Below are 144,179 nucleotides of genomic sequence, written 5' to 3' on the forward strand. Positions count from 1 at the left end.
ACCATCATCGATGTCGCTATTCCACTGAACCAGAATCTGGAGGAGACCCACGGTCGCAAAATCTGCAAGTACCGACCATTGGCCGTGGAGCTCAAGGAACTGTGGGGGCTAAGGGAGGTCCCAAGAATTGTTCCAGTCGTTCTCTCTGGAACTGGAATTATCCCGAAGACACTTCTGGAAGCGCTAAAGGTGTTGAACATCGAGAAGGAATTGGCCGGCATCCAAAAGTCGGTCATCCTTAGCACCTGCGCGATTGTCCGACAATTCCTCGGTCAGGACTAAAACAGCACGAGCATGCAGATACGTGCATTCCGCAGAGCCTAGTCCCCCTTTGGCATTCAGAAGCCCGGGGGCAGGTGAAAATTCTGGCTAGGTTCGCCTAGTTAAGAAGTGAGATAAGTCTGCCAATAAAAAAAAATCTTATATCTTATTTATTTCTATTCACCACAATGCACCCAGTGCTGATGAACTGGCAACCGCTGCTTGCTTCTCAATCGGAGCGCTTGAGCGCTCGGCACTATCACACACCACTAAGAAGTGATGCTCTCCTTCACACTGCTGTAAGTGAGCAGCGAATCGCGCTGGTATTGTGTGCGTGCAACTGAGCACCGATGTCCGACTTCGATTGCGATGGCGACAAATCGGCGAAAACTGAAAGCCGGCTGGCCTTGCCAGGCTTTGATGATTCTGCTTTTCTCACTAATTCCGAGTTCTCACTGCGTTTTACGATATCTCGAACAGTTCGAAAACGCGCAAAAAAAGCACACCCGGGCGATAAAAAAAATAACAGCCAACGGTAACCGAAAACAATGCTTTAACGGAGACGCTCACAGCACATGACCGGTTACTCGAAGCTTATGCCGAAGAATGCCCCTGTTTCTTTTGATGAATATGTTGATGGTTCTGAAAAGAACCTTTGGTGTTGTGTTTTTGTTATCACTCGATATTCCCATCTTGTTCGGTTAAACCTTCCTGTTTAGCTATTGCGTTTGCCACTCGCCACAGCTTTCACAGTTGGAAAATTTCTTCCTATCCAGCTTGTGACATGTTGTTCAGTAAATTACATTTAATGCAACGTGCCGGAGAAAACTTTGCCACTCACTGAAACTAATTGTTGCCTTGATGAGCGCCGAACCGAAGCTGCTCTGTTCTTGATGCGGGTTTTCTGATTGTCGTGAGCAGCTTTGCAAGCCAACTCGAGCACTCCGACGGCCGAAACTCTATAATCGCTGTTAGGTATACTGGTGCTCCGGCACCAATCCGTTCGGCCTAGTTACCCTTGCGGAGCAATCAGTGAATGCGACCAACAGGGAACTGCACACCTGCACGATTCGAGTGGGACTTTGCCTTTCCCTTAACTTGTCCTCCTTTGTTACGTCCACGATGCCGATGCCGTACAACCACACGGGTTTACGGTTTGAAAGAAAATAAGATATTTTTTTTGGGGTCCGCATGTTTTATACTCTAGCGGTACACACTCACAGGATAGAGACAAATCGGCAGACTCAGCCAGAAGGGCGAGTCCAACGAGACGAACGAATGAGCGTTAAAAGGGAGCGAAGGCAAAAAAAAATACATTCATTACGATTTGTTCGCTCGTTGGATTCACATGCAGGCTAAAAAGGGTCCTTTTCAGGATCACAAAATTATCTTCAATCGAAAGAGTTTATTGTTTTGTTATCACTCGATATCCCCATCTTGTTCGGCTAAACCTTTTGGTTTAGCGATTGCATTTGCCACTCGCCACAGCTTTCACAGTTGGAAAATTTCTTCCCATCCAGCTTGTGACATATTTTACAGTAAATTACATTCAATGGCACGTCGCATTACCACCACTCAGTATCGGATTGGAGGTAATTTTAACCTGTAATTGAACATTTGCGATGACAGTGGTACAGTGTCGACATTCAATGTGGGGTCATAATTTGGACCCCGAACTCTATGTTTACAAAAATGTCCAACTGAATATGTCGCATTGCAGATCCGTCCAATTAGATAAATGTCGAGATAAGTGTAAATTACTGTACTTTCAATCTAGAAGCAATTTAAGAATTGGTGAAAATCAATAAGCTCAGAACAACTGCCAAATTCACATACTCATCATATCCTGGCAAACAAATTATGAAAAAATCAATTTGTGTTTTATTATTATTTTGGATATTGTTTTAGAAAGCATTGAACTGTATTTCCTAAACTCTTTTTTGGAAGGTTTAATGGCCCTGAAAAGCGCCTTGTTTTATGGAATGGATCCAATTTAGAAAACTTAGTACTCGTGGTTTTGAAAAAAACTATTCGAACGCCCTCGATGCCGCCTTGTTCTGGATTTGCCACCAATGCAGTTTGTATAAAGAACGCCGAATCAGCGTGTCTTTGATGATGGATGTTTTTTTACTTCTAATGGAAACTACATAAAATAACAATTTTCATTATCATAAGATCAATTAAAATTACGACTGATTTTTAAAAAGGGCATATTCTAAATCATTGATCTTTCTTTAAAAAAATCGTGACTCAAAAACTAGGTGTCTGAATAAAATATGATCGGTGTTAAGTCAGACCGGACCATGTGACATTTTTCTGATATCGAGAAAAACGAGTTTAAAGTTTGGTGCTGTTAGAGGTTTTCATTGAGCGTTCACAACAATTCAGATAAGTTATTTCTGCTGTACGCATGATTTTCCAAATCTGATAAATGGGGAGTGTAGCTTACAAAACGTTTAACCTAATGCAATCAAAAACTCGATTTTTTTAATTTTGCGACTTGGTCCGCTCTGACTTAACACCGACCATATAATGTTTGAAAAATTTGTTGTAAAATCAATGAACTATTTAGGAAAAATAAAAAAAAATAAAAAAAACTGTTGGAAATCTCACTCAAAATTGAAAAAAAAATTAATATTGAAAACTTTTATATCTCAAAACACCCTACCTTCGATATTTTTTAAGTATAATTTTATTGTAAAACTCTTCTAATTTCACAATGTTTGATGTATATTGGTGCCGTATCCGACTCACCAGAATATATATATGAATTTTTAAATTTCTATACTTCGTGAAATTGTAACATAAGCAATAGAATCTACTTGCGATATAATATTAGGCTGTCAAAAAAGTCCTGCGGTATTTCCGCGAGGTGTCGTTGTAAGCGCGTAGTTCTAGTTATATGCGCGCTATAATATAGTCCCTGACAGCGTTTTGTTTGGTTAAGTCGTTCGTGAGTTATAGTGTCGCAAATATGGAGCAAAATAAAGAGAAAATCCGACATATTTTACAGTACTACTATGACAAAGGCAAAAATGCATCTCAAGCTGCCAATAAAATTTGTGCAGTTTATGGACCCGATACAGTTTCCATTTCCACCGCACAACGATAGTTTCAACGTTTTCGTTCTGGTGTAGAAGTCGTCGAAGATGCGCCACGCTCCGGAAGGCCTGTCGTCGAAAATTGCGACAAAATCGCTGAATTAGCCGAGAAAGACCGGCATAGTAGCAGCCGTAGCATCGGCCAAGAGCTGGGGATAAGTCATCAAACCGTTATTAACCATTTGAAGAAGCCTGGATTCACAAAGAAGCTCGATGTATCGGTGCCACACACGTTGACGCAAAAAAACATCTTTGACCGTATCGACGCATGTGAATCGCTGCTGAATCGCCACAAAATCGACCCGTTTCTGAAGCGGATGGTGACTGGCGATGAAAAGTGGGTCACTTACGACAACGTGAAGTGCAAACGGTCGTGGTCGAAGCTCGCTGAAGCGGCTCAGATGGTGGCCAAGTCCTCATTAACGGCCAGGAAGGTTCTGCTGTGTGTTTGGTGGGATTGTCAAGGAATAATCTATTATGAGCTACTCCCCTATGGCCAAACGCTCAATTCGGACCTGTACTGCCAACAACTGGACCGCTTGAAGGTAGCACTCATGAAGAAGAGGCCATCTTTGATAAACAGAGGCCGCATTGTCTTCCATCAGGACAACGCCAGGCCACACACTTCTTTGGTGACGCGCCAGAAGCTCCGGGAGCTCGGATGGGAGGTTCTTTTGCATCCGCCGTATAGTCCGGACCTTGCACGAAGTGACTACCACCTGTTTTTGTCCATGGCGAACGAGCTAGGTAGTCAGAAGTTAGCCACAAAAGAGGCCTGTGAAAATTGGCTACCCGAGTTTTTTGCCAATAAGGAAGCGAGCTTCGATTTTATCCATGCATAACCCAGAAGGCATTTCGTCTAGAATCACAGAGGGTGGTTTTCATCATATCTCGTTCCACTTCGGTATCTTTTATCTGATACGCACCATTCAACGACTGTTTACCATCTGTCATCATCACTCGCTAAACGCTGGTGGAGTGAACAATCAATTCCCAACAACCAAATAAAACGGCCCTTTTCAGTGCCACCAAATCATTATCAAAGAGTTTAACGATGTGATTCTTCAAACATATCCAAAATCAACAGATAGCCTAACGGAATCCTACGTCAACTATGCTGTCGTGTCTCGGACACAACCCTCCTGTGGCTTTTTTATATCTTCCCGATATTTTTATCCACCACATATACACACATCAAAATAAAAATATGTTCGTTAAATATTCCAAAAGCTGAAGCTTCAAAATAATGTATATGAAATGTCCGAACATGAAATAAATTACGTCCTCTCAGTTTAAGATCCAATTCACATGAGACCGATTCCGGCCGACGTTTATTCATAAGACCCAAACCGATCAATTAAATTTATCGTTCTCTTTCTCTCTCTCAATACACACATTTTTAATCATTTTCCGAATCATCACAGTATGTATCATTATCTAAATGGCGCGTTTCGAAAGCTTTTTTTCGATTTTCAAAAGTAGTGAAAAGAGATCTGGTGGTGGTGGGGTACGACTTCGAGTTTGAGTCACTTTATTTCACAGAATGTATATGAAATAAACTGGGTCTTTTCACTTAGAGTGGTAATTTTTTAATACGCAATACATACGTAATATAACGTAGTAAGAAAAACATAAAAAACATAATGAGGTTTGGTTTTGGTTGGGGTGACATATTTTTCTAGGGTCAAAGCCACAAGTGACCCCTTCAAAAACAACATCTGATAAGCGTCTATAAGTTTTAGTAACCATAACATTGTGAGTCGTTATCCACCACTGACCAATCTACTATCAAACAATGAAGTAATTTTGATGCGAATTAAGCGCTGAAATTTAACTAAGTATCTGTATTGGTAGAAGATATCAGGTCAAAAAAATTGATATCACGGGAACTTCCTTGATTTTTTTTGTTAATATTTTGACAGGCAACGGTTCCACTGAAATAGAGGGTGACTGAGAAGTCCCGAAACTCATCAAACATTAGGTAACCATCAATACATTATCAATAGTCAATAATTAACAGTTCCAAAGAAGCAACTGATCATTTCACTCTCCGTAACCCTTTAAGAGACGAATGAACTCTCAGAGTTTAAAGTCTCTCTAATTCAATACCTTCCTTCCTTCCGTAACCCTATCATTTCTTCACAGTCCCGTAACGACAAATGAACCCACTTATTTATTTCCAAAGAACTGTGATATAAACTACGGCCACATAAATCATCACGCAACTGAGAAATAATGATATCTTCAATTTGAACCTTGCATGACATTGCTCTTATGATGACACAAGAATTATGGCGATGAACAATTTAATATGTAGATAATATGAATAGGTCGTAACTTTTATCAAAAGTACAATACTATGGTACTGATTATTCATTTTTAAATTTATGTTTTTGTATTATGTTCCCTTTCGAATGAAGCAAATATTCCACCGAAATTGTCAAAATTGTAATTCAAAAGTCGATCTTACAAAAATCCAATTATTTTAGAACGGAAATAGAACACTCAACATTATTCATTCCGCGCGGAATGGGGTTTTATGGCAACTTGCAAAAGCTTCAGTAAGTGTTATAAAAAGCTCCTCTAGTTAGAAAATATATTCTTTCTCTCTTCTTCTCGCTTGCTCGCTTGAAAGCATGAAATCGGTGCGCTTAAACGTGGTGCTGCTGAACATTTGCTAACATCCCAAAGTAGTAAGACAAATTGTAGACTCATCCGCTGAAGGCATCTCGCGTCAGGTTACTTAGAAAATTATTCCGCTGTTCTGTAAAAGCTTACTATGAGATGCAATCTTTTGTTTTCATGTGTTATAGGCTCTCTGTGATTTGGAGCGTGTTATGTGTGAACTATTGACTATGTACAGTACATCAAGGTAGTGTAACAACGAGGATCAGTGATTGGAAGGATTCGAGGTTGCAACGCTTACGTAAGGCTTCAATCGTGTCCTGATGGATTGTATTATGTGCTTATAGTTAGAAAAGTCAACGCGTGAATTACGAATTAAACTATCCTCTTTGGGACGTTCGCTACGAACTGTCCCAAAACGTTACCCCGCGGATAATACGTACAAACAACGATCACTTTACCGCTCCGTGTTTGACCGCTTCCCACCCCCAGTTCTTTGGTTCCCTTCCAGATCATTTGGGTGAACTGACCACCCTTGATAACGCCACGTGGTTCCACATTGAAGGCGTACTGCTTCACTTCCTCGTACCAGGACCGACAAACGTCCCGGGGGCTGGGTTTCGCATGCCGATCGGATGACCACAAGCAGTAAAGATTCTCTCCGTATTTGGAGTTCTGGCGGTAGGTGAATCGATCATCTCGCGCTAAAATCTCCGCCCACTGCTGTGCATCTCGAACTAATTCCTTGTGTAAGCTGCAAAAAAACGCACACATGATGAATTAAGGTTCGTTTCCAATGCACGTTAGCACTTTTTATACTCACACCAAATCGGGGACACCATGCTTACGACGATATTCGTTGTGATGCCGTAACATCGCTTGGGAGAATTCATCGAATTGATCCGGATCGTTTTCATCCACTATGCGAACGTGTTTCTCTGGCTTTGGCGTGGCCGTGGATACGAGTCCGGTGCTTATTGGTTTGTCAACAATTATCTTTGGTATTTCAAAACCTCCCGGGGGAGGTACATTCTTCGCGAAACTTCCAATATAATTACCAGGTGGATCGTAATTGGCCACCACGAAAATTTGACCGGATCTGAAAGAAAAATCATTTACTCATCACTTTACTTCATGAGATGCGATTATTTCATTTTTATATTTTACTAGCTGACCCGGCAAACTTCGTCCAGCCCAAAATTTTTTTTGTGTTATCAATACCTTCAAACATTCACGTTTTCTTACTATGAGCCAGTTCATGGGTCCAATCGCAGGACTGTTCATTGATTGATCTTCTATTCGTCCCCGTTGAATTTATTTTTTACTATAATATTCCTAGTATTTCTAACAAAACTCATTATTATAATATCAGATTATTTTCAGACACAATTCTCGTTCAAGATTTTTCAATCACTTGCAAATAACATGTTTCTCCGTTACATGGAATAAATGTTTTATACGAAAATTTGATAGAATAAAGACAGCCCTAAATCGGACAATTCCTTCCTCGAGTTCTGCTCATATCAACACATCCGGCGATCCTGTTTTTTGGTTTAGATAGAAGAAGATTTAAGAGTGCGTTGCATCACATTAAAATCCATTTCCAGTTTCGAAAAAAGATCAATTTCGCTAGCGCAAACATATGGTAATTTAGTTTTACGAATTTTCTCTTTTTCCTTCAGAGTTTTCCGAAAATTTTCAATTGTCATGTTTGGTTGGAATATTTTTGGTTGAAATATGTGTATATTTTTATGGGACCCCCTCTCCATTCCAGAGGAGGGAGGGTGTCATACCATTATAGAAACATTTTTCATACCCAAAAACCCTCAGATCCCAAATTGTGCTTGATTAGTTTTCGAGTAATGTAGAAATGTGTGTTTCATTTGTATGACAGCCCACTCTTAGAGAGCGGGAGAAGTGTCTAACCACCATAGAACTATTTATTGCATCCTAAAATTTGTTGTTGAAAATAAAATATATTGTTGGAAAATCTCTCGACATGCCATGGAATGAATACTTTAGATAAAGGTTTGAATTGTTCTTTCGATAAGTAATCTATGTCTGCGGGATAACCAGTCCGTTTTCTTTTCAATTTAATGTGCTCACTGGTTAGTTTGATGTGATAAAGAAATACAGTAACTCAATTATTATCAATAAGATAACTCGTTCTGCTCAAACCTTTGTAGGGGAATGAGGTGGGACCATCATAAAAAAAAAACCTCCACATGCCGAATTTGGTTTCGTTTGCTTGATTAATTCTCGAGTTATTCAGAAATTTGTGTTTCATTTGACAGCCTCCCTTAGAGAAGAGGGAGGAGTATCTAACCACCGTAAAAACAATCATTGCATCCTAAAATCTCCACATGCCAAATTTGGTTTCATTTGCTTGATTAATTCTTGAGTAATGCAGAAATTTGTGTTTTATTTGTATGGCAGCCCCTCCTTAGAGAGGGGGGTGGAGTGTCTAACCACCATAGAAACATTTATTGCACCCTAAAACCTTAACATGCCTAATTCGGTTTCATTTGCTTGGTTTATTCCCGAGTAATGTAGAAATTTGTGTTTAATTTGTATGGCAGCCCCCGCTCAGAGGGGGGGAGAGGTGTCTCAAACTATCACGAAAACCTTCCCCGGCCCCAAAATCCCCTACATACCAATTTTCATGTTGATCGGTTCAGTAGTTTCCGAGTCCATAAGAATCAGACAGACAGACAGACAGACAGACAGAAATCCATTTATATATATATACTAGCTAACCCGGCAAACTTCGTCCCGCCCATTTACTTGATTAATTCTCGAGTAATGCAGAAATTTGTGTTTTGTTCGTATGGCAGCCACCCCTAAGAGAGGGGGGAGGGGTATCTAACCACCATAGAAACATTCATTGCACCCTAAAGTTTCCATATGCCTAATTTGGTTTAATTTGCTTGATTAATTCTCGGGTAATGCAAAAATTTGTGTTTCATTTGTACGGCAGCCCCCTCTAAGAGAGGGGGAAGGAGTATCTTAACACCATAGAAACATTTATTGCATCCTAAAACCTCCACATGCCAAATTTGGTTTCATTTGCTTGATTAATTCTCGAGTAATGCAGAAATTTGTGTTTCATTTGTATGGCAGCCCCCCCTTTGAGTGGGGGAAGGACTGTCTAACCATCATAGAAACATTTATTGCACCCTAAAACTTTCACATGCCAACTTTGGTTTCGTTTGCTTGGTTAATTTCCGAGTAATGCAGAAATTTGTGTTTCATTTGTATGGCAGACACCACCCCCCCCCCCCTTAGAGAGGGAGGAGGGGTCTCAAAATATCACGAAAACCTTCCCCGGCCCCAAAAACCCCTACATACCAATTTTCATGTCGATCGGTTCAGTAGTAGATATATATATATATATATATATATATATATATATATATATATATATATATATATATATATATATATATATATATATATATATATATATATATATATATATATATATATATATATATAGATTCAAATTTAATTAGTAACTTGAGTGAGATTTTTGTCTCTTTAATTGTTACACTGATTCACGAAAAAAAATTATAAAATTATTCACTGTTGCTTTGAAGAAATTCTTGAGTATAACGACTAAAGCGCTCTATACATTTCCTCTTAAATACTGTTTGTGAATTTACTCATGGTTAACTCATTTGCCAATGAATTCCAGTGTGAAATGCATCATACGAAGAGAGAATTGGCATACCTGGAAGTGAAGTGTCGTGGAATTGCATATTTTTTCGAGCGTGAACCTCTTAGGAGTTACTAATTTTTCGTGTAATTAGCCTGGGAGTTTTGTCCTTGCAAGGTTGAATAAAAAGATGCAACATCTCATCGGAGCAAATTTACTAAATGTACAACCAATATTGGATATTGGAGGTGAGAGACTCCGGTAAATCTACTCAGTCTGAAAACATATCGAACACAAGCGTTCAATGCTACTTGTAGTTTATATTGCGCGAAAACTGATGAGTTAGATAAAAGAAAATCGCAACCAATGAAGTGCGGCAATACAAGGTTTTTGAAAAGCTCAAGTTTATTTGAAAATATATTAACACATTGTTTGAAAATATATTTATAAAAGTTGAAATTAGATTGAATAACTATACCAAGACTCAAATCATTTTCAACATATTGAATTACTGAGCTATTCAACTGCAGCATTGGTTTGAGAATATCGTTAGATTGTGAATAGTTTATGAATAATGGGCCTGATCACGAACATCACTGCCACGTACGCTTTCACATCACTTACACTTCACTTAATCCTTTTGTGTCTATCATCATTCTCACGGACAGTTGCGTGTAAAAATGAACTCCTTGAAGTGAAAGTGTTCATTCCCGTTTATAAGAGACATGTTGGTTGCATAATGTCGGGTGTTCGAACGTTGTGTCGGTTGCATAATTTCGGACGTTTGAACCTTATGTTGTTTGCGAGTATACCTCGATGATTAGTTTGCTGAATCAAATGCTGGCTCAAAGATGAGAAGGAATACTTGGTTGCTCGGGAATAATGTAGTTGTTGAACATATGGGAGTGTAATTTTATTTTCTCTTTCTATAAAGTACACTAGAGATAAAACATGACTATTACATTACATTAATAATCGAAATCTCGCATACTTTTGTACTTAGCTCTGTCTTACTTGTTTGAATAGTGAGAAATATTTAGAATCATTTTTTATGAACCATTTCTACAATTTTGATGAATAATAATATCTTCTATATCTCAGAACAAATCCGAATTCAACCACCTCACGATCAGTATAAGTAAGCTACTCCCACATGGGATTCTGAAGTTTAATCCTCTTATCCTTCCCATTCTCGTGTAATTTGCTATACGGGATATGAGGTTTGTTTTAATTATTTAAACAGAAACTGGTCAGCAGCGTCGGTCAGAAGCATAATCTTCATAGAAAACATCTGATGAATTTGACAAAAGCGGAAAGTGATTCAGATTTTCTTTAGACGGATATCAAAATTATGGAAAAAGAACTAGAGAAGTATTGAAAACAGTATCTTGTGAAAGCTTTAAAAAGTTATAACTACCGTCCTGATTCTGGTCTGATCCGCCAATTGTGAATGTTTGAATTACAAAAACTAGCTCTGCAATGTTGAAAAAACTTTACAGTTATTATTTTATATTCAAAATATCAACAAATCAATATTATACATAATCAGTCATAATCGTATTTGGCCCAGTGGCCTCCATTGCCATTTTATGGTGTTGCAACTCTCTCTTAGTCTAATTTTAAAAATAGAAACAAAAAATTTCTGTTCATTCAGGACAATCGGAAGTTGACCTTCGCCATGTTTCACGGGACCTACATTTTCAATCCTTAATTACATCCCATAGCGCATTTACCGAATCCAAATAAAAAAATTTACGTCTTCTGGATACGTCAGAATTTCGTTCTAAAAATGCCACCGGGCGGGTAAATTGCTGTTTGTTTATCTTTTGTTTCTTAAACAAGACAAGACAAGATTCAAAATGTTAGCGAAAAAGCTAAATAAATACGAAATTAAACTTACTCCATTCCGTGTGACTAGCTTTCACCACCTAAAACACAAGTGACAAATATACCTGTTTTTCTCTGTGACATGATAGTATCGTGGTATTCATAATAACACCGAGTTCATCAAAGTTGTCACGACGGATGAACTCTCCTGGTTTCTACACACACGGTGACAGCCGTAAAAAGGTTGTGTTCAATTCACTTCGTTTCCACCGTGAAGTGACGTTCGTAATCAGGCCCAATACATTGGTTTTATTGGCATTCAGAATAAGTTTATTTCTGTACGACCATTCATGTATTCTGCCAAGTTCCCTATTTATTTTTCTTGAAATAGCCGTTGCTGTATTATCCAGAAAGTCGAAGTATATCCGGACATCGTCCGCAAAAATGTGTATTTTCTAATATTTTAGAACACCAGGCGGATCGTTAATATACAATGAGAATAAGATTGGTCCTAATATCAAACCTTGAGGTACTCCAGAGGATATTGGAAGAAATCAAGAATAAACACCGTTATTAAAAACGGTCTGACTTCGTCCTATTAGGTACGATCGCACCAATGTCGTTGTTTGACAAAATTTCGTGGAAAATCGTGTCAAAAGCTTTTGAAAATTCTAGAAGTAATAGAACAACAGATCAACCCTTATCTAGAATAAGTCCTATATCATCGAACATTTTCAGCATTGCTGTTTTTGTGCTGTGATGGTGACGATATCCAGATTGCATCAAACTTAGCAGGATATTTTGTTTAATATGATTACAAATTTGCTTTTTAATAATTCGTTCAAATACCTTAGACAACGCATAACTTTATAACATAACATAACTTTCGATCTACTGGACCGACTCAGATGATCGAACAAATAAAATTAAAGAAAAATATTACACTCAGAATAAAAATGAATTTTGGTTTCGTTATTATAGATTATATTTGTTTTTTTATAGCTCACATTTCGGGACCAAGTACGCCATTTTTTCTTATATTTTTCCTGAAAGCTGAGTTAATATATCCGAATACCAGGGGAGTGTTATCTTTCGTTTTTAAGTTATGATTTGTCAAAGTAAACATGTTTTCAGTTTTCGTTCAATATTTCTATGCGACTAGACTGGATGTATGCGACTATAATCCAATTAATTGGCAATTGTGTTTATATATATATATATATATATATATATATATATATATATATATATATATATATATATATATATATATATATATATATATATATATATATATATATATATATATATATATATAGGTAAGTGACAACAAATCTGCTCCACTTCACTTCCGAATGTAGTAACCACCTGGAGAATGGCAAACAAGTTGATGCCATCTACACCGATCTGAAAGCCGCCTTCGATAGAATTGACCACCGGATTTTGCTATGTAAGCTCTCTAAACTTGGTGCCTCGGCTGCTTATGTGGACTGGCTCAAATCCTACCTTTACGACAGGAAGCTTTATGTGAAGATTGGCTCATATAGTTCAACATGGTTTCAAAACCATTCCGGCGTCCCGCAGGGCAGTAACCTCGGATCACTACTATTCGCACTCTACATCAACGATGTCTCAGCTCTATTGGGTGTTGGTTGTAGACTGATGCATGCTGATGACCTCAAAATCTATAACGTAGTCGACAGCCCAGCTGACTGCGTTCACCTACAATGCCTGTTAAATCTGTTTGTCGAATGGTGTAAACTGAACAACATGATGCTCAGTATTAACAAATGCTCCGTGATAACATTTTGTCGCTCTGCCAATCCGATCCACTGGGAGTACAAAATTGATGATATAGTTATTGAACGAATGCATCAAGTAACAGACTTAGGAGTTCGGCTTGACTCTAGGCTGACCTTCAATGATCATCGCTCCATAGCTATTGATCGTGCCAATAGATTGCTAGGACTCATCATGCGGACAACTAAAGAGTTCACTGACATGCATTGCCTCAAAACGCTCTACTGTTCGTTGGTTCGATCAATCCTTGAATCCTCGTCAGTGATTTGGAGTCCCTATCAAGCAATTTGGATCGACAGGATTGAACGCATACAACGACGATTTGTTCGTTTCGCCCTGCGCTTGCTTCCTTGGAGGGATCGTATTAATCTCCCTCCTTATATTGATCGGTGCCGCCTGCTGGGAATGGATACCCTTGAACAACGACGCTCTGTTCAACAAGCAGTCTTTGCAGCGAAGATTTTGAATGGAGAAGCTGACTGTCCCAGCCTACTTGCAAAAATGTCACTGAACGCTCCCACCCGGATTCAACGACGAACTCTGGATCAGATGCTGGCTGTTCCATTCCACCGCTCGCTTTTCGGTTACTTTGAGCCGATGTCCACTATAACAAGAGCATTCAACGAAGTGTCACATTTGTTTGATTTCGATATGTCTTCGACAGTGTTTAGACAGAAAATCCTCCGCTCTAGACATCCTCCACATCATTAGGTTAAGTTATTTTCATTAAGACTATGAGTCAGATGGATTAATAAATCAATAAATCAAATCAAATCAATATATATATATGTATATATATATATATATATATATATATATATATATATATATATATATATATATATATATGTATATATATATATATATATATATATATATATATATACACCCTAGCGGACCCAACCGCTATCGGAACCACTCCAACATCACCCAGGGAGTCTAACGGCGGAACAGCATGGTCAGCGATATCGGACACGCGTGTACTGCCAGCGAGATTTACTGGAACCAGCAAGAATGCAGCCGCGGTATTTGACACCGCCAACGTGCCATCGTTGTCTGGTGCTAAGTAATCAGTTTTGGCAGGGCAGTTAGGCTTCGGAAATAATAAAGATCATTATTACAGTTTAGACCTTCAATCAGTGCGGTTTGAATTGATCCGTTCTCCTTCCTTAGTATTTAGTTAGTTTTTTTAAAAACCCTTCCAAACTTATGTAAAACTTATTAAAAACCCTTCCAAACTTATGTAAACTTATATATATATATATATATATATATATATATATATATATATATATATATATATATATATATATATATATATATATATATATATATATACTAGCTGACCATTATTTCTAGTCAATATTTTTTTATTTAAAATAAATCGAATGTGACCGATAAAAAAAACCAATTAAATGATTTGAACGAAAGGTTATATGATGTTTCTTGGTGTATTTCATTAACGTAACTGACATGTTTGATCTCTTAAAAGTTAAACGTCAACTGAAAAAAGTAATATAAGTTTGTCGTTAAGTAGAAAAAATGAAATATTAAAAATCAATATTTATTGCTGTCTCCTTGTTAGAAAACACGTGCATGTGATTTTCAACATGGCTTAGTTTATAACAGCTTGGTCTCGTTCATAAATTGGAAAACTGCGATACGCCAGCTAACTTCAATGGAGCTGATTAATCGGCCTGTTTGGAATCGCGTTATTTTAACGTTGTCATTCAATCGAGGACTATTCACATCGGTAATCTAAGTTTGAAACACAGCCATATTGCTTCCTTTATTCATGGATGTTTTTATTACTCTTCACCGATTTGCAGAACTCAATATTCATATATGCATATGAGCGATCAGATTTTACAATTCGATCGAAATCGACTTTTACACTCTTAAATTCGTTCGCCTTGTCGCGAAACAATGGTCAAAATAAGTCATCCGTATTTGTGGTTCAATTTACTCTCTATCTGATCGGCATAATTCCGGAAATAATTCTAAATTGTTGAAATTTTAATGAAAATTATTATTCGATTTCGTTTGGATGCTAAATTTGTTTTGAATGTGTTTGAATGCTAAATTTTGCGTGTTTATTCCACCCGAAAAACCATGACTATTTTTGTTTCATAGAAATGGAACATGGAGACCAATGTTGTTTACGTTGAATTGCGTGGCAAGGTTGTCACATTTGCTCAACTCGATTGGACTTGAGCTTGAACAGAATGCAAAATTGCGCTTTTTCCATTCAACAGAATACAACCAACAATATGTGGGGACGCGTACCATCGAACTTCATTTTGTGTTTGAACTCACGCGCAATGTCATGACAATGCATTGCGCTTTGGCCTGGCTATAACTAAAGCTGTGTCGGCGTTGCTCATGGCTGTGTCATAGTGTCTCGCAAGTGAATGTATTATTCCTCGCACCGCTTTTGTTGATTGTGTAGTAAGAATTGCAGTCGTTCAATCTCTACCTTCGCGTATATGTCGACCATAAATTGTTGGCACAGCTTACGATATCTTGAATTGGCGTTTCTTGACCATGTCAAATCACCATATGATAAACATAAAAATCCTTCGAGCGCGCCCTCTGTTTGTTTCGTCGCATGTACATAAATATTAAATCAAAATGAGAAATGATGTTCATAATAAATTAAGTATCTGTGACGGGGTCTCGTTGGTCTAATGTTTATGCAAGAGATTTTTCGTTAAAGAAACCCTTCTGACTTGCACTGTAGTCACGCGTATTCTTGAGCTTGCCACTTCAGAATACATTCAAGGCGTATTGTTCGTCATCGAAATCTCAACTATTTACTAATAAAAATGACGCAAGTAGTACTACGTTGAGAAGGCAAACCTTGGGAACGTTAGTGCCATTGAAGAAGAACGTAGCGAGGGTCGTATGAACGGTGTGTGTCAACGATGAATTCCAGATTATTGTTTTTTCTTCGCATTAAATTTCTCGTGTCACCGTGCTATCATGATTCCAGCAGCACTTGTACTTTGGATCTACACACGTGCTCTCCAGCTGATGTTTTATCAGGGTTGATGGCAATAGCGTGATTGTCATTTTGTAATCCGAGCAAATGTGATTTGAAGAATTTCGATAACTCATTGTGCTCATTCAAAAAGGCTTCCAGCTCGTCGGAGATGCTCCCTGCTTTAGATGAATTGATGTTACTTGTGTATTTGTAGATGGATGTTCCATGAAGCGGGCGTTACGCCATCAGTCATTGAACAACTTAAATAAATTCGTTCTGTTGAAAAAACGAACAACGGTTAAATTATTAGAATATGTTTGACACAAAAATAATAAAATCGCAATTAAAAATAGGGAATTGGGGTCAAAATTTAAGGTTATATGTATGGTATGCAGTCAAATTTTTGAAAAAAAAAATATCCAGATCTTTTTTTCTGCATAGCCTTATGTTTTTAAACTTTTCCACAGTACTTTAGAAAGGAGATTATTGCCAGATTATTGTTATGAACGGGTAAATTCTACGTCAAACACAAACGATAATGTGTAGTGTTCTAGGATTTCTGCCGATTATGTTATAATTCAAATATAGTTTTCATGTGAAATGATAGTAAAACCAAGGGATTACTCTAAAGAAATAATTGTGTTATTTATTTGATAGTTATATCATCGGTGCATTAAGCATTTCAAGATATCGTGAGTTCAAACTCAGGGCCCTCAATTGACCATCTTTGTGTTGTTATAGAATAACTACGTCCACGCAACCATCATCAGCGATGGAAATCGATCCACGGTCGAACAAAGATCGATTCATCCATACAACTGCTCTGCTCTACAAGAAACATCGGGCTGCTGTTCTATAAATAACCCAACAATGATCAATATCAACTGTCTCCGCTGTCCGGTCTGCTGAACAATGGAAGAACAGAAAGAATACCCTTACGCCTAAAAGGCTACTACTGTGTAATTTACCATAATGTAAAGGAACAGAAAAACTTAACGCCTAAACGGCTACTACTTAACACTGTGTAATTTACAATTTATAGAAACAAAAACATATGTACATGTATACGATTAAAACCCGGCTCTGTTACAGCTAAAATGCTAATGAGCCTAATAAATAAATAAATGGGATAAAAAAAATGGATTTGAATCTGGATGTCTTAGCCGAATTGTTATCAAGAAGATTCGTGTTGAATCGCCTACTAGGAGTATATTTTCGAAGTTACACTAACCTATTTCTGGCCACTCCAACACCAAGCTCTCGGCAGTCCTTCCAAACAACCTGCGTGAAGTGCCCTGTCTTGAGTGTGGCTGGTTCTTTCCCGTACACGTGTGTGGACTCCTCGCTGTACCAATTCTCAACCGGCTCCCGGCCGGTGATAACCACGTTTGCGTTGGGTGAGCTCCACGAGCAGAAAATGTTCTCTCCGTACTGAGAATTGCTCCGATGGACCAAAACTCCTCGCGCCGCGATAACTTTGGCCCATTCCTCCGCATATCTACAGAGACGTTTATTCAACTTCAGAGGCAGAACGCCATGTTTTGTACGATACTCATTGTGGGTTTTCAAGCACTCATGCTCGAATTCACTAAAAATCGATCGCCGCAGGGAGTTCTGAGACGCCGATAGAGAAGGAGATTTGTGCCTGAGATTGCTGATTGAGGGACTCTTGGAACATCGGGTCGTCTTAGCGGGAGAGGAGATGTATGCGATACTGTTGTTATTGCTGCTGGTCCGGTCCAATGATTTGTGCCGCAGGTGTTGCTGTTCCTTCAGCAGTGAATGACCTGTCACCACAGTCGTTGTGGTATTATTGTTGCGATCACCTTTGCTCTGCTCCAACTCCGCGCTGGTCGTCATAATTGTTCGCAGCGGACTGATCGAAAGACGCGGCGACCCCATCAATTTGCTAGACGACAACGATTTGTTCATATCATTTCCGCTGAGATCGAACTTCTCCTTAAAGACCACGGTGCGGTCCGGTTTGTGGCCCTTATACGTTTGGATGGTTTCCATTGTGATAACCTCGCATAGTGGATCCTGGGGAAGAATAGATAAATATGAACATTTACTAACTTTCGCATAATTCTTCTATCAATCTATCAACCGAAAACACGATGTCAAAGAGCACATTGAATGCAAACACGAAAACAGTTTTTCTCCACAAACACAATTCTGCTTTCGACCGGAATCAATTGTGAGCGGAGCGGAGCAGCGGCATAATGCTTGCCAGACTTCTCCGGGGCCTTGGTTAGGACAGTTGGCAGACAACCAACGAGGCGAAAAAAAGTTTCTCCAGCCGATATATACATATCGACTGTACTACGGATGGATATATGCGACCTCAATGAAGTTCGCATCATTGTGTGGTTTCAAAATCGACCGATTGTTTGCGGCGTCGTATAGTTCCAACTCATCGCCTCGTTCTCTTGTCAGTACTGTGTATGGAAATTGAAACCAAGCGTTTCTTCGTGTCTTCCCCTGCCGCAACAAAGCGATTATTGGCTGGATCCTCTCAAATTCTGTAATGCAAATTGGTTTTCTCACCCGAAAGGCCACTCTGCAGTACCTAAATCAGTGGGATGAATTTACGCGCTCCCTTTTCCGCCGAACCGTGAAATGATTAGTGGAAGACGGAAGAGAGGGAAAGAAAATTTTTATCTAGGGGCTGTCCACATACCACGTGGACAGAAAAAGCATGATTTTAGACACCCCCTCCCCCTCCGTGGACAAGCGTGGACATTCCTCCGGTTTTGAGGAAAAAAATCAAGAAATTCTATTTTTATCGCTTAAATTTCATTTCAAGTTTGTTTCTATTTTTATTGATAGAAATTATAGCATTACCAATGGTAGCGAACATTGTCCGGGAGCTCATTATTTTCTTCCGAATTCCATTTAGATTATCTCCATATCCATTTCAAAATATCGATTGTGAGCTTATTCTCGAGTATTTTTATTAAAGCTGGCTGACTGTTTGAGTTTTCAAAAAATCAGACAATGAAATCAAGCACTTTGTTTGAAAACAGAATTTTATCGTCTAAACATCAATGACTTTCGCTTTTACAGGTTTGGTAGTGCCTGATGGCTATAATGAACCTAGTAAAAACAAAACATCTGCAGTATCATCGCGATCGATGATTCCGTTGACCTACAACCCTTAATTGTTAAATCATGCAAAATATTGTCCTGAAAAATTCGTGCCGATTCTAAGGAAAAAACTAAAAGCATATTTTTGTAGACATACATATTTTCGATCATAGATGCACCGTTTTTTTCCTGAATATTTCAGCATCCTTCATGCAACATGAGAATTCCGTCCTCTCAGAATTTATGCTATGCAGTAAGTCGAAGTTCTTACAAGAATCTCTCGAACTCAAATAGAATTGGTTTTAGAATTATGTATCTTTTTCAAGTTAATATTTTCAGTGTAATAGATTTAGAGCAAAATTTGTCTCGTAGAGAAATGTAAAATTTTTGGTTCGTAAATAAAGCTAAGTCAAAGTGGGCGAAACGAACAAAAATCACTCGTTTCGAAATGCGCAATGTCACCCCTGGTGTGTAAGGCGGGTGGAGTTTTAGAAATGCCCTATAAACGTTCTGGATCGCTGATTTTCATACGTTCAGCTAGAAGCAGTACTTTTTGGAATTCATCGAAACTAGTTGCTTGGTAGAAGCTCATGATACAGATTTTCTTCCAGCCCTACCAGACCAAGTCATAACTTTCTTCAAGCGAAAACCTGCTTCGGTGTTCCATTCACTTGCTAAAAAATAAAATATCCATAAATTTCCGTTCAACGATTTTTGTTTTATTATTGAAAGATACATAAACAAATAGTGATATAATGGATGGTACAAATAATCTTTGTTTTACTTTTTCGAAGCTCGAAGAAACGTCCGAAATTCGTGTCTCTATCCCCCTTAATCTGATCGCGTCAAATCCTATCGGATTGTGCAAATGTTGCAACCTTGAAATGCAGAATGAAAAAGTTTATTTCGTTCGGATTGCGATATGTCAAATCCGATCGGGTTCCGTAATATGGGTTAATATGTAGTCCATGCATTGTTGCATGTTTGCATGTTGCATGCATGTTTTTCGTGATGTTTCGGTTCTCATGAACGGTGATTTTCGACATCTGTAGCGAATCTACTAATTCATGGGTATCAAGAATTAATCTTTTCTTTTAATTAATCAGCAGTAGCAGTATGAACTTTCCAGACAACTCAAAAGAAGCGTATTACAAAAATTACCAGACATCAATGAAGAACAACATCGGACGGATTTAATGGCCCTCTATTACCGATTGATATAAATTGATGGATCCTAGTTACATGTGCAGAATATACATTTCAGGAAAGTGGCTCAGTCATATGAAAAAATATGGATGTTTGACCGAGCAGCACTCTCAGGCAGTTCAGTATTTTTATTGATGAATACTGAGTACTCAGGGCGGGCGTGAAGTTCAAAAAATCGTGTAAATAAATGATGATGGCCCCACCTCATTCCAATACAAATACAAAACAGATCTCATTCAATTTTTCGGATGTTTGAAATAAAGTGAAGTGTTCGGGTATTTTCGTTGTTGTTCAAGGTATATTTGAAGATGTATTTTCCATTTTTTGAGTGCACGAATAATGAGTATGACGCTGTTGACAGTTGGATGCGTAGATGCTGTCTGGAAATCGATACCTTGCTGGTGGTATCGGTTCTGAAGCAACGGGGTGTCCCAGAACGAATTCCAATGAATGTTCTGATCCTTAAGAAAGTTTTTAAAAATTCAAAAAATTGCGAAACAGCTATAAAAACCATTCAATAAAATGTTATTCATGAGTCATAACGTTTCATGTCATGAAAATCAATAGAATAAATTTGTGTTGATATAAATACAATTAGTATTTTTACGTTTAATGGGTCTATAATGTAAGTTTTAGCAACTTTAATATTGGGTAAGAAAATTGTATAGCAGGGCACGGAACACTGCCACGGCTGCCTATGCTTTCAAAAATAGTAAACGGAAAAATATTACATTCAATCAAAATGCCTCGGTCAACGAAAAGAAGGGTTAAAGCTCTCTAACGTGAATATGTGGAAACAATACGATTAACGAAGGAAAATATTAAGCAATTATCAACATCGAGTTACTGTGCGGAAGAACTTGTTAATACCAAAAGAGCCCCAATTCGCATGTGTTATAAATTTGCTCATGTGACGCTCGCATATAATCAGAATTTTACTTCATATGCAAATGCACGTTCTATATATATTTATATTTGCAATTGTTCATCGGAACATATCGTTCATACATTTTACTTTAGTATTGAATTGTTTTTTTTTCAAATGTATTCAAAGATACGTGTCAATGAAGCTCCACACAGTCTGATAAGTAAATTGATCTATTTACGTGTGCTTTGCTCTTCTCTCACAAATACTATTACCCCAATTTTACAAGTGGGTTTACCTATACTACTACAATGGCTAGCTTCCACATTCACCTTAAGGTGACCTCATACTTTTAGCTGTAACTTTCCAACGAAATCAAATATCGAAAAATCCTTCTAGAACAACATTTCTGAGGGCATAAGCTTCTCAAAAATGCAAAAAAAATCTATTTTTTCGACCTTCCTTCCTTAATTCGTCATTAAGAGTACAAGTTCATGAAACCACATCACATGTTTCTAAGGAGATAATCCATTCATACATGATTACCGTGTCTCGAAAAACTTGACCCACGTGTCATCGAACTTGTCATTTGTTATGCTTCTGGTTTTCCTTTTTCACAATTCGCGTTGAAGGCATTGAGTTTCGTGCTTCGCTTCTGGATAGTGATAATGAAACACTCACGGATCGTTTGCAAATGCTTCAGAAATATAGGAACAGCCATTCCATGTCAAACCGATATAGTGGTTCTAAGATTTTCGTCTAAAGTGGTTATTTTGTTCTTTATCACAAAAAATTAGACCAGTATTTTTTATTTTTTTGTTAGGGTGACCTTTTCCATTTTTGGGTGGTCCAAAAAACCAACCTTTTCCTCTTTTTTCCGAAAATTTCAAAAAAAAATTTCAAAAATTCATAACTTCTGAACCACTGAACCGATTTAGATAATCGAAATATCAAATTGAAGGCTATTAGCCTTTTATTTAAAAATATAGAGCTTGCAAAAACAATGGATTTCATTTTCGTAATTTTTGATTGTAGTCGTTTTTTTATTATTTTCAGGGCGCTATATGTTTTAATATTTTTTTCTGGGAAGCTGAGGATTTTTTACATAACATCTCTCGATATCAGAGATGCTATTTTTTTGGTTTTTGTAAGATATGATTTTCCAAAGTTAACCGATGGTTCGAAAAAACAATTTTTTCACCTTTTTTGCATTACAAAAATTTTTCTGAACTACTGGACCGATTCAGATGATAGACATATCAAACTGAAGCTTATGAATTTTTTTTGTTTTTGTAATTATTGATTGAGTTAGTTTTTTATAGTTTTCTCGATTAAAGATACACCCAAGCTAGCGTTGGCAGAAAACATATCATCTTTGGCAGAAATGATGCCATTTAGTGTGCTGGAGAGTCAAATGCGCAAATAATGAGCTGTTTGAAAAGCTTAAAAATGGTTTGTATGTATGCGTGCAGACATCTCTTTCTGTTTTCTTTTCTCATTTCATTTGGGATTGTGCCAAAAAAAAAATCCATACGACGTCAATGGGGATCGAACCACGGCCGGCTGGAATGCAAAGCTATTTTACACGACCACGCTATCCACATGGCTAATGATGCTTCAGCAGTTGTTCAGAAAATACGTGATAATATTGCACCTGATTATAAAATGAAGTTGGGAAGTGTTTTCTAAGAGTAAAAAAGGAGCGCACGAAGGATGACAATATCTATCTCGGTCTGGGCCGTGTATGTGGAAAGGAATGCGGAAAGCTTATTTGTCTTTTGTTTCGCTCGCTCGTATTAATCTTATATTACTGTACCATGTAGATTATACAAATGCTTACCAGTAGACGATTTTTTAACACAACATATCGCGATATTAGAGTTTAGTTAGGTAGTTTAATGGCTTCAATTAATTATGTCGATCATCTAAATCGGTTCGGTAGTTCAAATGTTATGAATTTTTGTGAAAAGTCATTTTTGGATAATAGAGGAAAAATTTCTTGGACCACCGGTTATTTTTATATCTCAAAAACGAAAAAAACGGCATCTCTGATATCGAGATAGTTATGTAAAAAATCCTCAGCTTTCAAGAAAAAATATAAATAATATGGTGCCTTCTAGTCCAAATCCATGAAAACAACAAAAAACAACTACAATCAATAATTACGAAAACAAAATCCATTGTTTTTGTATGTTCAATATTCTTTGGCTTATGGCTCATGGCTCATTGGCTTCAATTTGATATATCGATCATCTAAATCGGTTCAGTGATTTAAAAGTTATGAAGTTTTGAAGAAAGTCATTTTTGGGAAAAAGTTGAAAAAAAATATTTTTCGTACCACCATAAAATAGAAATACCCACCTCAACGAAAAAAACGGGTCTAATATTTTGAAATAAAGAACCACACTACCACTTTTCATGGAAATCTGTGAACCACTCTATCAGTTTGGCATGGAATGGCTTTATAGATATGCATAGTCAATTTTTTCGAATTTTTCTAACCATCTCAAATATCTTCCAAAGTATTCTATCACTCTAATTTGGGTGAAGGCAAACTCGCAAAATATATAGACGACGCAGATCTGATCAGCCGTTCTCCTGTGATGATGAGTTATACGTTCGTGGCAAAAACCTTCTTTTACATATAAAGATTTACTCGTTAGATTACTATGACTATAGTAAATATATCTATAATCAAATAAAAAATCATCAGAATTAAAAAACAACTGAAAAATTCATCCACTGCTGATATGCTTTCCTCATTTATTGAATAAAGATTCGATTCCAAACATTAACGATGAATTTAGAGAAGTTCTGAATATTGATTTCCCTGCAATTAACTGTAGTGATGCTGTAGTTTTTCGGGAGAAAATATAAACGTTCAACGGATTCGACAAAACACTGGTTTTCCACTTCTTCGAGGGTTTATACCATGCTAATCAATTCCCTAGCATTCCTCAGCACCGATAGAATGATGGAATGATTTTTCTCTCAATTCAATCTTAATAAAACAGTGATACACCACGAACGAAAAAAAATGAAAGGAATACTAGCCACTAAGAATTATGTAGAGCATCACAAAAGATACATGTTCTGTTACATTTTCGTATCAAATAACATCCAAATGCAACCAATCAATGTATAAGACTTTCAAAGAAAAGAGCATACGCCCGACCGTGTGACACCCGGGGCGAGTGGCTTGGGTGCCACCCCCTCCATTCAAACTTTGTTTTCAAGTATTTTGACGTAACCTAAGTTCGCACGAGTTCCAGCCTAACTGATGTCAAAATGTTTTTTTGGCGTAGGATTACGTCTTTCGAGAACATATGGGGGTACAAATTGAAAATCGAAAATCGAACACATCGTGAAAACTGTCCAATCTCGAACGCTTATTGCACGGTCATTTCATGATAGATTGATGAAATTTTTGCGTTAATCGATTTCGGCACTCCATAACAATTTTTTTATATTGAAGAAAATAATATATGTCATGAAACTAACTATCGATTAATTGAAAAATCTCAACCCCCTATCCTAACGGAAATACGCACTTCTGATTGGTCGAAATTGACGACACAAGCGGCGGGTCCCTAACAGAGACATCTAAACCAAGCTGCCTGGGGGAAATCGGCATTGCAAATACATGAAAGTAGGGGGAGCCAACATTAAAACCAAAGCATTATCAAAGAGTTTAACGATGTAATTCTTCAAACATATCCAAAATCAACAGATAGCCCAACGGAATCCTACGTCAACTCTGCGGTCGTGTCTTGGACACAACCCTCCTGTGACTTTTTCAATTTGCCTTTTATTTGACTTAAACATACTGTCGGCACCACCGAGATATAGTTGATTCCGCACCGAAAGCGATCATGACGTTCTAGTTCGCATGCTTGTACATCATGAAGTACTAACCGAAGCAGAGTTCTCTTGTTCTCGTTTGTGTCATGATTCGTAGCATGTAACAACAAACGAATGCTACTGGGGTAAATGACTTCAGCAAGATCATATTTGAACTAACGAAAGTGAGTTATTAAGTTTTGATCGAGTTTGTGACAACTTTTGCCATCACGCTGTGGCTCAGAAGCATGTCTCAACAATTAATTGAAACAGCGAAAATAGAGTAAACAGATTCAACAGTATACTACGCCACTGCGACAAATGAATAGACAGATTCACTACAGATATCTGATACCACCGTTAATGAGCATCTGGTGAAGCATTGTTACGTACATCGTTACGATGTGTCAGTTCCACTCAATCAGAAAAGGCGATTTGCTTCAAAAACGCAACGGAAAATTGGGACTGGTAATGAAAATGGATCATTTACAACAATGTTGAGCGACTAGGGTAAGCAAAATGAACCACCATCAGCTAATCCTTAAGCCGGTCTTCACCCGGAGAAAGACATACTCTGTGTCTGGTGGGTTTCTATATTATGAGCAGTGTCACAAATTATCAAAATTTATTCACGAATGAAGGAACTAGCTTTTCCCATTGTCGGATAAATTCTCTTCTGTTGAAACTCAACACCATATCTGTTATAATGAGCATAACACAAGAGTCGAGACGACGGTTCCTCATCCGGTGTAAGGTTATGAACCCATTGGTGATCGGAAATTTTGAGCAGCTTATCGAGCTAAATTTTCATTCAGGATTCATGAGCTCATATCATGAATTCATCTCCATGCAGGTTGATCCTTCTTCGTATACTCCCAACCGTGTTTGTTTTCCTGACTACATCAATTCCTCTGTACATTTTGATCTGTTCATGAAGGAGAAAATCCATGGAATTCCAGATTATCATCGATCGGGGATCGTTCCTACGATCTTCAATGCAAAGTATGGGCGTGTCAATTGTGATAATATGTACTTTACTGATGGGTCCTCTATGAATGAGTCCACAGGATTTGGAGTGTTCAACGAAATTTTTAGCACCTCCCACAGTCTTCAGAATCCTTGCTCTGTGTATATTGCTGAATTGGCAGCAATACATTGGGCGCTGGACAGCGTCGCCTCACGACCTGTTGAACACTATTACATTGTAACGGATAGTCTTAGCTCTGTCGAAGCTATCCGTTCAGTGAGGCCGGAAAAGCACTCGCCGTACTTCCTTGAGAGAATACGAGACATTTTGAGTGCTTTAACCAGACGCTGTTATGTCATTACCTTTGTCTGGGTCCCTTCACATTGCTCAATTCCGGGTAACGAGAGGGCTGACTCATTGGCAAAGGTAGGTGCAATTGAAGGCGATATTTATCAGCGTCAAATCGCCTTCAATGAATTTTATTCTTTAGTCCGTAAAAATACCATCGTTAACTGGCAACGTAAGTGGAACGAAGATGAATTGGGTCGGTGGCTTCACTCGATTATCCCTAAGGTTAGCCTCAAACCATGGTTCAAAAGTCTGGACTTAAGTCGGGACTTTATTCGCACCTTCTCTCGACTCATGTCCAATCACTGTTCGTTAGACGCGCTACTCTTTCGTTTTAATCTTGCCGATGGCAATATCTGTGCTTGTGGCCAAGGTTACCACGACATCGAACACGTTGTTTGGTCGTGCGAGGAGTATCTTGTTGCCAGATCGAATTTAGAAAACTCTCTTCGGGCTAGAGGAAGGCAGCCCAATATGCCGGTGAGAGATGTGTTGGCTCGGTTAGACCTTGATTACATGTCCCAAATATATGTCTTCCTAAAAGCTATCGATCTTCGTGTGTGATTGTCCTTATATCCTTATATTCTCCTTTTCCTTTTCCTTCGCGAGAAATCAAATCCCTTCTTACTAACAATAGAATAAGGTGAAATGTAAATACATGTTAGATATAAGATAGGCTTAAGAATTGAGTATGATGAATGTGAGTGCGAATGTGAGTGTGAACATTGTCAACATATCCTTATATCCCATCCTTTTCCTGAAACAAAATGTCACCCTTCTAAACTCGAGTAAGCCGCGAGTAATCGGTTCTCTACCTCATTAACATTAGAATTAATAAAAAATGTTTATGTATACTTGTAACTATACAGATAGGAGTTTGGCTCCTTTAAACTTATGTAACTGAGCCTGTAAAAATAAACGATTTAATAAAAAAAAAAAAAAAGAGTCGAGACGCGTCAACTTTGTCTGGTATATTCAACGAAAACAGCATGAACGAATTTCGCAAAGCCTGCATTCAGGCACTTTCATTACTGTCAATAATTTCAGGTGATACTCACGAACGTTAAGTTGATCTTCATCGCTTGCAGTGAATTTTTATTGAAAACGTGTTTGATTTTCATATTCAGAAAAAAAGAAATAGCCAGGAATTCGGAAAAGGCAACATTAGTTTTCGTTGAACGTTGATCGTTGTGCGGTGTTGAGCGGCGTTGAGCGTTCCGTTTTTTTAACTGTATTATAGTGAATTTCAACACTTTTTGGCTGGTTCGTCACTTTACTTCCATTTTTGGAAGAATGTCGAGAGTGAGAATTGAACTCGATACCATTAGCGTGAGAGGTACGGTCCGTTTCCGTTTCCATTTCCGCTTTCTGTGCTCTTTTACTACCGCCATTTCGCTCAATGTTTTCAATGAACTGGAAGCCAACATCTTCTTTCTCAAAATGGCATCGGAATACGATATTCGACTTCTGCTGTTGAACCCCTTTCATCCAATACCCATATCGTAGGGGTTTTATATCATTGCAGGTCATTTAGAGCCAGTATCCTTAAACCGGAAATTAATACAAGAATGTGTTCGTTTTCCGCTCGTCTGTTATTGTCATCCATTGCCCATATAATTGGGGGTGTATGACATTTCCGGCCCATCGGGAGTAGATTCCTAAAACATAGCAAGAGTTGTAATATACATTCCATTGCCGAAGTCGAAACACATTAATCGATTTCTCTCTCAATTGGTTGACGTTGAATTTTATGCTTTGATTTTGACTAACACGCAATGATCTTCAATTTCGACGTTACGAATATCATGACCAAAATGGAGATGCAAATGAAAAATGAACTTCGTGGCAAACTGATGTTGCTGTTCATTCCACTGGTGTTCACTGATATTGCTGTTTCATATTTATCGACTCTCGCTTAAACAGTAGGTTATCAATACAAGGTAGGTTGAAATTCGCCGTATTTGAATGTTGTGAACGTGGTTATTTTCGGTACTGATTATGAGCTTCTACCAAACAACCAATTGATAAATTTCCAGTATTGCTCGCAACTGGACAAATTAAAAGCAGCGATCCAGGACAAAATTCGTGTTCTTGTCGTGTCGTGTTCCGTGAGAGCAATGTCTCTTCATGTCTCTCTGACAGCACGAAAAATTATTTTAGAGTCGAGCCCACCAGATGATCTAACCGAATATTCATATTACCACAGATTCAGGCCCCTGTAAAATTCAACACTTCAACTCTATGGCTAGCTAAAAAAAACAGCTCTCGACGAGAAAGAAAGCATGTTTATGTAGACTTTTTAAGCTGCGTGAAAGATGGTTAAAAATTGTAGAACAATGTGCATATAAAATTGAATAAATGTGTGTCTGCCTATAAAAATGATTTTTTTCCCAAAAATTCACACGAACTTTCTGGACAACCCGATACGAGGTACCTTGATTTTTTCCTGATTTTTATTTTCATTTTTTTCTGTTTTTTGAAAAGCATAAGTCATTTTCTGTTTCACTAAAAAATAAATCAACGATACTGAAATGGCAAAATGGTCTACTTGTTACTATTGACTGGAAAAGCGAAAAGTTTGAAAAAATATTTAACATTGGAACACTTCGATTGCAAATGGGGTGGATTTGGACAAGGCTCCGATTTACATCGCTTTCTGTTGTCTCCTCCCTCCATTGTTCAGGAATGAAATCTCCAATAAATATAAGTATAAACTAGAAAAAACCTGCTTACGGTTCGAACGATACGATCAAAGTATCAGAAAAGGCAACACAAAGTGATTTCTCTTGATGACAATACCTTGTCACACTGAGCATGACCGATCAAGAAGACGGTTGATTTACAATTGAGATCAACTATCGCACACGACATATTCACCAGACTTGGCTCCTTCCGATTACCTTGTGTATTCATCGATGGAATACGCACTTTGCAAATATGCGAAAATGGTTCGATGGTTAATTTGTCTCAGAAAACAAAAAAAAAATCTGGCGAGGCATTTATAAATTACCAGATAGATGGGAAAAAGTACAGCCTCCAACGGCCATTACAGTAATTTACATTTAATGCGATATGCCGCATTGGAGGTGATTTTGACCTGTAATTGGACATTTTCGATTAAAGTATTACAGTGTCGACGTCTGGTGGTGACTTTTAATGTGGGGTCATAATTTGGGCCCCGAACTCGATGTTTACAAAAATGTCCAATTAAAGGTAAAAATGTTCAATTAAACGTGTCGCATTAGAGGTCTGTCTAATTAGCTAATTGTCGCATTAAATGTAAATTAGTCTACTTTGAATTAAATATTTTAAAACAATGTTAGCCTATTTCATATAACAATAAACGTGTATATTTGATGACATCTGGTAAGAAAATAAAGGGTGTGTCACATCAAATTGCATCACGGAAAAAACGCTGTAGTAATTTAATTTTTAGGAATTATATCTTCAGCTTTCGCTTATAATCAGATAAGAGTGTATAGATCACGTTGGCCATGCTTCACTGTCAATTTTTCGTAAATTTGGAAAAATGTCGTCGAACGAAAAAGAGCGTCGTGAATTAATCCTGTGCACTCATTTCGAGAATCCGGAGATGTCACATCGGGACATCGGTAAGATGCTGGGAATCGTCCAATCCACGGTCAGCAGAGTACTAAAACGATACTTTGAGAACCTAACCATCGACCGGAAGGATGCTCCGTCAGTGAAAAAGATCACAAGCGCGTAGTTAAGCAGTTTAGACGTGATCCGAGAAGTTCGGTCCGGGATGTCGCCAATAAGCTGAATTTGTCAAGTTCATTCGTCCAGCGGACCAAGCAGCAGGAGGGCCTGCGTACATACAAGGTTCAGAAGGCTCCTAACCGCGACGAAAGGCAAAACATGGTGGGGAAGACGCGAGCCCGGAAGCTGTACACCGAAATGCTGACGAAGCGCATTGCCTGGTAATGGACGACGAAACCTACGTCAAAGCGGATTTTCGTCAGCTGCCGGGCCTGTTGTTCTTCTCCGCAGAGGACAAATTCAGCGTTCCGGAGGAGATTCGCAAGCAGAACCTATCCAAGTTTGCCAAAAAGTACATGGTGTGGCAAGCGATCTGCTCTTGCAGAAAGCGGAGCGCCCCCTTCGTGATGACCGGCACGGTAAACGGGCAGATTTACCTTAAGGAGTGCCTACAGAAGCGCTTACTACCACTATTGAAGCAGCACGAGGGACCGACCATCTTCTGGCCGGATCTCGCTTCGTGCCACTATTCAAAGGACGTGTTGGAGTGGTACGAAGCCAACGGGGTCACCTTCGTGCCAAAGGAAATGAACCCGCCCAATGCGCCGGAGCTTCGCCCAATAGAGAAATATTAGGCGATTATCAAGCAGGCCCTCCGGAAGAACCCAAAAGTTGTCAAATCGGAGGCGGACTTCAAGAGAAAATGGATTTCTGTTCAAAAAAAACTACAACCTGACGTTGTACAGAACCTTATGGACGGGGTAAAGAGGAAGGTGCGAGCATACGGGCTTGGGCTCGAAGTATGAATAAAAAGGAAATGCGAAAAGTTGTTTAATAGTTTTTATTTTACTGTCTAAAATTTTCAAAAGGATCGGTCTACTGGGCGAATTTCTACAGCGTTTTTTCCGTGATGCAATTTGATGTGACACACCCTTTAGTAGTTGGATATAAATTATAATGGAAATCATTTCACAATGTCCTCAGAATTGAATCATTTATTATTCAATGTAAAAAAAATCGTACAGTGGAGTTATCCAGCAAAGTTATTATGAACATTATCACGACTATACCGAATGCTTCGACACTTCAATTTAATATTTTTCACAAAATAGAGTCTATCAATATGCACAGTGACGACTCAACGATCAAACCCACTCTAATTAATAATTCACCCGTTGAAACAAATCATCAAACTTAATGTACTCACAACATTAGGCTCGATGGTTAGACTAAATTCCTTCTGATTTCACCCCGATAAAGTTTCGTTTTATTGCCGCCGATAAATTCACCTTTATGTGGTTTTGATTGGCAACGATAAATTTAACACCATTTCCCACATTTGCGCTGCACACGAACGAAAGCATTGCCGTCTCGTGACCAACACGAATTGCTGTCAGCATGCCAACGTATACAAAACTAAATGTTATGCTAAATAGATTGGAACAGTTTATGGGCAGTCGTCACCTGGCTACACACCCGTGGAATTTGTACAATTTGTATATGAGCATTTGCTGTCAGTATGTTTCACTATTTTGCCAAACAGAACTAAAACAAACCGGCTACCACTTTCCGTGTACCGGCTACCACTTTCCGACGTCGTCCTCCATCACTTTGGTGGGACAAGGAGTGTTCAAAGGTCTACCTTGAAAAATCATCCGCTTTCAAAAAATTCAGGAAAACTGGATCAGTGGAATGGTTTCGAAAGTACCAAGCTCTAGAAGCCAAACTAAAAGGTCTTATTAAAGCAAAAAAGCGTGGATATTGGCGGAAATTCGTCAATGGTTTGTCAAGGGAGACCGCTATGAGTATTCTTTGGAATACGGCTAGGAGAATGCGTGGCTGGAACCATACCAATGAAAGTGAGGAATACTCTGACCGTTGGATTTTCAAATTTGCAAGGAAGGTTTGTCCCGATTCTGTTCCTGCACAAAGCGTCGTACGCGATATTCCGCTCCAATGCGACTATGAGAATTTTTCGATGGTGGAATTCTCAATTGCCCTCCTCTCATGTAACAATTCAGCTCCGGGGTCGGACAAGATTAAATTCAACTTGTTGAAGAATCTTCCCGACTTGGCAAAACAGCGTTTGCTGAACTTGTTCAACAAGTTTCTGGAGCTGAATATTGTCCCGCATGACTGGAGACAAGTGAGAGTGATAGCCATACGGAAACCCAACAAGCCGGCTTGCGATCACAACTCGTATAGGCCGATTGCAATGTTATCCTGTATTCGCAAATTGTTAGAGAAAATGATTCTACTTCGTTTGGACAAGTGGGTTGAAGCGAACAATTTGCTGTCAAATACGCAGTTTGGCTTCCGCCGAGGTAAAGGGACGAATGATTGTCTCGCGCTGCTATCTTCTGAAATCCAAATCGCATTTGCTCGCAAAGAACAAATGACTTCCGTTTTTCTCGATATCAAAGGGGCATTTGATTCAGTTTCCATGGAAATTCTCTCAGAGAAGCTTCATAATCGTGGACTTTCACCAATTCTGAATAATTTCCTGTACAATTTACTGTCAGAAAAGCACATGTTTTTCAATCATGGCAGCTTGAAATCTTCTCGATACAGTTTTATGGGCCTACCGCAAGGCTCCTGCCTAAGCCCCCTCTTGTACAGTTTTTACGTCAATGATATGGATGATTGTCTCACTAGAGACTGCACGCCAACTTGCAGACGATGGAGTTATTTCCATCATGGGTACTAATCCCGTCGCTCTGCAAAAGTCGTTGCAAGATACCCTGAACAATCTGTTCACGTGGGCCCTCAAGCTGGGTATCGAATTCTCTACGGAGAAAACTGAAATGGTCGTTTTTTCTAGGAAGCACGAACCCGCCCAATTCCAGCTTTACCTATCCGGCAAAACGATCCAACACTCTATGTTTTTCAAATACCTGGGTGTATATTTTGATTCTAAATGTACCTGGGGGAGACACATTGCGTATTTGAAACAGAAATGCCAGCAAAGAATCAATTTTCTCCAAACAATAACCGCAACATGGTGGGGCGCCCATCCAGGAGACCTCATTCAGTTGTACAAAACAACGATATTGTCAGTGTTAGAATATGGCAGTTTTTGCTTCCGATCAGCTGCCAGGATTCATATTCTCAAGCTGGAGAGGATACAATATCGTTGCTTGCGTATAGCCATGGAGTGTTTGCATTCGACACATACGATGAGTCTCGAAGTTTTGGCAGGAGTACCCCCGCTTACTCTTCGGTTCACAGAATTATCCTACAGATTTCTCATCCGTTGCAAGATCATGAATCCATTGGTGATTGATAACTTCGAAAATCTACTCCAACTGACTCCTCAGTCAAGTTTTATGTCTTTATACCATGAGTACCTTACCCACGACGTGCACCCTTCACCAGGCATCTCCAACCAAGTTTGCTTCCCATACTTTTGCAATTCCTCTGTCATTTTTGATCTGTCCATGCGACAAAAAATCCATGGAATACCAGATCACCTACGCTCCAATGTTATTCCGTCGATATTTTCGGAAAAATATGGGAAAGTCGGATCTGATAAAATGTTCTTTACTGACGGTTCATTCATAAACGGGTCCACTGGCTTCGGCATCTTCAATGAAAATTCCAGTGCCTCTTTCAAACTCAAAGATCCTTGTTCCGTGTATGTCGCAGAAATGGGTGCGATATACTATGCTCTAGGGATCATTGAAACACTGCCCATCGACCATTATTTTATTTTTTCAGACAGTCTCAGCTCAATAGAGGCAATCCGCTCAATGAAGGTTGATAAACGCTCATCTTATTTCCTAACAAGAATAAGACATCTATTGAGTGTTTTGGTCGAAAAATTATTCAAGATTACCTTAGCATGGGTTCCCTCTCATTGCTCGATTCCGGGGAATGAGAAAGCGGACTCGCTAGCTAAGGTGGGCGCTTCAGAAGGCACACTTTTTGAAAGGCAAATTGCCTATAATGAATTTTTTCACATTCCTCGTCAGGACACACTCGTTAGTTGGCAGCGCATGTGGAGTGAAGATGAGTTCGGTCGTTGGTTACACACGATTATCCCTAAGGTCTCGACGAGTGCATGGTTCAAGGGATTGAATGTAGGTCGTGATTTCATTCGCGTGATATCTCGGCTTATGTCCAATCACTACAACCTAAACGCGCATCTCTATCGCATTGGGCTCGCAGCAAACAATCTTTGTGATTGTGGCGATGGCTACCACGACATCGAGCATATTGTCTGGTCGTGTATCCGGTTCCATGCTGCTCGCTCTCAGCTCTCTAGAGCACTGAGAGCACAAGGCAGAAAATCGGATATCCCCGTCCGGGATATCTTAGGCAGCCGGGATCCTGATCTTCTGCTTCATCTATACCTGTTCCTCAGAAACGCCGATGTCAACGTTTAATGATGTTTCCTTCGTTGTGTCCCCGTTTCATATCCCTCCTATCCGATCGATAAACTTTTACATAGTCGCGGCAATACATACACACACTCTTTACAGATGCACGGGCCGAAGGTTGTGCAGTCCACTGATCATTCAACAAGAGCCAAAGGTTGTACCGCTCATGACAACTCTACACGAACTGATGATTGCGCCGGCTAGTGACCATTCTATCCTGGATTCCTCGAGTCGAGAAAGACGCACCACGCTAGATATGGGGTACAGACTAGGGAGCGTTGCTGATTAATGGTCAGCTGCATCCCAATAGGAAGTAGCCCGTGTCGGGCACACGTATAGAGCATCGAAGACTGCAACATACCAATTATGAGAACACTTGTAATACTAACCTCGAGCCAACCGCGAGTAATCGGTTACATATTACTAACATAGTTGTAAGACAAAAATTGTCAAAATATTGGACTCCCGGCCCCGTCAGGCTAACGCCACATGTGCCTTAATAAAAAATATATTTTGGAAAAAAAAAAAAAAAACATAAAAATTAGCTCACCTTTTGGCTTCCTTTATGGTTGATTACACGCTGATCAGTCTTCCGGACCATTACCACCCGGGAAAGTGAGCCGCAGTCATGGGACGATCCGGCCGTCGAAAGCTGCGTTATGTCCTTGATGGGTCTGGTTGGTCTGGAACGAAAAACGAAGCGATGCGGATACCATACATTAAAAATCAGAAAAAAAAAAAAAAAAGACAAAATGGATGTGTGTTCGGTAATTCTTGACTACTCAGGCGAAGACCGACACGTGTGGGTCTCTGGCATTATCCTCCCCAAAGCCTGTTCCATTGATTCTAAGCGAAACGCGGGCGATAACGACGCAATTTTCCATCATCAAAGCGCTCACCTTTCCGGCAGACTGGATACCACTTGCCTGGACTCAGCTCACTCAGCACCGCAACCTACCCCAACGAATGATTCGCACAGAATGTGGGTGGAAATGTGGCACCGTCAGCCTTCAATGGAATGCCAAAGCGAGGCATCGTTGTTGTTTTTATCCCCATGGACGGATGAATTTGCGCCGCTGAAGGAAGGAAATGTTTGTTCTTCATGATAATAAATTGCCACCGGGAAGAATTGCCCAATCATAGTGCACATCAGCTCCACCGCCCCTTTATGACTTGTCAGCAAACATGTCAATGTTTGGGGCACGGAAACCCATAAATTCCGAGTAGTTTCCGAAGGACTAAAAGTTCAAAGCGCACACATATATCATCCCAACTAAACCAACTTTCTATTGCTTGCTTTTTGCATGGTGGCGATCATTAATCATTGCTCTTTTTACGTCATGTTTACACCGATTGAGTGAATTAGACGTGCGTGTTATTCAACAAGAAACAAAAATGGTCTGGTCCACTCATTCGGATGAGTCAGTTAGTGTCAAGTGCGCGATAAAAGATTGAGTATTCGATCAATCTGTGACGTTTTGAGTACCGGATGATAAGATAGAAAGCGTTGAACTTGAAATTGCTTTCAATTAATATCTCTGGACAAACCAGTTCGCTTGACGTCAAATCGCTAATTAGAGTGTTGTTGTTTTGGAAAATTGTAGAGTCGTTTGTGGAAATGCGACACGACATTTAATTTAAGGGGATACTCCGGTCTGGAAAATCGAAAAAAAAGGAATTTTTGTTTTTTGCATTTTTGGGAAGCTTATGCCCTCAGAAATGTTGTCCTAAAGGGGGTTTTCAATATTTGATTTCGTTGAAAAATTACAGCCAAAAGTATGAAGTCATCTCAAGGGAAATAGTATTGCTGTACGAATTTTAAAACATGTTTTTTTTCGAAACCATGTTATTTCAACTGGTGGTATCGATATCTCAGGATCTACTCATCCGATTTGGCTGAATTTTTTTATCAGCATGTAAAAATTAATTATCTAAGGCGTTACATAGTCGTTTTTTGATATCTATATTTTTTTCGATTTTTAAAAAATCGCTATTTAAAGAATTTTTATGAAAAATATCTCATTTTTAACAAAAAATGGCCGCAGTTTTGGCAATTTTTCGAATTTTCATAAATCTCTATGTAGCGCTTTAGGTATTGTCATAAAGTTTCCAAATATTCATTGGAATTTGTTCTACGACACCCCGTTTCTTCAAAACTGATACCACCCGCAAGGTACAGATTTTCAGACAGCACTCAAAAAATGGAAAAAACATCTTCCAATATACCTTAAACAATAACCAAAATACACGAACACTTCACTTTATTCGTAACATCTGAAAAAAATTCCACCAAAATTCATTATTTTCCGACCTTCCAGACAAGGGTCCCCCCTTAAATTTGTAACTTTTCCGAACACAGAACTATTTTTTCTGAATATTTTTTTCGGATTCAAAAATACATGAAAACCCAAATTTTCAACCTCTGAACTCCATCCTCCATTTTTGATTTTGTTATTTCGCTATTTTAGCATTTTTGTATAGATGAATTTCATGCCAACTCGTCTTAGGAGTTGTCAGCACCATCTCAGATAGCAGTGCAACATTGTGGGTGTAAAGACCACAGTTTCGAAAATAAAAGATGAAAATGACTTTTTTACGTCATCCTTTCTCTTCAGTCAATTTCAATTTCGATTGTGTGTATTCACTACGCATACTGAAACATTGATTCTCCAATTACGTTTTCGTTCTGCTGTCGTTTCCTTTGAATTTGAAAGCAGGCGCTTTCACTTGACGGTTGAAAGCGCTCTATTCATTATCATTTGAATGGGCTTTACGTCGCTTTCAGTTTCACACGTGAAAGAACGATGACTGTGTTCAATTGAAATTTTCATTTGATTTCATTTCTCCAAACTGGATTTCCCCAAACCATCCTTCAAAAAAAGTTGAATTCAAAGGGGCATATGAGGGTATATTAGTTTTACAACCAGTGCCGACAACTGATTACGCTTACTAATATACTGCACATACTTTCACATCGTCATTTTTATTAGTTTCAGCGAATACGGTTCGAGCTCCGACGAAATTTTCATTCGAAATAAGACACTTTCATTCGATATAAAAACCTTCCATTTTCATTTGACAATTAAATAATTTCACTTCGGTGTAAAGGATTAAATGAACGTGAAGTGAAACGAGACTGTATAAAAGTGAAGTGAAATTCTCTTTATTGAGTGTGAAGAGAGAGTAAAACTTTTTTCAGCCTGCGCGAGTTTACATCAAATTGAGAGGAGATAGGCTCATTATTGAGTGACGATGTGTAAATTGAAGTGAAATTGTATGGCCCTGGTTAAGATTTGGTCATTTAAGCAACTTTGCATCCCTGAAATATAAAAAAAAGATTAGACTACTTTTTGAAAAGGGTCAAAGTTTTTTTTCTTTATTTTTTTACAAAAAATTTTAACTCAAAAACAAATGCAAGTAATGTAGGAAATGGTTCAAATAAAAAAAAATGTCGACATTTGGAAAGAGTTAAGATGAGTTGTTTTTCATGAAGTTAAATTATTTGTTCAAAGTTGTTTATTAATAATAATTTTAAAATAGATTAATAATAGAATCATAGTTTAATAATAGTTTTTAAAAAATTCAAAAATACACTGAAAAAAGTTGTTTTCAAAATTGATTTTTTTTGTCTCAAAAACTTTTTTTTTAATTCGCAAAAAACATATGATAGGCCCATACAATTTTCAGAATTTCCAACATTCTTGCATCAGGAGATGGGCATTTTACAGGATATATTCATATCTTTTGATGTTAATGGTCATATACTGTTTCAGTTTACTTTTAAAAATATGTTTATTGCTTATTGCTTTCAGATCATTGGGAAGAATGTTGTACTTCAATGGGCAGTATCTTTTTATGCGTATAAGCCCCAATAATAATAAATACGCTCAGCTTCTCATAAAGTCATTTGCATTTTCGTTTATGTAAAATATTATGACAAACATAATTCTGTTTTTTTTTTTGTTTCTGTAATGTAGAGTGCAACTGTCGGATATAAGTGATTATAGATTTTCAGTTTAGAAAAAATGAGAAAAAAATCATACAATTTATCACTATAAGTCAAGCTATAAGATGTGTTGGTTAAAGGATAAAATATAGGTAATTATTCATGTTTTTATTAAAATATTTGTTTGAAAAAAAAAAATTTAAAAATCAATGAAAAAAAAATTGTAAATAAAATTCCATTTTTCTTGAAAAATATGTTTTTTTTAAATTTAGAATAAAATATACAATCCTCGATTATCAATTATTATTCATACATCAAAAAAAGGTCACTGCTACAGGGAAAGAGTTTTCCCAGCAACAACTTTTTCATGTTTTCTTTGAAAACTTACTTCACTAATGTTTTACTCGTAACATTTTTATGTGTAAATTATCACGATTGACATGTTCCGTAATTTTTTTATCATACTCAGAAACATGCCAAACGCGTGTATTTACACCCAAAAATATTTTCTAATGAGTCTCCATACGAAAATGCCATATATTCTAGAATCTATAGAAGATAGAAAGTGGACGTATTCAACTAAAGTTCATATTTCAATAGGATCTAAAACTTCGTGGAATACACTATATCGTTATCTTGATTGAGTTGTCATTTTTTGAAAAAAAAAAACATGAAAAAGTTGCGGTTAGAAAAAAAAATCCCTGTAAAAGTGCTTCACATGTAATGATTAATTGTTATAAATTCTAAGGGCTATTTATATATATTTTTTGGAATTTAAAAAAACGTTTTTGAGATAAAAAAATTTAAAACAATTTTTTTTTCAATCTATTTTTGTTAAATTATTATTAAATTACTAGCTGACCCGACGAACTTCGTCCCGCCCAAAATAGATTTTTTATATAAAATTATGTTCAGACTCAATTCTAGTTCAAGATTCTTCAAGCATTTGGAAATAACATGTTTCTCCGTTGCACGAAATACATGTTTGATACAGAGAATATTACAAAATAAAGACAGCTCAAATGGGACCATTCCTTCCTCGGATTTTGGGCACACCAACAAATTTGGCCTTCCATTTTTGTTTATATAGATAGAAGATATAGGAATACGTTATTACGTCTGAAAATCCTTTTCCACTTTCGAACAAAAATCAATTTCGTTAGCGCCAACATCAAATGGACTAACAACGCTTAGCTAATTGTATAACATATGGGAATTAAATTTTCCGATTTTTCTATCCGCTATATTGATCTACGGGAAGAGACGAATACAGCGAAATATAGATGACTCAAATTTAACCGTTCCTTCCTCGGGTTTTGCACTTACCAACACATTTGGCCTTCCATTTTTATTTATAAATATAAGATATGGAAATGCGTTATTTCGCGTTATTTCGTTATTTCCATTTCCACTTACGAACAAAGATCAAATTCGATAGCGCAAATATCGAATGGACTGACAACGCTTATTATGATGTAATTTTCAAACATGTGGGAATTCAATTTTCCGAGCTTTCCGAGCTTCCTTCAGGTTTTTCCGAAAATTTTCCGATTTTTCTCTCCACTATATTGATCTACGGGAAAAGACGAATACATCTCCGGGTTTTCCGCTAACCAACAGATTTTGCCTTACATTTTTATTTTTATAGATTGATCTTAACGATACACTTAGATCAATAAATTAACTTCATTAAAAACAACTTATTTCAGTTCTTTTTAAATGTCGGCATGTTTTAAGGAAAATTTAAACATTGTAGTTCATATGTATTTTCAAGAATTTAAAAAAATACATTTTTGAGAAAAATAAATTTCAATATTATATATATTTTTTGCCAGTGTAATTTTGGTGTTGTCAAGAGAAAGTTTTTGAATTCCAAGTCAATATAATAAAATTTTATATAACATTTGCTCGTCATATTCAAAGGAGAATCAACATCAGTGACTATGATGAATATATCTACAATCGAATCAAATAACATCGTAATTAGAAAACCTCCAACAATTCTTCCGCTGCTGATATGCTTTCCTCATTTGGTGAGTAAAGTTCACCTCAAAGCATGGATGCAAAATTTAGAAAAAATATGAATTACTATAGATTTTCGGGAGAAAATATTATGCGGTCAAAAGATCCGGTGCAGCACTAGTATTTCACTTGTGTGATAGCTTATACCATGTTTATTGATTCTTTCACATTCCTGAGCACCGGAAGAACTTTTTCCCTTAATTCAATCTTAGTAAAACAAAGAGAAGAAACAGATAAGGAACAGAAACAATAGAATGAATATCAGCCACAAAGAATTATGTACTGATAAATAAAATATTACAGGTTCCGTTATTTTTTCGAAGCTAATCACTTCCGAAACGCATCAAAAGTTTATACAAAAGAAAAAATAAGCATCTATGTATATATCATTAAAAAGTATTTTATTTATTGAAGAAAAATAATATTTAGTTGTTCAGAAAGAAACCATTTGACCAATAAACCTTCAATGATCATCAATTCTATCAGGGCAACGCCAAATTATACACGATAAATTATTTTGGCGTCTGGCTGGAAGGTGCTATCCTACCAGCTGAACTAACCAGAATTACACCATCAGATTATTACAGGTTCTGCTAAATCACTCACGGGCAAGAATATTGACTCTATGGCCAGCATGAAAAATACCTAAAACATATTTCGACGCGAAAGCAAACGTGTTTTGGAAGGGCAACATTTTGATGCGATCCGAAAGATGGCGAATGATTGTGGAACAAAACAGTTCATATAAAATTGAATGGATGATTATAAAAACGCCTGGAAAAATGATGTTTTTTCTCAAAAATCGGTTCAAACAACCAAATAACAGCTATCCTGATTTTTTCTTGATTTCTTTTTTCATTCTTCCTGATTTTTGAAAATTATAGCTGGCAACTCTGGTTCTATGAAACAGAGTATTGTTTCTGCAATGAGTGAAAATCTTGAGAGAAAATTGTATCCGATAAGTTTTATGTATTATGGATAAAGTTTTGGCCGCAATGCAAGTAAAAATGTGCTCATTTTTCTTCCTGAAAAGGTTGCCACATTTGCAAAGAACGATTGAATTTAAGTCGAACGGATTTCAGAATGCAAAAATGGATTGCAATCGAATCGTGAAATCCGATCGAGTTTCAATCCAATCGGATTCCGGAATATGGGTGACTGTTCGAAATTGCTACCACAAACATTGTTCATGGTCCATGCGGTGATCTAAAGCTTTTATCGCCTTCCAATGGCAAATGGAAAATGTACATAGCGGTTCCCTAAAGACATCACCTACGACACGATCTCAATCGTAGGTGGATGTCAAATATATAAACGAAGAAATACTGATAACGGTGGACAATCTTTCACAAATACAAACCACGCAGATATTAAGGAACTGGAAATCGTTGAGTAGTACCATATTCACCTCAGCTGAGCAAAACATTCAATGATCATATTAATGTTGAGTTCCACAGTTCGGTGTAGTGCAATGAATACATTTACAAGTCCGTGAGTAAGTGAATCAATATGGCTGTTTTTCAAGTTCAGAACACCAATGTGAAAACTCCTCGATTGAATGACAACGACGATATAATGCGCTACTAAATTAGTCGGTACATTAGCTCGAATGAAGTTGACGAATTTCATGCCAACTCGTCTTAGAAGTTGGCAGCACCATCTCAGATAGTAGTAAAACGTTGTGGGTGCAAATACATGGGTCATTTAAGCAACTTTGCATACTTGAAATATTCGAAAAATAATTAGACTTCTTTTTGGAAAAAAACAATTTTTTTTCTTAATTTTTTACAAAAATTTATAATTTAAAAACTATGATACCTACAAAATTCTTGTCATTGGAAATGTAGGGAAAACAAAAAACACCAAAAATTTTTTGGAAAAAAATTTCGCCTACAAAAAAAGTTATTTTCAAAATTAAAATTCATTTTTCTCAAAAACGTATTTTTTTTTAAATTCTCAAAAATACATATATGAATAGCCCTTATAATTTCCAACAAGTCATCCATACATCGGAAGATGAGCACTTTTACAGGGAAAAAGTTTTTCGAACAAAAACTTTTTCATGTTTTCTTTGAAAAAAATAGAACTAACCCTAATTTTGTTTAAAGTCAAGTTAGCGATATAGTGTATTCGACAAAGTTTTAGATCTTGTTAAAATATAAACTTTTGTCGAAGACATCAACTTTCTATTTTTCAAAGTTTTTGGAATATGAGTAATTTTTGTATGAAAAAAAAATGTATTGCTCGTAACATTTTTGTGTGGGAATTCTCACGTTTGACATGTTCTTGACATGTTTCTAAATAGAGACAATTTAGCAGAGCATGTAAATTGCGATAATTTATACATAAAAATGTTACGAATTAAACATTAATACTATTTTTTCAAAAAAAAAAGGGAAAAAGTTGTTGTTCGAACATCTCTTTCCATGTAAACATGCCCATCGTCCGATGTATGGAAAACTTGTTGGAATTTTAAGGACTATTAAATCTATTTTTTCAGAATTTTAAAAGCATATGTTTTCGAGAAAAAATGAATTTTAATTATCAAAACATTTTTTTTTCAATGATTTTTTTTCCAAAAAATTCTTTGATAATTTTTATGAAAACTAAAATAATTTCCTACATTCCATTCTTTGACTAAAATTTTGTAGGTCTGATAGATTTTTAGTAGGTTTTTTTTTAAATTTTGAATTTTTTCAACTTTTTTCCGGAAAATCTTAACTCAAAAACTTTATGATCTACAAAAAATTGGTCAGAGAATGGAATGTAGGAAATTACTTAGGTTTTCATTAAAAATTATCAAAGAATTTTTTGGAAAAAATGGAAAAAAAATATTTTGGAAATTGAAATTCATTTTTCTCGAAAACATATGCTTTTATAATTCTTAAAAAAAATAGTCCGATGTATGGAAAACTTGTTGGAAATTTTTAGGGCTGTTTATCCCTAAAAATTTCCAACAAGTTTTCCATACATCGGACAATGGACACATTTACATGGAAAGAGATGTTCGTACAACAACTTTTTCATTTTTTTCTTTAAAAAATTCGTAACATTTTTATGTATAAATTATCGCAATTTACATGCCCTGCTAAATTTTCTCTATTTAGAAACATGTCAAGAACATGTCAAACGTGAGAATTAACACACAAAAATTTTACGAGCAAAACATAATTTTTTTTCAGGAATCTTAATAAAAAATTACTTATATTCCAAAAACTATGAAAGATAAAAAGTTGATGTTCTCAACAAAAGTTTATATTTTAACAAGTTCTAAAACTTTGTCGAATACAGTAGATCGCTATCTTGACTTTAAACAAAATTAGGATAAGTTGTATTTTTTCAAAGAAAACATGAAAAAGTTGTTGTTCGAAAACTTTTTCCCTGTAAAAGTGCTCATCTTCCGATGTATGGACGACTTTTTGGAAATTTTAACGGCTACTCATATATATATATTTTTAAAATTTTTAGTTTTAAAAAATAGGTTTTTGAAAAAAATGAATTTTAATTTTTAAAATAACTTTTTTGTAAGCGAAATTTTTTTCCAAAAAATTTTAGGTGTTTTTTTGTAAAAATTCAAATAATTTCCTACATTTCATCCTTCGACGAGAATTTTGTAGGTATCATAGTTTTTAAGTTATAAATTTTTGTAGAAAATTAAGAAAAAAAAGGCTTTTCCAAAAAATAGTCTAATTATTTTTCGAATATTTCAAGTATGCAAGCTAAAATGACCTATGTCTTTACACCTACAATGTTTCACTGCTATCGGAGATGGTGCTACCAACGGCCAGTCGAGTTGGCATGAAATTCGTCAGTTGTCTGTAGTATCTTTGATTTTCCAATTCATGAGTTATGAATTTGGCCGGCCAATTAGAAAACGGCAAGCGCCTATTTGTTATCAACGAGACAGCGATTGAACGAAATTAATATTTGGTTTCTTTAGTTGATTTTTTCACTTCACTCTACGACAAAAATATATTACCTTTTTTCACTACATTTTACTTAAGATTTTAACACTTTACATCAAACATGTCAATTACGTAAATGAAATACGTTGAAATAAGAAAATTAATGATCTGTTTTTTTATTGTTGTCGGTGGTCATCGTATATAGCGTCCAATCTTCTATATGTTATAGATCCCATCCCACATATCTGTTTGATCTTCATCAAACATTTAATCAAAAACGTAAAATCATTCAAACACACTTACAAAACATTAGTTTTTTTAATTTAACAATCAAGATATTGACTAGAAATAATTTATATGGGAAAACAACGTTTGCCGGGTCAGCTAATTTTGTATAACTTTATTGGGCAATAAATTCGGTTTGAAGCAACTATGTGCGAAAATTGCATAACCTAACATAAACTAACAAATAACAACTCTTTATAAAATACGGAAATATGTAAACTTTCCTACAATATTACTTTGATGAAAGGCCAGACATTGCGAAGTAAATAAAAAACCATTCTATTGAACTTTCAAAAAAAAAACAAAAAGAAAAATGCAGCTTTTGGCCAATTTTTGGTTTCTGGATTTTTAGATTTTTCCTTTTTTTTCGGAAAATCTGGAACATCAGTGTTTCTTTAACGCCAGTGATCAAACCAATGGCTTTCTTAAAAAAATAATGTCTACAGCTCAGTTCGATATGGATTAAGAGAAATATCCAAAGCTACTAGATTTGTTCTCAACAGTCAATAGTCTTTTATAACAATGTTCCCAGTTATTGGAAAGCAGCATTTTGAACACGAGCTTAAGCTCGGGTAGACTGTACACTTCGTAGCTGCTCTCCGTGTTTGACACCTCCATATTCGACTATTAACCCATTCGCCAAAAACAATCAGCACACAAAGAAGAATAGAACTTTGGTTATTTAAACGATTTATTCAAATCTATCCACATGTTTCGATTTCCAACGTATCTTTATTAACAACCGGAACCTGTAAACAAGAATCATTGGCTTGATGCTCAACCAAACATTCTCCCCCCTCAATAGGACCAGATGTGGTATACAATTTTGCCGATTGCAAAGTACGATGGAATCCCTTCTTGGAAGTACCACTCTGATCTAAACAGTCGTCATTATCGATAACAAAATCTGCCAGCACGAGAGTGGGTTCCCCGATCCAATATCGTTACATATAACATACACTTGTTATACTCGCTCAGAGGCAAAGATGAACTTAACGTTTCATATCGTATCAGCCATCACCTGCGCAGTCATTGCCACCGTTTATGTTATGTACGATGATCTTGTTAGCAGAGAGTACACTTGCTGCTTATTCATACAGCGTGCAATAGGAAAACATGAAATGGAATGAAACTCCACACCACCATTGCAGCATTTGCGATTAATCTGACAATCATGCTTTTCTTGTTCTACAACCAATCACCGTCGCCAATCTATGTTGCACCACGCGCCATACGCACAGCTACTGCCACACGAACAGATAGTTAACCTTAATTGATGAATTAATCATTACTGGGTCGTCGATATGAGAACTTAATTACGTTCAGAATCAACTCCAGTAGCATGCCATCCATCGCAACCCAAAGGTTGACGGGAAAGGAGTTTTTATACCGTCTTGTCATTTCATTATTTACATTGGATGATTAAAATTCATGAAGCGCAAATGAGTAAGAGTTCTCTGTATTACCCCCATCATGTGCTGCCACTATGTCACAGCTTGTCGATGAGTTGTTTACCAAATGTTCAATCACCTTCCGGCTGGGACGAATTCGAAACGGCCCATGACACAAGCTATAGAATTGCTTCTAGCAAATATTTGCTTCGGGTTTTAGGCGGTTTTAAATGGAACTGTGCTTCCCTGACTAATTCGAAGTTTCAATTGCACTATGTTCAATCGAGGAATTTCACTCTCTCTCTCTTTTTTTTTATCTCATTTATTTATTAGGCTCATTAGCATTTTAGCTGTAACAGAGCCGGGTTTTAATCGTGTACATGTACATATGTTTATGTTTCTATAAATTGTAAATTACACAGTAGTTAGTAGTAGCCATTTTAGGCGTTAAGTATTCTGTTCCATTACATTATGGTAAATCACACAGTAGTAGCCATTTAGGCGTAAGGGTATTCTTTCTGTTCTTCCATTGTTCAGCAGACCGGACAGCGAAGACAGTTGATATTGATCATTGTTGAGCTATTTATAGAACAGCAGCCCGATGTGTCTTGCAGAGCAGAGCATTGTATGGATGAATCGATCTCATTTCGACCGTGGATCGATTTCCATTGTGATGATGGTTGCGTGGACGTAGTTATTCTATAACAACACAAAGATGGTCAATTGAGGGCCCTGAGTTTGAACTCACGATCGATCGCTTGGTAAGCGAACGCGTAACCAAGTGGCTACGAAGACCCCCTCTCTCTCTCTCTAGGTACTGTTTTATTTTGGCAAATCGGAAAAACTAAACAGAAAAATAACCCCACCTAAACAGGAACGAAATTCGAAACCACCACCAGTACGTTATTGTGTGATAAACACTGAACACACGGCCACGAGAGCCATCCCATTTGATGCTATGCACGAAAAACAATCGACCATTCAGTCGTAAATAGCAAATTTAAAGTCTTTCGGTGGGTGGATGAATAATGGATTGTTTACGACCCTAACCAATTGGATGCCATTTGCACCTTCACCTCTCGCGCGTGCATAGCCAAAATGGTTTGCATGCACAAAATGCTAACATTTGTCCATCAAATTAGTCGCTACTGCGACTCAATGTTTTGTTTCCGAATTTGGTTATGAATTCCGATAATCGATACTAATTATCAACGAACGTGAGCTTCAGGTCCAGTAGTTGTTTGATTCGAAGCCAACAGGGAAACATAAATAACGAAATTAGGGTTTCATCGACAAGCATGATCGGACCAGAGTTGCCGAGTAACTATTCCATTCTGTCAAATAAATAATTTTGTCATGTTAATTTATAATTTTAAGTCATCCCGCTGAACAATTTCATTTTTTTTTTTTCAATTGATGCTATTGTCAATTTTGAGTGCGATCTGTCATTTAGTTTGTTCACAGCGTCATTAAGAACAAGTCAATTTTTCTGCTCGGCGATTTTTGATATGGAGGAATTCCACGTCAATTCGATACTTTGTACATATGATGGAAGCTATTCAAAATCACAATTCTTATTATCATATGACCAATTTAAATTACGACTGATTTTTTTTTAAAAGGCGTATTCATAATCATTGATCATTCATTCAAAAAATCGTAACTAAAAACAGAAAGTGGGTTATATCTACGGTTTAACCGCAAGGGTGACGTAGGACTATCGTTAATTTAGTCATCATTTGTTTGAAGTTGAATCTGAATCCATTCTGAATGAATGAACAAATGAATATTTGGGGGACTTCGAAAACTAGAGTGTTACGTTGGAGGCACAAGGTTTTATGCATCCAATATTGGATAGGAAAATATTGTACTGATGGGGATGAATAATCTTCAGAAGTTTTCCTGCTAACTGCACTTGATTGACAAATCACAAAACCAATTGTATTTGGTCGCATTATATGGATAGAAAACCATTCAAATAAACTTTTTCGCTTGAATATAATTTTCAATTCCAAGGGGAAATGGCAGATTATTGTTCAGCAACGATCACTTCTTTCCGTATTCTTCTCGATAACCAGCAAACGAAGGGTTGCGCGCGTGTATGTGTGCGTGGCGGCTGCTCCAATGCCTCAAGCGTAAATAGTAAAAAAACTTTATCAAACATCTTATTTTAATCAGACATCTGGATTTAGAGCTACGATTTTTCGAAAGAAAGATCAATGATTTTTAATACGCGCTTTAAGAAAATCAGTCGTAATTTAAACTGGTCGTATGATAATGAAAATTGTAATATTAGGTAGTTTCCATCATAAAGGGTGATTCAGTTCAAGAATTTACGTTAGACTTACAACCAGATGGCGCCGCGAGTAAAATGACGATGTTTGGTTTTTTTCTTGTTTGAAATTCGATTAAATTTGTTAGAAAAATTAAAAAAATTCTTCAAATGTCTCGGTTTCAAGTATTCTTTCTACGCTGAAAAGGTGAGAAAATCATCATTTTACATTGTTTCATCCATAAAATATCAAGAATGGCTTGGTATAAGTGTTGTAATTTACATTTTTTTTACTAGGTAAACGATGGGTGGCATATATTGCGCCTCAAATACTGCATTTCCCTCTCATATCGGCCGAAAGGAATCCCTTGCATAATCAGTTATATCAACCAACTTAATATGATATCGATAACATCCCCATTATCCACAGCATGAAAAATGTCCAGAAATTAGTGTTCATAACCTATATGCATTATCAAACTTTAGAATTTCGAAGATTATCTATGACTTTGGTCAAATCGCGTTTTGAAACTATTGAAATTATACAAAAATCTAACTTGCTCACCATTTACTAACGACGTTTAATTGTGAAAATTAATTTTAATAGAAACTAATAAAAATAATCATGACCGAATCTCGCTTTTGGGCGCGTAGAAATACATCATCACTTTTGACGTTCTGAACTCTAATGAAGGTGCTGAGGCAACAAAGCGTAAAATCGTCAGTTAGAATTTGGTCGTTTATTTTTATTCACTGTAGCGCTCCTACCTGTCACACCGAGAAACTATTAACAGTTTTTTTATCCGGATGGTGTGTCTATTTAGTAGTGAAAATATCATCTAAAGGGTGTGTCATATCAAATTGCATCACGGAAAAAACGCTGTAGAAATTCGCCCAGTAGACCGATCCTTTTGAAAATTTTAGACAGTAAAATAAAAACTATTAAACAACTTTTGGCATTTTCTTTTTATTCATACTTCGAGCCCAAGCCCGTATGCTCGCACCTTCCTCTTTACCCCGTCCATAAGGTTCTGTACAACGTCAGGTTGTAGTTTTTTTTAACAGAAATTCATTTTCTCTTGAAGTCCGCCTCCGATTTGACAATTTTTGGGTTCTTCCGGAGGGCCTGCTTCATAATCGCCCAATATTTCTCTATTGGGCGAAGCTCCGACGCGTTGGGCGGGTTCATTTCCTTTGGCACGAAGGTGACCCCGTTGGCTTCGTACCACTCCAACACGTCCTTTGAATAGTGGCACGAAGCGAGATCCGGCCAGAAGATGGTCGGGCCCTCGTGCTGCTTCAATAGTGGTAGTAAGCGCTTCTGTAGGCACTCCTTAAGGTAAACCTGCCCGTTTACCGTGCCGGTCATCATTTCCGCAAGAGCAGATCGCTTGCCACACCATGTACTTTTTGGCAAACTTGGATAGTTTCTGCTTGCGAATCTCCTCCGGAACGCTGAATTTGTCCTCTGCGGAGAAGAACAACAGGCCCGGCAGCTGACGAAAGTCCGCTTTGACGTAGGTTTCGTCGTCCATTACCAGGCAATGCGGCTTCGTCAGCATTTCGGTGTACAGCTCCCGGGCTCGCGTCTTCCCCACCATGTTTTGCCTTTCGTCGCGGTTAGGAGCCTTCTGAACCTTGCATGTACGCAGGTCCTCCCGCTGCTTGGTCCGCTGGACGAATGCACTTGACAAATTCAGCTTATTGGCGACATCCCGGACCGAACTTCTCGGATCACGTCTAAACTGCTTAACTACGCGCTTGTGATCTTTTTCACTGACGGAGCATCCATTTTTGCCGTTCTTCACCTTCCGGTCGATGGTTAGGTTCTCGAAGTATCGTTTTAGTACTCTGCTGACCGTGGATTGGACGATTCCCAGCATCTTACCGATGTCCCGATGTGACAACTCCGGATTCTCGAAATGAGTGCACAGGATTAATTCACGACGCTCTTTTTCGTTCGACGACATTTTTCCAAATTTACGAAAAATTGACAGTGAAGCATGACCAACGTGATCTATACACTCTTATCTGATTATAAGCGAAAGCTGAAGATATAATTCCTAAAAATTAAATTTCTACAGCGTTCTTTCCGTGATGCAATTTGATGTGACACACCCTTTAGATTGAAGGACACAACCAAAAGTTATCAACAAAGGAACACGAAAGGCGGAAAAAAATCTCCCCACTGAAGAAATGTGAAAGAACAATAAAAATGTCACAGGAGAGTTGTGTCCGACACGACCGAATAGTTGACGTAGGACTTCGTTAGGCTATCTGTTGATTTTGGATATGTTTGAAGAATTACATCGTTAAACTCTTTGATAATGATTTGGTGGCCCTGAAAAGGGCAAATTTGTTTGTTCACTCCACCAGTGTATACAGATTGATGATGACAGAAGTATGGTAAACAGTCGTTGAGTGGTGCGTATCAGATATAAGTGGAATGGAATGTGGAATGATGAAAACCGCCCGCTGTGACCCTAAACGAGAAGCCTCCTGTGTTATGTATGGATAAAATAAAGAAATAAAACCCACCAATGTAATATAAGATAATTACCAACACCGAACACAATTATCAATTTTTCTCATCAGTAAAAACATGTTACTTTAATATAGAGAAAACATATTTGAATGGAAAAGATAATTTAGTTTTTTAATTTTTACTTCCTGAGTGTTCATTCAACCCAATGCGAATTTTAATTAGGCCAACAATACCTAATACTATATGTAGAGCATATCGGAAATCACTTTTTCGAATATTTCCTCACCTTTCCAATTTTTTATCGCCACATGAACTTTCCTTGGGTGAAAATGAACACAACAAGACAGGCAGCTTAAACCGAACGACCCGTTCTCGAGCGGGAACACACCTTGGTTTTTATTTATGAAAATCGAAATAAATCCTTTCATATATCATGTCATTTTTAACACAACTGCTACCATATACAATTTTACAATTACACTTGTGCTGAATTTTTCACAATACACGATCGGTCATTGATATGAAATTTCACGAACCAACCAACATTAAAGTTCCAAATTTAAATTTTATTTGCTGGAATTAATCGTATCACTCACCCTACTTGCAATACAGAAATGCCCCCGACTTGCATATATTTGCAATGCCGATTTCCCTCGGGCACCTTGGTTTAGATGTCTCTGTTAGGGAACACATTTCGGTGGGAACAAAAGCTCCCCCTACTTTCATGTATTTGCAATGTCGATTTCCCCCAGGCAGCTTGGCTTTGATGTCTCTGTTAGGGACCCGCCGCATGTGTCGTCAATTTCGACCAATTAGAAGTGGATATTTCCGTTAGGATAGGGGTTGAGATTTTTAAATTGTTCGATAGTTAGTTTAACCCATAAAGCCGTAAAAGTTATTTTTTTGACAAAAGCCATTGGTGTAATTTTGATTATAGACGCTGAAGAAACACCAATGTTCAAGAATTATTTTTTCCCATCTCCCGTTTTCCGGGAAATGGCTGTTCGAAAAATCGAACATTGGCCCGAACCCGCACTTTTTTTTCGCAACTACAAACATACTGCGAACTAAAAGTCACTTCAATTAGCAAGTATGCGGCATTCATAAATGAATTGATTTTACATTCTGAGAGCACAGGAGAATGAAAGTCTCTAAGTATAAGCCTTAATCCTTTCATTCTTTCAATCCTAAGTAATAAGACGTAAATTAATTAATTTATGGTGAGATGTAACATTTCTTATTTCATGTAGTTCTAACTTATTACCGGCATGCATTTTCTTTCAAGCGAAAGTTAGTGTTGTTATTTTTATCATTGACCGTGGAGAAATGTCAATGCTTAAGAATTTTTTCTTTCCGATTATTCATTTCTCGAAAAATCGAACATTTCCCAAAACTTGCAAAGTACAAAAACGCTGCGAAAAAACAATGGCATTGAGTTTGAGAGGTTCTTGTTCAGTTGGATAGAATCGTCACTTAGGTTTACTTCATCGATGAGACCGCCCATCGGATCCCGCGGAAGAATATTGACACCAGAAGCTTTTAGAATCCTCGTTACACGTACTGAAGATTTCCTCCAGATCCTCCAGACACGAAATTCTACGGACTCCTAAGGTTATTATGAACAAGAAATCATTTCTTAATTAATCAATACTTGCAAATACTCACATTTGGGAATGCAAAAATTAATTAAAAAACCTTCCCTCTTCCAAAGTGAACAAACCAGAATACGCTGCGGAGGTTAGATGTGTTGGTATTAATTCAGCAGAAAGAAATGTTCTTTATGGCCAACGTTCGATTTTTCGAACACTCAATTTTCCTGGCTGTTATTTCCCTGCAGGAGGATCAATCGAATGATTTTTGCCCTGCAATACAATGTGTATTCTTTTATCAAAGTAATACTGTAGGAAAATTGTCATATTTTTGTATTTTATTGGAGGTTTTTATTTGAATTTTAAACACCTTCCATAAATGCTTGCTTTAAATCGAACTTATTGCTCAATAAAGTTGTACTAAACTGAATAAAATTGATGGTAAGTGGTAGCTAACAAATTAAGCTATCTTTTGAATGAAAAACATTACCATTTGGTTGCTTCCCAAAGACATGAAAAATGATCAAAGCTGCTGTTCGTTTTTTCGAACGCTTGGCCTAAAATAGGTTAATGACATATATTATTTTATTCAATATAAAAAATTGCTATGGAGCTTGAGCTTGGGTAGACTGTACAATTCGTAGTTGCTCTCCGTGATTGACCTGAACCAACCAAATTGCACAAAGAACACACAGAATGACGCTTGGGACTAGCAAATCATTCTCGTTGTGCAATTTTCGGTGATTCGAGCTTTACATGGTCAATAACGACGCCGGCCACGTCCTTACAGTTACCAGAGGAAGGGAAGGAATGTAAGTATGATATTCGCCGCCCGAAGGCCAGAAGGGTCGCCTCTAGAGCGTGGTTCCCTAGCGTTTATCATGGAAGGGATAGTTGTTAGTGGGAATGGTTAAGGGAAATCAGGATTCACTGTGGTAAGTGATGTGATTATGTAAATGCGAACAATTGACCTCTCGACAAAACGAAAACTCGAACATCAAATACATTTCGTAGCAACTGAACATATTGAAGCGTGACCTGAAAAGGTCTCCTCACTGCAGCACGAATTCTTGAATATACAATATAAAAAATTGCTATGCAGTGCCGAAATCGATTGACGCAAAAATTCCATCAATCCATCATGAAATGACCGAGTAATAAGCGTTTCAACATGGAGAATTTTCACAATGTGCTCGATTTTCGATTTTCAATTTGTACCCCAATATGTTCCCGAAAGACGTAATCCTACGTCAAAACCAATGGAAAAGTGGTTGAACAAGATAGCATATACGATTACCAGCAGTACTATGCTGAAAATGATGCGTAGTATCACACGAAAAGTTCGAAAATTCATCCGAGCAGTTGACGAATAATTTCAATGTTTTTTCTCTTAAAGTTCATTAAAAACTCTGCTGAATGACACCCTTCCCTTTTTGTACGTTATTTCTACGCTGAGAAATATCCTACTTTATGCGACCAAATTCTAGCTGAAACAGGCTTTAAGTACCACGGAAATCGGAGAGAGTCTGGTCAGCGGCCGACTGATTTGACGTGGAAATGCTCTACGGATAATTCTAGTGGTCGAAGATATTGTGTAGAAGTTTGTGTTCCAAACAAACTCTTGAACATTGACAAAATAAAAGGAATAGTGCACGGAAATCGCCATTTATGTTTGAGAGAGTTAGCCCGTGAATTTAATACCTCTCACGGGACCGTTCTTCATATTTTAGTTGATGTTTTGGGCATGGAAAAAATCGCAGCACAACTAGTGCCAAAAAAGCTCAATCTTCAGTCTTCAAGCACTTTTCCATTCGGCAGTCATCCAGCAATTTGCTATCCTCCAGACCGTGAGATGAATTTAGGTTTATATTCGATTTTTTTTGCAATTCAATCTTTTGCGCCACATAATAAGCGAAGTTCTCTTCTACACTTCTGATATCGAACTCATCAATAAATGGTCTTACTGCTAGGTTTTTGACAAAAAGAACGTTGATGATGAGAATTGATCAATGCATATAGGTCATTTTCAAAAGCTATTCAAGTATTATTGTTGTCAAAGCCCATAGACGACGAAGATCTATCGTCGAGATGCCAGACCGCAAAACCTATAAAGACGCGTCCACATTACGCCAATCGACCTTGGCCGCCCGGTAAAGCCGACTAAATGTGGACGTACCGCCCGGGCTTGCCGACATGCCGAAAACCGACTCGAATCAAACCGAACCTAACCCGAGACAAGTGGGTCCGGATCGAAGAAAGTCGAACCAAAACAGAACGAAGTAAATTAGCATTGACGACATAGTGCTTCGTGCATCCGATGGGGTTTCGGCTTCGTGCACTCGATGGGGCGTCCACATTACATAACGAACCGAATATGCCGCTTGGTACAGGCCGATCGGCATTATTCGGCATAATGTGGACGCGCCTTAAAACTAGAGCAGTATAGCGAAGGCTCTGGTCGGATGGTGCACGGTGGAAACGAGCCTCTGATCACTTGAACAATATCAACAGCCAACATTTTATTGGAAACTAGCTGACCCGTCAAACTTCGTCCAGCCCAAAATTTGCTTTTTTGTTATCAATACCTTCAAACATTCACGTTTTCTTACTATGAGCAAGTTCATGGGTCCAATCGCAAAACTGTTCATTGATTCATCTTCTAATCGACCCCGTTGTATTTACGTTTTACTATAAAATTCCTAGTATTTCTATCAAAACACATCATTATAATATCAGATTATTTTCAGCCACAATTCTCGGTCAAGATTTTTCAACCACTTGCAAATAACATGTTTCTCCGTTACATGGAATAAATGTTTTATACAAAAAATATGATAGAATAAAGACAGCCCTAAATCGGACAATTTTTTCCCCTCAGAAAAATGGGAGGAGTGTTGAACCACTTTAGAAATGTTTCTTGCCCCATAAAACCTCCACATGCCAAATTTGGATCAGTTTGCTTGATTAGTTCTTGAATTATACCCACGAAAATCTTCCCCGACCCCAAAAACCCCTACATACGAATTTTCATGATGATCGGTACAGTAGTTTCCGAGTCCATAAGAATCAGACAGACAAACAGACAGATATATATATATATATATATATATATATATATATATATATATATATATATATATATATATATATATATATATATATATATATATATATATATATATATATATATATATATATATATATATATATTTATATATATATATATACAGGGTGGGCCATTTTTTGCATTTTTGCAATAGCAAAGTAAAGAAGTGGAATTTTAAAATGTTTTTTTTTTTTGAAATTCATTTATTTTGGTCCAAGGAGATTTGTTCTAACTACTTTTTGATTATGATATCTCGTAAATGACCGCCTCTGGCCTTGACCGCAAAATGTGCCCTTTTTTCGGCATTTCCCATCACTTTGCCCAATGTTTCGGCCGATATGGCAGCAATTTCTTGTCGGATATTGTCTTTCAGCGCAGCCAGGGTCCTTGGTATACCAGTGTATACCTTGGATTTTAAATATCCCCATAAAAAAAAGTCAGGAGGCGTCAAATCAGGTGATCTCGGTGGCCAGTCATAATCGCCACGCCAAAAACCACGTTCATTTTTGGCCATTTCGATGGTCCATTTCGCAAAATCAAGTCGACGTGGTAAGTCAGGTGGGTTAAGTTGTTGAGCCATTTGAATTTTATACGGAAACATTTTCAAATCAACACGAATTATGCGTCGGAGAGTGGTTCGAGCGATGCCTAACTCTTGCGAACGATGGCGACCTGATGTCGATGGAGTCTCTGCATATTCGGTTCGTTATGTAATGTGGACGCCCCATCGAGTGCACGAACGGCTCGAACGGCATCAATATTCTCGTCCATGGTTAAAATTGTACTGAAATGACGCTTCCAACGCGGTATGACATTTGTTAATCTGACATCTCTGTCAAAAGTTATGGGGTTGCCAGATGCTTCCACTTTAAATGGCCCACCCTGTATATATATATATATATATATATATATATATATAGACTAGTTCTGAGAAGAACTTATGATTGTACTACTACTACTAATAATTGATTGAAAGAAATACGGCCGGATACCGGATATATTATCGCAATATGAAAGCGATGTTGTACAACCCTAATAGGAACATCGCAGCTCTTATGGATGGAAATTGGTTCGTAGACGTGAAATTGTACCAATAAATATTACCATATACAAAAATACAAAAATACAATATTAATAAAATCGTGTAAATTTGTCGAATCACAACATTAAGAAGGTTGTAATGCATACGTCTACACTGTATTTGCACCAAAAGAGCCTATTTACAATGTGAAAATCTCATTATTTTGATCACATAATCCTTAGTGAAATTTCAAGAAGCAAGTATCAATGGGACACACTATTTTCAAACTAGATTTTACAACAAAAGAAAAAAATTCGCATGGAATCAAGTACCAAAATCGACAAAGAAGAGATTTCTGATGTCTTCTGATCTTATTTTTAATGGTGCTAGCATGATTTTTAATATTGGGTTTTGGAAAAAGAAATGTCGTATATTGTCAATATATGGCAAAACTTAAACATATCTTGTGTTGTACTTATCGCATCGGGTCATACTATACGGCTATTTAAAGACGACAATCTGTGCTACAAGTGTCGTTTTGACAGTGTTGTGATTGTTCTTTTCAGTCTCAAGTTATAGCGCGTCAAAGATGAAGTCCACCAAGCAAGAAATTCGCCATATTTTTCATTTTTACTACCTGCGAGGTAAAACTGCAACGAAGGCGACCGAAAAAATTCGTGTAGTTTATGGACTCGATACTGTAACGATTCGCACAGCACAGCGTTGGTTTGATCGATTTCGTTCTGGTGTAGTGGCTGTCGAAGATACACCCCGTACTGGTAGGTCAATCGTCGTGGAAACCGATAAAATCGTTGAAATCATTCAAGTAAACCGGCATGTGAGCACTCGCTCGATTGGCCAGGATCTGGGTATAGATCATAAAACCGTTTGGAACCATTTGCAGAAGATTGGATTCCAAAAAAAGCTGGATGTATGGGTGCCACACAAGTTGACGCAAACAAATCTTTTAGACCGAATCAACGCCTACGATGCACTGCTGAAACGGAACGAACTCGACCCATTTTTGAAGAAAATGGTGACTGGTGATGAAAAGTGGATCACGTACGACAACCTAAAGTGAAAAAAGTCGTGGTCGAAGCGCGGTGAGCCGGCCCAAACCATGGCCAAGCCCGGATTGACGGCCAGGAAGGTTTTACTGTGTGTTTGGTGGGATTGGAAGGGAATCATCCACTATGAGCTGCTCAACCATGGCCAGACCCTCAACTCGGTTCTCTACTGTGAGCAGCTTGACCGTTTGAAGCAGGCGATTGACCAGAAACGGCCAGAAATGATCAATAGGAATGGTGTTGTTTTCCACGAGGACAACGCTCGGCCTCACACATCTTTGATGACCCGCCAGAAGCTACGGGAGCTCGGATGGGATGTCCTATTGCACCCACCGTATAGTCCGGACCTGGCTCCAAGTGATTATCATCTCATCCGGTCCATGCAAAACGCTCTTGGTGATACTAAGTTGGCCTCAAAAGAGGCTTGCGAAAACGAACTGTCTGAGATTTTTTGCAATGGAGGAGGGGGGCTTCTATAAGGGGGGAGATAATGAAGTTGCCTTCTAAATGGCAACAAGTTTACGAACAAAACGGCGCATATTTGACTTAATTTGAATAATTTTAAGGTATGTTAAATAAAGCATCAAATTTCGATCAGAAATGCGACATTTCTTGTTCCCCAACCCTATATTAGTGCCATTAAAAATTAGATTCGTTTTCTAAACATATAGCCGTTTAAAATATTTCATCAAAATGTAACATATTTCTAAACCATGACTACTCAATATGAATCATATAATTTTCACATTCTCCAAACTACTGACACTTATCCGCTTTCACTGCAATCGTAGAGCCTTCATGGTGACATCACTCACCGAGATGGTTTATCATGTTATAAAGTAGATAGGTACTTGATAATTAAAGGCTTCATAGCTAAAGGGTGAGTCACATCAAATTGCATCACGGAAAAAACGCTGTAGAAATTCGCCCAGTAGACCGATCCTTTTGAAAATTTTAGACAGTAAAATAAAAACTATTAAGCAATTTTTGGCATTTTCTTTTTGTTCATACTTCGAGCCCAAGCCCGTATGATCGCACCTTCCTCTTTACCCCGTCCATAAGGTTCTGTACAACGTCAGGTTGTAGTTTTTTTTTTGAACAGAAATCCATTTTCTCTTGAAGTCCGCCTCCGATTTGACAACTTTTGGGTTCTTCCGGAGGGCCTGCTTCATAATCGCCCAATATTTCTCTATTGGGCGAAGCACCGGCGCGTTGGGCGGGTTCATTTCCTTTGGCACGAAGGTGACCCCGTTGGCTTCGTACCACTCCAACACGTCCTTTGAATAGTGGCACGAAGCGAGATCCGGCCAGAAGATGGTCGGGCCCTCGTGCTGCTTCAATAGTGGTAGTAAGCGCTTCTGTAGGCACTCCTTAAGGTAAACCTGCCCGTTTACCGTGCCGGTCATCATTTCCGCAAGAGCAGATCGCTTGCCACACCATGTACTTTTTGGCAAACTTGGATAGTTTCTGCTTGCGAATCTCCTCCGGAACGCTGAATTTGTCCTCTGCGGAGAAGAACAACAGGCCCGGCAGCTGACGAAAGTCCGCTTTGACGTAGGTTTCGTCGTCCATTACCAGGCAATGCGGCTTCGTCAGCATTTCGGTGTACAGCTTCCGGGCTCACGTCTTCCCCACCATGTTTTGCCTTTCGTCGCGGTTAGGAGCCTTCTGAACCTTGTATGTACGCAGGCCCTCCCGCTGCTTTGTCTGCTGGACGAATGAACTTGACAAATTCAGCTTATTGGCGACATCCCGGACCAAACTTCTCGGATCACGTCTAAACTGCTTAACTACGCGCTTGTGATCTTTTTCACTGACGGAGCATCCATTTTTGCCGTTCTTCACCTTCCGGTCGATGGTTAGGTTCTCGAAGTATCGTTATAGTACTCTGCTGACCGTGGATTGGACGATTCCCAGCATCTTACCGATGTCCCGATGTGACATCTCCGGATTCTCGAAATGAGTGCACAGGATTAATTCACGACGCTCTTTTTCGTTCGACGACATTTTTCCAAATTTACGAAAAATTGACAGTGAAGCATGACCAACGTGATCTATACACTCTTATCTGATTATAAGCGAAAGCTGAAGATATAATTCCTAAAAATTAAATTTCTACAGCGTTTTTTCCGTGATGCAATTTGATGTGACACACCCTTTAGTACTGTTGAAATGTTTTCCTCCACTTCAGCATCGTTGATAAATTCTGCAACCTCGCTGTTTGATCAATACAGAAATGCAACTAATGCGGCCAGCCATGCTTATGCACAATAAAATGGCACAGTAACGCCACTATCGTGCTCATATTTCCATGCAAACCGACAAAAATCACAATAATAATTCATCTGTTATATAATTTTAGATACGCTTTTATATAGCAATTTTCAGCATGCATTGTCATGTGCCGCAAAACACTCAGCATCACTCTTCCAAACGATTGTAGTAGAATATATATTTTTCCACAACCGGCTATTACAGCTCGTAATTCTCGTAATCAGTCAACGTGCAGTAATCGTTATTTCCTCTCACTAATCTTGATCTCTTCCCACTTAGATCCCCCCCCTCGCCCTGACCCCTTGCATCCGAAAACAGATCTGTTTTGATAATAGCACCGCCACCACTCGAAGGCACGCCAAGCGACAGAGATTCGTCTGCTATAAATAACAATTATCATTCAATCAGACGCCTTCCTCCCCCTTCTCATTCGTCACATGGGAACAAAATGGAAAACGACACCACAAAGTAGTACCGGCTGAGACGAGTGGCGAATATGAAAAAAAATCGCAACACTAATAATCGGGTTGTGTATCATTCTGACAGAGTGCTATCTTGAACACTCGAGCATTCCCGGGATCGAATAATGGGTTGGAAAATGGGAAGAATGCATTTTTTAAGTCACCTCTACAATAAGCCGTTCAAGGGTGAGATCATTTGTGATTTTAATTTGAACATGTGACAACAACTTCCAAGCGACGAAAGTAATGAATTCATAACGGGCCACACATGAAAAAATAACCTACAAACAGTGCCCATTTATCACAATCATCGCCGAGCATATGGTGACAACATTTCGCACAACAACGAAAAAAAAAGCGGAATAAAATGGCAAAACTATGTCATCGTTACGTAAACCCAATAGGGCAATTTATATATGATTCTTTTTTTTCCTCTGCAGTCCTCTTACATTCGAGAGGCTCACATAAACCCGGGGCTAGAACGAATCGAACGAATATATCACAGGGCGCGCAGCTGGGTAGCCATTCATGGCAGCGCCCCATAAACATGGCGAGCTCCAGCTGATGATCACTATCTGATAAATGAAGCATTACGGGGCGCGTATTGAGTCGGTGCATAGCGCGCAGCTACATATTTGCGCTAAATTAGATGCCTAGAACAAGAGAAAGGGCACCGAGAGGTGGCCGTTGACTATGTCAACAGCAATAATATCGATCGGATCGAGCAACAAACCACGCGGATGATCCAGTGGGCCGGGGGCAATTGATCATACCAATTAGTGTGGATACTCACCCATGGCGCAGCGACTCGTTGGTTGCCACAACCGATCACCGGTCTACTCTTCTCTTCTGCTACTAGTGTTTTGTTGAGGTTGACTTAATTGTCGGCTCGGACCGCAATTGTGAATGGTTTGCATACAATGGTTCTTCAATTATTGTTGATTAATTGATGATGCAAGTGAAAAAGGGTGATTACATACATATTCGAGCATCAGCATTGGCGTAAGTTTTATTTTCCCACCGAATTGATCTCCTTACGCAAGATGAGAGCTTTCATCGCAGCGTTCGAATTTGATGGATGCATCTTTGTTCGCTCAATATTCGCTATCTAATTGTACAGCACACTTGCAACACGGTGGCATATCATCACGATCACCTCTGCTGCGACTATAAATTCCCTGCGCGGCACATACGCGATTTGCGCTTTTGTTCTGCTGATAATGAGTGGTTGATAAAAAAAAAGCACCGAGTAACTCTCCTCATGTGGCAATAAATCTCGCCGCCACGTGTCGTTATCACGTGAAACAAGCGCAACCAGCGTTCGGTCCAGGGATGCCAGGTTTATGGAACAAACTGTTGGTGTTCGGATCGGTTTATAATGACATCGAAAGGAATTGACAAACGCGTCATAATAAGCAAACGTCATACAAAGCGTTTTGTGAAAAAAAATCGGTCACAGAATTTATTTAAAATGGGTCATACTAAGCGACATGTCGCTGTAAAGGAAGTCATTATATCGTTTTTTTTTAAAGAATTTTAAATGAAACCCAAACTTCGTTGTGTAATGGCGTCATAAAAAGCGGTTGATCAATATAAACGGATTCATAATAAACGGATTCTACTGTATTAGGTGTTCAAATATGACAATTCTTTTTTGGAAAAAATACGCGATTGAAACATAAAACTTACTGCTATAGTATAGTTCATTGGAAGCAAAACTATCTTTTAAGCAATACAAGAATCCCACGCTGGTAGCAGTCTGGATGTTTTGAAACGATCCAGTTTTAAGTCAGTTTTTGATTGCTTCGTAAGATGTGAACTGCTGTTCAGAAAGGGCAGAATCCATAGTCCGAACAAATAGTAATCTGAGGAAACAATGTCTGAACCTCCCAGTTCACTCTTTCTAGATAGTCCTCAGAACCACGAACATGCGGTCTGGCGTTCTCATGCTCAGTAGCATCGATTAGGGGGGTCAGGGGTGCGACCCGCTGTAGTCGGGCGTCTCATCGCTAATGTGGTTGTAGAACACTTTCTCGTTTTCTCCGAACATCCGATTTTGTTTTTGGCTCCCAGCTAGCGAAGCTCAGTAGACCTCGATCAGCCTTTCAATTGTGATGCACTTGTTTCGGATCCGTTGCTGCAATCTCATTTGCGATGGAGGCTCACACCTTTCACGGAGCAGTCCGTCTCTTGGTCTTACACGGTATCCTAAACTTTTAGCTGTCCCCATAGCCACGCAGTAAACTGTCAGTTGCAGCTCCTCCATGTTCTCAGTTCTCAGCGAAAGAACGTACTCGTCCATAATCTTCACTGCTCTTGTTAACCTGCGCAAATGTTGGAACTTCGGGATCCAGGAGCGAGACAAAGGTCTCGTGTTGCGAAAATAGCGTCGTAGTGGCTCACGTAGTATTTGTAGATCTGGCTGTGGATCTTCTGGCTCAAGGGGGTTCCTGTATTGTGGAATCCACCGCTGCTAATGATTTGCGAGCCTCCCTCGAGAATGAGTTGCTCGACCGTACTGAACTTCGTCACGTTTGCTCTGTTGTTCGTGGAACTTAGTTCTCACTGCGCTTGATCTCGTCGATTTCCGATTTTCCGTCGTTTAGTTTTACCCACAAGTATAGACGATTTTCGTCTAGCAGTCGCATCACGTTTCGTAGACGCAGCGTTTCTTCTGGGATGTTTAGAGCTACTGCTTCCATGTCTTCGGATTGAACCCGGTTGGTGGCTTGCACTTACACATTGCTCTCCAGTCGCGCAGTCCAGGACCAGCTCCAGTTCGGGGACCTTCCCCGGGCGATTGCATTCTGACTATTTTTCGTGAATTTTCAATTTCTGTGTGTGTCTTCTTTACTCGGGAGACAGCGGAGTGGCAAGGCATTTTGGAGTCCTTCTTTGCCATCAGGACGTTTTCGGGGTGCTACCCCTGATATGGAGAACAAATCTACGCCGGGAGAGTTATAGCACTCTGACCCACTTGGTTTCCCTCACTTAGCCACTATTGATCACAAGATCTCGGAACCAACACCAGATGTGTGTTTCCAGTTCACGCCCGACCAACAAAATGACATCATACACTCTGTCCAACTTCTATTAGACCAGGTGATGATCCTGCTGATTTGTGTCATTGTAAACAAACAATACTTCAACTTATATTCTAGTGTGTAGGAATTGGTCACTACTATATAGTGCATGATTTTCATATGTGTGAGTGCAAGCGCTGAACGTGAACGAATGCATTTTTCAAGTGTCAAGTAGAGGACCAGTATCATTTTCCGTTGTTTCAGTTGTTTTGATCAATGAATCTGGAAAATGCCGAAGGGAAAAGTGCACACGGAGAAAGAAGAAAGACAAATTGATACATTTCACCAAGAAGATGTTGGTATCAGATGAATTGCGACGTCCCATCAAGTAATTCACAATTATTTGGAGAATCCTCAAGGATACGGAGAGAGCTCCACGTAAATCGAAGCTCTCTGAACGGAGTAAGCAGGGAATAGTTAGGACAGCTTCGAATACCTCAAAATCGCTTATGTAAACAAAGCAATCTTTGAATGTAAATGTTTTTCGGGAGACAATCCATAAAGTTTTGGTAAAAAGTTCTTACATAAAGAGATATGTAAGAAGTCGGTTGATTTGAAGTATATAGTGTAGAACACAATAACTATCTTCATTTGTAAGACTGATCATTTGAACTTTATTGTTGTGTCCAGGCGCGAAACATTCAAAAAACTAAAATTCCAGTGTTTCATAACTATAGAACCAGATGGAAAAGCTCTCACTCCTTTACAAAATTAACAGAAGTAAATGATTCTAAAGTACTTCGTTGCACTTCTGACTGTTCATTCGTGTTGACGGTGAACTATCTAAACCAGGCCTTTTTGAAAATATTTTCCTCAAACCATAAAACTGCCACCTGCAAAGTGAACTGAAGTGCAACTGAAAAGCTCAAGACAGATTTCACATCATTCAAGGATTACATACATGTTCTGGAATCCTCTCTCCAACAGTTTTTTGTGGATATCGTCACAAAAAAATTCACATACCAGCAAAACAATGCTACTATTCATACCAGCAAGGAAATTAAGCAATGGATTAAGGACCAAAACATATTTTTTTGGATTGGCCGGATCACTCTTCAGACTTGAATCCTGTTGAAAATCTTAGGGGGATCCTTGTACACAGAATCTACACTGAGGGAAAGCGGTACACCACGATTGACGAGCTTAAGGTCGCAATTTCGAAAACATGGAAAAATATCGAGAAATCCGTTCAGCAGAATTCAAACAGTCTGGCCATAGTTGAGCAGCTCATAGTGGATGATTCCCTTCCAATCTCACCAAACACACAGCAAAACCTTCCTGGCCGTCAATCCGGGCTTGGCGATGGTTTGGGTCGGCTCACCGCGCTGCGACCACGACTTTTTTTCACTTTGGGTTGTCGTATGTCCACTTTTCATCACCAGTCACCATTTTCTTCAAAAATGGGTCGAGTTCGTTCCGTTTCAGCAGTGCATCGCAGGCGTTGATTCGGTCTAAAAGTTTTTTTTTTGCGTCAACTCTTGTGGCACCTATACATCCAGCTTTTTTTGGAATCCAATCTTCTGCAAATGGTTCCAAACGGTTTTATGGTGTATACCCAGTTCCTGGCCAATCGAGCGAGTGCTCACAGGCCGGTCTACCTGGGTGATTTCAACGAGTTTATCGGTTTTCACGACGATTGGCCTACCAGTACGGGGTGTATCTTCGACAGCCACTACACCAGAACGAAATCGATCAAACCAACGCTGTGCTGTGCGAATCGTTACAGTATCGGGTCCATAAACTACACGAATTTTTTCGGCCGCCTTCGTTGCAGTTTAACCTCGCAGGTAGTAAAAACGTAAAATATGGCGAATTTCTTGCTTGGTGGACTCTATCATTGACGCGCTATAACTTGAGACTGAAAAGAACAATCACAACACTGTCAAAACGACACTTATAGCACAGATAGTCGTCTTTAAATAGCCGTATAGTATGACCCGATGCGATAAGTACAACACAAGATATGTTTAAGTGTTGCAATATATTGACAATGTACGACATTTCTTTTTCCCCAACCCAATATAATCAGGTTGGTCTTATAGAAGTTGGACAGCGTGTATGATCTACATGGAAGCATGAGGTAGAAACAGTTGAGACCTACGGCCGGAGATTTGCTTGGTTATTTTTGCCATGGGCCATGGCTACTGAAAATCAACTAATAACGCTGTCAGATTTGTTCTGTCCTCAACAGGGTTGCTTCGATTAACGATGCATAGTTGTGTTCACCACGAGGTGGCACAGTAATCGCACTGAAAATCGCTCAAATCAGTACATTTTTTAATACATACGTTGGTAACATATTTCATGAAAAAACTAAAACAAATCGTTATTTCGAAAAAAATTCTCTCCGTTTACTGTTGACAATCGGCGCACCTTCTACATTCACGGTCTTAGTAAGCCGGCTCCTCCAATTCTCGCGTAACATTTGAAAAGGTCCTATGTAACAAATGTAAACGAATCGGTTTTTTCTTTCAGGTGTTGTTATCGATTTCAGTGCAATTCAACGAATGATAACAATAAAAATCAGTCTTCAGAACGAAATGCTGATATTTGGATTGTTGTTTAGTAGTTAGTTTCAAATTCTTATCGTGCAACGTAATATGTCCAATGTGCAAACACGGACAGTCAAAACGTTCAATGTAACATTTTTCGCTCCGATGCTTCTACTTTAAGCTCATAAAGATCGATACCTTTTAAAACAATTCGCAGAATAATGTTCGGGTCTTCAACTTCGTTTTTCTCGAGTTGACGAAAATGTTACATTGAAGTTACACGAGAAGTCTAATTCTTACCAATGTGGCTGTAGACATCCCCCTTCATCTTCAGCTTCCCCTTCATTATCTTCCATCGCTTCTCTATTGGACGAAAATGAGGACAATTTGGTAGAGCCTCGCAGAATTTGATCCCCGGGTTTAAATTGGCTTTACATAAGTTTCATCGTCGATCAAGACATATCCATCACGTTTTGTCAGCACATGGTCGTACATGGTATGGCTTTGGTTGGGTTTTCTACGAGCTGTTTAGCATTTATAGCCTTCCCGAGAATTCGTCGCACAGCACTGCGCATAGCATTTAGTTTTTCCGCTAAAAGCATAACCCAAAATGTTGTGATCAGCTTTTACTTTTCGAATGAATTTCAACCGCAGTCGACGATCAAGGATTCCACACCGATGCTCGGTTTGCACTTTGTGGGCAGTCGGTTCATTGTAATCATACGCACCACAGTACTTCTAAGCAAATCCAGCTGTCTTGCCAGCTCCTGATGGATTTTGGTGGTAACTGCCGCAATTATTTCTCTTCTCTTTTTTGTAATGCCGGCGGTACACGATCAGGGTTACCATATCTACAGAATAATCTGTATTTATACAGATTTTTCAGACTTTTTGAAACCAAGAATCTGTAGTTACAGATTACAGATTTTTTAGGTTTTAATACAGATTTACAGATTTTTTCAAAACAACGAGTACCTCTTTCTAATGTTCAATCTAAGGCGAAAAGATGCAAAAGTCTGTGTCACAGGCTAGCTTTACAATAAATAACTATCACCGTTTATTTTTCCTAATAAAGCACAGTGAATGCTAGTTTCTACGTGGATACCATTAACATCGTCATAATAATGTCATAATAATTATGCCAATCAATGATATTAATGCTAAAATTATGCTTAGAAATTGAACTAATAAATTTAATACAGATTTTCTGAGAAAAAAAACTAAGATAAAAAGATTTTTTGAGACCAAAAAACACAGATTTTATTATGGTAACCCTGTACACGATTCGTCCAACGTTTGACTCGAAGGTTGGACTCAAACATTTAACTCAATGAATCGACAAATGTTGTGACGAATGTGCTGCTACACGGTGAAGTGAATGTTCGATACGATGCAATCGGTACCGACTAATCTGATAAAGAATAGTTTGCCTCAAACAAACTAATGTCGTATCCAGATATCAACACCGTACCGTCGTCATCGCCAGTTGTTCGTATTTGCCATTAAAAATGTTTGGAAGTTGGATGACGATGCGAGTATTGCAATTGCTGCCGTAGCAGTTATACTGAGATCGGGCTGTAAATTAAAATAAAATTGCTCAGTATTGTTGAACTGTAATATTTTGCTGCATATTTTGATTTTAACGGAATAATTTCATTGAGCAAATAACAAAACCCATTTAGCTCGTGCCAAAAAACCCACAACCTCCCAACGCGAATATTCGGCCCTCGGCATTGGAGGTTCGTAGCTCCACCATCGACTACACGATTCGGATTACATATTTTTATAATTTCTTTTACACATTTTCTCAACACAAACCCCATAAAAATGGGTATCAAGTGGTATCAAATTGAATTAAAATAATCCGGTAATGATGTTATGCATTATATTCAATAAATATTCCACGCTCGCTCTCAGCTCTCTAGAGCACTGAGAGCACAAGGCAGAAAATCGGATATCCCCGTCCGGGATATCTTAGGTAGCCGGGATCCTGATCTTCTGCTTCATCTATACCTGTTCCTCAGAAACGCCGATGTCAACGTTTAATGATGTTTCCTTCGTTGTGTCCCCGTTTCATATCCCTCCTATCCGATCGATAAACTTTTACATAGTCGCGGCAATACATACACACACTCTTTACAGATGCACGGGCCGAAGGTTGTGCAGTCCACTGATCATTCAACAAGAGCCAAAGGTTGTACCGCTCATGACAACTCTACACGAACTAATGATTGCGCCGGCTAGTGACCATTCTATCCTGGATTCCTCGAGTCGAGAAAGACGCACCACGCTAGATATGGGGTGCAGACTAGGGGAGCGTTGCTGATTAATGGTCAGCTGCATCCCAATAGGAAGTAGCCCGTGTCGGGCACACGTATAGAGCATCGAAGACTGCAACATACCAATTATGAGATCACTTGTAATACTAACCTCGAGCCAACCGCGAGTAAAGTCTTGTCCAGTTAGAATCCGTACGCGTTGCACATTTTACAGCGGCACAGTCAGTGGCCGCTGCAAGAAAGTTTTTACAGCGGTTTGTTTACAAATGTTTCCTCTTCTGGTGGTAAAAGTTTCAAATTTTTTCGTGCCGTAAGTCCGGAGTTATTCCACATGGAAGACAGAAGAAGAAAATTAATCTTGCACACCCACGTTGACAATCCAACGTGGTCGGGTGCGAAGATCGCGAAACAGTTGGATATCGCTAAAACTACCGTATGTGATGTGCTCAGACGATTCCGCGAGCGGAACAGCGTGGACCGGGCGGTTCAAAAGAAGCGTCGAAGCGGAACCTACGATCGTCAGCTGAATTGGAAGGTGTTGAGAACCGTCAGAGCAAACCCTGGACTGTCCGAACATGATATCGCTCAGAAATACGGTGCCGCTCGTAGTACCGTTCGACGAATCATTCACCGAGCTGGACTTCATTCCTACAAAGCAATCAAGCAACCAAATAGGACGATGAAGCAGAGTCTAGTGACGAAAACTCGCGCTCGTAAGTTGTATTATCAGGTACTAACGAAGTACCATGGATGCCTGCTCCAGGATGACGAAACTTATGTAAAAATGGACTTCGGCCAACTTCCGGGACAAAAATTTTATCTTTCCACGGCACGAGGCGATGTCCCCGCCAAATTCAAGTTCATGTTCATGGACAAATTTGCCAAGAAGATGATGATCTGGCAGGGTATATGCACCTGTGGTGCGAAGACGCCGGTTTTCATCACTACAAAGACCATGGATTCGAAATTGTACAAGGAAGAGTGCCTGAAGGAGCGTGTGTTGCCTTTCATAAAGGCACACAATGGTCCCGTTAAGTTTTGGCCTGACTTAGCGAGTTGCCACTATAGCCGGGAGGTTCTCCAGTGGTACCGCGACAACGGGGTGGATTTTATCGAGAAGGAGTTCAACCCACCAAACTGCCCCCAATTCCGCCCAATTGAAAAATATTGGGCGATTATGAAGCGGAAGCTAAAGAAGACCGGAAAAATGGCTCGGGACGCTGCAGGGATGACCAGATTCTGGAAAAAACTGGCCACAGAGGTCGACACTGCCGCTGTGCAACGTTTGATGGGAGGAATCACCAGAAAAGTGAGAAGTTTCATCAGAAATGAAGAAAAATAATTTTAAGGACATTTTTTTGTAAAAGTGCAAGAATATATCTTTCTTTTGGTTGATCACTCTTTTTTGTATGTCATTCTATCTCCGAGATATAAATGATTTCTTCCGTACGGATTCTAACTGGACAAGACTTTAATCGGTTACATATTACTAACATAGTTGTAAGACAAAAATTGTCAAAATATTGGACTCCCGGCCCCGTCAGGCTAACGCCACATGTGCCTTAATAAAAAATATTTTGGGAAAAAAAAAATAAATAAATATTCCACGCCACTAACATTAATTTATACATTTCTCGCGTAACTTTTGGAAAGGTCTAGGATTGGGCGATCTCGAATCGATTCTTAGAAGATCGATATTTTGCATTCCGATTTCCGATTTTTTGGATCGATCTTTCGTACTCGAGAAAATCGAGAAAATCGATTTTTTTGCTCTCGATCTTTTCGATCTTTTTGTAGATTTGTTTTTCAGTATACATCGATGTTTTATCTCACCAAAGGCCACCTAAAATTTTTTTTAAACATAATGTCAACATTTGGATCACTTTTCCTACGATTTACTTCAGTAAAAATGCTGACAGAGACAAAACTAGCGGCAGCTACTGAGGGGATGAACTGTAACCGGTTGAAGATCGGAATATTGTTCCGCGAATTGTTTCAAAAGGAATCGATCTTTATCACTACTTTTACCTCTAGCAGTCAATAATAATTCTGAAAAACCAATCGTAACTGTTGTCATGTGATTTTAGTTTGATATTGAAGCCTTCGAGCGAAAAATGTTACATTGTACGTTTTGACTGACCGCTTTGTACATTGGACAAATAACGTGCACGATGAGAATCTGAAAATAACTACTGAACAACGATCCAAACACTTACACTTCGTGCTAAAAGCAGATCATTATTGTTATACCTCGTTAAATAGAACTAAAAACGATATCAACTCCCAAAAATAAATAAAAATTAAAAATGACCGAAGTGCGATTTCGTGTTGTATTGGTTGCTTTGTTACTTTGGACGTATCGAGCGTCAGAGGAGAATGGTGTCCAAAGTAACAGTCGAGTGCTTAAAATTCGAATCTGTACATTGGTCATTTTTGTTATGGGCGATAAAAAGGTCAAAAGGATACTAGATACTTGAACGATTATTTTTTCAATGCATTAAATGATTGACAACCAATAATGTTCATTCATTAACTCGATTTGTTTACATTTGTTACTTGAGACCTTTTCAAAAGTTACGCGAGATTTCATTGAACAGTATTCTAAAATAGAAAAAAAAAGTCACTTGTCCAAAAAAGTTACTCCTATACTCGCGTCGGTGTATCAGACCGAAAGTGGTAAAAAAGTGACACACGTCCCCTTCTTACCAACACATGCCATACGCTAAACGATGACGAACGACGAATAATGAAGCTAGAGAGAATCGCAAAGTCATAGTGTTGATATTTTCTGAGAAATGAACGAATTATCTCACAGACCTATGCGCGAGTATAGGAGTGTTAAAAATGTGTTTCTGTTAGAAAAAAAACATTGAGAAACTTAAGCGTCCGAAGCAGCTCCGCGTTTCAAAAACAGTCCCTTACGTCGGTACTTCCATTCCATATCCGTACCAAATATGGTATATTCTAGAACTCTGCATGTTACTAAAGTTTCGTAATCCGCAATACATAACATGAGAAATAAATTAACAAGAACGAATAAAACCCATTGGTTCCAAATATTTTTATGTGTCATAAAAATGGTTAAAATAAAGCAATGCCAAGAGCGCTATCCTAACATGAATGGCAGACGCTACAAAAGTAACATTACCCTACATCTGGGTTTTATTTCGACTCATTTCGGTACCGGATAGCATGCCGGGAAATATGCACCGAGTACCCGCTACTCGAATGTCAGGGTCAATGGCGACGAGGTCGTTTCTGTTTTTTTGGATTATTCTCACTGTGTTCCGGGCTTCCATTGTGGGAACAATAATAACGTGACTTGACGCGGTTAGCGTAGTTAATAGGCGATGAGCGATAGACGACGGTCGGCCAGAGAAAAAAAAAACAAACGCTGCGCAAATGCGAGTGAATGCTATGCCATAGTTCACAATGGGTTTATTTTGTTTGCAGAGACGACAGCAATAAAAAACAGCTAACCGGTAATCAGCGAGAGCAAGTTTTCCGAGTCGACCGGAACGATTGTGTGTTTCAGTGATTTGCACTTTTCCCCGACGACCGACGACCTTGAATGAGTTTCCCAACCGGAAGCTGTGTATAGTTCTCGCTACCTTGATAGCAGCAAACGCATGCTCCACTGGTGGGTTCCTCCTGCTCTCATCGCTGGCACCAGAGATGCCAGATTTTTGTTTTTTTTTATGAGAATTCATGTTTTTTTTCATAGAGTTTCTAGGATTTTTTTCCATACTATTTTTTGATAATCCGGACGTCCAAGCGCTTACGATAATAACCTCAACTACTGAAAAATATGGTCAAAGCATGGTATGAAACAGACTTCCATAGAATCTCTCATTTTTCCTCCATTCTGCCGTGATTCAAAATCCGGACACTTTTATAATCATAATTCGAATGGCGGACATTTTTGTTTCAAATTGTGGACACATTTTGGCAGCAGCATTTCTTTGGCAGCAGCAGAAATTCAAACTAAACATCAATAATGAACGAAAGTGATGAAATTTATTTGTCGATATTCATCTTAACAGATTGCATAAGAAAGAAGGTAAAGAAAGTAACTGAGTAATGAACAACGTGAGTCTTATTTCTTTGGTTTCTGTGTTCGCTTCTTGCGTTAAACAAGACGAGTGCAGACATCAATCATTCTAAAGCAATTTCTTCGTTTGACTTCTCGTGATTGCTCTCCAATCACGCCAAGCCATTCAAAGCTTTTATAGAATCCCAGAATTAAAAATTCTGTGCCTGAAAATTTGAAAAAAAATACTTTTTTTCTCTATTGAACATTTTCTACTAAAGTTGCAAAGTTGTATTTATTACTCAACATAGTTCCCTTCGAGGGCAATACACTTGGTATTGCGAGTTTCCAACATTTCGATTCTCTCTCTGTAGTACGAAACGTCTAGGTCTGCGAAGTATGTCACAGTGCCACTCTTCAGACTGCCTATTGATCTCAGGAGTGTGGGAATGGATCCACGTTTCATCCATTGTCTCGAAACATCGAGAGAACGTGTCCGCTCGATTACGCTTCAACAACGCCAAACCGGCTGTTGAGTTATTAACGCGCGGATAGCTTTTTCATGTCCAAAATGTCTTGCAAAATGTATCCCACTCGTTCCTATGAAATGTCTACGGCCTCAGCTAACTGGCGTAACTTCACTTCACGATCGTTCAAAGCGAGTCGATGCACTTGTTTTACGATTTCTGGATCCGTATCCTCTTTTGGATAAACTGTTGTTCTCGAAGGAGCAGATATGGAATAACATTTCGTCAACATCGTCAACATTCAGAAGTTTCTCCCAGCTGGAAGCTCCCTATGTTTGTTGGATTCCAGCTAACATTCAATATTGTTCTTGGATTGCTAGAGCAACTACGAAGTATACACTTCACCCAAGCTCAAGCTGAATTGTAACCATATAGGGATGATTTTTTGACGTAACACTACGTCTATCAGTAAGAGTGCCAAATCTAAAAAAACAGGCCACGTTTTCAAGAAATAATGTTGACGATGATAACTATTTTCGCTACGAACAAATTCTGATATTTGCATACCAATCGAATCGGAAATTCTCTAAGATTTATGTGTTATGATGTGTTCCCTCGTCCGTAATAGTTTAAATTGACGCAGCCGCGATAGTATAAACAATGAAAGAGAAGGAAATATATGCGACCTCAGCTCCACCCTTGCGTAACTATTACGCTGTCTCTAGGATACAAATCCGGTGGATCTCCGATGAGCCAAATTGTCAGTCTCTTTCTATACTCAAAGCAGCGAACATCGTTTGTTATTGCGTCATCATATCTTCTACATTTCCCCTAGAGGCGTGGACGCGACCAAATATCTCACTCACTGCTGCCTCTGGCATTGTGTAATCTACAATGCATCGAACCGACACCATGCCAAAGATGGTGTCATGATAAGGTTCAGCGTTACAGTATGATCAGAATCAACTAGCTGTGCCGTCGCTGTCTGGATCACCAAGAAAATGAGTGTTGTCTCCACTAATGATGAGCATAATGAAGCAATGCAGTTGCAAATGCATTAACAGAATGAGTTTATTTTGAGAAAAGCGTAAAATGGTGAGTAGTATGTGTATTAGGGTGCCAATGAAAATGGTCATCTCGAATTTCAAAAAGTTACCCCATAAAAAATGTTCACCACCTCGAAAAAACACCCACTTAAGGGAGAGTGACGCACAGCGATCAAAGTTTGAGTTTTTTGAAAATCCAAAAATCACCGAAGGGGGAGTGAAGGAAATTGGGATTTTCGAAAAAAAAATTCTCTAAATCTCGATGTGTCATGTAATTTTGAGACATTTGGCATCAACAAAAAATTAAAACCCTGATTTCCGGTGATTTTTCGGTGTTCAAAAAACGTCTGCGACACTAGTCTGGATGAGCTAATATTTTGCATAGGGTGTATTATCGTGCAAATCATCATTTTGCAGCAAGTTCCGAATGAAAAATCGAGATAACTATTTTTATTGGCACCCAAAACCATACGTTTCGTCTCTTGTTCCAAAAAAAAGTCCCAGAGTGTCAATTTCTGACAGAAATTTTAAAACATCAACATATTTGACATATATATGACAACATATAAACATCAACAACATTTGAAGGTTACATATTACTAACATAGTTGTAAGACAAAAATGGTCAAAATATTGGACTCCCGGCCCCGTCAGGCTAACGCCACATGTGCCTTAATAAAAAATATATTTTGGAAAAAAAAAATATTTTTTGAAAACCCGGTGATTTTTCGATTTTCAAAAAACTCAAACTTTGATCGCTTTGCGCCACTCTTTCTTAAGTCCGATTGAGCTGATATTTTGTATAGGGTGTTTTTCGAGGTGGTGAACATTTTCTATAGGGTAACTTTTTGAAATTTTAAGATCGATTTTTTCCTATACATTCTTTGGCACCCTAATGAGTATATTTAGTCGCTTAAAGCCACCCGTGTATGGCTTTGTGTGTGTACCATGTAGATGTATATTAAAGGGCCAATGAAAATGGCCATCTCGCATTTTCAAAGGGAACTAGATTAAAAGTGTTGATTCCCACTAAAAACTACCCTAAAAACTATCAGCACAATCAGACTTCATTTACTAGTGTCGCACAGCCGTCAAAGTTTGAATTTTTTGAAAACCTAAAAATCACCCAAGTGGGAAGTAAACAAAATTGGGGTTTTCGTAAAAAAAATTGATGCCATATGTCTTCAAATTACATGAAAAACAAATTTTTTTTGTCAAAAATTGATTTTTTGGCAATTCGTCGTTCTCTCGTCTGAAAAGTCGATTTTTGAAGAACTTTTTTTTTCGAAATAACATGAAATCTCTACGTTTCATGCAAATTCTAAGACATTTGGCATCGAGAAAATTTTTTAGAAAACCCCGATTTCCTTGGGTGATTTTTCTGTTTTCAAAAAAAATCGAATTTTCACATCTACGACGCTAGTAAATGAAGTTCGATTGAGCTAATATTTTGTAAAGGGTATTTTATGGTGCAAAATTTTTTTTTTCGAAAATCCCAATTTCCTTCACTCACCCTTGGGTGATTTTTCGTTTTTCAAAAAACTCCAACTTTGACGGCTGTCACTTTTTTCTCATACATCCATTGGCACATGTTGGTATTTGTTATTTTGGACGTTTCAAATCACTTCGAGCCCACCGTTATCCGTCAAGTGTAAAAATAACAATTAAAACAAATGTCGAAAGTGCGCCACCAGATGTAATTTTTCGGTTGTGGAGTTTAAGCTTTTATTCTTGAACGAGGTTACAAGTAGTTTTCATATATTTCAGATGGCTTGTAGTTGTTTCTCAGATTCTGTGGACAGTCAAGAATAGAGTAGGAGAAGTGGGGGCATAGTGGTCACCCTAAGGAATTTACCCATTTCCGGGGTACACATACCGCTTCAATTCGCGTTTTTCAAAGAATATTATAGTTTTACTCATTGTTGTTCAAGATAGCAAGCGGCTTTTACTATAAAAATTCAAAATTGTACATCTTTCTTCTATAGAAAAAAAGGTGAAAAATTGAACTTTTTTTTTTGCTTGGTCACATAGTGGGGGCGAAGTGGTCACTCTTACATATCAAGCTAAATGGGGTAGATTTATGCGTTTTTTTCGTACAAATTTGTTCAAATCATTTTGTACATGTATAAAATTATGCTTGGCATATTCACCTATAGTCCCAATTTCAATTTTGTCATGCGAACAAAATAGTAGCAAGAAATATATAACGTTTTGCATAATGAGGCTTGATTTAGTTGGATTGGCATATTTTCCTAGGGTCAAGGCCACAAAAGTAACATCTTCAAGAGCAGAATGTGATGAGGTATATCAGCTTTATAGTAAACAGAACATTGTCAGTCGTTATTCACCTATGATCACTTTGCCCTCAAAATTCAAAGTGATCTCTATGCTAATTAATCGCTGAGATTAAACAAAATATCTGTTCACATCTCCTAGAACAGAATTCCTTTTCCTGAAGAAAATATGTCACCTTTCTAAACTCGAGTCGACCGCGAGTAATCGGTTTTCTACGTTGTTAACATGAGAATTAAGGAAAAATGTATATATTCTAGTAACAATACAGTAAGGAGTTCGGCTCCTTTAAACTTATGTAACTGAGCCTGTAAAAATAAACGATTTAAATAAAAAAAATCTCCCAGAATATGTGAACAGTCGTCCAAACTGATGATTTGTCCAACATATCAGATTGAATAAACTAAATTTCATGAGAAATACCTTAGATACCATGCAGACAGAACTACGGCCGAATGGCTATCGAGAAAGTAATTTCTGTTTTTATTTATATTTTGAAATGCGACAGATCTGCTGAAGAACAGGGTAACTCAAAAGTCATTAGGTGCTCCAAACATAAGGTGATAAGGTTATACTACCAAACAAGCAAGTGATCACTTTGCCCCCCCATGACCAATTTTCCCCCACTACCCCTACGTGTATTGGGCACAAGAAATGAGTTCATGAGACACGCTGCACGGATTTCGATATGACGTGCATTTATTGTTTTTAAGTTGTTCGTTGAGACTAACTGAACTGATTAACTGATATGTATTTATTAATCTCAAGTTATTTTTTTTTTAATGAATTGAACTATCAATAGCTAATGTGAATTTAATGTTGGATTTAGGTTGTTTGATCAAATTAATTAGATTCATACCTTCATCATTGAACGAAAAATAATGGCCATTTGATGGCCTCAACAAGAGTAATAAATGAATTACAAGCAAAAAGAATGATTTGTTTTATTGTTATCATGATCACAAAAACCTGAATAAATTTACCTAAGGTCATGAGCTCAATCTTTTCTGTGATTTGAGATCGAATCCTAGTGTGATTAAAGGCATCGTATGACGCATATTGATTGGAGTGCAAAAAATTACCGCCTGGGTGTATCCGAAACTTTCCCGGAAGTGTCCAATGTGGTCCTAAATTCTATCATACTAGTTCCTTCAAAATTGTGATGTGGTATGAGGTGTCGCATGATAGATTTGCCTAATTTAAAATTCCTTTCTGTTTCATGTTCCATGTTTACCTGAGCTTGTTTCGACCATATCTTCGAAATCGGTTGAGCGATTCGAACCATATTCGACATCTTGAATTAGAATACCTGCCATTTGGCGGTTGCCACATTCAAACTAGTTCAGTTGTGGTCAAGTATATTTAGTGACAAATTTAGATAACGGTGTTACCCCCATGAGGTGCCGGTTGCACCCGCACTGGTTGATAAACTCCGTTTTTATGTTAGTTTTGAAAATTTACCGTTTAAAAGCACTGATATTGCTTATATTTCATGGAAAATAATATAGAAAATCATTCTATGAGGGAAACATAACAATATGTGCCCTCAGAATTCATAAAACAATATTTTCTCTTATGGGGCTGGGTTTACCCCCAGTTCCCCTATCTGCTCTCGCCCACATCGACCCTGTTGCGATGCTATGATCTCCGAAATTCGTTAATGGTTGTACCGAGAATTCGAGGAAAGTTTTCTCATGAACAGTCATTCTTGTGATGTTTCATTGTTTGTCGCTGCACCAGTGAATGGCTCTGTTTGCGTGCTCTGTTAGACGCTTGTTTGGTATTGGTTGGTTTTCGTTGTTCCAACGATTTCTAGAGGTACGATTACACTGAGGCAAAATGAGTTTCAAATGCGTAAAAGAATGCGTAAAACCCGTTTTTATGGAATTTTTATGTAAACTTATGCATGTGAAGTTGTCATTATATCCGACTTTTTTACAAAGAATTTTATATGAAAACCAAATGAATTAGTATCGCGAATACTTTCATTGATTTTGTTTTGAAAACCTAATAGATGTGTTTCCTTACGTTTGGCCGAAATTTGTTTGCACAAAAATGAAAAGTCGCCATTAATATAGATTCTCCCACAAGAGAGATAGAAGATAGAATAGGAAAGAAGATGAAGTGATAGTGGCAGTGTGCTAGAAGAGTGAGAGGGATTGTTGTAGCTATAATGGTGCATCTATGGCTGTGAAGGTTTTTTAAATAGATATAAAGTGAGAACGAGCGAGGGTTGTAAGTGGAAGAGGTGAAATGCAGAAGAGCAAGTGAAACATGATTTCATGCTGCATTCCTACAGTTCGTCTTCATCGTCATTGTTTTATTCTGTTTTTTTTCTCGCTTTATGTGTGTGTTGTGCTTGTGCGTGAGGAGAGAGTTCTGTTGTGAAATTGTTCTCTCCGCTCAAATATTAGCGCTCTTGTCTGAGCACAACACCGCTCCCTGAGACGCCTGAGTCTTATGGGCCAAGCAAAGACGTGTAGGGTTGTTCATGTTTATACGTCACATATTGTTTTTCATTATCTATGAATTTGTATTTCTGAAACGACATACCGCACGCACATTTTTGTTGTTCTGTATATGTGTCCAAATGAATTTATGATCTCAGATTTGTTGATTTTAGATTTTAGGAGATGTTTTGAAATTTAATGTTCACACAGATCGATATTGTAATATTTGTGGCGGTTGTAGAGGAATTCTCTAGTTGGCACTCTTAGGTTTTCTTAAACATATCTCTCCGACGTCGTGATTGGAGGTCTATAAAGAATTTGATGGGTGATCAAATAAATATGTCGCCAGTTTCATTGTTTTTAGAGGAATTATTTTGGTAACCTTCTTCAGCTCTCTGAAATATATCGCTCCGACTTCACGAGTGGGGTTCGATTACATGTCCGCTCGATGATTAACAAAATTTTGGTTACCTTTTTAGGTTTCCCAAAGTAAGGATTGAAGTTCGATAAAAATGACGCACTATAAATAATATAATGTATAGCCGGTCCAATTAATTTACAGGTTTAACTTCTCAGGTTGACTAAAAATAACTAAAAATAAAAATAATTTCATTTTGTCGAGTGGTCGATAGTTTGTGTTTACATAATTACATCACTTACCACAGTGAATCCTGATTCTTACCTTATCCCACTAACAACTATCCCTCCCATGATATTCGCTAGGGAACCACGCTATAGAGGCGACCCTTCTGGCCTTCGGGCGGCGAATATCATACTAACATTCCTTCCCTTCCCCTGGTGACTGTAAGGACGTGGCCGGCGTCGTTATTGACCATTTAAAGCTCGAATCACCGAATATTGCACAACGAGAATGATTTGCTAGTCCCAAGCGTCATTCTGTGTGTTCTTTGTGCAATTTGGTTGGTTCAGGTCAATCACGGAGAGCAACTGCGAAGTGTACAGTCTACCCAAGCTCAAGCTCAAGCTCAAGAATGTTATATTAAAACCAAACTCCAGACAGTTTCGACGGAATCTCACAAGTCGATTTCCATGAGGTAGAGTTACATTCTTTGGCACGCTTTGTTCGAAAATAAAATCATGCGAACATACTCATATGCGTGAGCTACGATGAACTAGGCTTTGAGTTTCTTTCTTATCCATGAACTATCGATGGAGAGGCTGTTCAAATAAACAAACTGACGAGCGTGGCAGATGTCTATGATGCGAACATTTCCATCACTGTTCCGCCGTAATGTTTTGAAACCATCAATCGTTAGCGGATATGGTTCAAAATGTATCCAACAATTGAAAAATTCGAAAACAAATCTCTAGGTTTTCGGCTACCAGAACGATATTAACGCTACGATGACCAAACTGATGAGACAACTGTATTCCTGTATTCAATTATTAATAGTATTATTGTCATCATACAGTATACATGTTTTCAAACATGTTTCGCATTAAGTTTAATATGAGTATTAATCCTAGATTTAAAGAGCAATTTGTAGTACATACTTCCTATACCAGCACTGTGTTTCGACGTCATACACGAACAACTCGCTAGTAAACAAACGAATTCATTATCTATTTATCCGCCGGCATGTACTAACCGTCCCAGTATACATTCCAACCCAAAACATTTCCTTCCATACAGCCACCAAGCGGCAATGTTTATCTCCCGACTTGTCACCATTCGCCATGTGTACACAATAGAGAACAAAACAAAATCAACAGCAGAGCGAGAACTTTAGGATAAGTATATTTTCATTACAATCATATATTTACCTGCATCTGGAAGCCATTTTCAAGCAGCACACCTCCATCGCTGCGATCGCGCGTTGTTCAGTTATACTCGTCCAAAATTGTTTCTCTTCGACGACGAACTCACAGCACCAGCTCCAACGTTCATTATCGCACACCTGACGACGCTTCCGAGGGGAGGATGGTGCTCATAAGTTTGTGTATGCAAAGTACACCGCGAAACGCACTCTCACTACTCCCACGCCTACACCTAGAAATCGTGTTTTGTTTAGACGATTAGCCGACGCTAATTTTCGCGAATAACAGAGGGTAAGCATTCAGCAGTTGCACCAATAAGATCGCCCCCCTAAAACCAGAGACATTGTGCGGTCGGGCGATCGATGATTTCCTTAATTCGAATCACGTGGTGGCTAGTGTGTTTGCTGGCGAGCTAGCGTTTGGTATTGATTACTATTCATTATCCGAACAACGCACTGATTTTCTCAACTAGTATTTTTTTCGAAATCTGACAATTCATCTAAATCACTTTTGAACCGTTGTTTTAATGGAGCTACCCACTGTTTGCAATCACCTAACCAATTATCACAACCTTGTTCAGCCATCATCACACCCAACGGCAACATTTCAGCGTTGCCCTTCTCTTCGGATGAATGGTCAAACAAGATTAGCTTTCATGGTCTAGCATGAGATGCAAGCCATCTCCAGAGAGTCATAATCCGAAATATGATGCTCTTTGGCTCACACCTTGACGAGCAATTTTCATCCGATCGGAAAAGCTGCCTGGCATATGCATTCTGGGGGTCAAAAAAAATGTTACTTCCATCGCTACAGTTGTGTTTATTTCACTTCAATTTTGTTGCATGTCGATAGACGCACTTGACCCACATTCGGATACGAAATTCGCCCCACTCCCACCCACAATGTAGTGCCCTTGAACTTCAGATAAATAATGCACTGCTGCTCCAAGCAGCAGAAGCGCAATTTCACGTCGGATGTGGCAAATACAGACAGCATTTCACACGGCGTAAGGCCGCCCCGACAGGAAGGCCATATTGTAAAATTTATATTGCAGGCTAGGCGCGGTGAAAGCTGCTTCGCATCCCGGTTTTCATCTTCTAGCTGTAGTTACATCATTGGGGTAGCTTCCCCACTTGGATGTTCTTCCATCTAGAAGCTCTAGATGCACTTGTCTTTGATCTCACGAGCTGTTTAACCCTGAATATTTGTTTGATGAGAAATTGGTAACTAATTTTCCTCGAGAAACATGAGCTCCCGCTACTGTTATCTTCAGGTCAACTCAACCATCAAACAGCAGCGTCGGCCTGTCAATACCCAATCAGCGACTTCAAATCAAAACATACAATCCGCTAATTGTCAGAACACGTCTCTGTTAGCACGAGTTATCGTGTTCAAGGATCGACCCAACGTTTTGGGGCGCGTAGACATCGTCGTGACTGTGAAAGTCTCGCGTGTGCGTAATCAATCAACCAAGCATGTTTATCTTTCAGTATGACTGCCCCTCTCTTTTCCAGCATCTTTCCTTTCCGCACCGCCATAACTTTCCATGGTTCTCAGTTTTTAGAATCTTCCCTTTCCGAGTTCTGGGGCCAAAGGTACGCGTAGTGTACAATGCAACGCAAAGGGAGTCATTTAACAGCACTCAACTCAACAGCAGCAGCGCGCAGCACGAATAATTAACGACGCAATGTAAACATAAATAAGAATAATACGCGAAGAAAGACATCGTTTGTCAGAACGCCGACTGGTTGTGACTAATGGAGATTATCCCGGGATATGATGGGAAGCAGACAGGTTCCGCCGATCGGGCCGGACGGGGATTAACCACGAATGAAGATGCATGCATATTGGGGGGCAGCAGCACTAGCAGCCACTATTAATGGGGGGAATCAATTAGGGAAGAAGAGATGTGAACAGTTTGTAGCGTAATTTACGGCAGCAGGCGGTCTCCCAGCTACTTCAAGTGGCGGTGGATATTCAATATTCTTCGCAACGAGTACTAACCCGAGATCGAGGGGCTACTTTTCAACGTCTAATTAGAAATCAACTAACGAGGCTTGAGTACTTGAATTTCAATACGATCTGTTCCGGCAAACTTGGTGTGATTTATATGATCGGTTTCGCCAGTCACGTTCCGATTGGTGATTTTTCACATTATTCACACAGTACTTCAAACGCTGCGTTGATTTGAAATTGCTTCCGAATGGTGTAATAGAAGTAAAAGTAATCAAATTAAATACATACATGTCTGACCTAGTTTCGGAATCGGATTCAAATTCCACCTGACAGTCATTTATGTTGATGCATCGAGACTGCATTCTGACACGGGAGAAGCCAATATTTTTAATTCATATCGATGCATCACAAATTTTATGCAGTAATAGCTGATCGAAATGAACAACGAAGTTTTTCAGAGCATGGTTCCATTTCTCTAAAATCGTTTTAAGAATTTGTCCATTTTAATATTTTGACGTAGAACTACGTCTTTCAGGAAGGGTGCCAAATTAGAAAACAGGTCACGTTTTTATGAAATAAAGTTAACGTGAATAACTATTTTCACTGTGAACGAATTCTCATGATTGCACACCAATCGCATCGGAAATTCTCTAAGATTTGTTTAATATAATATACATTACAATTGGCTAATCTCTAAACGGTTAAAATTCATGGAAACTGGAAGAACTTCTTTTGTTTTGCCGATTTGTGTGCTAACCCTACCCGTGTTTCGAATGCTTCTAACCAGTGTTGCCACATATACAGATTTTTCTGTAATGATACAGATTTTCAGCATGTTTTTTGACCAAGAATCTGTATATACAGATTACAGATTATTGGATATCCATGCAGATTTTATACAGATTTTGTAACAATAATAATATTTAAATATTTGATCATTTTACGCAACAATCAACAAACTTTCAAACAATTCGAACAGTACTTAACTGAACTATTTTTGCTACTGTCAAATGTGTCAAATATAGTAGTGATGGAAATCATATTTTTTTGCAATATAATGCGAACAAAACAAAAGTTTGAAACCGTCTCGCTACAGGAATTGTGAACGCAACTATCAAATCGAAATTATTTATTGAAATCAGAGGGGGAAGTGCCTCAGTACAGTTGTCAAACAACATCAAGGCTAAATTGTGCAAGACAATGTATGAACAGCATGAGGAAAGTGAGCATTAAATGAATGTTTATAACGTGAAAAAAAAATTAAATAAATTCTGTCGTTTTTCTCTAAAAATACATTTTAATATATATATTTTTTTTATTTGGCATGATCATCTATGTATCTTAAACTCTTAATCTGAGGTATTACATATTTTTTATCAAATTAGACCTCTTTGCGAGAAAGAATTGAATCACGAGCTCAAAACTATGGAGAAGCAGACTCTATCAAGCAAAATCAGCAATACAGATTCCAATACCGATTTTCTCTACAGATAAAAAAAAATTTAGCTCGGAAATACAGATTTCAATGTGGCAACACTGCCACATTGAAATCTGGGGTGACATTGCGCATTTCGAAACGAGTGATTTTCGTTTGTTTCGACCATTTTTACATGCATTTGATCAGCTTTGTTAACGAACCCAGAAATATTACATTTCTCTACGAGACAAATTTTGCTCTAAATCTAGTACACCGAAAATATGAACTTGAAAAATATACATAATACTAAAACCATTTCGATTTGAGTTCGAATTTTCTCGAAACGAGTTACTCGTTTCGAAATGCGCAATGTCACCCCTGTATTTCCGAGCTAAAATTTGAACTCGAGCATTTCTTAACAGATCGAAAAAATGTTTGCACTGAATTTCATTTCAGCCAAATGAATATCAGCTGTTGTTAACTTCCAATCTGAGGCTGCTGGGTGCCGTTGGGTTTTACAGTTGCCGGATGCCGTAATCAGAAATACCTTATGAAATTCCCGATGTCGCAAATAACTTGACGGTAGGTAAAAACACTCGTTGTATCCATTCTGCATATGCCGTTGCTACCGTCTCGCCAAATAAAATTTGTTTTGAACTTAAATTCACTGCCAGAACGAATATCGTATCGGATGTGATGAAAATCAATTTGTTGCTTTTGATATCCAAAGTATTAAGCTGTCAAAAAAGTCCTGCGGTATTTCCGCGAGGTGTCGTTGTAAGCGCGTAGTTCTAGTTGTATTCATTGTATCGAGTCATACTATAGCTTGTTGGAAAGGTATTTTTGCGCGTCCTTGACAGTGTTTTTTTTGGTTAAGTCGTTCGTGAGTTATAGTGTCGCAAATATGGAGCAAAATAAAGAGAAAATCCGACATATTTTACAGTACTACTATGACAAAGGCAAAAATGCATCAAGATGCCAATAAAATTTGTGCAGTTTATGGACCCGATACAGTTTCCATTTCCACCGCACAACGATGGTTTCAACGTTTTCGTTCTGGTGTAGAGGTCGTCGAAGATGCGCCACGCTCCGGAAGGCCTGTCGTCGAAAATTGCGACAAAATCGCTGAATTTGCCGAGAAAGACCGGCATAGTAGCAGCCGTAGCATCGGCCAAGAGCTGGGGATAAGTCATCAAACCGTTATTAACCATTTGAAGAAGCCTGGATTCACAAAGAAGCTCGATGTATGGGTGCCACACACGTTGACGCAAAAAAACATCTTTGACCGTATCGACGCATGTGAGTCGCTGCTGAATCGTAACAAAATCGACCCGTTTCTGAAGCGGATGGTGACTGGCGATGAAAAGTGGGTCACTTACGACAACGTGAAGCACAAACGGTCGTGGTCGAAGCCCGTTGAAGCGGCTCAGACGGTGGCCAAGCCCTCATTAACGGCCAGGAAGGTTCTGCTGTGTGTTTGGTGGGTTTGTCAAGGAATAATCTATTATGAGCTGCTTCCCTATGGCCAAACGCTCAATTCGGACCTGTACTGCCAACAACTGGACCGCTTGAAGGTAGCACTCATGAAGAAGAGGCCATCTTTGATAAACAGAGGCCGCATTGTCTTCCATCAGGACAACGCCAGGCTACACACTTCTTTGGTGACGCGCCAGAAGCTCCGGGAGCTCGGATGGGAGGTTCTTTTGCATCCGCCGTATAGTCCGGACCTTGCACCAAGTGACTACCACCTGTTTTTGTCGAACGAACGAATGGCGAACGAGCTAGGTAGTCAGAAGTTAGCCACAAAAGAGGCCTGTGAAAATTGGCTATCCGAGTTTTTTGCCAATAAGGAAGCGAGCTTCTATAACAGGGGTATTATGAAGTTGGCATCTCGTTGGGAACAAGTCATCGAACAAAACGGCGCATATTTGACTTAAAACAGATGATTGTAACTAATTTTATGAACAAATGAAAATTCAAAAAAATACCGCAGGACTTTTTTGACAGCCTAATATAAATAACAGCGAAGTTATGAACCCCACTCAATGTCGCATTCATTCATTATAGCAAATTTGCTCATGCAACAGCGATATAAACAAAATGAACTCGTTTGTTATTGTCATCAATATAATGAGGGCAGTGTGTTTCAAGCTGAAAAGAAGTCATTTACACTGCACTGCATTTACACAACAAAATCATATTCGTTTCTCGTGAATATTTGTTGATATTCTAAGACACTGCAATTAATAAAATATTATTTTTCATTAGATGAACAATTGAATAACTGTAGAATGTCAAGCTATCTACCAAGTTTTGATTGGCCCGATTGAAGGTTTCCCCAGCACAGATGTACCTGTGAAAATCCGCTTTGCAAATATACATGGAAGTCGGAGGTGTTTTTGTTCCCACCGAGCTGTGTTTCCCTAACACGGACTTGAAAATCAATGTGCCTGGGGGAATCCGCTTTGTCAAAACATGCAAGTCGGGGGTATTTTTTCCCATTGGGCTGTGTTTCCCTAACACGGACTTCTAAATTAATGTGTCTGGGGGAATCCGCATTGCAAATGCATGCAAGTCGGGGGTATTGTTTGATGTTGAGCACTTTTGTACTCGCTTGTCGCTTGTCAAAACGTACTTTTGAACTGAGAAGTCTGGGAAAATCGTTATTTCAGATACTAGAGGTGAATGAACTTTCGCGGTTCGAGAACTACGTAAATATGAGATGTGCAATAATTTCAGAGGGAAATGTAAAATACAATGATCGTTTGACAATTCTTCCGTTCACATATTTTGATAGTCCTAAGTATCATATCAAACGTAAAAGAACGTTCATCAAATTTATTTGTAACGAAGAACATGATCTATTACAAACATTTCGATGCATTCTAAAATTATATTCTAAGTGGTAAACAAGTGGATTGCACAATGTAATTTCGTAGTTCTACGTCGAAAATATGCGGTCGTGTCCTAGATACAACCCCTTACAATTTTTTAATATATTTTATTATGTTGAGTGGAACACTAAATCTCCGTTGTTTTTAAGCAAACTACATTAATGCTTACGAGAAAGTGCTTACGAATGAATTATCCAAAATATTGCCCATCACTAGCTATGACCTTCCCCCATCTTCCTGGTAAAACTCCAACACCTTTACGATAAAAGTCTCCATCTGTTGAGGCTTTCCTCAAACAAAAACATTTTTGATGCTTTATATGAGCGGAACTGCCAGACAATCCAGATAATACGCCGTCGAAAGTAACAAGCAAGAATCGGACGTCGCAATATCTGGGGTAGCGAGTTGATTGGGACCTCCCATTTGAGTGTTTTCTAGTAGGTTTCTTGTGTTTGAAAAACTTCCAACGCATACAATTGAGTAGAAATAGATTGGCTTTTGGAGTGATTCAGTCACCGTTTTCTTCGGATGGAACAAGAAAATCAACAAATATCACCAATAATGATTATTAGACCAGACATCAGACATTTTCACACAACCAAAAGTACCGCCGATGGGGGTTAGAATGAGTCTTCTATGTTTTTGTTTGAACACGAACATGCTTTTCGCTAGTGTTCAATGTCTACCCCAAACACGAACATTGTTACTCAAACATGAACATGCGTTTCTCACATCATAAGCAAACACGATGTTTATAATTCAAGCACATCATGACCCGTTGTCGCAGTATTCATTGCTTTCGTTTCGTTTCTTTTCATGCACGGAAAAAAATAATTTCTCCTAAAACATTTTTTTATATATTTTTAAATTCAACTTGATGCGTGAACTAAATAATGATATCAATTGGGAAGAAGTCTGATGTAAATTGACGCTTATTTTGTTGAGAACAGATGAAGAGGTGTATTATATTTGCTCAAAATTTTAGACGAAGCATCCATTGTCATAGGGGGTCTTCGTAGCCTAATTGGTTGCGTGTCCGCTACTAAGCTTCATCAGTCATCTTCGCTTTTAACACTCGTCAATTCATTTCTAATCAATGTTGATGTCGTGTGCCGAACTAGTCCTAGTCTAAGCGGAAAAACTGAGAGGATAGTCGATCTTCATTTTTCATCTTCGAAAATTTCGGGCGCTGCTCCTGGTCATCGAACTGATCAGGGAACGTTTTAACCGCTGAGTTATTAACGGTAAAGAATGTCGATGAGGACAATCGATCAAAACAGATAGGTCCTAAATCTAGCGTGAATTCTCAATAGATGAATTAGTGAATATTTTGAATGATTACCGAAAGTTTTTCCTGTTTGTATGAATGAGTATATGTATGGAATTATTCATACAGGTATACACATAAAGTTCAAATATTTTGAACTTGTTGGTAGTCCTGAAAAGAACTGATAGGTTTGCGTGGCTTTGTAGAAGCACGTACACAAACACTTCACTTAATTGTGTGAGAATCAGCGAAGTACGGAACCCATAAAAGCTTCCGCACCAATCCACTCAGCGCACTTCTTTCTATTGCTAACGTTTCCATGTTGAACTTCATCCCGAATCAGCTTTAACTACAGTGGCGACTAGATTCAACCACAGAGCAATCATGACTGAGTGGAAACTCAAGCAAATGGCCATAATTATAGATTTTTGTGATTTCAATAGTTTTCTAATGCAGTTTTCGAGGATAGGATAGGATAGGATAGGATAGGATAGGATAGGATAGGATAGGATAGGATAGGATAGGATAGGATAGGATAGGATAGGATAGGATAGGATAGGATAGGATAGGATAGGATAGGATAGGATAGGATAGGATAGGATAGGATAGGATAGGATAGGATAGGATAGGATAGGATAGGATAGGATAGGATAGGATAGGATAGGATAGGATAGGATAGGATAGGATAGGATAGGATAGGATAGGATAGGATAGGATAGGATAGGATAGGATAGGATAGGATAGGATAGGATAGGATAGGATAGGATAGGATAGGATAGGATAGGATAGGATAGGATAGGATAGGATAGGATAGGATAGGATAGGATAGGATAGGATAGGATAGGATAGGATAGGATAGGATAGGATAGGATAGGATAGGATAGGATAGGATAGGATAGGATAGGATAGGATAGGATAGGATAGGATAGGATAGGATAGGATAGGATAGGATAGGATAGGATAGGATAGGATAGGATAGGATAGGATAGGATAGGATAGGATAGGATAGGATAGGATAGGATAGGATAGGATAGGATAGGATAGGATAGGATAGGATAGGATAGGATAGGATAGGATAGGATAGGATAGGATAGGATAGGATAGGATAGGATAGGATAGGATAGGATAGGATAGGATAGGATAGGATAGGATAGGATAGGATAGGATAGGATTGGATAGGATAGGATAGGGTAGGATAGGATAGGATAGGATAGGATAGGATAGGATTGGATAGGATAGGATAGGGTAGGATAGGATAGGATAGGATAGGATAGGATAGGATAGGATAGGATAGGATAAAAGTTGAGTTCAAAAAACTAACTGAAATGAATCAATCCTGCTTTGAAACTGTTTTCACTGCTCCTAGCACTCGCGAATCCAAGAATACGTGTCATCTGACGCTGATGCTTCCATAATATAAAAAAAAATTGTGTTGTAAGATGTAACAAAACTCACCTGTGTGTTTCTTCAAACTTAAAAAAATGCATTTACGGGAGTATTCATATTAACACCCTTTATCAATTTTCCCATTAATCAATCCAAAGCATTCGGGATCATCATCAGAAAAAAAAACCGTTTTACAATCGGGATAGCTAATTATGTTACATGAAACACCACGAGCTTCCACTATTCTATCCGAGTGTGCTACAACAACTTACACCCTTCTTCAATGGGAACAATGCCCGACCAAGTACCGGGAGGAAGGAGCTCACTGTATCCTCTGTTCTAGTGGGGAACACCTTTCAAGCGCAATTTCCCATAGACAATTGCTCTCCATAGTTGGTTACCCCGGGGAAAGTCTCCTTCATTCGAGACCGCATACCGCAGTGGTTTGTTCTGTTTTATTTTTTATTTTTTTGACGCCAAAAGAACGACGAGGATTTTCCATCGCCGTCGTTTAAAAAGCGGCACCATAGCTCGCAGTAATGTGGCACAGACTTTTGTCATCGCTGTTTGCCGGATTGTCATATTCTAACTTCAGTGGCTTGGTGTAGTGTTGATGAAATTTTGGGACGTGACAGAAGTACCAAATGGGTTGTTTGTAGAGAAACTTGAATTTGTTTTTTAAATCAAAATGTTTCCTAAGCGGAGAATACACTTTCCTAATCAAGACCAGCCCCATTCTAACTTTGTTTACATATTGAAAAGGTCTGATGGTTAATTGAAATCCAAAACAGTCCGACTGGTATGGGAAACTTTCTACGAAATCGCCTAATCCATTAGTTCGGAGCACGAAAAGCTGTGATGGCCTGTTTTTGGTCGTCGTTGTCGACGACGTCATCCAGCCAGTCTATCGTTTAGCAGTTAACTAAAAACTCGATGGCGTGCCAGTGAGGACCAACATTAGAAGAAAGAAGAAAACATAAAGCGAATTGCAGATATTGACGAAAAAATATATATGTTCACCGGACGTATATATTTACCCTTGGAGAGAGAGCAAAAAAAAGCTGATCTAGCAAATTAGAATTAATTGCCCAAATGGCGGGAGATTGGTTTCCAATGCGCATTCCGATGGCGGCGACCTTGAGAGCAGCGCGGTAGTGAAGTAAATCAATGTTCGTGATAAAGCATGATAAAACAGAAACCCTCGCGCGCAATTACCATTAGCAAATCGAACGCCCCCTTTTCGAAGCAGTGCATATATTTTTTCTAGGATTTAAGTGAGGAAGAAAAGTCATATTTCAGTGTGCATCATCATCATAATCATTAGATGGTGTCTTAAATAATGAATTTTATGGTTCATAATACCATCTAAATTCACTTTGATTGAGTGAGCAAAGCCATCGTGTCGTATAATTTCTCCATATCGAAAGCGCTTGTAAGGAAAGCAATGAGTCAATCTAGCGGAAGCACCTGACTACGAGTCAATACGAACAGGTGTGATAGACAAACCTAATTTGCATAAATTGGTCGTACTCTTCCAGCCATATTCGAGTGTGAGGGATGAAAGATACGATGATTATGCAAATGTTATATACCTCCCCGCGTTGAGCTCACTGTTCTTCCGAAACAATGTGGCTTTTTTACAAGTTTCCGCTATCATTCTCAATCTCAAGCTGGTACTGATACTCGCATTGTCCTGAAACTACACGCCACTCGATTGTTCACAGCCGCCGTCACCACCGCCATCATCGTCTTCGTCGTCATGTGAATATATGGGGTGCTGATAAACTCATGATAACTCAATTACTGCAGGCCATCTCCGTGAGCGAGCGTTTGTTTGGATAGTCTAATTAGTAGCGAATGGAATGGCGGCGTACGCGTCTTTTGTACCCGTGTACTGTTTACATCGCTTGTTGATTGTAAAGTTGTTGATAATTTTTTCATTTAAATGCAAACGACACTAGTTTAGTTGTACTTGAGTTTTATTAGTGTACGGGCATTGATAGATCGACGAATGATAACACCGTATGTGGGTTATAAGAGGGCAGCGGCGTAGTAAGGGTAGACAGCGCCCCGGCAAACAATTAAAATGGCGCCCCAAAAAAAACACTTTTTTCGATTTCTACTAATTTTGAGATTGCGATATTTTGAGAAAACTACTCAGTTATACCAATGTTCACTTTGAGCAGTTCATTCGTATTTAGGAGGCCAGAAATATCATTACTAGCTTCGCTCATTCTCTGGTCAAATATTTTCCATGTGTTCTTTAGCTTAAGCAAAATGATCCATAATTGCACCTAAATCAAGGATTTTTTCCCAAAGTTCCAGAAGACAAATAAATTCAAAATCTATTTGATTTAGTGAAACTTCAGCCCCGTATACGGTGACACTGTTGTGTTTGGTCGGATCCGTTAAATCAGTGAGAACAAAAAAGACGGAACAAATGGACCTTTTCAACGCTATTTTTTGTTACGTCTTATTAACGCGACATTTTGACGACCATCTTGTATCGGAATACCCTTTCAACGATACTCCCAAAGTCTCAATAAGTACATTCCAACGTGTAGTTGAACTGCTGGAATATTTGAACATTTTTTTGCATTAGCTAATCCTTAGCCACTTTTCTCTGTCGTATTTATAAAATCTATAGAACATTCCCCGAACTGACACTTGCCTTCAGACAAATCTATGAAACGGATTACCTGTTAAGATTTGAAGAAACATCAGCTAGCACCTGTGTTGCCACATTTTAATCTGTACCAGAGGGATTAAAAATCCTTCTCATCTGTACTTTTTTTCCAAAAATCTGTACCATCGAAAATATTCGTTGTAGAGAAAAAACTAAATTATTAGTATGAATAAAACACTCATTTATTAATACTAAATACTAAAATACTATTAATACTAAATTTACATTTGCAAGTCATTCGTGTGTTTGACATTTCGACATTACTACTTTTCAAATTGCGGAAAATAGGAATGCAACAAGGACTTTTGAACTGACTCAATTCTTATCTAACAAATCGTGACCAAATTTCAAAACTCTCTCTCAAATCTAGTGAAAGTCACTTCGGGAGTCCCACAAGGCTCTCATCTTGGTCCTCTTCTTTTCATTATGTACTTTAATGACATCTCCTTCGTTCTCAAGCGTATCAATGTACTTGGGTATGCCGACGACATGGAGCTTTTCGCGGAAATTGGAAATGAAAATAACATCGAAGCATTCCGAAACAAAATACATGTATTCCATACTCTGTGTTTAATAAAAATCTAAACCGTATACAAAGTCTATCCAGGACCCATACACAATAAAGTTTTTATATTTCTCCCTAACCAAAACATCCAGGACAAATTATGCAAACAACGCCCCTATCAATCACATGATACGTATATACAATCAGCACTGTGAAATAATTGACACAACAATGAATAGAAGTTTTATTTTTCTAAAAAAAAAAGCTAAAAAAGAACATGTACCGTAGGAATAATATTTAACTTAAGAAAACATTGTAACATTAACATATAAGTATGTAGTCTACATTTGTTTGACGAAAATGAATAAATAACTAACTAAATAAATGACGATGCTGTGAATTTAGATTCTCTGAATTTAGATTGCATACTATCATTTATTAAATCTTTGATCTCAAAATACCGTTAATCGTATCGTTGCTGAGCTTATTTGGAAGCTTATTTTTGTTCTGACTATAATCAGAAAAAAATGCTGAGGCATAGTGAGAACGTAACAAACAAGACATCGAAGTGCCGAAAATGCAAGCGAACCGTCAATTCTTTTTAGACATTCAATTTTTGTCAAATTTTGTCGAAACTGATCAATAATTGCAGTGTAAATGATTTTATAATCAGCAGTACCAAGCCATACTGCGGCGTAAAAGCCGTAATGTCCCTTAATGTTGCTTTTTTCAAATGCAATGTACTGGAAAAAAGGTAATGAAAATTGTAAAGTTTCGAGCGACATAGCATGCGCTGCCATAACTATTTCTCAAATAGTGACGTCAGTCGTTGTGTTTATCTTTGATTGCCCACCGCAACCATGTGAAAATTCTATTTTCTGGAAGTAATTTATCAATTAAAAACGTACATTTATTTAGAGTTTCCGCTTAAAATGAGGATAATGTGATAGCATGCAGTGAATATTTGTGAAATCACGCCGAAAAAGACAATTAAAAGTCATATTTCCATATGCCATTTTCACTCCCCCACGTTCTTAGAAACAAACGAAGTTTCATTATTTTAACGTTATAAAATTGATGTTTCGAAGGCTCTAAATGTCGGTGTGTATGTTGTGAGAGAATAATCGCCAATTATTCAAAATTTGTTTCTTCCATATACAGGGTTTTCCATTTCGGGCTTCCGAAAGTACACAGCCCTGCGCTGACAACCGTTTGACATAGTTGCCAACCAAAGCGTCATATCGTTAGTTGAATGTCTGCCATTTTACAATTTGGATCGTTTTAGCATCGCACAACGTGTTAATTTTGTTAAATTATACTATAAAAATGACGAAAAACCGGCAAATGTTTTTCGAGCATTACGGACGGATTTTGGTCGTCATGGACGGCCTACAGAGCACACAATCGCTAATGTAGTGCGTAAATTCGAACAAACTGGATCCGTAGCGGATAATGTGAAACCTGTGCATCATCGTAATGTGCGTTCGGCCGAAAATATTGCTGCTGTTGCTGCCAGTGTGGAGGATGACCCGAATGTTTCGATTCCACGGCGTGCTCAGCAATTGGGCTTGTCAAACACATCATTGTGGCGAATTTTGCATTTGGACTTGCACCTACATCCATATAAAGTCCAACTGGTACAAAAATTAGAGCGTGGTGACCATGGAATGCGTCGGGCATACGTCGATTGGGTGAACGAACAACAGCAGCAAAATGCGAATTTTCGCATCAAATTTTGTTCAGCGATGAGGCACATTTCGAGCTCGGTGGCTATGTGAACACCCAAAATTTCCGTATATGGGGCTCAGAAAATCCACACGTGATTGTTGAGAGGCAATTGCATCCGCCAAAAGTCACTGTTTGGTGCGCATTATGATCTGGTGGAGTCATCGGGCCGTATTTCTTTGAAAATGAGGACGGCGAGACGGTAACTGTGAATGGTGAGCGCTATGGCCGCATGTTAACCGATTTTTTTTCTGCCACAAATTGAAGATATGGATACGGATGACATGTGGTTTCAGCAGGACGGCACCACGTGCCACACAACACGACCGAACATGGCCATATTGCGAACGAAATTTGAGGGACGCATAATTTCGCGTTTTGGTGATGCCAATTGGCCGTCCAGATCATGCGATTTGAACCCGCTAGACTTTTTTTTGTGGGGTTATGCGAAAGACCGTGTCCATGCCAACTCTCCGCAAACTCTTAAACATTTGAAAGACAACTTTAATTTGAAAAGTTTCATCGAAATTCGAATTCTAAGTGTGTTTTATTTCAATTTACTTTCGGAATTTAAAGTTGACAAACCCTGTACATTTCATATTGAATGCAAATAATTACGACACGATATTTTGCTTCCCAATACAGATGTATTTCGCCTACTACTCCACCTCGATATGTACCTCATTGGTTCAAGTGTAAGAAATTTCATATGATGATGATGATGATGATGATGGTCCCGCCTCCTTCCCCTACAGAGGTTTGAGCAAGACGAGTTATCTAAAAGATAATTTATTTTTTTTTCAACATTGAAATCAGTTTAGCAAACATGAAAAACGAACTGATTTTATTTACAGATATAAGTTCAAAAAATTGCAATGTCCAAAAAAGCCGATACTCAGTCATGTCCGCCACAGAGCCGATACGGTCCCGACGAGGCCCTTGCAGCCAAGTGGTCCACCAGAGCACAAGTCCAACCGCCAGCCTTGTTTTAGATTGACTTTGAATACCCTCATTCAGAGAAATCGAGAAAATTTCCTTTACGAAAAATTCCTAGACCGGCACTTACAAAAACTTTCAATTTAATATCCTTTATATCTGTGTCTCGCGCGCGACGCTCAAACTTTTGTAGACTACTTTTATTTATTTTTTTAAACTAATACAACTATAAGAACGACAAAATAAAAATAAAAATAGTCCATCATCACCAAGATCATGACAGACATAATAGAGATCAATACAAATTTAAAAAAGATGATTTAAAAAAAAATTAAATAATCTACATAATATAATCCGTTCAAAAACTTCGTCAGATTCATTGAAAATATTGAAAACAAACTGCAAAAAAATTGTCCACATTAAATTATCCGTTCGTATAAAACTTCGTCAGTAAAGATCTTCGTCATAAAAATAAACAAAAACTCGTTCAGCTGTTAAGAGAACACAGCTTTTACATGTGAAATACAGTGCCTCTTAAATTCTGTAAGTGTTGTTGCGCATTTAATATGTCTTGGCATCGAGTTGAACACATTTATTCCTTTGAAGTACAACGAATTTTGTGAAGCACATGACAAGAAATTAGGTGTTCTTATTTCATTCGCGTTTCTAGTGTTATAACTATGAAAGTCAATTCCTCTTTCAACTCGATCACACAAATATCGAGGCAGCAAACCTTTAACTACTTTGAAAATGAACACCATAGTTAAATAAACAATCCTTTGCTTCACGGATAACCATTGCAGAGCGTCCAACATTAAAGATGAGGAAGTGAATCTGTTACATTTTAGTATCAACCGCATTATTTTGTTTTGCAAGCGCTGTAATCTCGATATTTGTGTGTCATTGGCTAAAAATAAAATGGAAGAGCAAAAGTCTAAATGAGGAGAGATGATTGATTTGTATAGCTGTATTTTGCTGCAAATAGTTAAATCGTTTTTCAATCGACATAAGATTCCATACTTCTTGGCAATTTTCTTGATGACATTGTCAATGTGAGTGTTGAACTTGAGTTTGTCATCAATAATCACGCCAAGATATTTAATGTCCCGAACTCGATCAATAGTCTCATTATCAATAACGATGGAGACGTTTTCATTTAAACGATTTCGCGAGATTACCATATATTTAGTTTTACTTATGTTCAATTTCAATTGCTTATACTTCAACCATCTACTTAAAGAATGTAAATCTCCATTCAAATGTAAAACGACCTGATCTAAATCATTAGCTGCAATGAATAACACAGTATCATCTGCAAAAAGATTGATATCACAAAATCGTAAAACTCTTCCCATGTCATTGATATACATAATAAATAAAAGGGGCCCTAATACACTTCCCTGAGGTACTCCAAGATTATTCCCTAGGGGATTCGAAATTGTATCATTAAAAATAGTCCGTTGAGTTCTGTCATTTAAATAGCTTTCGAACCATTTATATGCAGTACTCGTAAATCCAAAGCGCTTAATCGTGTTCAACAACAAGGGCCTAGAAATTGTTTCGAAAGCGCGTTTTAGATCCAAAAAAACAGCAATGATATTCTCTTTGCACTCTAGTTTCTCTTTCCATTTTGCTAATACCAAGTTCAATGCGGTTTCACAGGAATGACCTTCCCGATATCCCGATTGTTCTGGTATTAGCAAAGCATTGCAATTTAAATATTCCAGCAGCTGGCCTTTAACGACTACTTCTAATATTTTCTCTAGCGTGTGCAACATATTGATGGGACGAAACTCTTCGGCTTTAATCGTTCCAGCAACCTTTTGAATTGGAACTATTAAAGATTCCTTCCACACCTTAGGCACATGCCCAGTTAGCAAAGATTTATTAATAAGGTCCAGCAAGATGTGATCGATGACATGAAAGCAATCTTGAATAACTCTAGCATTGACATTATCCACTCCAGCCGTTTTTCCTAAAGAAAAGCAAATAGTTCTAAGTTCATTTAATGTAATTGGGTGAAAACTTTCAAATCTACAACTACTGTTAACCGGCTGTTTTATTTCATCAGGTTCATCAACCAATTCAATGGACTGATTGATCAATGAAACACTATTGACAAAATAATCGTTAAACTTAGATGCTATAGCCTGTTCAGACTGTTCAAGTGTGCCATTAAAAGTTATGGAACGCGGTTTGCTATTACTAGGTTTTAATAAAGATTTCAAAATTTTCCATAACTCCTTGCTGTTGCTTTGATGCAGATCAATCTTCCTCTGAATATATTCACAACGAGTTTTCTTAATCGACTGTGAATATATATTGCGCGCGTTTGTGTACATATTCCAATGATTTCCATCATTTGTTCTACAAAATTTCTTGTACCATCTGTCTCTCTCACGTTTAAGGCGCAAAAGATCCAAATTGTACCAGCTGTTCGAGTTTTTCATAGGAACAAATTTTTGCGTAACAAGCCGATTTGTACACTCTTTCAAGGTATTAGTTAGAACAGCTGATGATTCATCTAAATTACCGACCTCGAATGGAAAATCCAGGCTTCTCACTACGAGATTCGAAACAGCATGCTTCGAATATTTCCTCCAGCACTTTAATTTCACAACATCTTCATTTACCACGAGATTATCTACAATATTGATAATTAGAGTCTCATGATCGGTTATTTTCAAATTGGTATCCGTGACTGTGTAAATAGTATCAAAATTGGAATAAACATGATCAATTAAAGTTTTACTGTGCCTGGAAATGCGCGTAAATTCATGTACTGTTTGTTTCAAATTGAAGAAATCGGATACACGCTTCAAATGGTTCGAATTGTAGTCATCACGCCATATGTGGAAAAAATCTGTGCCAATCTGTACTTTTTTGGGAAAATCTGTACGTGTGGCAACACTTGCTAGCTTGCTTCGATTTTTGCAAGGTTATAATTTTGAGCAACGTACCAATTATTTTGATTAACTCGTTTTGAATATCGAGCGAAAAATAACTCAACAGTTTCTGATGCTCTCGAACATACGACATGTGAGCATCCAGACTCCAATGTGCTCATAAAAACACCACCGCCAGCGCCTTTGCCTTGTAACGGCAAATTATTGCAAATGCAGAACAGAATAACGTCGACTACAATTTTCAAAATTGTACGTTATTTTTGTGCCTCTTTTTGTAACCCATCCAAAAAGTCAGCATCAATCATTTATCCTGATTACTTTTACTTCTCATAATCTTTCTACAGAACGTAATATTCTCTGTGTTTTTATTAATTTTCATGAGTTAGAATAGCTTCCAATCGTTAAATCCATTTCCGCAATTCGGAAAAAAAAACGGTTCTAAGTATTTTTGCACCGGAAAGCAAACAGCGTTTAATCACTGTATGACATTCTACTGTCTTACAATTGCCTTTTTTAATATTTTTGAAAACCCATTTTGCGTCCAGTTGCCTCCCTTCCGATTTGAGAGATCGAAACTCGCTCAGGTGATGTTGTATGTTTCATATGGCGAAAATCAAAGTTATATTATTGGTTTCATGTACAGACAGTAGGACAGACTGTCTGAAATATAAAATGAAATATAAAATGAAATATAAAATGAAATATAAAATGAAATATAAAATGAAATATAAAATGAAATATAAAATGAGGAAAAATTGTTTTTGAAAATTCATGGATTTTGGCGCCCCAAAGGGTCAGCGCCCCCGGCAAATGGCGGGATTGCCGCCCGCACACTATGCCGCTGTAAGAGGCTGCTCAATGATGAATGGAATTGGACATAGGGTTTCTTAAGGTGGTACCAGAATGCCGCGCTATGCGTCGCGTTGCGACAATTGGGCTTTGACACTTTATTTTAAATATGTGTGTTTCCATTCAGCCGAACACAATAATGCGTTTCGTCATTAGCATCATTGTACTAAACGCTAACATTTGTTCTAAACTGCTTGCTTCGAATTCGCGATGACAATGGCATGGTGTCGACGTCTGGTGGAAACTTCAAATTAGGGCCATAATTTGGGTCCCAAACTCGTTAGTGTAATCTCTATCAGATTAGATGACACGAAGCCGGTTTTTAAATTCTAAAATTTGAATGAAAATTTTCACATCATGTTATTTGATTGATGATTGATTGATGATGATGATTTGAAACACGTGTTTCTGACTTTCATTCAACCATGTGGCCAAACAATTCCAACATTGTTGCTGAATTTTTTCATCATAATATAGAGTTGTCTTCATAAACAATTTTCGTATGAGACTTTTTCACCACCTACAAACAAAAATATTTTACATTTGAATAGAATACTAGCTTGACATGGAAAAGCTTATTTTCATTCATAATTTTAACTTTGAAAACGTGTTCATCGACTGAAAATCAGCTATTCTTTCACGCTCCCCTAAACTAGTAAACGAAGCTCCATGCCGCCAGCGCGGATATGTAAATATGTTGTTTTTAAAAACATTCAACTGATCCGTGGACACAACATGGACAAGATTTTCATACGAATTTTATTTTGTTTTTGTTTACATGAAAAGTGGTGACGCGAATGCTAGATTGTGACTGCAAATCAACAGACTGCGTCGGGCGAATGTTTTAGTACAAAACGCAAGCAACGACAGCTGATGAGAAGCAACGCACTACGCGGCATTCTGTTTCCACCTTTAGTTCAATCAATATAGAATATATACTACACAAAACTTTCAAAATTCCTTCCTGAAGTAATAAAATTCTTCATATAAAAGGGGTCATATATATCATTGAGAGTATCTCCGGGGAGATACTGATTTTTTTAGAGGTTTTAAAAAAAGATGCAAACTTTAGGAAGAATAGGTATAACAAACGATCTGACCCATTATTTGACGTTTTTATTGATATTTTCTAAATAGTTAGATAAATTGAAGAAGCGCCAGTTTCCATTTATAATCTTGCAAGTTCATTACCTTGAGAATGTAACCGACCTTATACTACTTAGTTGCACAATACTCATAGATTTTACTTTCATTTGACATCATGATTTCGATGCTTAGGTAAACTGAAGTTTGATTATTATTACCCGATGGTCCAAGCGAATAACACGAACGAAAAGATGATTAATCAAAATGGAATCTTGAAATATATAAATAATGGCCGGAAATTCACCCCGGAACCCCCCCCCAAACCAAGCTATAATACATTCAAAAACAACTGCATCAGGCCTGTCTTGCACAACATGAAGAAACCATGGGTCCCCATCAGTCGGTAACAATCAACGGAGGGCAATTTTAAGCAGTTATATTGATTTCCACATCCCGTCACATCACACAAATTCACGAGATGTGCCTAGAATGCCCCCTTTATTAACGTCGCGTGGGCAGGGTGGGTTAAGTTATTTTTGAAGAAATAGTCTTCTATCTTTAACTCACATATCCGCTCGTTAATTGGTGCGGTCCACTTCAAGATCTGTTAGTTACGTATAATGTAAATGTAATAAAACATGCCTCTCTTCAGGAAAATGAAGGGACATTAGGAGTCTCATTCAGATGTCGAGTAGGATTGGGCGATCTCGGATCGATTCTTATAAGATCGATCTTTTCCATTCCGATTTCCGATTTTTTGAATCGATCCTTTGTACTCGAGAAAATCAGGAAAATCAACTTTTTTACTTACGATCTGTTCGATCTTTTTGTAGGTTTGTTTTTCAGTGTAAATCGATTTCTTATCTCAACAAAGGCCACCTAAAATTTGTTTAAACATAATGTTAACATTTGGATTGCTTTTTTCTAAGATTTACTTCTGTACAAATGCTAACAGACACAGAACTAGCGGCAGCTACTGAGGGGATGAACTGAAACCGGTTGCGCATAGAATCCTGAACCTGATTTTTTGACGTGGAACTACGTCTTTCAGGAAGGGTGCCAAATCAGAAAACAGATCACGTTTTTATGAAATAAAGTTAACGTGAATAACTATTTTCACTGTGAACAAATTCTCATGATTTGCACACCAATCGAATCGGAAATTCGCTAAGATTTGTTTAATATGCTATACATTACAATTCGGTAATCTCTAAACGGTTTAAATTCATGAAAACTGGAAGAACTTCCTTTTCCCCATATATTTGTTCTGCCGATTTGTGTGCTAACCCTACCCGTATTTCGAATGCTTCTAACTGGAACATTTCTTAACAGATCGGAAAAATGTTTGCATCAATTGTAGGAAATTTTTCTACGCGTCTATCACAATTAATAAAATGTTATTTTTCATTAGATGAACAATTGAATAACTGTAAAATGTCAAGCGTTATCTAAACGCCCCAACTTCCAAGTTTTGATTGGCCCGATTTACGGTTTCCCCAACACAGACTTCAAAATCGATGTACCTGTGGAAATCCGCTTTGCAAATATACATGGAAGTCGAGAGTGTTTTTGTTCCCACCGAGCTGTGTTTCCTTAACACGGACTTGAAAATCAATCTATCTGGGGGAATCCACTTTGTCAAAACATGCAAGTTGGGGGTATTTTTTCCCACTCGGCTCTGTTTCCCCAACACGGACTTCAAAATTATGGTGCTGGGGGAATCCGCTTTGCAAATGCATGCAAGTCGGGGGTATTGTTTGATGTTGAGCACTTTTGTACTCGCTTGTCGCTTGTTAAAACGTACTTTTGAACTGAGAAGCCTGAGAAAATCGTCATTTCAGATACTAGAGGTGAATGAACTTTCACGATTCGAGAACTACGTAAACATGAGATGTTCAATAATTTCAGAGGTAAATGTAAAATACAATGATCGTTTGACAATTGACGTTCATCAAACTTATTTGTAACGAAGAACATGATCTATTGCAAAAACTCGATGCATTCTAAAATAATATTCGAAGTGGTAAACAAGTGGATTGCACAATGTAATTGCGTAGTTCTACTTCGAAAATATGCGGTCGTGTCCTAGATACAACCCCTTACATTTTTTTCCTTTATTTATTTAATTAGGCTCAAGTGGATAAAGAGCCTTCATCAAGCAGTACATTTTTAAACTATTTGAATATATTATAACTTTTTTTTTCTTTCTTTATTAAAGAGATTTTCAGTCAAAGGCTGGTTCATCTCTAGTATATTATAACTACATAATCATTAAGTTAAGTCTAATTAGCTAGAACTACAGAACAATATAAAAAAAATATAATTTATTCCTTCGTTGTCTCGTCGGTATTATTCTTGTCTGGAACAGTGCCTGTGGTGGGTCGTAACAACTACATCGCCAGTTGATGTAGCAACGGTATCCTTTGGTAGTGACTGCCTCCTTGCTATGTTTATAGCTACTGTAATGATCTTATCTCAACGGATACTAAGTTCTACTTATGTGATAGGAAAGGAAGGGAGAATGGACAAGTGGGAGTAGACGATGCGACCTAAATAATAATATTAGCGCTTCTTAAGAAGACATATATGGGGAACATAAAATTAGGGTCACGAGTAGCTAAGATATCGCGAACTGGCATACGTGAGTGTACTCCTTGAGCCTCTAAATCGGCAACCAGTTTGATTCATTCATTGCAAAATACATTACATGACCAAACAACGTGCTCGAGGTCATGATATCCTTGACCACAATTGCATAAATTGTTAGTAGCAAGACCTATGCGGAAGAGATGCGCATTTAGCGCGGAATGATTGGACATCAATCTGGACATAGTTCTAATGAGTCAAAATCTGTCAAAATCTAACCCTTTTAACCAGGCCTTCGTTGAAACTTTGGGGATAACAGAGTATAGCCATCTTCCAAGCTCATCTCTGTTCCATTGGTTTTGCCAACTGGTGAGTGACTGCTATCGGGAAATGGAGTAGAATTCCCGATACGTAATTTGTCTTCCAAGAACTGTGCCCTGCCCATCTTTGCGAGTGTATCCGCTTTCTCATTACCAGGAATAGAGCAATGGGAAGGAATCCAAATGAAAGTGATTCGAACACTTTTATCAACAAGAAAATTCAATGCATCCCTAATTTTGATAAGAAAATATGATGCTTTCGTCTGTTGTTTCAAGGATTGAATGGCTTGTATACTGCTAAGACTATCCGAGAAAATAAAATAGTGATCAGGTGGTAAGGACTCAATGGTCTTAATTGCATGATATATTGCAGCCAGTTCGGCAACATACACTGAACAAGGGTCTTCAAGTTTATAGAAGCTAGTGTAATGTTCGTTAAAGATACCAAAAGCAGTAGATCCGTTGATTCTTGAACCATCAGTGAAAAACTTTCTTGAAGAATTGATATGATTACATTTTGAAGCGAAAATATTAGGGATTAACGATGATCGAAGATGACCTGAAATGTCTCGAGTTCCGTCCTTCATAGAAAGATCAAAATCAACGGAAGATCTGCTAAAGTTCGGAAAGCTAACATTATTGGAGATGTCTGCTGAAGGTCTTATTTCTTGAGAAATGTAATGAGAGTACAGATCCATGGATCTCGACCGTTGGTTCAATTCGAGAAGCTTCATACAATTTTCAATTACTAATGGGTTCATGATTTCGCTTCGGATTAAGAAACGATAGGACAGTTCCCAAAACCGAACCTGCAATGGTAAAACACCTGCCAGGACTTCAAGGCTCATGTTGTGTGTTGATTGCATGCACCCTAAGGCTAAGCGCAAGCAACGATACTGTATCCTCTCCAGTTTAATGATGTGGGTTTTAGCAGCGAAACGGAAACAAAACTAACCATACTCCATGACTGATAGTGTTGTAGTTTTGTACAGCCGTAGTTGACATTTTTTATTCAGATACGCAATATGTTTTCCCCATGTACATTTAGAATCAAACCAAACTCCAAAATATTTGAAGCTTGGGAATTGAACGATGGTTTTGTTGAACAATTGAAGCTGATATTCGGGAGGTTGGTGCTTCCTAGAAAATACAACCATTTCTGTTTTCTCAGTTGAGAATTCAATACCTAGCTTCACAGCCCATATAGATAAATAATTTAAATAAATTTGCAGCGGTCTTTGCAAATCAATAGTTAATAATAATTTATAATAAAAGTAATAGTGTTAATGAATTGATGATATGAGTTCATATTAACTCAATTTTGAAAAAAAAAGATTCATCTTGTATTAATGAGAAATTATTGGATATCCGGTATACTTTATACACCTTAAATACACACATAAATGCTTTGTTTGTTCATAAATGACAATTGCCTTAAAAAAATAAACGACATTGATTGATGAGACATTACAGCAAATAAAGTATTGCTCATCAATTATTTAGATAATTGTTTTTATTTAGTAGAATAATCTATCATTTAGTATTTATTAGTATGACCTATGATTTTGTTATAATTATCCCTGCTATACTCGAACATACGGTCTCACAGACCAGGAATCAAATATTTGGTTTAGGAAGGCTGAATTAAATGAATATTGAAACTGAATGAAGACGAAGAAAAAATATTTTCTGGAGTCTTTTAATCTCTATATATATAAAAATGTTCTGTTCGTTTGTGTACGCGTCAAAAACTCGAAAAGTACGCAACCGATTGAGTTCAAAGTTGGACATAATATACAATCCACTTCAAGGAGTGTTGTTACGGCATAAAAAATTGGAAAATCGGAAGAAAAATGATTTTATATACCAGAGTGCGTTTCTGAAGTTGAGCTTCTAATAAAAATCAACTATTCAGTAATGAATATGTGTTCTATCCGATTGAGCTCAAACTATTGTACAATATTCAAAACAATTAAACACATCTAAGATTGTTGTTACAACATGAAAAAAAGAAAAATTCAACTCAATCATGCAACCACTATGTGCCACAGCAAAGCGTGGCAGGGTACAGCTAGTTGAATTATATATATTTTTTACTTTAAATTAATACCAATAACATCTAAAAATACACAATAGAAAAATTACAGAGACATGCAGAGTCTGTGAAACCGTGCGCGAATAAACGAGTCATGATTTTGCACGCGAGTACAGGAGGGTTAAAACTTTGTTTTGTCGTCTAGTACTACATTCATTTTTAATTACTTTTTGATGCAGTCGATATTGGTAGACCGCAGCCTAACATTCGAACAAGTAGTCGCCCGTAATGCCCAAAAGTTTGGCCACCACTTCTCTAGAGCTTGCCACTCAGAATGTATTCAAGGTAACGCAAGGTGACGCAAGTAATACTACGTTGAGACAGCGAAGTTCCTCTAGGAACGTTAGTGCCATTCAAGAAGAAGAAGAACTGTCGATTCATCAACATTCAACGCGAAGGGTCTCGAAGACAGTCTTTAAGTAAAACAACGATCTTTAACACACAACAAAGAAAATCATTTTGTTCTTGCTTGGCGAATTAAACCCATGGAATGGCCACCCTAAAGCCCTCATTCAAACTTTATTTTATTAGAATTTCCGGGCCGTCATATATGTTCATGTCGATGATTCTATCTACGCGTTCATGAGATATTTGAAATAAATTGAAAAAATAATCTAACGGTTGGCAACCTATTTTACTGATGAATGTGCATTTCGATCATTACTTTCCGCTAAAACGACTTGTAACAAAACGACAAATACACGTGAGTATCAATATCACACTCATGATACGAACCCTCGTTTTGGATTCGTATTTTAGGTTTCCTTCGTTCCAGCTATCGTGATATCTCCATTAGACGAAAATGCTGCGGAATAATTTCAATAGTAGATCATTCAGACTAATTGATCCGCGAAATGATATTTGGCGGTGCAAAAAACAGCTTTTTGTTGTTATTTACGTACAATCGAACGGCAGCAACAGGACTATTAGAAAGATGATCACCCTCAGGCTTATATTTGTTTACAGAAACAAAGGTTCTGTGTGTATTAAACAGACCAAACTTCCACCGTCGGTACTTTCTAATTTATCAACGAACCGCTGAATTATTGATAGGAAAACACAGCGGCATCATCTTAAATCTTGTCTCATAAAGTGCTACATTTAAAGAGCGATGAAACTGACGTAAAGCAGATCCCAAACAGACATAAATATCATACAATATGACAGTAATTCTCAGGCGATCTATTGGTACTTCTGCTGAAGCTGTTCTCATTGGTTATCTTAATGTTTCTCCTGAATTTCTTTTGTGTCCTTTTCGGCACAGCATATGGCGACTATAGGCGTAATAATCATCATCATTGTTATCATTAACGCCATCTTCAACGTCATACTGCGTCAAGTTATATTATATTCAAAACTCCTCTATTATCCGCGCTCGAACACCATACAATGGTTACAGTTTCCGCTTCCTGGCAATCACTTCCGTTCCTTTGTACTGTATCACACTGTTCTCCCAGAAACGCGTACGATCCACGTGTCACATACACGAGCAAGTTTTCCCGCAGGCCCGGTATGCGCAACGATTAAAAATTCAAAATATTCACAACCGCTATCGACCGAGGCCCAAGATTGGGTACCAAAACAAAAGGCGATAAAAATACGGGGGCGGCGAAAAAACACCAAAACTCTCTAAACCCTCACAGCCGCGCGAACTTCCTTCACATAATAAATTTCATCCGTTTGTTATGTTATGCAGCATTACACTTTTCTCTACCCTTCTAAACAACACAACACAACGCCAAATCCCAAATCCCCATCCAACTAACCGGATAAACTTCTGGATGTGGGATAGAACGCCGAACCGCCGAAACCCTCAACACCTCTCGAATGGGCAAATGCTCAACGAGCACTAACGCTCCTCGGTTCCGGCGAGTTCTTACCGCTGGACGCTGGAGCTCCAAGTGAGCAGCAGCAGCAGTTAGGGAAGGTATGTGCTATGCTGGGCGCTTGTTCTCAGCCGCTCTCTTCTCATCCGCGCGCGTGTATGCACATGCTACATTGTTTTCGCGCGTGCTATCAGTTCGCGTGTGTTTGTAGGCGGGCAAAACAGTTGTGCAGATTCTCCAACGGAGGCGCTCTCTTTCTGCGAAGGGACGATGAGAAAAGGGTGAGCGAATGCACAGCGTGTTCACTTAAAAATGGCATGGGTGTGTTTGTGTTGAAAATTTAGGATGACTCGATACCGGTGTGGCTGGATGCAGGGAACTGTGGTTTGTTGATAGTGGCGAGGGGTCGAACGATTTCGATTCACCTATTTTACCAGATGTGCAAGCTAGAATTGTCTTGACATTATTCAACCATGATTGAGAGAAATTTTTGTTTATTCGTTTTCGTTTAAATTCTCGTTTATCGATACAATAAAAAAACAGGAAGTGGGTTATATCTAGGGTATAACCGCAACGGTGACGTAGGACTATCGTTGATTTAGTGATCATTTGTTTGAAGTCGAATCTGAATCCATTCTGAATGAATGAATAAATGAATATTTGGGGGACTTCGAAAAAGAGAGCGTTACGTTGGAGGTACAATGTTTTATGCATCCAATATTGGATACGGAAATATCCTACTGATGGGGTAGAATAATCTTCAGAAGCTTTCCTGCTAATTGCACTTGATTGAAAAAATCACAGAACCAAATGTAATTGGTCACAGTGTTATATGGTTAGAAAACATTAAAATAAACTCTTTCGCTTGCATGTTATTTTCAATGCCAAGGGGAACTGGCAGATCATTTTGCAGCAGCCATCCGCGCTTTCATGATAAACGAAGAGCTTCACCACAACAGCGACAACATACTCCCATCGCAGTTCAATTAGAACTGAGTGGATTTCCGAGCGGCGCTCGCTTATATACCGGTTGGTGATTTCAATAACCTGTTTTGAAGGCAATTTTAAGACTATTGAAACAAGTTTTTGGATCAAAAAGTAACAAGTATATAACGCGTAGACATTTTATCTTTCGAATGAAGTGTTTATCATACCATTTCGTTCAGTTGTTTAGGAGCTATTAACGCTCAAAATCTCGGTCTCCGGCGTAACGCTTTCGTTTTCGAAACTTTGATTTTACACCCCGGTATAGAAATGAAAGACGTAGTCCTACGTCAAAATCTATCCGCATTATTAAACTAGGAAAAGTTCAACGGATTAGAACAGCTATACTCAACCTGCGGTCCGCATGTGACCCTGCGGGCTCTTTTGGTTGGCCCGTCTGGTGTTAATTTATTTAAAACTATTTTGTATGTGTAATAATAAAGAGTTGTGCACAAATTATGTAAGGCGAGAAGAGGGAGGGGGGTCGTGATTGCGTTACTTGATGTGACATAGGTTGAATGGGGGGTTACCGTGGCCTATATCCTCAAGCAGCTAGCATAGATTCTGGGACCCAATGAATTGTGTTTCCTGATTCAAAATGAAAAAGCATATATTGTAATGCGCTTAACAGCAGCCAGTAAGCAGGACTCGATTAATGTATCTCGAATATCGCGTTAATCTACCGGCTCATGATTTTGTCTGGCTACTAAACATAAGCTTATTCCGTCTGTTATCACAGGTTATCACAGCCTTTTCACAGTTTCCGGGTTAACTTATCGGCTTCCAGATGACCATATTTTCTTGAACTCATCGATTGAATGCGTTTCTCTACCATCCTTCTGAAGGTACCGCTCGATAATTGCCCAGTAACGTTCAACCGGACGTAATTATGGACAATTTGGTGGGTTAGTTTTGCAGTTTCTTTATGCAAGGACTAGCTGGCCCGGCAAATTTGGCCCCCCCAAAATTTGTTTTTTGTTATCAATACCAACAAACATTCACGTTTTCTTACTAAGCGCAAGTTCATGAGTCCAATCGCAGAACTATTTATTGATTGATCTTCTAATCGACCCCGTTGAATTTACCTTTCACTAAAAAATTCCTAGTTCTTCTACCAAAACTCATCATTATAATATCAGATTATTTTCAGACACAATTCTCGTTCAAGATTTTACCACCACTTGCAAATAACATGTTCGCCGTTACATGGAATAAATGTTTGATACAGAAATTATGATAGAATAAAGACAGATCCCTTCTCTCTTCTCCCCTAAGAGAGGGGGGTGGAGTATCTAATCACCATAGAATCATTTATTGCATCCTAAAATCTCCACATGCCAAATTTTGTTCCATTTGGTTAATTAATTCTCGAGTAATGTAGGAATTTGTGTTTCATTAGTATGGCAGCCCCCTCTAAGAGAGGGGTGAGGGGTCTCAAACTATCATGAAAACCTTCCCCGGCCCCAAAAACCCCCACATACCAATTTTCATGTCGATCTGTTCAGTAGTTTCCGAGTCCATAAGAATCAGACAGACAGACAGACAGACAGACAGAAAGAAATCCATTTATATATATATAGATGTGAATAAATTTTCGTAGATATGATCTCTCAGTTATGTAATAACGATTTGCTCGATAATTTAAGAATAACTGGGCAGAATATAACTGCCTCAATTCCTGTGAGAAATTCATTATATGACTTCGTTATAGGAAAAACAAATTTAACCAACATTTCGTCAACTTTTCAAGCGCTTCTACGAACGAAAATTAGGAGATTTGTTAGTAAATTAGTAGAGAAATGAGGCTCTGCAAACAATATGGTGGATCGATTTTCAAGATGCATGGTTGAAGCTGGAATCAGTAGTTCCTTCAGAAACTGATAATTGTAGTGTTTTCTTATTATGAATGGCGCTTTAAAAATATGTTATAGGTTACAGTAATTTTATGTTATTTAGTGACTGCGGCACCGAGTAGTGAAGATGGTTCACTCTAGGAGGGAGGCCAGAAAAATATCACGTAGATTGTAAAGATCGTACTAAACAAAGAAAAACTTCCAAATACTTATCATTCGCGATGTTTTTTTCAATAAGCAAACCTATCTAATCATGTTGTTAAATAACTATTTGTGATGTTTTTGACGTAGGACTACGTCTTTCATTTCTATACCGGGATGTAAAATCAAAGTTTCGAAAACAAAAGCGTTACGCCGGAGACCGAGATTTTGAGCGTAAATAGCTCCTAAACAACTGAACGAAATGGTATGATAAACACTTCATTCGAAAGATAAAATGTCTACGCGTTCTATACTTGTTACTTTTTGATCCAAAAACTTGTTTCAATAGTCTTAAATTTGCTTTCAAAATAGGCTATTGAAATCACCAATCGGTATATAAGCGAGCGCCGCTCGGAAATCCACTCAGTTCTAATTGAACAGCGATTGGAGCATGTTGTCGCTGTTGTGGTGAAGCTCTTCGTTTATCATGAAAGCGCGGATGAACGGTGTCACCAAGAGCCTGTTTGTGCACCCTAGGCCAGAAGGGAATCCATCAGGAGGAGAGTGATGCCACAAACGGTTCCCCGGGAAGACATCGCTACACGCACATACACGCGCGGAATTCTTTCCGTTTGGATGCCATTCAGCATCGAGAAAGTTCCGGAAAGATCTAATCATTTCTGGAAAATAATCTGCCAGTTCCTCTGGGAATTTAAAAATACATTCATGTGAAAGAGTTTATTTGCATGTTTTCTATCCATGTAACACTGTGACCAAATATTTTTCAATCAAGTACTATTAACAGGTGATTATCGAGTTATTATTAACCACTGGTGGGCTTCCAGTATCGAGGAAAATGTGGAAATATCTAATCGTTACTGAAAATAATCTGCCAGTTCCTCTGGGAATTTAAAAATACATTCATGTGAAAGAGTTTATTTGAATGTTTTCTATCCATGTAACACTGTGACCAAATACATTTGGTTTTGTGATTTTTCAATCAATCGCAATTAACAGGATAGCTTCTGAAGATTATTCTTCCCCATCAGTAGGATATTTCCGTATCCAATATTGTATGCGCCCGCAATCGATTATTACTCAGTCGCCGAAAGTTCCGAGCTCAGAGAGTTCATTCCCCTCTAGTTTGCCTTCCAAATTGCCATCGTAAACCACACCTTCTCTCGATTCAATCACACACAAAAAGCATACTTAAGCGATATTCTGGTGGTGAGACACATTCATTTTTCGTGAGGACATCGACAAGACAACATCGTTGCCTAACGTGCTGGAGGAGGTGGACGGCGAAGGATCGACACATACACGCGCAGAATTCTTTCCGTTTGGATGCCATTCAGCATCGAGAAAGTTCAGGAAAGATCTAATCATTGCTGGAAAATAATCTGCCAGTTCCTCTGAGAATTTAAAAATACATTCATGTGAAAGAGTTTATTTGAATGTTTTCTATCCATGTAACACTGTGACCAAATATTTTTCAATCAAGTACTATCAACAGGTGGTTATCGAGTTAGTATTAACCACTGGTGGGCTTCCAGTATCGAGGAAAATGTGGAAATATCTAATCGTTGCTGGAAAATAATCTGCCAGTTCCCCTTGGAATTGAAAATTACATTCAAGCGAAAGAGTTTATTTTAATGTTTTCTATCCATAAAATATCCATATAATACATTTGGGTTTGTGATTTGTCAATCAAGTACAGTTAGCAGGTTAGCTTCTGAAGATTATTCTTCAGAACAAGGTTTTTCGTATCCTATATTGGATGCATAAAACCCTGTGCCTCCAACGTAACGCTCTCGTTTTCGAAGTCCCCCAAATATTCATTTATTCATTCATTCAGAATGGATTTAGATTCAACTTCAAACAAATGATCTCTAAATCAACGATAGTCCTACGTCACCCTTGCGGTTATACCATAGATATAACCCACTTCCTGTTTTTCAATAAGTATACCTATCTAATTATGGTGTGAAATATTTGTACTACACTTTTTTAAATAATATTTTGATTTCTAGTATTGATTTTCGATTGTTCATTTAAAAAACACACATAATTAAATCAAAAATATTGCGCTTTTCCCTTACCATCACCTCTTATTTTTTTTGGTTAAACCGAGTTGAAAAATGAACTATGTGTATCCGAAAACATACATTTTGATACCAAACACGATAAAAACTGAAAATTTTGAACTTTGCCCCCTTACCCCTCCCCCCTTTTGAATTTTTTTTTTTTTTGTAAACCAGAGTTGAAAAATAAACTCAGCGTATCCGAAAACCCCAGTCTACCAAAAATTGGTTTTAGTTAGTCAGATTTATCGGGCAGCAAAAGCTTCACACATTTCTTCTCGATTTATGAATTAGAAGCACCTTTTTCTGAATCCTAGCAAATTTTCAAGAGTACAGTACTCTTCAAACTTTCTGATAATATGGAACACAGCGGACTCATACTTTTTCACAAGCAATATTTCTACAGGATAGATTCCTACAGGAAGGGTGTGCGAATTGCCTGAATTCAATATTATTCAGTATCAAGGAATAATCAATCATAATTAATGTGGATGTATGACCAGACAGAACCCTCGTTTCAAAAAGTCATAGATGTTTTCGATTTATCATCCGAATCTTGATGCAATATTCGTTGCTACAAATGATACAGGACGCAGTGCTCGGATAGCTTCTCTTTCCCAGGAGTTAGCAGGTTCAATACATCCTTATGATCATGAAGGATCTCATTTGGATGAAAAACTCAAAACAAGGGACCCGGAAGTGGAAGCGAAATAGTTTGAGTATGTAGGAGAATTGTTAGCTGATGTGCGGAATAACCTAGCGATCGATGGATATCCCTTCAAAACAGAATATATTGACTCCACAACACCGAAATCGATAAAGCGGAATACGATGTTAAGCAGAGTGGTTTGCTCGTCACGTGAGGACATCCCAGTACCTTTTGAAGGTAGAGAAATGTAACGTCAGGAACTACTGTATTGAACCAAGAAGTAGTTACATTTACGTAATTCAACATCATTTTATACCAGCCCATGTTCCATTCAACTAAACGCCAGATGGTTTGAAAGTATTAATTTCGAAATTCTATGAACTTGTCACACCTAACAAAACCTCAGAAAATATTACCATTTTTTGACGTCTGTCAGAAATAGTGACAAATAAAAACACAGGTCACGTTTGCATGAAAAAGCAATAGCAAATGCAGCGACAATGTGAATAGAGAAAATATTGTAAAATTGAACTCCGCCGTTTTTCAATTTATTGAGTATAAACAAGCTTCCCGCGAATTTATAGTATTCACGACTCATCAGGCATTTTAAAAATGCATTTCTCGAGGCCAAGAGTTTAGTTTAGTTTTCGAAATTGGCCTTTTCAAGACTAGAGATGAATCAACTGAGAAATTCTTTTGAAGTAGATATCGCACACACTAGTGCAATTTTGTTCGGTGGAGGCACCGCGTCAATTTCCATGACGTCTAGTGGAGAGTGCTTCTGTATTTTTGCACCACACCATGCGTCACGTTTGGGGTGAAAGAATTTGAACGTTCATACTTCGTTGCCAATTGAACGAAATGGACTTGGACTCAGACTTTCTGACTTTCTCAGTTTATTCGCCGCTAGCCTTGAATAAGGCCAATTTGGAAAACGAATCTAAACGCTGGCAGCCGTTCTGAGTGTCTTTGGAGAATTGTTTGGGAGCTTTATAAATGCAATTTTGCGGAGAGTGTTTCAGTGTCGCTCTAGACTGCGAGTGCATGATACACTGATGGACGCAAAATAAACACACTCCCATTTGAAATCAAAGTATTCGTATATTAAAAGTTTTTTCAAACGTTTTGGTATTCCAGTCAATACTACGTAAAAGTAGGTGATTAGTAGACCATTTTACCATTTCAGTATCGTTGATTTATTTTTTAGGTTAATGACATATCTTCTTGAATGGGTACTTCTAAGGTATGACATAAAAAACTAAAAGTGGGTTATATCTTTTATATAACCGCAAGGTGGACGTAGGACTAACGTCGGCTTAGCAATCAATAAGTAACAAGCAATACAACCTGATATATTTTTTTAATGATGATGGTCCCACCTCATTTCCCTGCAAAAGTTTGAGCGGGGCTAGTTATCTTATTGATAATAATTATATTACAGTATTTATTTTTTTCATCAACTAATCAGTGAGCAAATTAAATTGAACAAGAAAACGGACTGGTTATCTCGCAGATATAGATTACTAAACGAAAGAACAATTTAAGCCATTATCTAAACGTATTTATTCCATAGCATGTCGAGAGAATTTCCAACCCGGAAACACCCTAGACCGATGGGGAATTGAACCCAATACCTATGTCAGTATTAGCCAAGAATTTACTAGGGAATTCCCGCTTTATCAGATTCCCGGCCACGGTACTATCGTTTCCGAGTTCGAGCAGCTAAGCATACCCAAGCCTAATTCTAGCCGATACATCAGGCACATTACTTATCCCAAGGCATGTCAAGAAAGTTTCCAACTTAAAAAATTATAGGAGGTTGTGTCCAAGATACGACCGCATTGTTGACGTAGAACTACGCTGTTATATTATAAAAGTAGCTTGTTTAAACCTTCGGATATTATTCCATAATGCTGTGAAATTTTAGAAACAACTGCTTAGTAGAACAATCTCTGAAATGCTTTTTTTCATTGTAGAATCAATTGACGATAATTGACTGATGATTCATTCTTGCCTTCGCAGAACAATACACTAGCTTATCGTATGTCGCAATTTATTTCATGTCAATGCATTGAAAATTTACCTCGAACGCTATTCCGGTGGCCTTTTTCGTAATTGACATTACTCGGATACAATTGATTATACCAATATATCTTTGGCACCGCGAGGGAACAACAACAATAACAACACTTGCAAGCATCAAATATCATGCTACATGTTATTTAGTATTGCCTCAGTGGAATTGCACCTCCAGGCATCGTTCGTACAACGTAAACCAAGCGCCAAACAAGCGTTCGCCATAGCATGCATACAGAGCCATATATTGGTGGCTTGAAACTACTAGGAATATAAACACTTCTCATCATTTTGCGCTATTCTCAGAAGAAACACTTCTGTTTTTATTACTGGCCTCGAAAAAAAGTTGCATTACTTTCTCATACTCGAGCTAAGCGCAGCTGTCACCCTTAGTGGAGGAAGTTTTGCTACTAGCAAGCGAAACCTAATCACATACAAAATTCCTGAACGACATTCACTTTCTTGGTGATTAAACAAGCGAAATAAACTCTTTTTTCTTAATATCAACAACCATCGAAGCCCTTATGACGGAAAACAAACAATGTTCACTGCTTGGAAAAAGACTGAATTATGCCACACAGCTTGTACTCTGCTGTAACACCCATCGATGCAAATTCGCTGATGAGTTTGTCAAGAACAACCGCGTTCACCACCAGCGGGGGGAGCTGGTTGCTGCCTGGGTAACGGCATTTACATTTTCGACCGACGCGCCGAAGTCGCCTACATCGCTGTTGTTCGATGCGAAGGCTCGGTTCAGTGCGAGCGCTTTTCACTGCACTAACATCGCGTGCATCATTAGATGATGCTTGCCTCGAAATTTCATTGCCCCCGGCAATGCGTTCGTTTTTTGCAGGGCTCGAGCCAGCCGTCCTCTTCTTCTTGCTCATCACACACTATGCGAAGCGTCCAATTTATGACGCGGAAAGAAAAACACACGATACGAATAACGCGAAAAACGAACTGGAAAAACCACACGACGATATCCAAGTTGGATTACCACTGGTGGGGTCCAATCTTAGATCGAAGCGCAGCGAAAGCAAAGTGAACTGGATTGCTCAACAGTCCAATGCCGAATGAAAGTTTGCCTCAGCGAGATCCAATGTTTATACTTCTTCTTTCTTTGTTTTTAAGAGGCTTTAAACTTTGTTTATACTCTAGGCAAGTATTCCCCTTCATTTTTCTTCTTTTCCTTTGTTCACGGTGACTTCATATCCTACGATTTCCCCTTCGTTACTCGTTGATAAGTTGCTCGTTATTTACAGCTCTGTTCGGGAAAACACACAAATGGACTGAACAAATGTATGGGAAAATAAAAACGCTTAAAGTTTTCATGAATTTTAACCATTTACAAACCAAGGAATGTATAGCATATTAAACAAATTTTGGGGAATTTCCGATTCGTTTAGTATGTAAATCGTCAAAATCCGTTCACGGCAAAAATAGTTATTAACGTTAACTTTATTTCATAAAAACGTGACCTGTTCTCTGATTTGGCACCCTTAATGAAAGACGTAGTTCTACGTCAAAAAAAACCCTTGAGCGATCAGGAATTGAACCCAATACCTATGTCGGCATTAGCCTTGAATTTACAAAGGAATTCTCGCTTTACTGGATATCCGACAACGATCTACTAATGCGATCATTTTCGAGACCAGACAACTGAGCAAACCTTAGTCTAATTTCAGCCGATACTTCAGGCCCTACATTCAACCTAGGGTGTAACGTATCAATGAGATCTGCCACAACACAGAAAAGTCTTGTTATAATTATCTGTTGAGAAGATGAATTTACAAGTATTCCGGTTGAGTTATCTCTAACTTCACTCCGGTTCCCACATTGAACCCCTTGGAAAGCTTTTATTTTATTCGTGGAAAACTGCTTTTGCTTATGTTTAATCTCATGCTTTTCTATGTGTTTCAAGGTGCGCGGGCTCAAACTATGTATTTGAGAAACAAAAAGGTAGCGACTGAGATCGTTATTGAGCTGATAAATTCGATCATTGTTCGAAGCAACCGAGAAATATTCCATAGTGATATTATTATACATGAATCGAAAGCAGGTATTTTCATGCATTCAACACACATTGAAGTTAGGCTTAAATTGAGTTTCATACTTAAAGCAGATTCCGAGAAAAACCGCGTTTATTAATTTCAGTTCCGTGTAGCGAGTATATAAAACCTACTAAACGTAGGTCAATGTTTGGTAAATCATTGGGTATAATTAAAAAATGAAGTAAATGTAAAATCTAAGATAATTTTTATCGTTCCCGAGCGGTCAATAAACGAGTTGAGTTTCCGGAAGTCGTTTCATTTCGTTGCCGAAGCAACAATGCCAAAAATGTAAAAATCAATAGTTTTTGTGTATTTGAATGCCTGGTAGCCTAGCAAGAAAAAAGAAAGAAAAGAATGCCACGAATATGCTGCCCTCCTATTCTCCCAACAATGCATATTTAATTTATTTATCGCAAATTTATTTATTTATTAAATTATTTATCGCAATTCTGTTACGCAATAGGTTACAATTATTTGCAGCAATGATGGAAATTGTTCACTAATGGTTGATAATGGTTGATAAGGTTGATAATTATGATAATCGTGATAGCTGTTCGATCGCTAATGGGAACAAAATCGGGAACTAAGGACCGTATCGTTATTTATGGGTACGCCTTAGAGTCTCCGTCTGAAAAAGACTATAGCTTGTTTTGACAGCTGTTTATTTTTCTCCTGTTGTTGACACAGTTAGCGTTCAGTTAGCATTGTTAAAAGATCGTTTTTTCCTAAAAGTGCAATCATGAGAGGGCTAACAGAAGAAAAACGAAAATCCATTGTGACCAGATACTGCTCCGAAACAGGAATATCAATGAGAAAATTGGCGAAGGCGGAAGGAGTAAGCGTCCATGCGGTCCAAAACGCTATCAAGCGATTTGGTATGTATAATACATTGAAGGATCTACCCGGTCGCGGCAGAAAACCTGGGCCATCCAAGCCAAACTTGGATAAAAAGATTTGCAGGCAATTTGAAAGAAAAAAGGAATTATCGATACGGGATTGCGCAAAAAAGTGTGGAACATCAATCGGTATGGTTCAACGTGCCAAAGAACGTAACTCACTGAAGGCATATAGAAAGCAAAAATGTCCCAAACGCAGCCAAATTCAGGCAAGTTCCGTGAAAACCCGTGCCCGTAAGCTTTACGATGGGATTTTAAGCAAACGCGAACTGTGCATCGTCATGGATGATGAAACCTACGTCAAACTGGACTACAAAACTCTTCCTGGGGCACAGTTTTACACTGTAAAGCAAGGAACAGATGTCCCGAACGCGGAGAAGTCAATTTTTTGCGAAAAATTCGGTAAGAAAGTGCTGGTTTGGCAAGCTGTTTGTCAATGTGGCATGAAATCATCTCCTTTCTTCACTCTCGGGAATATGAATGGTGAAATTTACCGGAAAGAATGTCTCCAAAAGCGTGTGTTACCGCTCATCCGAAAGCACACTGGTCCGACACTATTTTGGCCTGATTTGGCATCATGCCACTATGCACGTTTGACCTTGGATTGGTATCGCGAGAATAATGTCGATTTTGTGGAAAAGGAGATGAATCCTCCAAATTGTCCGCAAATAAGACCTATTGAAAAATTTTGGGCTTTGATGAAGGGACGACTGCGGAAGAAGGACAAGGCAGCCGATGACCTTGAGCAGTTCAAAAAGGATTGGATAAATGTGAGCAAACAAGTCGATGAGACGGTTGTCCAGAACCTAATGAGGGACATCAAGAAGCAGGTGCGATCATTGGCGCGAAAATCAGAATCTTGATTATTTTTTACTGTTACTCCTTTCTTTCATTCATAAGATACAATATTTTGATATCAGAACTGAAAAATAAATGCAATATTTGAAATAAAGCTGTGTTTTGAGCGTACCCATAATTAACGATACGGTCCTTACTAAAAACAAGATACGAGAAGCGGGTTGACAACTTGTTCAGTTTAATTACGAAGAGGGACAGAAGAGATTCAACCGAATCATAGGAAAACACTGATCATACTCCTAGAAGGTCGCATCGAGTATCGGCCCGAATAAAATGGACGAGGGACATCACTACAGAATCAAATTCTTCGAAGTCAAGTTCTGAAAGAATGATTTACTTTTGAACTTTTCGAATATGAACTAATTATCCAGATTTACGGTCAAGTCATGTTCCGACCAAATGCACTAATTCATTTTGACCGAACGAGTACATGCTGCTCAATATTATGTTATCAACTTCGTCTCGGCATTCAAAAAATCCTGTCTATCCTCAGCTTTGTTTAACCAGAAACTATTTCGCGAAAAACAAATTTTTAAACCATACCCATTGTGCACCCCTTGGAACATTGTCCTTAACCTCAGACTGAATCAATACACTCAAAAACAATCCAACCTAATAATTTATTCATACACTCTCACCACCACGATGAACTCCTTCACCAACGTACAGAGGCAGCTCATCTCTCAGTATCTCTCGGTGTGTAAAACGTGAATGGAGCTCATCCCATTCGGAAAAGTTTCACAACCTCAAACTCGCGTATTTTCTCCGGCATTTTCCAGAACCACAGTTTATGGCTCCGCAATAGTAAAATCTTTTACGTGCACCCACTCTCGGAATGCTGCAACTGCAAAACTGGCTGGCTCCAAGCATCCTCGGCATCCACTGCACTAACCCACATATCAATACGATAACGCGTAATATCAATTTCCTTCGAGGTCAACCGGTTGAAAGCTAATACACCGCTTGACGTGGGCGGGCGGAAAACAAATCATGTCAGTCGGTGTAGAAGTTTTTTTTTCTGTTGCAGTCCACCGACTGCTGCTACCGAGTTCCAAAATGGTATCGATTTTCAATCCGCTTCCCATAGGCACCAAGTAATCAGGCATATTGCATTTATTCGCGCACCGGTTTGCTGCATCTGTTGTGGGATCTCGTTTTCGGAGTCGATATTTGATACGGCACGAGGAATGCTGGTCAAGTGAGGCCCCCATTTGGTGACCATTGAGGAATCCAATGGGTTTCAATTTTGTGATTTGTATTTACCGAATTGGAGCTGCTTCTAGGTATCAGTATTTTCGGCAGTTCTCTTCTCGCAGACAACATATGTATGATACGCATCTGCATAACGGTTTAACCCTCCTTTGAATGTTATTTTCTTCGCTCCCCTATCTACAACTTTTCATTCGTTGAACGTTGGCACTGTGCCAACAAGCATATCCTTCATCAGATCCTGCATGGGAATGGTTGCAAAAATGTTCTTTGGTAATGTTAGTATATGTATGGAATTTCTCTTTCGGCCAGGTTTCGCGCCCCCTAAATATCGTTTGTATTAAAAAAGACGGGTGGGTAATGTCGGGGACATAACCGGAGTGACGTAGGACCATACAAAGGGGACAGCTTTTGCTAAATATATATTTTAAATATATTGTTTTATTTTCTTCTCCTACGTGAATACCTACTTATCTACCTGAAAAATGGATTAGTTTACTGTTTACTCTTTATGAACATGTTGGGGGTTCAGAAAAGAACCTTTGGTGTTGTGTTTTTGCGTTTTTTTACAAACTTCTTTTGGCGTATTTGGCACATATCGTACAATCAAAATGATGGCTGTGATAGGGAATGCATAGGTGGTCATCAGCTCATTTACTATCATATATTTCTCTATTGAGCACATTACCGTACCTTAAACTGTGGTTTCGGAGACGAATGAATTGTAAGATTTGTAGTCTCCGCAAACAAAGTAAATAAAAAAGAAAAAGAACTGAGGTTTTGGAGACGAACTCTACGATCTGTCGAGAAATAAACGAGCTATAAGCGTTCTGAAAAACCAACAGTAAATACAGGGACGGATGACATTCGGATTAAAGTCCTTTAAAATAAGAACAGAGCAGCAGGAACTACATAGCTCATCATGTTGCTCCTTAGTTATTTTTCTATACAATGCAGATGTAACGTCAGTCAATTTTCAACATCAGTTATCATCCAAAGAAAGCAGTTCATGCTACCGAGAAAATTCGTTAATGCCATCCTGCATACAATGTATTGTAATTTGAAGCCACTTTTAATTCGGAAACCATGTATGGGTTTGTGAAAACTGAATGATCAATTTAAAAGACCCCAACCATCAATAAGTTCAAAAACACGCATAAACAAAATAATTCAGTTCATATTATATGTCATATTATGTCACTTTAGAATGCATTGGTATTGTAAATAACTTTTAATAACTCTTCTTTGAATGGTTTAATGGCCCTGAAAAGCGCCGTGTTTTACGGAGGCTAGTTTTGCCACCAAAGCAGGTTGTATAAACAAACTTTTTCCTTCTTCTACCTGCTGCCGTTTTGCGATTGCGTTTGCCACTCGCTGAAACTAGTTGTTGCCACCGAACCGAATGTGCTCTCCAGCGGCAGAAATTCTATAACCGCTATTAGGTATACTGGTGCTACGGCACCAATCCGTTGATGCGGTGAGATGTGAAATGATGCCATACAACCACACTGATTTACGGTTTGAAAGAGAATGATATATTTTTCAGCGGATCCGCGCGTTTTGTACTTTAGCGGTACACGCTCATAGGATAGAGACAAATCGGCAGACTCAGCCAAAGGGCGAGTCCAACGAGACGAACGAATGAGCGTTAAAAGGCAGCGATGGCAAAAAAAATACATTCATAGAGGCGAATGAACTGAAAAGTTTAAACCCTTCTTCTTCTTCTTCTTTAATGGCACTAACGTTCCTAGAGGAACTTCGCCGTCTCAACGTTACTTGCGTCATTTTTATTAGTACTTAGTTGAGATTTCTATGCCAAATGACACGCCTTGCAATGCATTCTGAGTGGCAAGCTCTAGAATACGCGTGATCACAGTGCAAGTCGGAGGAAATTTCTTTGACGAAAAATTCCCCCAACCAGAACGGGAATCGAACCCGAACACCCGGCATGTTAGTTATGACGCTAACCACTCGGCCACGGGAGCACAAGAGTTTAAACCCTCTTAAAGCCAAAAAGAAGAAGAAGAAAATACATTCATTACGATTTATTCGCTCGTTGGATTCAGATGCAGGCTAAAAAAGGTCCTTTTCAGGATCACAAAATTATCTTTAATCTAAAGAGTTTATTGTTTTGTTATCACTCGATATCTTCATCTTGTTCGGCTAAACCTTCCTGTTTAGCGATTGCGTTTGCCACTCGCCACAGCTTTCACAGTTAGAAAATTTCTTCCCATCCAGCTTGTGACTGTGACTGTGAGTTACTGTACAACATAAATTATATTTAATGCGACGTGCCGAAACACCACTCAGTGTCGCATTGGAGGCGATTTTAAACTGTAATTGAACATTTGCTATGACAGTGGTACAGTGTCCACTTTTAATGTGGGGTCAAAATTTGGACCCCGAACTCTATATTTACAAAAATGTCCAAATAAATACGTCGCATTACAGGTCCGTCCAATTAGCTAAATGTCGAGCTAAATGTAAATGACTGTACTTTCAATCTAAAATCAATTTAAGAATTGGTGAAAATTGAATAATCGGGAAAGTCCCCAACCATCAATAAGCTCAGAACAACTGCCAAATTCTCATACTCAAACAAATTATCTCCTGGCAAACAAATTATGAAAAAATAAATTTGTGTTTTATTATTATTTAGGATATTGTTTTAGAAAGCATTGAACTGTATTTCGTAAACACTTTTTTGGAAGGTTTAATGGCCCTGAAAAGCGCCTTGTTGTATGGAATGGTTCCAATTTAGAAAACTTAGTACTCGTGGTTTTGAAAAAAACCATTTCGAACGCCCTCGATGCCGCCTTGTTCTGGATTTGCCACCAAAGCAGTTTGTATAAAGAACAAACTTTTTTCTTCTGCTACCTGCTGCCGTTTTGCGATTGCGTTTGCCACTCGCCACTCGCTGCAACTGCCTGTTGTTGTCTTGATGTCCACCGAACCGAATGTGTTCTGTTCTGAATGCGAGTTTTCTTATCGTCGCGAGCAGATTTGCCAGCCAACTCGATCACTTCGGCGGCCGGAACTATATAACGGCGGCTAGGTGGACTGGTACTAACGCGCTCGGCCTAGCTACCCTTGTGGAGCAATTGGTGAATACACCTACGGGGAAATGCAAACCAACACGGTTCGAGCGGGATTTTGCCTTTCTCTTCACTTTTCCTCATTTGTCATGTCCAGACATGGCTGCTTGTGTTGGTTTGTTGATGTGATGTGATGCGAAACGATGTGGTGTACGGTTTCGATGAGAATGATCGTTACGGCAGCGGAGCGGGGATTTTTAAGCTGACTGGCTGGCTCGAGAATTATGCATGTGTGAGACTGCGACCAATGTTTCGTTCATTTTTTTTCTTTTTCCTTTCCAATCGTGCTTCATTGTATTTTGCTGCTGCTCTGGTTGCCCGTTTTGGACGGTACGATTTGAGGAGCACAAAATGGACCAATCAAAAATGGGCACATAGTGCATTTGGACAATGCTTGATATTTCACAATTATTTAATTGTTTATCTCAAGAAAAATGAAATGTTATTCGTTATGATAGATGCGTAGATATATTTCCTATCAATTGATGCAAAAACCTTTGCGATCTATTGAGAAATGCTCGAGTTATAAGCGTTCCAAATCTTGCATTTTTTCCTACTTGTTCAGTGCCTAGATTTTCATTTCACCCCCTATATCTTCCGGTTAGACGTAGTCCTACGTCAATACAGTACACGTGCATATTCAGGGCACAGACAGTGAAACAAATTAACATTCCATATTTTGTTTGTTATTCATATTCAATTGTGTATAATTCAATATGTGGTACACAATATAAAATATGAATGGAGTGGGAATATATTGAAAATTTCAAATTTAAGACTTTACCTTGATTACAATAAGCTAATAACAATAACAGCGCGGTCTCACACTATACGTAGCCAGCAAACATTAAATCGCATAACTTGCACATTCCAAGTCCTATATTAAGTAGGATTGAATCACAATCATATATAATGTCGGTCAAAGCATACATCGTGTAGATCTAAAATCGTATGAAATGTGAAAAATTTCATCTCGACAAATTAAGCCATAATTGAAAAAAACACTCATCGGCTTTATGGTATACACTGTCGTAAAATTGAACTAATCGCATTACATATGCATTTCAAGTAGCTGCAGTCCTCGAGTCACATAAACGTATAATTTGAATCAATGTAGTGCTGCGAAAAATCTTGTTACTTGTGGAATATTTTTCAACAGTAAATAATATAAGATCGTAATTGAGGACATATTACATCATATTATGAATCCGACATATCATGATTGTTGATGTCAACACGAATCTATGGTACAAGGTGCAGTCGTTTGGTCACTAAGTTGGATAGAAAAGCTAGCTTGCTTCTTTGTTTTTAATAGGCTTTAAATTTTACAGTTCATTCGCCTCTGAAATACAGGTAAATCAATACATGGTGTACATCTAAAATCGTATAAAATACGAAAGCCTCGATTTTATTAATCTCTAAAAATTAACTCCCAATTCGGTGAAACAAGCATCGGTTTTATGATATACACTATCGTAAAATCGATCTATACGAAATCACATATGCATATTAGACTGATTCAGTTTGTGAATCGTAGGAACAAATAAATTGAATTAATTTAGTACTGCGAAAAATTGTATTTAACTGAGGCCGTTCTAAATCATACAGGGTATTTCAGATTAAACGCTCACGCAAAAAAATCGAATAGCCCCTTATAATTTTTTTTTTCGCTCCGTCAATGGTAACACTGCATTCCCCACTTCAGGACGATAATATTCGGCTACTCGTTCAGTCTGATCGGATGGTTTTTAGTGTCAAGGTGTACAATTTACAAGAACGTGTATTTTTAGTAAAATCGTATTACTCGAGCAACCGAAGCCTTAATGAAAGTTTGTCCTCTTATGGTAAGAATTTCAACATTTCTCGTCGTCGATTACTTCCTCGTGAAGAACCGTTGCCATGTTAATAAGCCACAAGATTTGGAGGAACTTAAAGAAGAAATAACTCGGATTTTCAACAGCATCGAAGTCGTAATGTTAGAGTTGTGCATGAAGAATTTTGTTCACCGTTTAGAACGCATTATCGAAAAAAGGGGTGGTCACATCGGAAATGTCCTAAAATAACCTTTATTTTCGTTTTTTTAAATAAAAATCGGAAGTTATTAAAATTTGTTGCGTGAGCGTTTAATCTGAAAGACACTGTATATGTATGGCGTTCCTCTTTCGGCCAGGTTTCGCGCCCCTAAATATATTTTGTATTAAAATACAGCAATTCCAAATGAAATCGTCCTAAAAATGCAGATTTTAAAAACTTGTATTTTTGATTCCAATGAAAGTATGTATTCCGTTTGGGTTGCAGGAAATATGAGTTTTCCACAGCAATTGGGATTTTTTTGACTCAAGCGTAACTTTTGAAAAGGACGTACGATTTTAGTAAGACAAATCTTTGATAATTTATATCTCAAAAACTATGAGTCGTACCGAAATAGTGTCTTAGAAAGAGTTATAGAGTATTGATGGTTGAATATGAAAAAAATGTACACTGAGAAAAAAAATAGTACTCTTTTTTTATTTACAAAATAAAAATTCAATTTGCAATATCCAAAATACATATTTTTTAATTTTTTTTTAACTTTTTTCATACAAAAAAGAAGTCATGCAGAAAATTTAGAAAATGGGCCCAAGATGGTAAAACTATTTTTGACGAACTTTGTGGAGTATCGAATTTTTAGGAATTTTCGAAACTTCGAATTTTTCTATGTTAACAATCATCTTTAGTCACAAATTATGAATCCTGATGTGATTTAAAACAAAAGAGGTTATTATCAATCTCCTTCTAAATGCAGCTATTCTCGAAATATTTAAAAAAATATTTCTAATTTATTGTCTTTTTTATAGTAAATAATCCCTTTTAATATGTTTGTCGTGTTATACCGTGATGTTCATGAAATTTTATGAATTTACTTATAATTTCCAACAACTTTTCCAAATACATCATCATTGTTCATTTTTTGACTCAAGCGTAACTTTTGAAAAGGGCGTATCGATTTGAGTAAGAGAAATTTTTGATAATTTATATCTCAAAAAATATGAGTCGTGCCGAAATAGTGTTTTAGAAAGAGTTATAGAATATTGTTGGCTTAATTTAGAAAAATATATACTGAGAAAAAAATTATTTTTTTTGTTTCGTAATGTTTCGTAACGTAACTCCTAAACATATGTCTTTACTATAACGAACATTGCAATATATTTTTTTTAAATTCGAAATATTCGTCATATTTGAAATATAAAAAAACTGTATCTTGATTATATGCAGTTTTTTTATATTTCGAATATGACTTTAAAAAAAATTATATTCAAAATTGTATATAATCGAATCATATAAGATCGAGTCAGTATATAATCGAGTCCGATCTGTATGTAAGACTACCTAGCGAACATTAAATCACTTAACTTGGCATATTCTAAGTCGCATATAAAGTGAGACCGAATCAAGATCATATATAATGTCGATCAAAGAACACATCGTGTACATCTAAAAGTGTAAAAATACTAAAATCTCGATGTTATTTATCATTACAGATTCAGTCTCAATTCGGCGTAACAAGCATCGGTTCGATCTATACGGAATCAGTTTGTGAGCCGCATCAACATATAAATTGAATCAATGTAGTACTGCGAAACTGTATTACATGCTGTGGAAAATCGTTCAACAGTCATATTAGGAATTTGACATATCAAGATCCGCGATGTCAGATGTACAGTGTCGACGTCTGTTGGCGATATGTCGATTTAGGGAGGCAAATTAATCTCTACCAGATCAGCAGGCTCAAAAGCAGCTTTAAATTGATAAAATTTGAATGAAAATTTTAACTTCATGTTATTTGATTACTTTAAAAACGCAGCACTGAACCATACTTGATCATTTCTCTATTAATTTCGAGCAGAGATCGAAATGCTCGCCGATTTTAAAGGAAAAACATCCGTTTTCAGCCACAGAGAAAAATAGGTGAAAATATAGGAGACGAGTGAATGTTATACGCTTTAATTTTCGCGATAAACACAATGCCGATTTTCTTTTTTCGGCGAGTTATGATAGGGCGTACAGTTGAAAACATGCGGTAACATTGGGATTCTATCATGAGTGAAACTAAAACACGTTTGATCTACAGTATGAAAAATGTACTGTATTGTTATTAATGTTTCATAATAACAAGCAAGATAATTTCCTACGATCTTTTTAAGTGGAAACAACAATTCCCTCGTCGTTTCACATCGTAGTCAGATGGGCTATCCATTTCCATAGTTTTTGGAGCCTGATCCTCGGATTAATCTTTATTTAACAACAATTTAGCTTCAAAGATAAATCGTACTGAAATTTTGACGTAGGACTACGTCTAACCGGAAGATATAGGGGGTGAAATGGAAATCTAGGCACTGAACAAGTAGGAAAAAATACAAGATTTGGAACGCTTATAACTCGAGCATTTTTCAATAGATCGCAAAGGTTTTTGCATCAATTGATAGAAAATATATCTACGTATCTATCATAACGAATAACGAATTTCATTTTTCTTGAGATAAATAATTGAATAATTGTGAAATATAAAGCATTGTCAAAATGCACTATGTGCCCATTTTTGATTGGTCCATTTTGTGCTCCTCAAATCGTACCGACCAGAACGGGCAACCAGAGCAGCAGCGAAATAGAATGAAGCACGATTGTAAAGGAAGAAGAAAAAAATGAACGAAACATTGGTCGCAGTCTCACACATGCGTAATTCTCGAGCCAGCCAGTCAGCTTAAAAATCCCCGCTCCGCTGCCGTAACGATCATTCTCATTCATGTCTGGACATGGTAAAGGAGGAAAAGTGAAGGGAAAGGCAAAATCCCGCTCGAACCGTGTTGATCTGGAGTTCCCCGCAAGGGTAGCTAGGCCGAGCGCGTTAGTACCAGTGCGACGTGCCATTGAATGTAATTTACTGTAAAATATGTCACAAGCTGGATGGGAAGAAATTTTCCAACTGTGAAAGCTGTGGCGAGTGGCAAATGCAATCGCTAAACAGAAAGGTTTAGCCGAACAAGATGGGGATATCGAGTGATAACAAAAACACAACACCAAAGGTTCTTTTCAGAACCATCAACATATTCATAAAGAGTAAACAGTAAACTAATCCATTTTTTAGGTAGATAGGTAGGTATTCACGTAGGAGAAGAAAATAAAACAATATATTTAAAATATATATTTAACGAAAGCTGTCCCCTTTGTATAGTCCTACGTCACTCCGGTTATGTCCCCGACATTACCCACCCGTCTTTTTCTGACGAGGGACTACGTCTAACCGGAGTATATGGGGGGTAAAATGAAAACCTAAACACAGAGCATGCAGGAAAAAATGAAAGATTCCGAATGCTTATAACTCGAACATTTCTTACTGGATCGGAAAGATGTTTGCATCAATTGATAGGGAATGTTTCTACGCTTCTATCGCATTTAATAAAATGTTATTTTTCATTGGATAAACAATTGAATAACTGTAAAATGTTAAGCGTTATCTAAACGCCCTAACTGCCTCATTTTGATTGGCCCGATCTACGGTTTCTCTAACACAGCCATCAAAACCAAGCAGCCTTGGGGAAATCGGCATTGCAAATAGATGAAAGTATGGGAACTTTTGCGCTCACCGAAATGTGTTCCCTTACACAGACTTCAAAACCAAGCAACGTTGGAGAGATCGGCATTGCAAATAAATGAAAGTCGGGGGTATTTTTGTTCTGACTGAAATGTGTTTCCCTAACACAGATTTCAAATACATGGATCGTGAGGAAATTGACATTCCAAATACATGTAAGTCGGGGGCTTTTTTGTTCCGACTGAAATGTGTTTCCCTAACGTAGACTTCAAATCTATGGAGCGTGGGAAAATAGTTTCAGCAAATAAATGCAAACTGCGAGTACTTTTGTACTCGCTTGCCTTTGTGCAAACTATAATATGTTTCCTTATCACGGTCTTCCGAGAAGTATGTACACTTGAAAGATGCAAACTTCAGAAGGAAACGTAAAATGAAATAATCGTTTGATAATTCTTTCGTTCACATATTTTTTCCAATGTATCATACCAAACGTAAAAAGACTGTCATAAAATTTACTTGTAAAGGATAACATAATCTATCACAATGCATGAATTTACCTTATATGGAATATTATACAATCTTTTTACTCATAAAGCGAATATATTGAATTCAATTGAATTCAGGAATTGTTTCATTCAATCAAAACTTTAATCAATACAAACAAATGATTGGTACGATAAGGTAGTCCCGCGTCAACCTTGCGATTATATCATAGATATAACCCACCCATTTTTTTTCCAACAGAACTTATATACAACTTCAATTTAAACATGTTTAGGGGCATATCGTGTATCGTGTTTGGGTGCATATACAGTATACCAAATTGATTTATCATAACATCATAATGGAGCATGAAGCATACGTCAAGACAAAATTCAAGCAGCTCCCAGATCAAGGGTTTTACACTCTTATTCTAAAGTCCGATAGAATCAGAATTATCCAACTTACTTACTTACTTGAATGGCGTTAACGTTCCCTTGTGGAACTTTTACCGTCTCGACGTATGCATTAATTAGCGTCATTTATTAATACTTAGCTGAGATTTCTTAAGCCTAATAACACGCCTTGAATGTATTCCGAGGGGCAAGCTCTAGAATACGCGTGACCACAGTGCAAGTCGAAGGAAATTTCTTTGACGAAAAATCCCCCGGCCAGAACGGGAATCGAACCCGAACACCCGGCATGATAATGTGAGATGCTAACCACTCGGCCACGGGTGCACTAAGGATTATCCAAACGGAAGGCAATTTTGCAATCGGATTGATTTGCGTTGTTTTACACCATTTGCGTTGCCCGATCTGATTTGAAGGGTGTTAAACGACTACCGAAAAATGAAAGGTTCAAGCTAAGTTTAAGCAGAAATAGTTGTCGAAGTCCCAGAAACTTGATTTGGCAAATGATTCGCACCTTCGAGATTAAAAATGGAATAATGTTAAATTTTGTTCAGAAATTATAAAAATATCTATACTGTTCCTATCCCATTTGAATAAAGTGTAATAATAGTCACATCTGGGAAAATTACCCAGAAAATAGAATTTACATTTTCGATAAACCCACAACCTCCATGCAAAGAATATTTCGATTTAGGCTCACAATACGTGTACCCACCGTAAGTACATACTTTTTCATACAGCACATTTCCCCCGAAAACTACATCATTACGGCACTTCATAACATGAGTTATGTGTTGGAATGGCATAAAAACAATTGCGCTTGATTATAAATCATTTATACTACATGGCGTCCAGAATGGATGCTGTTATGGAAGATATTATATCCGAATTGGTATATTTTCGGTACTGTTTTTTGCTGCTTTGAATGCATTTTCTTTATAGATTACGACTTTCTTGCGGAGAACAGACAAAAGTGTGTCTTGTCTGCTGACTCATGGAGTTTGCCAGACAGGACTTTTAGAGTAGTGAAGAAACGGGGGGAAATTTTCAAACTTCCCCTCATGTGCACTGCATTACTGTATTATGCTATTTTCCCTTCAATATACCATACTTCTATTGACGAGTAAACTTTCCACTTAAAATTTGATTCATTCCGCGAAATGATAGCAAAAATGCTCGAATCGTCGCAATCAAGCTTCTTCTAAACGATCCGTATCCGAGTCGGTAATTGCCAACGTATTATCGAAGCATTATACGTACCTACACCAACGGCCTCCTTTAGCAACTCAAGTGAATCGTGTATTGCAACAATTGTTCTCCGCACACCAATTAGCCTTACCATCCTTTCCCTGAACCAAGAAATAGTCTACCGCGTTTCGCATGCTCACAATCATTATATACCAATTCAATTTTCTCAAATGTCGTCCGGCATTGCCACGGTCACATAGAATCATAGACGATAGCAACACCTTCCACGTGAGCCCCTATCGGAACGAGATCCAGCTTAAACAATACATGACGCTGTTGTGAGCGGAGGTCAAGCAACTCGTTCTCCGGGAACCGTAACATGCTAGCCAGCAGCCTGCAGGTACAATCGTAGACTCGTTTCGGTCATAGTGCAATAGCGTGACAACTGTAATTTGCCAATTTGAAGTTGAGGGTCGACGAACTGCATCCGAGCACACCGGTGCAGCAGTGTGACCCACATGTTGGTCGCGAGTCCATTGTTCCAGTGCCTTCTTCGAGCATAGGAAAAGGGTGAAGGGACGGTGCGCCACAGCCAGCAAGCAATTATTTATCGATTCTTTTCAATGCCGTTCAATTATTTACATATTATATGCAAAGCCACTGAGCGATGGGCGATAGAAACGGTTGAAAACCCTTCGATATGATCGATGAACCCTCCCTCCCTGTCAACGCTTTAATTGAACAAATCATTCCGTAGCGATAGATGAAATTCTGGAAGCTGTCGGCATCTCACACAGCTCGAACATCGTAAAACACTATTAACCGGAATGGATTTGTTTTGGCAGCGGAAATAGCGGCGCCAAACAGAAATTTATTTTTAATTGATCGTCAAATTTTCGCCTTCGCGGTTAATTGTGGGAGCGGATTGTTCAATTCAATGAACGATAAGTCAAGGGGCGTAGTAAAAATTCCGCTCGTGATGAGGAAGTAATCCATCAAACAATTCCTTGGTTTCTTGCGTTCTTTTTTTTAATCGAGAATTTAGAGTTGACATCGTTATCTCGCAATATATGGATCCGTTTTTATCTGCCGATAAATTGAAATTGGACAGTTGCCCACATGATCTTTTGCTCGTGAGGAAAATTATAGTAAGGTTACTGCGGCTCGTTTCCAATGACTATTCGGTACTTCAATACAGCCGTTATTGCATGCAGTGTCTTCGATTGAATAGCAACTGCTATCGAATTCACAGAAACGCTTTCTTATCAAGCTGGTAAATATTGTAGCGTGAATCAAATTAAACTGCATTGATTTGTTTACTTGCACAGCGAATATTATTTGTCACGTTCCGCGCAACACACACGACTCACTCGACAGTTTTGAATTAGTTTCAAATGATAACCGTTCATTCCACTCTACGTAACATGAATTATGCCTCAAGCTTCAAGTGCCGGCCACCTTCTCTACCCTTTCTCCTGGTGGTTTGTCAACTACTTTAATTTAATAACAACAATTTGAGCCTCTCTGTGGCACTTGGTCAATATCGAACGAGGACCTGTGCAATATAATATTTACACTATTTGAGGCAAGAACGATGAAACCGTTATGATTCACATTGATATTCTTGTTGATAAACTGGTAAACGTCCCGAATAGATTTTGCAGCAAACTTTTGAAGCAGTTCAAAAACTTACATTTATTTTTTATTGACAGATTCGATTTTACATACAATGCCTCCTTTCAATTAAATGTCGTTCAATAACTGAAGGAGTAAATACAATTTGACCCTCCATCAGGGTCTCACCCAATACACCTACATTCAGAAATTAGTGCCTGCTTGTAACATCCGGTAAATCATTCGGAGGTTCCGAATCCACTCTCTGGTATCTCTAATAATTATTTCCGCTTGACGAAACCTTTCATCCGTTCTCTTGATTACTTTCTGAACTTATCCTCGCATTCAGTTTTGTCAGTCCATCTTCTCAACAACAAACACTAGACCTGCGACTCGCAGTGGTTTCCTGATTTCGAATCATTTAGATCAGAGATTCCCAAACTATTTTGGACAAAAGACACCTTTTCCAGAATTACTCGATATTATTGACCCCTATAGCCAAATTTCATTAAAAATTTTATCTTTATCTAAGTTAAGTGAGTAAATTTGACATCATTTTTTCATCAATAAAAAAACACAACAATATTGCTTTGTACTAAAATATTGGTCATTCTTGTAACAAGTTGGGGCCAAGGGCCAAGGATATCGACCACTTTGAGAATCCCTGATTCAGAGCAATGATTGAACGAGGGGTAAGAATTCTTTTGACCAGCGTTCGTAAAAGTTGTCGATCATAGTCATTGCGAAGGGTTTCAGAGAATTCAACCGAGATATACAGGAGTACATTTTCACTTTTGACGTAGGACTACGTCTAACCGGAAGATATAGGGGGTGAAATGGAAATCTAGGCACTGAACAAGTAGGAAAAAATGCAAGATTTGGAACGCTTATAACTCGAGCATTTATCAATAGATCGCAAAGGTTGTTGCATCAATTGATAGGAAATATATCTACGCATCTATCATAACGAATAACATTTAATTTTTCTTGAGATAAATAATTGAATAATTGTGAAATATCAAGCATTGTCAAAATGCACTATGTGCCCATTTTTGATTGGTCCATTTTGTGCTCCTCAAATCGTACCGATCAAAACGGGCAACCAGAGCAGCAGTGAAATAGAATGAAGCACGATTGGAAAGGAAAAAGAAAAAAATTAACGAAACATTGGTCGCAGTCTCACACATGCGTAATTCTCGAGCCAGCCAGTCAGCTTAAAAATCCCCGCTCCGCTGCCGTAACGATCATTCTCATTCAAACCGTACACCACATCGGTTCGCATCACAACACATCAACAAACCATCACAAGCAGCCATGTCTGGACATGGTAAAGGAGGAAAAGTGAAGGGAAAGGCAAAATCCCGCTCGAACCGTGTTGATCTGGAGTTCCCCGCAAGGGTAGCTAGGCCGAGCGCGTTAGTACCAGTCCACCTAGCCGGCGTTATATAGTTTCGGCCGCCGAAGTGATCGAGTTAGCTGGCAAAGCTGCTCGCGACGATAAGAAAACCCGCATTCGGAACAGAACACATTCGGTTCATTGGACATCAAGACAACAGGCAGTTGCAGCGAGTGGCGAGTGGCAAACGCAATCGCAAAACGGCATCAGGTAGCAGAAGAAAAAAGTTTGTTCTTTATACAAACTGCTTTGGTGGCAAATCCAGAACAAGGCGGCATCGAGGGCGTTCGAAATGTTTTTTTTTTCAAAACCACGAGTACTAAGTTTTCTAAATTGGAACCATTCCATAAAACAAGGCGCTTTTCAGGGCCAATAAACCTTCCAAAAAAGAGTTTAGGAAATGCAGTTCAATGCTTTCTAAAACATATCCAAAATAATAATAAAACACAAATTGATTTTTTCATAATTTGTTTGCCAGGATATGATGAGTATGTGAATTTGGCAGTTGTTCTGAGCTTATTGATTTTCACCAATTCTTAAATTGCTTCTAGATTGAAAGTACAGTAATTTACACTTATCTCGACATTTAGCTAATTGGACGGACCTGTAATGCGACATATTTAGTTGGACATTTTTGTAAACATAGAGTTCGGGGTCCAAATTATGACCCCACATTGAAAGTTGACACTGTATCACTGTCATCGCAAATGTTCAATTACAGGTTAAAATTACCTCCAATCCGATACTGAGTGGTGGTAATGCGACGTGCCATTGAATGTAATTTACTGTAAAATATGTCACAAGATGGATGGGAAGAAATTTTCCAACTGTGAAAGCTGTGGCGAGTGGCAAATGCAATCGCTAAACAGAAAGGTTTAGCCGAACAAGATGGGGATATCGAGTGATAACAAAACAATAAACTCTTTAGATTGAAGATAATTATATGATCCTGAAAAGGACCCTTTTTAGTCTGCATGTGAATCCAACGAGCGAACAAATCGTAATGAATGTATTTTTTTGCCATCGCTCCCTTTTAACGCTCATTCGTTCGTCTCGTTGGACTCGCCCCTCTGGCTGAGTCTGCCGATTTGTCTCTATCCTGTGAGTGTGTACCGCAAGTTAAGGGAAAGGCAAAGTCCCACTCAAACCGTGCAGGTCTCCAGTTCCCTGTTGGTCGCATTCACTGATTGCTCCGCAAGGGTAACTAGGCCGAACGGATTGGTGCCGGAGCACCAGTATACCTAACAGCGATTATAGAGTTTCGGCCGTCGGAGTGCTCGAGTTGGCTTGCAAAGCTGCTCACGACAATCAGAAAACCCGCATCAAGAACAGAGCAGCTTCGGTTCGGCGCTCATCAAGGCAACAATTAGTTTCAGTGAGTGGCAAAGTGTTTCTCCGGCACGTCGCATTAAATGTAATTTACTGAACAACACGTCACAAGCTGGATGGGAAGAAATTTTCCAGCTGTGAAAGCTGTGGCGAGTGGCAAACGCAATAGCTAAACAGAAAGGTTTAACCGAACAAGATGGAAATATCGAGTGATAACAAAAACACAACACCAAAGGTTCTTTTCAGAACCATCAACATATTCATAAAGAGTAAACAGTAAACTAATCAATTTTTCAGGTAGATAGGTAGGTATTCACGTAGGAGAAGAAAATAAAGCAATATATTTAAAATATATATTTAACAAAATCTGTCCCCTTTGTCCCCTGTCCCCTTAGTCCTACGTCACTCCGGTTATGTCCCCGACATTACCCACCCGTCTTTTTTATTGTTCCATAGGAAAAGTGGGTCTGATATATAGATTTTAGTTTCTATGGAACATATAGAGGTTTTTTTCATCTAGAGACATGAAACAGCATGTAAAGGATGCCCAATACGCAAACTCGGTTGATGCGAAGGAATCAACCTTGCGAATCTGGATTGGCACTTTACAGGGTTGAATTATGGAAAATTGTCGAGTGAATTACCATTGTTCCTGGAAAAAACTGAATTGACTGCCTTCGCACTAATTCCCTACGGAACGAGCCACGAACGGAAGCTGATCAATCTATTAAATATCAACTAAGCGGGAGGATCAACGAGTACAAGATCTTCACGAACTCCGAGTGCAAATTATACAACTATTGCTGCGGACGTTGGAAAACTTTAATCTGAAGAACTCTCGTCAGTCGATTCAATAGGAAATTTCGGATTTAATCGTACGACACGATTCCAAAGACTACATGCTTTATTCAGAGAACCTTGGGTTTTTTTCAAGCCTAATGTGTGAAGGAAAGAGAGAACTATAATCGTTCTTGCTCCTTTGCATATAAGTCCTTTACCTATCGCCTATCTGTGATTCACCACATGCAACCTGGTTAGGACTTATTTTTGACTCATAACTGCATTCTAAGGGCAACGAACTTAGCACGATAAGAAATATGTGCGATCTATTTGGTCCTTTTCCTTTCCGTTATTCTATTGCATTGGGTTTTATTGCACCCGCTACCGGTAGGTGAGATTGTTATTTTAGGATCGTACAAACGGCTCGCTCTTCTCGAATCATGTTTCCCTTCTGTCCTTCTTTCGATCGTTTACGATATTGAAATTGGATTGCCTAATTCTTTCGATTTCTTACACAGCATATGGCTATCTCTGTAGAATTTCAATCGGTAGGATAAATTATCAATTAAGACCGTACGGTCAGAGATAACTTAGTGAAAGTCGTCTTCCAAGGCGTCAGTCACTTAACATAGCCCCACAGAAATAGTCCAATGGTAATCAATCGCACGATTTTGGATGCCAATTCACGGGTCCAATACGCTAAAATTATTCGTTTGTCGAGCGCGCGGTGTGGCATATCGGACCGCCTTGTGGAACCACATCTCCTTCACATAAAGCGCACACACTGCCGTTCTACACATAGTTGTCCCATGTTCCAAAATCAGCAACTGAGAAAAACGTAATCAAAGTTTTCTCGCATATTTGTCTACCAGAAGCTGTAAGCATTTCAATTTAGCAATACACCGGGTTTTTTATAAGCACTATACTATTGTTTAATGAAATTTGATGAGATCCCCTCACTGAATCAATCAAGCTTGATTACGAGTTCAAAAATTTATGGTGGGACTGTTATGCCTAGAATATCAACATGGGACAATTGAACTTAATGTTGTTTCTCGATTTACTGGGATCAAACATTTTTTTTGTGTTTTTCCTAAGGATTATGCATAGAAACATCGTTTTATGAAGAAATGAGTGATCTGCAACACCTTCGTAAAATATATATCTCATTGTCATTAGGCAGTCTCTAATAAGGTGTACGCGGGTTCTGTTAAACTTGTTGTTCGAGAATTAGTTCGTTCTTCCAAACTAGAAAAGAGTGCATTAGGCCTACTGAAAGTGTGACATGAAATTCTTGTGCTTCAACCGACTTATTCGATATGGATCTACAAAAAATACATGGTGGGACAGTTATGAATAGAATATCAACATGGGACAATTGAGCTTGATGTTTTTTTGACGTAGGACTACGTCTTTCATTTCTATACCGGGGTGTAAAATCAAAGTTTCGAAAACGAAAGCGTTACGCCGGACACCGAGATTTTGGGCGTTAATAGCTCATAAACAACTGAACGAAATGGTATGATAAACACTTCATTCGAAAGATAAAATGTCTACGCGTTATATACTTGTTACTCTTCCATCCAAAAACTTGTTTCAATAGCCTTAAAATTGCTTTCAAAACAGGCTATTGAAATCACCAATCGGTATATAAGCGAGCGCCGCTCGTAAACCCACTCAGTTATGATTGAACAGCGATTGGAGCATGTTGTCGCTGTTGTGGTGAAGCTCTTCGTTTATCATGAAAGCGCGAATGAACGGTGTCACCAAGAGCCTGTTTGTGCACCTTAGGCCAGAAGAGAATCCATCAGGAGGAGAGTGATGCCACAAACGGTTCCCCGTGAAGAGATCGGAGCAGCCGCCACACGCACACACATACACGCGCGGAACTCTTCGTTTGGGTGCCGTTCAGCATCGAGAAAATTCCGGAAAGATTCAATCGTTGCTGAAAAATACTCTGCCAGTTCCCCTGGGAATTGAAAAATACATTGATGCGAAAGAGTTTATTCTAATGTTTTCTATCCATACAACACTGCAACCAAATACATTTGGTTTTGTGATTTTTCAATCAATCGCAATTAACAGGAAAGCTTCTGAAAATTATTCTTCCCCATCAGTAGAAAATTTTCGTATCCAATATTGTATGCGCGCGCAACTGAAAATGTTTCGCATCGTGAAAATTATATAATTTTCAATCGATTATTGCTCAGTTGCCGAAAGTTTCAAACTCAGAGAGTTCATTCCCCTCTAGTTTGCCTTCCAAATTGCCATCGTAAACCACACCTTCTCTTGATTCAATCACGCACAAAAAGCATACTTAAGCGATATTCTGGTGGTGAAACGCATTCATTTTTCGTGAAGATATCGACAAGACAACATCGTAATTGAACGAGGTGAATGTGCTGGACGAGCTGGACGGCGAGGGATCGAGGGATTCGTTACCTAGCCTGATCTGACCTGAAAGACATGCAGTTTGTTTGGAACTGTGAGGGAGGGCAGAAAAGCCGAGCCATCAGAAGGAGAAGAGAAGGTGACCCAGAGAGTATCAGCAAAGATATTATCGTTGCTGAAAAATAATTGCCAATTCCCCTGGGAATTGAAAAATACATTCATGCGAAAGAGTTTGTTTTCTAACATCAAATGCAGCGACCAAATACTTTTGGTTTTGTGATTTTTCAATCAAATGCAATCAGCAGGAAAGCTTCTGAACATAATTCTTCCCCATCAGTAGGATATGTTCGTTTCCAATACTGGATGCGCGCGCAACGGAAAATGTTTCACATCGTGAAAAACATAATTCTCAATCGATTATTGCTCAGTCGCCGAAAGTTTCAAACTCAGAGAGTTCATTCGCCTCTAGTTTGCCTTCCAAATTGCCATCGTAAACCACACCTTCTTTCGATTCAGTCACGGATAAAAAGCATACTTAAGCGATATTCTGGTGGTGAAACGCACCATTCTTTGTGTGGACACCGACTGGACAACATCGTTGCTGGACGAGCTGGACGGCGAGGGATCGAGTGCCTTTCTCAAGGCAATGAGGGTGGAGGTGTAATGCAGGAGTTAGAGTAGAGTTCCAAGGGCCTTTCTCAAGGCTAGAGATGAATGAACTGGAAAGTTTAAAGTCTCTATAATACAAAACCATTCTATCCATGAAACGCATTCATTTTTCGTGAGGACATCGACAAGACAACATCGTTACTGAACGAGTTGAACGAGCTGGGATGAGCTGGATGGCCTGACCTAACCTGAAACGCATTCAGTTTGTTTGGGACTGTGACGGAGCGCAGAAAAGTCGATCCATCAGAAGAAGAGAAGACGACCGAGAAAATACCAGCATCGAAAATTGGTTCCGCTTGAGACATCGGAGCATCCGCCACACACACACACACACACATACACGCGCGCAACTCTTTACGTTTGCTGATTATCGAGAAGAATCCGGAAAGAAGTGATCGTTGCTGCAAAATAATCTGCCAGTTCCCCTTGGAATTGAAAATTACATTCAAGCGAAAGAGTTTATTTTAACGTTTTCTGTCCATATAATACTGCGACCAAATATATTTGGTTTTGTGATTTTTCAATCGAGTGCAATTAACAGGTGGTTATCGAGTTAGCATTACCGGTAAGATACCGCTGCTGCAAAATAATTTGCCAGTTCCCCTTGGCATTGAAAATAACATGCAAGCGAAAGAGTTTATTTTAATGTTTTCTAACCATATAACACTGCGATCAAATACATTTGGTTCTGTGATTTTTCAATCAAGTGTAGTTAGCAGGGAAGCTTCTGAAGATTATTCTTCCCCATCAGTAGGATATTTTCGTATCCAATATTGGATGCATAAAACCTTGTACCTCCAACGTAACGCTCTCGTTTTCGAAGTCCCCCAAATATTCATTTATTCATTCATTCAGAATGGATTCAGATTCAACAACACTAAATCAACGATAGTCCTACGTCACCATTGCGGTTATACCATAGATATAACCCACTCCCTGTTTTTAAGTTTGGGAATAAACTATATGTTTTTTCGTGTTTTTCCGTAAGATTATGCATAAAAACAGCGTTCTATGAAGAAAAGTGAAAATCGTCGAAAAGTAACATGGGACAACTATGCGTAGAACGGCAGCACAGCTGTGGTAAAAAATACAGTAGAACCCCGATTATCCGCGGAAAAATCGGGCAAGCTCACCGCGAATAACGGAAATCAAGGATAATTAAGGGACTAAAAATGAGATGCAAACACGGAAAACATATATTTCAGCATGAAATCCATCTATAAGGTCGTGTACCTCAGTGGCCGAATAATGTAAATGCCATGACCAAAACGAAAGAACATGGGCACTAACTGACAAATTCCGGGAAGGCCTATCAGACTTACTATGGGATTCGCTGTCGCGAACGAATCGCACCGCGGTTCATCGGGGTTCAACAGTAGTTTATCATGGCACTGTAGCAGCCACAAATAACCGTCACGTTCTGGCCGGAATCATTTTTGAAGGAAAATGAAACACTGATTCCACCTGTCCATAACTCGCTCTAAACAGTTACTTTTTCAAGATGCAAGGGTGTTTCAACAATGACCCGAGGATTCTCTTCATGTATTCTGAATCGTAAGCTCTAAAATCATAAGTGCGTGGCCACAGTGCAAGTCGAGAGAAATTTCTTTGACGAAAAATCCCCCGACTATAACGAGAATCGAGCCGGCATAATATATGACGCTTACCACTCGGCCTCGGAAGCACTCATTGCCGTATCCAATTAATCCTCCTATACTCGCGCCTACCGTCTCACGGACAGAGAATCAATCATTTGGTTTGAATTAAACGACTATTAAAACTGAATGAAATTAAAGAAAAAAAGTCTTCTGGAGTTTTTGTACAATTATATTTTTTTTCTTTAAATAAATACCAATAACGCCTAAAATACACAATAGCAATATTACTGAGACATGCACAATTTGTGACACCGTGCGTGAGAATACGAGTTATGATTTTGCACTCGAGAACAGGAGAATTAATAAAAAATTTCATTACTGAATAAAATGTTCAGTTACCTGAAGAAAAAAATGTAGACCAATAGAGCAGTATCCAGGACACGACCGCTTTTTTGACGTAGGACTACAAGTTTAATTAATTGATTCAATTAAAAAAAAATAATTAATAGCTTGATTCATTCAGAATTCCTTAATCACGAAACCAGTTGTATCTTGGGATTCACAAAAGGTACACAAATGTGTTTATATTAAAATGCAGATAATTTATAGTTATTTTCAGAATTCTCTTACTTTTCTTCGGATACGCTCCATCAAAGTTTGGACTCTGCGTTGGTCAACCTCGGGGGCCATTTTATTCCACGATCTCTTCATGTCTGCAACTTCCCAAGTCACCTTGACACCCTTTTAAGTTTCTGCTTGACAATTGCAACTTCTCAGCAAATTTATCAGCGAAAACTAACTTAAATTTGCTGGGGACTTCTCTACTTCTCAACTGAAATTCAGGTCTTATAGAAAACCATCCCAGATGCCATTTTGTCATCTGGGATGGTTTTCCTTACACACCCTTTTGCTCTGACGATCGTCAACTCATCGTTTCAAATTTGTGGTTTTCATTACCAACGAAATCACTTGTCTCAACTTGCTATTTCCTTTATTCGTGGTTTTCATTACTTACGCATGTCTCAAGTTATCACAATTTACTTTTCTTTTAGGTGGTTTTCTTTACACATCTTTTCTCTGCGGTTTTCTTTACACGCCACTTGCACTCACAACCTACTGCTTCACAAAATACCTGTGCCGATTGATTCTTTCAACACTCCTATACTCGCGCATTGGTCTGTCAGACCGTGAAATCAATAATTCGTTAATTTCTCAGAAAATATCAACACTACGACTTTGCGATTCTCCCTAGCTTCGTTATTCGTCGTTCGTCATCGTTCACCGTATCGCATGTGTTGGTACAAAGGGAACGTGTGCCACTTTTTTAACACTTTCGGTCTGACACACCAACGCGAGTATAGGAGTAACTTTTTTGGAAAAGTGCCATTTTTCATATTCTAGAATATTGTTGAATGAAATGTATAAATTAATGTTAGCGGCGTGGAATATTTATTGAATATAATGCATAAGATCAATATCGGACTATTCCTATTTGATTTCAGTCCCTTTTGTAACTGGATTGAACGGAACCATATATTAACTATTCGTCGATATAAAGGGTGTGTCACATCAAATTGCATCACGAAAAAACGCTGTAGAAATTCGCCCAATAGACCGATCCTTTTGAAAATTTTAGACAGTAAAATAAAAACTATTAAACAACTTTTGGCATTTTCTTTTTATTCATACTCCGAGCCCAAGCCCGTATGCTCGCACCTTCTTCTTTACCCCGTCCATAAGGTTCTGTACAACGTCAGGTTGTAGTTTTTTTTGAACAGAAATCCATTTTCTCTTGAAGTCCGCCTCCGATTTGACAACTTTTGGGTTCTTTCGGAGTACCTGCTTCATAATCGCCCAATATTTCTCTATTGGGCGAAGCTCCGGCGAGTTGGGCGGGTTCATTTCCTTTGGCACGAAGGTGACCCCGTTGGCTTCGTACCACTCCAACACGTCCTTTGAATAATGGCACGAAGCGAGATCCGGCCAGAAGATGGTCGGGCCCTCGTGCTGCTTCAATAGAGATAGTAAGCGCTTCTGTAGGCACTCCTTAAGGTAAACCTGCCCGTTTACCGTGCCGGTCATCACGAAGGGGGCGCTCCGTTTTCCGCAAGAGCAGATCGCTTGCCACACCATGTACTTTTTGGCAAACTTTGATAGTTTCTGCTTGCGAATCTCCTCCGGAACGCTGAATTTGTCCTCTGCGGAGAAGAACAACAGGCCCGGCAGCTGACGAAAGTCCGCTTTGACGTAGGTTTCGTCGTCCATTACCAGGCAATGCGGCTTCGTCAGCATTTCGGTGTACAGCTTCCGGGCTCGCGTCTTCCCTACCATGTTTTGCCTTTTGTCGCGGTTAGGAGCCTTCTGAACCTTGTATGTACGCAGGCCCTCCCGCTGCTTAGTCCGCTGGACGAATGAACTTGACAAATTCAGCTTATTGGCGACATCCCGGACCGAACTTCTCGGATCACGTCTAAACTGCTTAACTACGCGCTTGTGATCTTTTTCACTGACGGAGCATCCATTTTTGCCGTTCTTCACCTTCCGGTCGATGGTTAGGTTCTCGAGGTATCGTTTTAGTACTCTGCTGACCGTGGATTGGACGATTCCCAGCATCTTACCGATGTCCCGATGTGACAACTCCGGATTCTCGAAATGAGTGCACAGGATTAATTCACGACGCTCTTTTTCGTTCGACGACATTTTTCCAAATTTACGAAAAATTTACAGTGAAGCATGACCAACGTGATCTATACACTCTTATCTGATTATAAGCGAAAGCTGAAGATATAATTCCTAAAAATTAAATTTCTACAGCGTTTTTTCCGTGATGCAATTTGATGTGACACACCCTTTATTCGTCATTAGATTCATACGTTTAAAAGCAAAATATGAATGTTTGACTTTCGTATAGTTATTCGCTAAATATAATGGTCATACATATACACACTTGTGAAAGAATTTCACTTGTGGAAGAATTGTAAACAGTAAACTATAAACTAATCGGTGGATTATGGAAATTTTTAACAGTTACAGTTTCGGAGATATTTTTTATAATGGACAATATCTACAAGAAAACAAGAAAATGAAAAGGAAGTTCCTAGAAATCCTTTTATATAATCTTTCTATGCCCCATCTAAAAAAAGGCATTCATTCTTAGATTACCAAGAATACAGAGAAAAAGAATATTAGAAATATGCAAACTTTATATTCCAGAACCTTTATCATCTGGTAATTATCTAGAAGGTCGTTATACATTCTTCTCTTCGATAAAAGACCCGAAAAATACGCAACAACTGCATGAAATGTAAAAAATATGTTTGCTTCAAGCATGCAGTTATGCTATGTTCCGATTCTTACTCCAATGAAACCACAATCGATTAATACGTTTTTATGTCATTTTACAGCTCTTTATACTTCCATGAATTATATTCAGTTGCTTACTTTTAATTAATAACAGTGAAAAATTCGAATTTCGTTATTTTTGTTGGAGTATCGAAAATTACTCTGTTTTGATGAGGATGAATTAGATAATTATTAAAACATAATAAAGACGAAGGAAACATATTTTGTTGAGTTTTTTCATTCAATCATACCCTCTTCTTCAAATAAATGCCAATAAAGCCTGAAAAATACACAATGGCAACATTACAGAGAAGTTTAATTTTCGGTCTGTGACACCGTGCGCGAGTATACGTGTTATGATTTTGCACGCGAGTACAGGAGGGTTGAAAAAAATTTGTGTGTATGTTTTTATGTATACACAACTGGCAGGATCGCCAATGTAAATATCCACGGTCCGTGGCGCCAAACAATGCAAGCCAGCATGCGCCATTGCCGTTGAACCAATCGACACGGATATGAGACGAGCACAGAAAATACGTCTTACCTTCTCAAGAGTCGGTACTGAATGGCCCGATGGTGCTGTACTGTGTTGCCAAAACATCACGTCAGTCGAACCATCAATACATGACAATGTTAATGAGAGTAAGGAATCTACGAATGTTGCACCA

The 144,179-nt window shown here is 38.3% G+C and overlaps 1 protein-coding gene across 3 annotated transcripts; it reads right to left on the bottom strand.

Moving 5' to 3' along the window:
* Nucleotides 1–5,588: 5,588 nt before the first annotated feature.
* LOC129764733 (uncharacterized) lies at nucleotides 5,589–106,932 on the bottom strand. 3 transcript variants are annotated; one of them, XM_055764155.1, is made up of 6 exons: nucleotides 106,787–106,932; nucleotides 80,413–80,638; nucleotides 35,215–35,347; nucleotides 17,484–18,292; nucleotides 6,811–7,086; nucleotides 5,589–6,741 (listed from the first exon to the last, which is right to left on the bottom strand). In XM_055764155.1, exons 2-6 carry the CDS (start codon nucleotides 80,448–80,450, stop codon nucleotides 6,363–6,365), a joined length of 1,635 nt encoding a protein of 544 aa, XP_055620130.1. In that variant the 5' UTR covers nucleotides 80,451–80,638; nucleotides 106,787–106,932; the 3' UTR covers nucleotides 5,589–6,362. The 3 variants fall into 3 exon arrangements, with proteins under 3 accessions (XP_055620130.1, XP_055620132.1, XP_055620131.1); XM_055764157.1 differs by having other exon boundaries at nucleotides 106,735–106,869; XM_055764156.1 differs by having other exon boundaries at nucleotides 106,723–106,863.
* Nucleotides 106,933–144,179: the final 37,247 nt, after the last annotated feature.

This window comes from Toxorhynchites rutilus, chromosome 2 (assembly GCF_029784135.1).
Source record: "Toxorhynchites rutilus septentrionalis strain SRP chromosome 2, ASM2978413v1, whole genome shotgun sequence".
Taxonomy (NCBI): Eukaryota; Metazoa; Arthropoda; class Insecta; order Diptera; family Culicidae; genus Toxorhynchites; species Toxorhynchites rutilus.

Excerpts from the sequence above, each read along its gene's own strand:
- LOC129764733 (XM_055764155.1), bottom strand. The coding sequence starts at position 80,450 with ATGGAGGTGTGCTGCTTGAAAATGGCTTCCAGATGCAG. Across the intron at positions 35,348-80,412 it reads AAAATGGCTTCCAGATGCAG|ACCAACCAGACCCATCAAGG; the intron begins GTAAATATATGA and ends TTTTCGTTCCAG. Across the intron at positions 18,293-35,214 it reads ACCATAAAGGAAGCCAAAAG|GATCCACTATGCGAGGTTAT; the intron begins GTGAGCTAATTT and ends ATTCTTCCCCAG.